At 39.8% G+C, this 124904-nt stretch overlaps 1 protein-coding gene across 4 annotated transcripts; it reads left to right on the top strand.

Moving 5' to 3' along the window:
* Positions 1-52872: 52872 nt before the first annotated feature.
* Positions 52873-115511, top strand: slc18a2 (solute carrier family 18 member A2). 4 transcript variants are annotated; one of them, XM_062975656.1, is made up of 16 exons: positions 52873-53369; positions 59840-59990; positions 83003-83366; positions 86568-86626; positions 88129-88212; positions 91045-91137; positions 93615-93704; positions 95613-95656; positions 95739-95799; positions 101273-101368; positions 104614-104692; positions 104925-104976; positions 107364-107427; positions 109671-109790; positions 111732-111865; positions 113605-115511. In XM_062975656.1, the coding sequence occupies exons 2-16, from the start codon at positions 59870-59872 to the stop codon at positions 113710-113712; spliced, it is 1569 nt and encodes a 522-aa protein (XP_062831726.1). In that variant the 5' UTR covers positions 52873-53369; positions 59840-59869; the 3' UTR covers positions 113713-115511. The 4 variants fall into 4 exon arrangements, with proteins under 4 accessions (XP_062831726.1, XP_062831727.1, XP_062831728.1 ...); XM_062975657.1 differs by lacking the exon at positions 52873-53369 and adding an exon at positions 53432-53531; XM_062975658.1 differs by lacking the exon at positions 52873-53369 and adding an exon at positions 58172-58408.
* The last annotated feature ends 9393 nt before the right edge of the window (positions 115512-124904 follow it).

Below are 124904 nucleotides of genomic sequence, written 5' to 3'. Positions count from 1 at the left end.
CAGCTGCTCTCCTCCCTCTCTGAGATAAAAGTGGCAGTTAAAATGGTTTGTCTCAGCACCAAGCTAGAGACAGCAGCCAATCGGAATTCTGGCTTCTGACTGACTGAGCCAATCAGCTGTCGACATATGCCCTTTCCAGTCAACTCACCATATCATTACAAATCCTCACACATTTCTCTTTCCAATATTAAACAGATTACAAACGTACTTATGAAAGACAGTGAATACATTCCTACTCTTATCAGCAATGCCATCTGAAGGTATATCATTTCATTGACTAGGGGCCCTTCCACACAGCCATATAATGCAGAATATCAAGGCAGAAAATCCCACAAAATGCTTTGAACTGGATTAACTGAGTCCACACTGCCATATATTCCAGTTCAAAGCAGACAATGTGGGATTTTATTCAGCTGTGTGGAATGGGCCTGGGAAGGATGGGTTGAGACACAATGAGGCTCTAAAACAGGAGGTGTGTTATTGCAGTTGGTCTGGGGAGCCTTTTTTCTGTTCCTGAAATTTTTGAAACTTTTTTTAGTGAATCATGAAGAGTAGTTTCATAGCGCAAAATAATTTAGAAATCGGGCTCCATCAATAAACTTCAGTGGATACTCAATGAACACTCATGGGGATTTGGTTAATCAGTTAAAATCAATACGTAAACCAGGTTTTTTAAACCTGAAAAATGTGTGTGTGTGTGTGTGGGGGGGGGGGGGGGGTTGAACCCCCTAACCCCCCCCCCCCGGCTACAGCCCCGGTGTTGCTACATTTATGTCACATTTCATATTGAACTGTTCCCAAAATGCCTGATGCCATAGCCAGGTCTTTAACTGGAGGGAGGGGCCAGTCTAATGTAATGGGAAGGGAATTCCATCGTCAAGGGGCCACCACTGAGAAGGCCCTGTCTCTTGTCCCAACCAATCATGCATGTGAAGGGGGGGAGGTGGGATCGAGAGCACGCCTCCTCAGCAAATCTTACTTCTCTAACCCAGTGGTTCTCAACCTGGGATCCCCAGATATTTTGGCCTCCAACTCCCAGAAATCCCAGCCAGTTTACCAGCTGTTAGGATTTCTGAGAGTTGAAAACCAAAAACATCTGGAGATCCCAGGTTGAGAAACACTGCTCTAACCAATTAATAGGGAAAGATATGTTGAGACAGGTAAGTTGGGTCAGAACATGGCCATACAGCCGGGAAAACATACAACAACCCTGGGTCAGAATCGTTTAGGGCTTTAGAGGCCAAAGCCAGCACTTAGTATTGTGTTCAGTACCAGACTGGCAGCCAGTGGAGCTGACGTAACAAGAGAGGTGTCTGCTCCCTGTACGCCACTCCGGTGAGTAGCCTGGCTGCTGCCAGTTAAACTACTTGGAGCTTCTGGACAGTCCTCAAAGGCAACCCCATATAGAGTGTGCTGCAGTATCTATTTGAGATGTAACAAGAGCATGGACTACTGTGGCCAAGTCTGGATTCTCAAGGTACAGGCACAGCTAGTGCACAAGTGAAAGCTCCCCTGGCCACTGCTGAAACCTGGGATTCTAGGCTCAGTGATGAATCCAGAAGGATTCCCAACTTGCGAACCTGTGTCTTCAGCGGGAGTGTAACCCTGTCCAGCACAGGATGTAACCTTACATACTGTTCAGCCTTTTGATGGACCAGGAGTACCTCCAGCTTGTCTGGATTCAATTTCAATTTGTTCGCTCTCATCCAAATCTTCACAGCTGCCAGGCACCGGTTCAGGACCTGGACAGCCTCCTTAACAATCAGTGGAAAGGAGTGATCGAATTGGACGTCATCTGCGTACAGATGGCATTGAACCCCAAAACTTCGGATGATCTCCCATGTTAAACAACATGGGGGACAATATTGAGCCCTGTGGGACTCCACAAGAGAAAGGCTGCGGGGCCGAGCAGGTGTCCCCCAACACCACCATCTGAGAGCAATCCTCCAGGAAGGACCAGAGCCACTGCAAAACAGTACCTCCAAGTCCCATTCCCATGACATGTCTCAGAAGGATATTGTGCTTTGCAGTATCAATGTTTCTTTGCTAACCATATTTTTTGTTTGCTTTTAAAATGGAAGAATGATATGCCTAATGCCATCTCCAAAAGTTTCACTAGAAGCCATACAAAAATATAAAGCTGGGCTGAAATTACTCCTCATATCTATATTTAAGGAGTCTCTCATCCATAATCATGATGGCCTAAATTCATGTGCTGATTGAGTAATCCAATTAAATAAATGGGATTTATTATGTATTGACATACAATTCAGCAGTTTATTTCTGCTTGGTGCAAGTTGAGTATCCCTTATCCAAAATGCTTGATACAATAGAGTCTCACTTATCCAACACTCGCTTATCCAATGTTCTGGATTATCCAACACATTTTTGTAGTCAGTGTTTTCAATACATTGTGATATTTTGGTGCTAAATTCGTAAATACAGTAATTACAACATAGTATTACTGCATATTGAACTACTTTTTCTGTCAATTTTGTTGTCTAACATGATGTATTGGTGCTTCATTTGTAAAATCATAATCTAACTTGATGTTTAATAGGCTTTTCCTTAATTCCTCCTTATTATCCAACATATTCGCTTATCCAACATTCTGCTGGCCCGTTTATGTTGGATAAGTGAGACTCTACTGTACCAGAAGTGTTTTGGATTTGGGATTGCTTTTTGTCTTTTCAAATATTTACATATACATCTTGGAGATAGGACCCAAGTTTAAACATTAAGTTCTTTATGTTTCATATAGGCCTTATACCCATAGCCTGAAGATAATTTTATGCACAATATCTTTAAAAATGTTGTGCATGAAATATTGACGTATCAGAAAAGAACGGTGTCACTATCTCAGCCACCCATGAATTTGAAATATTTTGCATTTCCAGATACTCAACCTGTGTAGTTATCCCATTTTTTCTAACTCTTTCTGTTTGGACATGTCATTCTCTTCCTCTTCCTCCTCTTTTTAAAAATTGTATGTCATGTTGATATTATCTGATAGCAGAATCGCAAAGTATTATGCAATATCTTTTTCTGAGGGTTGATCCTTAGGTGGTCAAGTGACTTTAGAGAGAAAACGTGTAAACACTGTACCCGGTTCCCACTGATTTCCCATCAAAGCAATTTTCCAAAGAGGCGAGTTGAAACCATGATCTTTCCATTCTGTTCATTCTGGCTTTTGAAAACGGTAACATTTCTTTGTCAGACTCTTTGCATTTTAATTAAAAGTTATGACTGCATTTTAGCTGACAGAAGATCTTTTTGTTAAAGTTCAATCCATGCAAAACCTAAGTGGCTCTTACTTCCAGGTAAAGATTCCAAATACATTACTGAATACATGTTGATATTCACAATTTGGTATTATGGTATGTACGGTTTCCTTTCAGGATATGTGTATATACACATTCATGCATTCATGCACCAATCTATAGTTTCACCTTGTATCTCTTTGTCTGTCATCTGCCCATCCACACATAAATGCACACACTCATTATAAGCGCCTGCACTTCAGAATTCAGCACTATACAATTCAGCACTATACAACTATATAAAATAGATTTTATATCAGTTCTTACCATTTGTAAAATAATTGCAAGCAATTGGGAAAATAGTACCCAAGGAAATATTAATAATACTCTGAAAGTAATGACTGCTTCAGCTTTTAGACAATGTATTAGTGGTATGTTAATACCAAGTCATACAATGTAGCCTAGTGCTTAAACATGAAGCAAATCATACCCAACAGCTGAATGGTCTGCAATGCTTATACAAAATAATACAATTTAAATGGTACAGAAAACATTTTAGTCATATATAGATGCATATGGTGAAACAAATAAGTCACAATACATACATATCTTTTCTGTCTGATTATCAGATAGTAACAGCAAAACTCTTTTTAATGGAAGAGAATACGGATCAGATTTTAAATAATATTTATTTATTATTTATTTCAATTATTTATACCCCGCCCTTCTCACCCGAAGGGACTCAGGGCGGCTTACAAGTGGCAATTGATATAATAATAATAATAATAATAATAATAATAATAATAATAATAATAATAATAATGTAGAGCCCCGGCGGCGAAGTGTGTTAATGAACTGAGCTGCTGAACTTGCAGACCGAAAGGTCCCAGGTTCAAATCCCGGGAGCAGAGTAAGCCCCCGCTGTTGCTCCAGCTTCTGCCAACCTAGCAGTTCGAAAACAAGCCAATGTGAGTAAATCAATAGGTACCGCTGCGGCGGGAAGATAACGGCGCTCCATGCAGTCATGCCGGCCACATGACCTTGGAGGTGTCTACGGACAACGCTGGCTCTTCAGCTTAGAAATGGAGATGAGCACCAACCCCCAGAGTCAGACATGACTGGACTTAACGTCAGGGGAAACCTTTACCTTTTATAATAATAATAATAATAATACTAATAATAATAATAATTTGGAAACAATAGACATTGACAAAATTATGATCTGCCAACTGCAAAAGGCCACCCTGCTGGGATCTGCGCGCATCATCCGAAAATACATCACACAGTCCTAGACACTTGGGAAGTGTTTGACTTGTGATTTTGTGATATGAAGTCCAGCATGTCTATCTTGTTTGCTGTGTCATAATAAAATAATAATAATAATAATAATAATAATAATAATAATAATAATAATAATAATAATAATTTATTTGTATACTGCTCTATCTCCCCGAAGGGACTTAGGGCAGTTTCCAATATAAAGACAACATACAATAATACAGCAATTAATGCATCAAACAAAATACAGCAATTTCAAAAAAAATAGCAGTTGCAGGTCAAAGGCAATCGATCTAAGGAGCGGGGATAATTTATCAGGGCAAGGCTGGCCTTAATCCATTTTTAAGGGTATATAGGAGCCTGTATGCATATCTTAGGGCAGGTGATGGACAGTATCCTAGAATCTGATTTGAGTGATAAAACTAATATTGGTCAAAAACCTGCCAAAACCACCAGGTTTTTAGTTCTTTGTGAAAAGTGGACACTTAATTAAAGTAGCACCCTACGCTAGTCAGATACAAATGGTGCCAATAAGTGTTCATGTTCTTATTAGTTAAACAGAATAAACATGCCCGATGTTATATGTTTCATAATAAAGGTGAAGGAAAGAGAAAGGAAGCATCGAATCTCGCAATGATTCTGAGGTTAGAGCTTTTGTGATTGATATCCAAAAAAGAAAGAAAGTGAGGAAAGAGAAGGAAAAGATCAAGTATATAAAACAGAATATATTTCATGCTCAAGCCTGAAAAATACAGCAAAGCACACCGATTATGTGTTGTTGAGTGGGGGAAAGAAAAAAAGATAACCTGAATCATTCTGTAATCCCATGGAAACAAGAAACACTCTAGGAAAGACTAACTTTGAAAAGCTGGTGTACTTGATTCTCTGATTCAACAGAATTGCTTGGCTGTTATACTGTGTTGACTGCTGGCTGCCTCCAGGCTGAGTACTTTGAAGGAGCAACCCATTGACCTCTAGATATAAGTGAGTGTAGACACTGCTGTTTCTTGCCATATGGGATGCGAAGTCTTAAAGAATAATCATGGATATTGAGGGCTGTGCTTCCAGATGGCACACGGTGCTCTTCTGTGAGCCTACGTTGCTATTCATTGTGAACAATGGGTCAAGTACTGGGGGAATACAATGGAACCAAAGCTCGCTGTGTTCATTCAGGTGGAGGCCTTCACACTTTATGTGGATTTGTTTCAGTTGTTCCAGCAGTATGAGAAAGAACACAAACATACTTCAGCATTGCAAACCGTCACTGGGGCATACTGATTTGTTCCACCTGCTCTATTAGAAGTTCAACTGAAGAAAGACATCAATTGAAGATGAAGATCACAAGATTGAATGAAGTTTGTGCGGTGTTAAGAAAGGACTCACCTTATTAAACTATGTTCTTAAGTGATAGTTAAACACATAATATATTTCAATGTAATATGAACTCTATAAATATTGTTGTTGTTTATTCATTCGGTCACTTCTGACTCTTTGTGACCTCATGGACCAGCCCACGCCGTAGCTTCCTGTCAGCCATCACCACCCCCAGCTCCTTCAAGGTCCAGCCAGTCACTTCAAGGATACCATCTATCCATCTCACCCTCGGTCGGCCCCTCTTCCTTTTCCCTTCCATTTTCTCCAGCCTCATTATCTTCTCCAAGCTTTCTTGTCTTCTCATTATGTGGCCAAAGTACTTCATCTTTGCCTCTAATATCCTTCCATCCAGTAATCAGTAGGGCATTATTTCCTGGAGTATGGACTGGTTTGATCTTCTTGTGGTCAGAATTTTCCTCCAACACCACAGTTCAAAGGCGTCTATCTTCCTTCGCTCAGCCTTCCTTATGGTCCCGCTCTTGCAACCATAGGTTACTATGGGGAATACCATTGTTTAACTATGCGGACCTTCATTGCCAGTGTAATGTCTCTGCTCTTCACTATTTTATTGAGATTGGTCATTGCTCTCCTCTCAAGAAGTAAACGTCTTCTGATTTCCTGGCTGCAGTCTACATTGCAGTAATCTTCGAGTCTAGAAATACAAAGTCTGTCACTGCCTCCATGTTTCCTCCCTCTATTTGCCAGTTATCAATCAGTCTGGTTGCCATAATCTTGTTTTTTTTTTAATGTTTAACTGCAACCCAGCTTTTTCACTTTTTTCTTCCACCTTGGTGATAAGGCTCCTCGGCTCCTCCTCACTTTCAGCCATCAAAGTGGTATCATCTATATATTTGAGATTGTTAATGTTTCTTCCAGCAATTTTAACTCCAGCCTTAGCTTCGTCAAGCCCTGCACGTCGCATGATGTGTTCTACATACAAATTGAATAGGCAGGATGAGAGTATACAGCCCTGCCATACTCTTTTCCCCATCTTGAACTAGCCTGTTGTTCTGTGGTCTGTTCTTACTGTGGCTAATGGTTCATTATATAGATTCCTCAGGAGACAGACAAAGGTTGCTTGATATCCCTATACCACCAAGAACTTTCCACAATTTATTATGCTCCACACAGTCAAAGGCTTTAGAATAGTCAATAAAACAGAAATAGATGTTTTTCTGAAACTCCCTACCTTCCTCCATTATCCAGCGGATATTGGCAACTTGGTTTCTCATTCCTCTGCCTATAAATATTACTAGCATTAAAATTGCTGTGGTGCAAAAAAATTGCAAGGGTGCATCTACACAGACAATATAATGTAGCTTGAAACCAGATCAAGGGTGGGATTTCCACAAAATGCACACCCCTAATGTGCACTTCAGGGTGCATTCAGCCAAAAACATCACACTAAAAAACTCACTAAAAAGTCCAGAACAAATAAAAAAATCTGCTACAGCAGACCAAAGTACAAGGGTTATCTAGAAAGTAGATTACATTTTGGAATTAAAAATTTTCCTCAACCAGTCGGTCACCCCTTCCCGCAGCTGCGCATCATTGCCAAAACTCTGTGTTGCCAGCTGAGCCCCCAAAGCTCATTCATCACTATGATAAGTGCCTAGATTTGAATGGCGACTATGTCGAGAAGTGGTACTTGGGTGTGGCTTTCAACTGCATATGGTAAATGTTTTCTCCTATACTTTGTTCATTTTTAATTCCAAAACGTAATCTACTTTCTGGATAACCCTCGTATATCCCATGCAGGGCTTGGATTTGAGACTGAAAAATGCAGAGTACTTCTCAAGACAGCTTTAACAGTGATGCACTTAAAAAAATCCAAAACACAGCTCACTGGAAGATAAACAAGAACACTAACCACTCTGAAGAAACAACTATCTGCCCTTTGCTCCTCATTTCTTGTGTCCTGCCATGATCTTGCATTGACCTTGAATGGTTATGGTGTTGTGCATCACTGCATCCCAGAGAACTGTGTAAGAAAAAAACATTATTGGTTTTGGTTTCCAGTCTCGAACTGGTTCCTAGGTTGTTTGCACTACATGGCAAAATCGGTTTGTTTAAATTCACCTCCCAATGGTGTCAGTGTAGAAGCAACATAAGACACAAATAGATGAGGTCTAGAACAAATCAAGCCAGAATCTTCCCTGGATGTGAAAGGTGATTTATCTGAGGCTGTTGTATTTTGGTGAGGTAATGGCCCCTTCCACACAGCTGAATAAAATCCCACATTATCTGCTTTGAACTGGGGTATATGGCAGTGTGGACTCAGATATTCCAGTTCAAAGCATATTTATTTATTTATTTATTTACAGTATTTAAATTCCGCCCTTCTCACCCTGAAGGGGACTCAGGGCGGATCACATTATATACATATAGGGCAAACATTCAATGCCCATAAACACATCGAACCGAGACAGAGACAACAGACAGACAGACGCAGAGGCAATTTAACCTTCTCCTGAGGGGATGTTCGATTCTGGCCACAGGGGGGAGCAGCTACTTCATCATCCACTCTGATGGCACTTCCTCACTTCCTCATTCCAAAATTGTAAATTAGTTAAACTTGCCTCCCCACTTTTATAAGTGGCACCTTATTTCCTACTTGATAGATGCAACCATCTTTCGGGTTGCTAGGTCAGCAACGAGCAGGGGCTATATTTTATTTTTTAATTGACGGGTGCTCACCCCGCCACGGGCTGGCCTCGAACTCATGACCTCATGGTCAGAGTGATTTATTGCAGCAGCTATTTACCAGCCTGCGCCACAGCCCGGCCCCTAATTTTGGGTTACTCTGCCTTGATATTCTGGGTGACATGGCTGTGCAGAAGGACACCATGAGAGAACATGTCTCAAAGAAAAATATTATCATGCTTGGATGTAACCAAGTTTACTTGATGGCAAATATCAGCAAAAACTATGCAACAATGAAGCATTTAAAAAGTTTTTTCCATGTTGGGCAAAGTTGCAAATATTTTGTGCATTTTTCACTCTCTGTTACATTTCGAGAATATTCCATTTATAGAAAAATATTTGTAAAAGACACAAGGGGTTTGTTCAGAAAACTGTATTTGAAACAACAGGGTTTTTGCACAAACTTTTTTTAGCTATTTCTTTCCCTCTAAAATATGAAAAATCACAATTGTCAATGAAGTATTTAATCGGTCAATGGGCCCATTATTGTCAAGGACTACAAATTGTGAGTCTTATTTAGAGTCCTCGTAATCATATTCCCACGCAGCTATTTTATACAGGTCAATTTCAATTTCATAGTACATTTGATATTGTAAATATTTCTTATGTGGAATTTTAAAAATGCTTTGAGTTTAGGGGGAAAATAAGACTAGTCTATGTATTGCATAAGATTGCCTTGGGAATCTTAGGGCCCTTCCACACAGCCATATAGCCCAAAATATCAAGGCAAATAATCCATGCTTTGAACTGGGTTATCTGAGTCCTCACTGTCATATAATCCAGTTCAGTGTGGATTTTGTACAGCTGTATATTTTTGAGAAATATACAAATGTTCCTGATGGGTTATGAGTGGCTTCCTTTTTGCACTACAATTTTGATTTTTGAGTTCAAATTCAGGATCAAAAGAAAAAAATTAAAAAATTCACAGTGAGTCATGGATGATATAAACAGACACACACATTCATTCTTTTTTAAAATCAGTATTATAGATGTCTTTGTCCTAGTTTGGACACATTTCTAGAATCAAAGAGTTCTGCTGTCATAAGTATTGATATCTGTCCATGTTTAAATGCCAACAATGGAAAAGCATAATAGGTAAAGTCTGCATGAATTGGGGTGCAGCTTTAGACTTGAAGCACTGTGTCAAGCTGTATTGCTTTTATTCTTCAAATTACATCTTGGAGCATAGCCATTTGACCAGCATTTATTCAAAGGCCAACATCTGATCAGAGCATTCTTTTTTGTGTGCGCTTCCATTAACAAATACACTTTATGATCGTTGTGCAAACACATTGGAGCTTTCCAGCAAACAGCAGGGATAAGAATGAAAAAGGTTTCATAATATAGCACTTCCTATTATGAATCAGCTATCTTTCTCCCTGTAGGAGAGCAGAAGTGGGCTGGTCGAAAGGAATAACAAAGCACAGTGAGAATTTCTTCCCTTTTTAGAAAGGAGAAAAATAAAGAAAGCTGTACATAGCAAGCTTTTTCAGACCATAAAATGGAACTTGTTTGTAAACTGTGGCTTGTAAAAATAGCTCATCCATGTTTTCCCGGGGTTGGATTCGAATCGGCAACCTTCAGGTCAGCAACCCAACCTTCAAGTCAGCAGTCCTGCCGGCACCAGGGTTTAACACATTGCTCCACCAGGGACTCCATAGATGTGGGTGAAACATCAGGAGAGAATGCTTCTGGGACATGGCAATACAGCCCGGAAAACTCACAGCAACCCAGTGATTAAATCCTTCGACAACACAATACCTAATACATTTGACAAAAACTATTTCTCTCCTTCCATTTCTCATTTTGGATAAATTACTTGGCAAGACCTGTAATGAGGAAAAAAATTTTTTTGCACAACCTCATATCCTGGTTCACAATAGCCTTTGATTACTGTTGTGGCCTCTGATGCCATCTCCCATTTATCCATGGATACAATCCAAATCTAGCTCATTATTGGGACTTAAGATTGATTTATCCCTGCAACCTCATTCCTGGACGTTTTCTGATTTCACTGGTGTACTGGAACCTTAAGTGGTTTTTTAATGGACTAAATCTTACTTCTTACATTCACCTTTCCATACGCATTATTAGGGACTATTCATTAATTTAGTCAATAAATATTGAAAGTTGCTGCACATCTATTAAACATATATGAACTTTTTTTAGCCATTAATATTAATTGGTATTTTATAACACTTTAACTTTCCTCAGGTGGACACATTTTTATTAGACTCTTTAGACACTTCTTCTATCTTTCTTTCTTTAAACAAGTTGAAAGAAGACATAAGGCTTCTCGAAATGGGGCAAATATAAAAGAAAGTTGTTGTATTTGTTCTTCAGGTTTTTTAAACTATCCCAGCAATACGGCTTTAGTCCCAGACTATGTTCTGACAATTCTCAGCACCACTTGCCATATTTTACTCCTACACTTGAGTGGGTTGCTTTTTAAACTGTAAAACACATTGGAACGTGATGTTTTCTTTTCACTCTTTCATTTAATTTCTTTTTAGAATTTTGATGCTGTAATGCTCCAGTGGTGCAGGGAGTTAAACAGCTGAGCTGCTGAACTTGCTGCCCAAAAGGCCAGCAGTTCAAATCCAGGGAGCAGGGTGAGCTCCTGCTGTTAGCCCCAGCTTCTGCCAAACTAGCAGTTCAAAAACATGCAAATATGAGTAGATCAATAGGTACCATTCCAGTGGGAAGGCAATGGCACTCTATGCAGTCCTGCCTGTTGAGGGTTGTAAAAATAAATAAATAGAAGCTTTACCACAGTTTCTGAATCAAGATAAACCCAGCAGTATAATAAAATGTCACTCAGGCTTATGTAACAAGTAACAGTATCTTTACTTGAGTTCAAAAGTTCAAACAGGGCAACAATATATATAACAGTCTTTCTGAATTCACACAGAGAACATAGGGAATAAACAGTCCCTTTAAACAGTTTTTAAACATACCTCATTTGCCTTATACATAAGCAGGCTTTGGAGAGTATGGCAGCCATTTCCTCCCTGACCATTTTCAGTCAGCTGCTCTCCTCCCTCTCCAAGATGAAAGTGGCAGTTAAAACTGTTTGCCTCAGCACCAAGCTAGAGACAGCAGCCAATCGGAATTCTGGCTCCTGACTGGCTCAGCCAATCAGCTGTTGACACATGTCCTTTCCAGTTAAATCACCACATCATGGTGCCTCTTTTACAAATCCTCACAATGCCAGCCACGCGACATTGGAAGTGTCTTTGGACAACGCCAGCTTTTCGGCTTAGAAATGGAGTTAAGCACCACACCCCAGAGTCAGACAAGACTAGACTTAATGTCACGGGAAAAACTTTACTTTTTTAAGTGCATGAAAAATTAGCATTTTTGCACTATAAAGCTATGACTCTAAAAATTTAAAATTTAAATATTCATAGGAAAAAGTGCCCTTCAAACTACAGAGCTGCACCAGAAAACCACAACCTGTTAAAAGTGCTTTTGGAAGAGTCCTTGAGAAGATCCAAGAAATTGAGTGGACATGCAGCATCAACAACCAGAAAACCCAGGGAGTTTTGGGCTCTTCTGATGCTCATTGATGGAGGGAAACTGTACAAGAAAGTTAGAGTTTGGGAGGTTCTGCTATAGGGCCGCATCAGAAAACCAAAACCTGTTAAAAATGCCTTTGGAAAAGTCCTTGAGAAGATCCAAGAAATTGAGTCGACATGCATCATTAACAACCAAAAAACCCAGGGAGTTTGGGGCTCTACAAATGCTCATTGATGGGGGGGGGGGAAATGTACAAGGAAGTTACAGTCTGGAAAGTTTTACAGATCCGATTAAAGCAGGCCAGAACCAGTGGTGGCATGACATCCCTACTGCTACTTTATGTTTTATTTTAACCCGAGCTGCATCCCATGTGCATTAATCTGGAGCATCCTATGTGCATTTTGTAGTCACCTTTGAGCTGATCCATCCTCACACCAATCTAAATGATTAGTGTCAATGAGGCCATCAACAACATTTGGAAATTCAGAAGTTGCCCACTTCTTTTTTTAGTGATCTGTTTTTCCAGTGGTCCATAGCCAAATACATAAAGTTTGGGAGACTACTCTGACAGTGATTGTGGGTTTTTTTAGTAATAAAAGTCCTAACCAGCACAGTTAAAGTGAAGTATGATGTATGGTGGTTATTGCCGTTAGTAGTATCTGTAGCTGGAGAGAAGATATGGACAGATTTGTGTGAAGAAGTGTTTTCTGTGTTGGGTTCTTGCCTTTTCTTTTTGGCCTTTAAGAATAGTTCATCTTATGTACAAATTCAGCCTAACAGGGCATCAATTCAGTATCTGTGAGCATTCATTGAAAATGCCACCGGGTTGGGGGGGGGGGCGTGTTCTGCATGTAATGGTGCAAAAATGCACACTGGATGGTATTGGGTGCATTGGCCATGCTAGTGTGGGATTCTGGAACAAAACGTGGGTATAAATAAATAAATGACCTCCTTAATCTGGAAATCCCAGGATTGCATAGGAAGGAACCATTGAATTATTGCATTATATTTGAGGAGTGTGAAAGAGCCCTGAAAATCCCATGCCTGTTGTAAATGGCCCTGTGACAACTGCAATCTTGAAATGCCACTGAGAAAATCAGTAAATACAAGGGCTATCCAGAAAGTAGATTATGTTTTGGAATTAAAATGAACAAAGTATAGGAGAAAACATTTACCATATGTAGTTGAAAGCCAGACCCAAATACCACTTCTCAACATAGTCCCCATTGAAATCTAGGCAGTTACCATAGTGATAAAAGAGTTTGCAAAGTCCTTCCCCACCAAACTTTGCCGCTTGGCTTGCGTCCTTAACCAGGCGGGTGTCCCTTCCCACAGCTGCGCATGTGCATGTGCTCAACTTTCCCCCACACTCATCCTGGATCGCTCTTCTAAGGTTTTGTAAGAAGCACACCTTTCCTGTCCCAAAAAACAGTCGCCATAACCTTCCTTGCAAGCATTTGCAAAACAGAAGAGCAATCCAGGACGAATGTGGGGAAAGTTGATTGCATGCACATGTGCAGCTGTGGGAAGGGACGCCTGACTGGTTGAGGATGCAAGTCAAGCGGCAATTTTTGGTGGGGAAGGATGTTCCAAACTCTTTTATCGTTATGATAACTGCCTAGATTTCAATGGGGACTATGTTGAGAAGTGATATTTGGGTCTGGCTTTCAACTGCATATGGTAAATGTTTTTTCCTATACTTTGTTCATTTTTAATTCCAAAAAGTAATCTACTTTCTGGATAGCACTCGTATATAAAATACCTCTTCAACTGTCATCTCTTGCATTAGTCCACTTAAGCAGTGGTTTCCAACTTTTTTTTTTTTTTACCAGAGACCACTTGACCAGGGACCACTTTGTCCAAAGACCACTTTGATCAGGAACCACTTGACTAGGGACCACTCTCCAACATTAGTACCAAAAGGGTTATGAATCAGTTTTTGGTCAACTTTAGATTCGGTTTGGTTATCTGGGGTGCTGATTCAAAAAATTTCATTGGATAGACCACATCCACTCTAGTTTCCAATACAGAACATATGGCATCCAGTAGTCACAATCTGATTGCCCACAGAAATCCATATCTAATAATCTAGAGCCAATGTGGTATATCCAATGCAATTTTCTGAATCAGCACCCCAAATAATCCCAGGAACAAGCCTAAAAGCAAAGATACCAAGGCACCCCCGCTTCCAGGCACCACATGGAATGGCTCCACTCAGGGGGTGAGAAGAGGAGGAGAAGCAGCAGTCAGGAGGCTTGTTGTCATGCCTTTCATGGGTAGTCAGTCTTTTCCCTCCTGACATTCCCCTTGCTTCAGCACAATTTATTTATTTATTTATTTATTTATTTATTTATTTATTTATTTACAACATTTATACCCCACCCTTCTCACCCGAGGGGACGCAGGGCGGCTTACAAATATTGGCAAAATTTAATGCCACGATAAGAGGGTTTTGCCATACCAGTCACTCTCATTGCAATTGTCTCGTAACGGTAAGGCCGTGAACATGTTTTAGTTCTTGAGGACAACTGGTGATCCATGGACCACAGGTTGGGAACCACTGACTTAGGTGTATCTGCACTGTAGAATTCATGCAGTTTGACACCATAGTTCATTGCTATGGAATCATAAGAGTTGAAATTTGGTATGGCACCAGCAATATTAGGCAGAGAAAACTACAATTCCAACTCCAATGACAGAGGATTAATTGGGCCTGCCAATCAGGGTAGTGGAAGAGTATGGAATTGTAGTCCAACAATATATGGAAAATTGCAGTTCCAACCCTTGAATGAAACTTCCACCTTAAATCATAACATTCAACAACTATGCTATCACATTTTTCTGGCAGGATATCTATACATTTAGTAGCTGCCAGAAAGAAAGAATTTGAATAGTTCTTGACATATCTCATGTATAGGTAACACATAATGCTGTTGTGGTAAGTCTCACACTTAACCTGGTGATCTTTTGCCTTTTTGTGCAGCTGTTGCGGACAAATGACCTATGAGGACAAAGTGTCCAACTAAAACATAGTCTTCTTTTGAGCAAGGATGAAACACAAAAGGGAACCTTCAGTATCATTCGGTTTTATTTCCTTTCGGATTTTTCACAAACTTGGCTGATTAAATATTGAAAATCCAACTTTTCCAACTGACTATTTTGTGATTGCCTTATACAATTGCCAAAATTCCCCATGGAGACCACAAGATGGCACAGCCAGACTTGTGGTCTCCATTTTTTTGCAACAATCGCTACTACCACCAGATGGCAACAATGAAATACATAAACCATTTGCAAAAACAAAAGCATCATTCAGGGTTTTGTTCTTTGAAAGGAGAGATGGATGGAATTCTTTCACAGAAATGGCAATGATGATAGTTTGGGGTGCAAATTGATGACATATACCTTGAAGTATGTCTCATTAAATTGGGACATTTTAGGCCCCTTCCACACAGCTGAATAAAATCCCACATTATCTGCTTTGAACTGGAATATATGGCAGTGTGGACTCAGATAACCCAGTTCAAAGCAAATATTGTGGGATTTATTTTATTTTTTTGCCTTGATATTCTGGGTTATATGGCTGTGTGGAAGGGCCCTCAGCTATTTATTTGGGAAGGAGCCCCAGTTAATTCAACTGGACTTACTTCTAAGTAGACTATATACAGTTGGAATGTATGTAAGTTTCGAGGTACAAATAATCTTGTGCATTTTTGCTGAGAAGTATTCAATAAGATTTCTTCCCAAGAAAATGATTTGGATGGGTAATTAGAATCATAAAACTGGAAGACACCATAAGGATCATCCTGTTGAACCCTCTGTCATGCATGAACACAGTCAAAGCATTCTCGAAAGATCGCCATCCAACCTCTGTTTAACACCCTCCAGAGAAGGAGACTCTGCCACCCTCCAAGGCAGCATATTCCACTGTCAAACAGCTCTCAATGTCAGGAAGTTCTTCCTAATGTTTAGCTGACATCTCTTTTCCTTTCAGAAGAAATAACACATGAAAGATAACCATAATTGCTCAGTGGTAGAATGATGCCCTATGGACTACTCTTCAAATGTGGGCTCCATTACATTCATCCTTTTTAAGATGGCCCAGAATTGCCTGATAGAATGCATCCTCAATTTCCAAATTATTATTATTTATTATCTCCTTCCATTTTTGACTCTACATTGAGAATTATTACACATGGCACTAAGAACAAAAATTCAAGCTTGCCTTTTAGTACCATGTACAAATGCTTTTGTACATGTGATGAACCCTTGCCGTAATTCCTTCCCCTGCTCTGCTGTCAGATGTTTGAATTCCTTTCAGATCTTTCCGTATATGACAATCACCATTGTACAAGCAATAACAAGGGGCACATCTACAGTAATCACTTAGGGCCCTTCCACGAAGCCCTATATCCCAGAATATCAAGACAGAAAATCCCACAGTATTTGAGTGTGGACTCAGATAACCCAGTTCAAAGCAGATATCATGGGATTTTCTGCCTTGATATTCTGGGAAATAGGACTGTGTGGAAGGCCCTAGGGTCAGTTTAAAATTGGTTTGGGATAAACTGGTTTTGTTGTGTGGATGATTAGATTGCCATGCCTGGAACCGGTTTGAGGCCGATTACATTAACCACAGAAGCTGGCCTCAAGCATGTTCCAGAATTCATAGTATTTTAAGGGATTTAACCCAGGGCCCTTACACACAGCCATATACAGTAGAGTCTCACTTATCCCACACTCACTTGTCCAAGCCTCTGGATTATCCAAGCCATTTTTGTAGTCAATGTTTTCAATACATCGTGATATTTTGGTGCTAAATTTGTAAATAGAGTAATTACTACGTAGCATTACTGCGTATTGAACTACTTTTTCTGTCAAATTCATTGTTAAACATGATGTTTTGGTGCTTAATTTGTAAACTCATAACCTAATTTGATATTTAATAGGCTTTTCCTTAATTCCTCTTTATTATCCAACATATTCGCTTATCCAAAATTCTGCCGGCCCATTTATGTTGGATAAGTGAGACTCTACTGTAACTCAGAATATCAAGGCAGGAAATCTCAAAATATCTGCTTAGACTGCAGTATGCTTTAGAAGGGAGCCCCTGGTAGTACAGTGGATTAAACCACTGAGCTGCTGAATTTGCTGACAGAAAGGTTGGTGGTTCGAATCCAGGGAGCGAGGTGAGCTCCCGCTGTTAGCCCCAGCTTCTGCCAACCTAGCAGTTCGAAAACACACAAATGTGAGTAGATCAGTAGGTACAGCTCTAACAGGAAGGTAACAGCTCTCCATGCAGTCCATGTGTCTACAGATAACGCCGGCTCTTTGGCTTAGAAATGGAGATGAAAACAGCCCCAGAGTTGGACATGACTAGAATTAATGTCAGGGAAAAATCTTTACCTTTACCTATGCTTTAGAAGTGTGTGGTTTTTAGTCACTACAGCTGGGAGTCAGCTTGAAGTTACATTATATGGTCAGTGTAGATGCGCGCAGCTTCTCTCCTTCTGCTTGTGCTTTCTTTCAATGAGTGATGACTATCCTGCTTTATTCATTACAAGTCTTTGGAAGCTTAAGCCTTTATGCAATTTTTTCATTTGTTCATGTTGTGTTTCATCTGGTAAGGCACAGTCCTCCTGATTTGAACAGTGCCAGGCATTTTGAAATCTAAATATATGAAATGTCAGCTGTTGCACATAAATCTAATTGTTGAAGGACAAGTGCCTCCCCTCCCCTTTAAGTGCTACTCTGACCACCAAACAATGACGGCCGTAAATGCTTGTCAAAGAAAATCTTGGAAGGGAAAACACTAGTCATTTGGCCTGTGTGGGGAGCATCGTCAACTGGATACTCCTTTTACATTCTGAGAAAAGAAACATTTCTAACTCTCTTTTAAGAGGTATTAAAAAGGACTGCATGCGGTAAAGAAATGAGTAAGGATCTCTGTGTACAGTTCTGATAAAACAGTTTCTGTTGCTCATCATTGCTAAACCAGAATGACACAGACACGGGAAGGAATGCCCTCCAAATCTCTGTCTTTGACCATGATTGAGCAGGGGAGAGAAACTCATGGTGTTATAGGTTGTAGAAATAAATAAATAGAAGCTTTATCACAGTTTCTGAACCAAGATATACCCTGCAGTCACTCAGGCTTGTGTAACAAGTAACAGTATCCTTACTTCAGTTGAAAAGATCAAACAGGGCGACAATATATACAACAATCTTTCTGAATTCACACAGAGAACATAGGAAATAAATAGTCCCTTTAAACAGCCTTTAAATTTGTCTTGTTTGCCTTATACATGAGCAGGCTTTGGAGAGTTGGCAGACATTTCCTCCCTGACCATTTTCAGTCAGCTGCTCTCCTCCCTCTCCAAGATGAAAGTGGCAGTTAAAACTGTTTGTCTCAGCAGCAAGCTAGAGACAGTAGCCAATCGGAATTCAGGCTCCTGGCTGGCTCAGCCAATCAGCTGTCGACACATGCCTTTCCAGTCAACCCATTATATCATGGTGCCTTTTTACAAATCCTCACACACGGCACTCCAGATACTGTTGGACTCCAACTCCCATCATCCCCAGCTTAAGGAGCTGGGTTTGTTTTTCCTGAAGAATATAACCTTTAAAGGTGACAGGATATCCATATTTAAATCTTTGAAATCTTAGGGCCCTTCCAGACAGGCCCTATATCCCAGGATTTGATTAAACTGGATTATATGAGTCCCCACTGTCAGATAATTTGGGATAAATAGAAAACCTGGGATCATATCCTGGGATATAGGCCCTGTCTGGAAGGGCCCTTTGTCTTATTGAAAATCGAGTAGGCTAGGCTTGTTTCTGCTGCTTTAGGATCATGGAGCAACGGATTCAAATTCTAGGACAAGATTTCTTGTGAGTTTTCCAGGCTGTATGGCCATGTTTCAGAAGCATTCTCTCCTGACATTTCACCCACATCTATGGGAGGCATCCTCAGAGGTTGTGAGGTATATTGGAAAGTAAGCAAGGGAAGTTAGGAGAGAATGCTCTTGGAACATGGCCATACAGCCAGGAAAACTCACAACAACCCAGTGATTCCGGCCATGAAAACCTTCGACAACACTCTAGGAGAAGAGATTCCACCCATTTTTTTTTAAAAAAGGTTCCTGGTAGGAGGAGCTGTTTGATAGTGGAATATGATGCCTTGGAGTCTTCTTCTCTGGATGCTTTTAACCAGAAGCCAGATGGCCATCTGTCTGGAGTCCTTTGATTGTGTGTTCCTACATCACAGGGGTTGGACCAGATGGTTCTTGTGATCTCTTCCAATTCTATGATTCTATCATTCCTCACCTTATTTACCTGACCAAGACCCATGGGAGTTGCAGTTCATCAACCACATGTCCTAAAGAAAGATGTGCCATATTACATAACACAAACCAACAAGTAATTTTCATCAGATATAATGAGTTCATTCTTATAGAGTTTTTTTGCACTGAATTCAGATCTGTGTTTATTTTTTCTCTATCACGTGTAGTTTTTGCGATTAGGCTAATTGAATAATTAATGCATTTACGCACTTATATCAATAGAATCTAATTGATATCAGTGTGTAAATGCATTAGTTATTCAATTAGCCTCATTGCAGAAACTACGTGATAGAGGAAAAAATAAACACAGAACTGGATTCAATACAAAAACTCTTTAAGAATTACTTAAAATTATATCTGATGACAAATACTTCTTGGTTTGTGATTAATTAGATTCTATTGATATCAGTGTTGAATTCATTAATTATTCAATTACTCTCAATGCAAAAATTACACGTGATAGAGAAAGAAATAAACACAGATTGAGTTCAGTGCAAAAAATTCTATCAGAATGACCTAAAATTATATCAGATGAAAAATACTTGTTGGCTTGTGTTACACGAATATGATGTGAAATGTGCAGACTTTGAAGTAGTCTGCTGTAATGTATTATTTGTCATATTTTTAAAAGTTGATGTTATGGGGAAAAAAATTAAGACATATTTAAAATCAGCATTAAAAACTGATTTAAACTGTGCTACTCTTATTTTCAATGATTACAAAAAGTTTGATTTTGTTGGCTTGTGAACCAGCAGTGCTCCTGCTATATCTACACTTTCTCTGCTGAAAAACAGTATGCCACTCCCAGCAGTGGAACAACATTATTGCTTTATGAGTTTGCCAGAGGCACTTGCTTGGCCGGTGCTGGAAACTAAATGAAATCTTTCTCTTATTGAGTAAGACTGTTCTAATTTTTTATATCATATCATATGGTTTATTCAAATATCATTTATTTGCTATCTTCATCCTTGCAGACCATGCAATAACCTAAGCTCTCTGAGCACCGAACAGGTAAAATACCTGCAAAAATTTAAATGAGACAGCTGTAAATGAAGTAGCACAAAATAAATTGCCCATTTTCTTTTAATGCCCATCAGAGCTGGTAGGTTTTCCAGGTCTGTGACTCAGATTTAAAATCACTCCATATCCATAGATTCAGTATCTACACATTCAACCAACACAGCTTGAAAATATCTACACATACCTCTCCAAAAATCCAAACACTAAACCTTGATCTTGCTACATGATTTAAAGGGTATACTCCAATGTATACAATGGGTTTCGGTATCAATTGGACATCCTGGAGCAAAACTCTAGTGGATATCAAGGGCCTATTGTATGAATAAATAAACATAAAAATATGCTATTTCCTGAATGAACTACAGGTCTCTTTAGTTCATTATAATCAAACCCTCAATGTTTGGTGTAATTCAACCCCTCGAGCCACTTTCACTTAAAAAAAAAATCATTTCTCTAAGCTTTGATTTCAACTCTGAAAAGTCATAGCACTTGAAGTTACAGTTAGGGGTGACTGGGCAGGGATAAGGTAAAAGTAAAGGTTTTACCCTGACGTTAAGTCTAGTTGTGTCCGACTCTGGGGGTTGGTGCTCATCTCCATTCTAAATCAAAGAGCCGGCATTGTCTGCAGACACCTCCAAGGTCATGTGGCCAGTATGACTGCATGGAGCACTGTTACCTTCCTGCCGGAGCAGAACCTATTGATCTACTCACATTTGCATGTTTTCAAACTGCTAGATTGTCAGAAGCTAGTGCTAAAAAAAGATATAAGGGTGAGATTCACCACCAAGAAATCCAAACTGGAAATAATATGGTAAAAGGGAAACAATTTTTTATTTTTTATTTTTTTATTTATTTACAGTATTTATATTCCGCCCTTCTCACCTCGAAGGGGACTCAGGGTAGATTACATTGTACATATACATGGCAAACATTCAATGTCATTAGACATACAACATACAGACAGAGAGACAGAGGCTATTTAACATTTTCCAGCTTCTGGTTTTATGAAGGTATGCTCGATTCCAGCTACAGGGGGAACTGCTGCTTCATCATCCACTGTGAAACTGAGTCCTTGATGGAGTACTTCCTCATTCTTCTGCATGCACGCTGCTGGACGTTTTTATGGTAACGTAAATTAGTTAAATTAGCCTCTCCACATAAGCAGTCCCAAAAATTTCCTACTTGATAGATGAAACTGTCTTTCAGGTTGCTTAGGTAAACAATGAGCTAGGCTATTTAATGGTCATGCACTCAATCCGACCCATGGTTAATTTCGAACTCATGACCTCTCGGTCAGTAGTGATTTACTACAGCTGGCTACTAACCAGCTGCACCACAGCCTGGCCTGTGGGTTAATCTTCAGATTATACAAACACATATTAAGCTACAACATGGAAGACAACAGAGTCAAGATAGTAATGATATCCTGGGCCAAAGACCTAGGTAGACCAATAGAATTGGATAACTGGGAATACCTATGGAATAAAGAATTCAAATCTACGTTATCTGGATTAATTAGGGAGAATCAATATAAAATGTTTTATAGATGCTATATCATCCCAGCAATATTGACAAAATCACAACAAGGTATTTGCTAGAGGCGTAGAAAACAGAAAGGGAAATTCTTCCATATGTAGTGGACCTGTGTGACCTTACAAGCATTTTGGGATAAGGTAAATAAGGAGATAAATAAAATGCTGCATAATAAGATTTTTTAAAGCCCAGGATTGCGTCTATTAGGTTTACATAAAGAGAATAATCATCAAAAGGACCAAGAAATATACTAATATAGCTTTGCCAAGGCAAGACTAACCATAGCCAAAGACTGGAAAGGGGAAAAGGTTTAGTTAAAAAGGATTGGAGGGAAAGAATGTGGGAATATATGCTAATGGCTAAACTAACCAATAATAGGAGGAATAAAAGTAATGAGGACTTTTTAGAAAAATGGAAGCTGGCCATGGCATATCTGAATGGAGAGTCAGTGACATAGAGGAGCTCTATTAGGAATTTAGGATTACTATGAACAAGGATAGATAATTTGGCTTAAAGGCTTCATAGTGCTTCAGCATCAGAAGTCATGGTGAAGGGTGCACGGGTGTGGGGAAGAGGTTTTATTTTGTGGGGAATAGGAGTTTTGGGTGCGTTTATGGTCTGTTGTGTGTAATACGTCGTGTGTTGTTATTTGAATGTTATGGTAAACTTATATTTTTTTAAAAAATTAATGAGTAGAAAGTTTAGACTGAAAATAGTGGATAACATGTAGAAAGAGCAAGACTATATGTTTAAGTTAAATTACTGATAATAATATGCACTCAATGTCAGAATTAATTAGTTGGTTGATTAATGTAGATATGCATATATACATCAAAATTATTGTTATCCGACTATATCTGCTATGATTTGTTGTTCTGTTATGTATCATAACTGTAATAAACTGTTTACCCTCCAAAAAAGAAGAAGCTCACTCCGCTCCCCAGATTCAAGCCACCGAAGCTTTCACTCAGCAAGTTCAGCAGCTCAGCGGTTTAACATGCTGCACCACTGGGTGCTCCGGGCAGGGATAGAGATTGCCATTTTTAATGAGTTCAGTGAGTCTGGTCTCATCTGGTTCTATATTTTGTGGTTATCCAAATAAATCTGCAATATTTTTCACAACAATGAAATTCTGCAGACCTGGTTGAACAACTAGATTTTATCAGATCATAACTATATTAGCTCCAGTCATTAATATCGACATGAGCCTGATCTCTGGTGACTTTGGTTTAATTTTGTTCTCCTGTACAACATATTTTGCATTTTGATGGCTCCAGGATGTTCAATTTAGTTGCTATGGATGTTGAAACAGCCCTCTGTTTAGATTCAAACTTTAAAGTTGACTTACACAGAAGAACAAAGAGACAGCATGATGTACTGAATATGCCAATGCTTACAAATTACTTCTTTTATCTCTAATTTGCCCTTTATTCCTTTGTCCTTTACAGAAGGGGGAGTCATATTAGTTTCATGCAATTAAAATGGAAGCAGCGAAGACGGCCTTTTGAGGTTTCCCTTTTCCTTTTGTTTATAACAGTCATAGAAAGCCTTTAGCCCACTTCAGTGAATCCAAAACTGAAATATTTGAAAGGGTAATTACTTTCTATCATGGTAGAAATCAAAATATGCATATGATGCATGGAGACCAGTGGTTCCCAATCTGTGGGTCCCCAGATGTTCTGGCCTTCAACTCCCAGAAATCCTAACAGCTGGTAAATGTCAGTGTTTTTGTTGTTATTGTTTTTGTTGTTATTAGTGTGAAATGTTAAAAATAATTGTTGCTGTTGGAGTGTGTCTATGTGTTCCTGCAAGCTTTGCAGCAACGCAGCAGTTAATTACATGCTAGCCCTGATTGATTGTCTGCAGGGCCAATGGATCAAGACTTCAATTTCAACTGTGTAGACCAGGGGTCCTCAAACTTTTAAAGCAAAGGGCTGGTTTACAATCCTTCAGACTATTGAGGGGCCGAATTATCATTTGAAAAAAAAATACGAACAAATTCCTATGCTCACTGCACATGTCTTATTTGTAGTGCAAAACAACAACAACGAGAACAATGAAAGAACAATACAATATTTAAAAATGAAAACAATCTTAACCAACATAAACCTATCAGGATTTCAATGGAAAGTGTGGGCCTGCTACTGGCCAATCAGATAGTCAAGTTAATTAGGATTGTTGTTGTTGTTGTTGTTGTTGTTGTTGTTGTAGTGTGCCTTCAAGTCATTTCAGACTTTGGGCAAGCCTAAATCTAAAACTATTTATTTATTTATTTACTACATTTATATCCCACGCTTCTCACCATGAAGGGGACTCAAAGCAGCTGTATGTACATACAATATATTATATTATTAGCATAGCACAATATTAGCATTATACATTACTATATTGAACTATAGCACTATACTGTAATACTATATGTAATATATAACATATAATTAATATTATTATATGGTATTATTATTAGTATTATATTGTATAACATTATAATATTTTTATCAATATTATATGTATATACAATATATTATATTATTAAAACTGATATAAAAACATATTATAAAACTGAGGGTGGGGGCCAGGTAAATGATCTTGAAGGGCCGCATCCGGCCCCCGGGCCTTAGTTTGGGGACCCCTGGTGTCCCCAGGACAGAACATTCCTCATGAACTGTGGAATTTTGGCATGTGCCTGCTAGTACTGATAGCAGACTCAGTGAACTGAGAGGACGTGCCATGCTTTGCCCTTGCCTGGAAACATGTGTCCTGATAGCAATGGTATCTAGAGTTGTATATAGCTTGTAAATAAAGCCTATAGTACCGCTGGGATCAGCAGATAATTTACGACTGAGCTGTCATTTGTCGGTGCCACTTTGCCGATGCTTAAGCGGTCTGACTGGTGAGAAGAAGGTGAAAGATCTGACTCATAAATAAGTCAGGGTGATGATTTAACCCCTGACAATAAACTGGCTGGGATTTCTGGGAGTTTTAGGCCAAAACACCTGGAGACCCACAGGTTGAGAACCACTGATGTAGACAGTGATTCCATTACATCATACTCCACTCAGAAGTAGTCTGCAACAAAACAAAACTATAGTCAGCCCTCCACATTTCTTGGGGTGAAGGATGCAGAATGTTTATGGAAGTGAAAAAAAACACCAATGAAAACCCACCACTCTACTTTTTCCAAGATGACCTTATGGTCACCTTCTGCTGAAAGCTGACAATAGAGTCACACTGACTGAAGAACCTACAGCCTTATCACATGGGGCAAAAGAAGCGTCCTAGGATTCTTCTGTTCCAGTTCACCCATGGAGCCCCTTGCCACCCACCAGATGACATAGGGTGACTTCCAGTGGGGCTCCATTGTTGAACTGGGGCAGCATCATAAAAGGATGCTGATGCCACCAATGCAGAAGCCTCTCTATGTTCTGTAAGAAACAACGGGGTTTCTGTGGGCATCAACAGCACAGCAAAGCTTCCCCAAGTGTGATGGGGGGGGGGGGCATCAGCTGTGACTCGGGGTGCCGGGATTGCCCCACTACCGATGATGCCCAGATTCACCACAGAGGCTGGCAAATCACTATTCAGGACCACATCCATGTGATGAGATAATTCGCAATTCCTAGAGATAGCTTTTTAAATCAAATCCTCAAATAATTAAATCTGAAAATGCCAAACCCGCAAATGTGGAGAACTGACTGTAGTTATTATTTGTTTTTACAACGTGGTGTCATGGAATAGAATAGCTTGGAAAGTCCTTTCCTAGCAATAAGTCTAGCTGTAGAGAAGCTTATAAGTGTTGCACTCTAGCCTTGAGACACCTTTTCACACAGCACCACAACAGAATCCAGTAGTAATAACTCCAGCGGTTCATTAAGAAAAGCATGTACAAAGGGCAAAAGAGCATTTCCCAAAAGAGCAGGAGAAAGGGAACTATAAAATAGCAGTATTATATATACAAAAGAACAGTAGTCCAAAATGGCAAAGTACATGAAGTCAATGGAGTCAAGATCACAGGCATAAATCCATGAGCATGGAAGCAGGAACTTTTCCCAAGGTGAAACTCTTTCAGGAACGCAAGCACAAGAAACTTGAATCATGAACTTGACAGTTGAGATAGGAACCTGAACCTTTTGGCAATGTTGTCTCCTCTGAGAGACACCAAGTAAACACCACTTAATTTAAACCCAAACCCAACCAAAAAGCCATGAGATCATGCCTCACACATCTGAGTTTCAAGGATTTCTCACTGAGTCTTTCCGAGCACCTAATTAATCCAGAGACCTAATCTGATATTGCAGGAAAACTCCCCATCAGCTAAAGGCAAATTTCCAAGAAAATGAACACTGGAATCCAGGAGCCCCCGGTGGAGTAGTGGGTTAAAGCCTTGTGACTAGAAGGTTGGGTTGCTGACCTGAAGGCTGCCAGGTTCAAATCCCACCCGGGGAGAGCGCAGATGAGCTTCCTCTATCAGCTCCAGCTCCATGCGGGGACATGAGAGAAGCTTCCCACAAGGATGGTAATCACGTTTTATTGATTAGCCCATCGGCCGTGTCAAAACATTAACACATAGACATACATACAACATACAACCCGCGGTAAAAAAAGAAGTTAAAATAAACAAGCTGTTAACAAGATCCCATTCAGGTCAAATATCTGCATCACCTCCACAGTTTACCCCAATTGATTCCAAATATGCAATTCTCAGCTGTGTTGCTTTGAATAGGAAAAGGGCTGTTTTGTGTGTTATTTTAGGATTCTGGCTGGTCAACAAAAATGAAATTTTAATATGTGGGTCCCAGTGTGTTTTGTGAATAATGTATGGCCCGAGGCATTGGTCTCTCTCTTTCTTATACAATTCACAGCCGAACAGAACATGTGCCATTTACAAGGATGGTAAAAATATCAAAACATCTGGGCGTCCCCTGGGCAACGTCCTTGCAGACGGCCAATTCTCTCACTCCAGGAGCGACTCAAATTGCTCCTGACACACACACACACAAAAACCTACTCTAGTCCTACTGCGATGATTGTGGAATTGATGCATTGCCTGCAACTTGCTGTTTCTGCTTTGGAAAGCAAATTATCTTGGATCAATTCAAAGGTAGTGCCATCTTTCTTTTTATACTACTTATACTACTTACAGTGCTAACACCAACCCAATTTATGAGACCTTTCTTTTCTGTTACCATATTTTTCCCATTGCTTGGCAAGTATCCAAAAGTAAGAATGGTCTTCACAGCCAGACTCTAAATAGGGTAGCAAATGTGTGATTAGCAATGTGTCTCCGTTGCCATGTTGTGGTCCTAAGATGTTAAAGATATTGTATCATCAATGCTAAGCACACTATCCACTTCCGTCAGTTCAGCACCACTTGTCTTTCAGTCTCAAGAAAAGATTGCAAAAGCAGATCAGAGATTTATCTGATGTTGTTTGGAAAAACTATATAACAGGGGTTTTTCAATTTTTAAAAATATTTGAAAGGGCTTCACCCTTTAGAACTTTATGGAACATACTAAATAGACATTCTAGGACTGTGCCTGTTTGGTAGCTGAGTCTTAATATTCTAAACTCTTACCTGGGAATAAGGTCTATTGAGTGAAGTGGAGGGTCATGTCATATATAGGATTACACTGTGCACTATTGTATACACATGTTGTTGTTGTTACATGGTGTTGAGTCAATTTTAATTTATAATGATCCTATGAATGAGACCTCCATGAGCTCTGGTCAGCAACAGTTTTGTTCCTTGCAAACTAAGGCCCCTTCTGAACTGCCATAAAAACCAGATTATCTACTTTGAACTGGATTATATGGCAGTGTAGACTCATATAACCCAGTTCAAAGCAAATAATGTGGATTATCTGCTTTGATAATCTGGAATATATGGCCGTGTGTAAAAGGAGCCTAAGGGCTGTAGCTCCCTTGATTGAGGGTCCTTCCACACAATCATATGACCCAGAATATTTGGGCAGAAAATCCCACAATATTTGCTTTGAAATGGTTATCTGAGTCCACACTGCCATATATCCCAGTTCAAAGCAGAAAATGTGGGATTTTATTTAGCTGTGTGGAAGGGGCCTGAGTCAACCCACATATAACACAGTCATGATCTTTTCCTATCAGCTCCTACTTCACTCAGTCTTTTTTGTCTTTTCTGTGTATTTGTTAATATACATATTTCATAGAAATAGAGAAAGGAAGAGCAGCAGAGGCAAGAACTGAAGCAATTCTTCTTTCCATCAGAAAGGGCTGCAACTTGAAACCATACTGAAGGGAGGCACAGAAATGGAGAATAATCCACTTTGCTGCTTGCTCCAAGAGAAAAACACCCTCTCACAAACCCTGAATGAGGTACTAAAAACCTATCATGATCTGAAGAGGTTTAGCCTATTTAATTTCGAGGCTTACTACTGCCAAGTTGTGCAGGTCAGACTTGTGACAATCCTATCCTAGGTGTTTCTTGGTAAAAATTTCTTCAAAGGAGATTTGTCGTTGTCATCCTCTAAGAGGTGCAATGGGTTAAACCCTTGGGCCGGCTGACTGCTGACCTGAAGGCTGGGTTGCTGACCTGAAGGTTGCCAGTTCAAATCTATGAGATGGGGTGAGCTCCCATCTGTCAGCTCTAGCTTGCAGGGAAATGAGAGAAGCCTCCCAACAGGATGGTAACACATCCAGGTGTCCTCTGAGCAATGTCTCAATGGCCAATTCCTTCACACCAGAAGTGACTTGCAGTATGCTCTCAAGTTGCTTCTGACATGATTTTAAAAAATCCTTTAAGGCTGAGACAGTATGATTTGCTCAAAATCACCCAGTAGGTTTTGATGGCTGTGCAGGGTCTTGAACCACTCAAAGAACTACACTACACTGCAAGGCTACCTGTCCAAAATTGCTACTACTTGCCTCTGGAAGAGTTCCCTATCCACTCCAAGAAAGCATGCTTTGGATTGCCTAATAACAATTTAAACCTAATCTGAAAATGTCTGGTAGGGGGAAATTGTTTCTACGTGCTGGGGACTGTGTTCCGTTAGCAGTAATTTATTGTCTTTAAGAGCATCACAGGAACACTGATTAACACAGCAAAACACAGACATCTGTAGTTTGTTGTAATATGACATTGCATTTGTCCATTCATGACTCTCCACTATACCGTTCCTTTTATTCTGAGACCATTGCTAAAAGTCTGTTCAAAATTCATAGAGCAACGTGAGAGAAACAAGGCAAGAATGCAGTCTATTGACACCACGATAAACAGTAAAGAAAAGTGCATAAAACTAGGCAGAAAGAATTATCATCAGTTTTAATACATAAAAGTATACATTTCCCTAAGAGGTAATAGTCATGCTTGAGTTATTTATTTGTTTACTTACTTATTTACAGTAGAGTCTCACTTATCCAAGCTAAATGGGCCGGCAGAAGCTTGGATAAGCAAATATCTTGGATAATAAGGAGGGATTAAGGAAAAGCCTATTAAACATCAAATTAGGTTATGATTTTACAAATTAAGCACCAAAACATCATGTTATACAACAAATTTGACAGAAAAAGTAGTTCAATACGCAGTAATATTATGTTGTAATTACAGTATTTACGAATTTAGCACCAAAATATCACGATATATTGAAAACATTGACTACAAAAATGGCTTGGATAATCCAGAGGCTTGGATAAGCGAGGCTTGGATAAGTGAGACTCTACTGTATTTTATTTATTTATTTATTTATTTATTTGCTACATTTATATGCTGCCCTCCTCACCCCGAAGGGGGCTCAGAGCGGCTTACAAATTAAATTTACATACAATATTATATTATTAGCATAGTACAATACTGGTAATAAATTACTATATTGTACTGTATCAATATATTGTGATATTATTAGTAATATTACATGTAAAATATAACATATAATTAATATTATTATATCGTATTATTAGTATTATATCATATTACAATATAATATTATGAATATTTTATTCATATACCGCTTTTCTCACCCCTAGGGGGACTCAAAGCGATTCACAACACAATCCGTGGCAAAGATTCAATGTGTCACATCCATATAAAAGAAACATTACAGGTCTAAAAGCAACCACATGTAACCATAAATTAAATTATTAAAAACATTAAACATTAAGGGATTTAAATATTGCATTGATTGCATGGTTTCCTTTAGCAGCTTGCGTATTGCTATCATTTGTTGAATGCCTGCTTGCACAGCCAAGTTTTGAGCTGTTTCCTGAATGCCACGAGAGAGAAGGCTGATCTGATCTCACTGGGGAGGAAGTTCAAAAGCTGAGGAGCCACCACCAAGAAGGCCCTGTCTCTTCCAATTGCACCTGCGAAGGAGGCGGGACTAAGAGCAGGACCTCCCCAGCCGACCTTAACGCTCTAACTGGTTCATAAAGGGAGATGCATTCAGACAGGTAAGATGGACCAGAACCATTTAGGGTTTTATAGGCTAAAGCCAGCACTTTGCATTGTGCTCGGTAGCAGACTGACAGCCAATGAAGCTGATGCAACAAGGGGGTTGTACGCTCCCCGTACACTGCTACAGTAAGGCTGCCGTCCATTGGACTACTTAAATCTTCCAAACAGTCTTCAAAGGCAACCCCACATAGAGCACATTGCAGTAGTCTATTTTAGATGTAACTAGAGCGTGGACCGCCGCTAGAATGATTTGCAATTCTCTGTAAACTGCTTTGAGAAGTAGTATAAAATATTCTGAATAAATACTTTCCCAAACCTGAGGACAAGAATGAATGTTGTATGCCAGATATTCACGTAATGTATATATATGTGAATACAGTCTATGTGCAAGGAACATAGAAATTGCAAAGTCAATGTAATGTATGGCCTCTCTTTTCCAATATAAGCTTGCCTAGAATTTCGGATAATCAAGAGAGGCCTTCTGAAATGGAGAGCTGGCCAAACATATTTGACTTCTTCTGAGGATTTCTATTCCCCCTCCCCCCAAAAAAGGAGGAGCTTTATTTGCATATCATACATAGGATCTGGAATTTTGAGTGCCTGCAGCCAGACTTTTTGAGATTCTCTGCTGAAAGACCTTTTATTCAGAACAGTGGTTCCCAACCTTTTTTTTTTATTTTTATTTTTAACCAGGGATCACTCTCTAATATTAGTACCAAAAGAATTACGAATCAGTTTTTGGTCAACTTTAGATTTGGTTTGGTTATTTGGGGTACTGATTCAGAAAATTGCATTGGATAGACCATATGAGCTCTAGTTTCTGATACAGAACATATGCCATCCAGTAGTCACCATCTGCTTGCCCACAAAAAAACCTTATTTAATAATCTAGAGCTAATGTGGTTTATCCATTGCAGTTTTCTGAATCAGCACCCCAAATAACCCCAGAAATAGGTCTAAAAGTAAAGACACCAAGGCGCCCCTGCTTCCAGGCACCACATGGAATGGCTCAGGGGGAGGGAGGAGGAGAAACAGCAGTCAGGAGGCTTTCGTGGAGAGTCAGCCTCTCCCCTCCTGACATCCCCGTTGCTTCAGTACTATAAGAAGTTTTCATGAGACCAATCACTCTTGTTGCAACAGTGTAGTAACAGTGAGATCGCAGAACACATTTTAGTTCTTGGGGATCACTGGTGGTCCATGGACCACAGGCTGGGAATCACTGCTTTAGCATCTAATAACAAGTACACACTGCCTTTTCAGCAAAGCTTGGAAACATTACTTTTTTGCACTGCCACTCCCAGAATCTTACTGACAGACTAGTCCACTTCACATTTCTCTTCTCAGCTTCTCTGCAAAACCATAGTAAATCAATTCCTCTTTATGTCCACCATGCATTTTCTGCTCTCTCTCTCTCTCTCTTTCAATCTTTTTCAGGCTCAGAAAAAGTGTGCATTTTAGCTTTCTTTCTACCTGTGTGCTCCTGCTGAAGTCTGGTTTTGGGCTGAAGGCAAAACGTGACATTTTCTTTCCAAAGTTCAGGCCTCAGAGGGTATAGATGACTGTTTCCCTTTCTTATCCTGTCTTGTACATAGTTCGGCTACATCTCTGACAAATGAACTCAAAAAAGAAAGGGTGCACACTGGTGCAGCCAACATTTAACTCTGATGCAGCACGTTGCTCTTTATTTTTGAAAACACGTACTCGGAAACACAGGTCATCGTGCAAACTGGGGCATAATCGCATTTGAAACACAGATTTCTACTTCCATCAATTTGAACTTCCGCCATGCCTGGAAGGTGGTATTTACTGCTTGGTGCTTAGTCAGTGAAATGCCAAAAGGTTTCAAGAGCAGTAAACAGTCAATATAAACCCAATTTACATGTAATGACTGGATTCCTCTAACCTCAAGGGATGAGGAAGATTATTTGTCAGATGCCTTTTAGTTAGAGAAAAAAATCAAGGGAAAAAATAATTAGGTTTGTAACACTGCAGTCAGTGTGATCTTTTATTGATTATAAAGTTAAGGCAAAGTTGGCCTCAAGGCTCTGTCAATTGCTAAGAGAATACTCCGTTTGAAAAAGACAGATAAAACAACATGCGATTTGGCCTGGTTGTTAGCCAGCTTTTATTTTGCTTGACAGAACCTCTTTTCTTGTTAGAGTAACAAGACATGGCAATAAGAGACCATCTTTGCTTTGTGCTCAGTGTAGATTATATTGGCAGCTCTTTCATCAGCCAATCATATCTTCTTATTTAATGGATAGCCTATATGTGTGTGTGCACGTATGTGTATTATGTGTTTGAATTCACATTTATTAGGATTTGATCTGATACCACCAAATAAACTTTTCTAAGGTTTCAAAAGACACGATGAAAAGGTTGCAATTGAAGTTAGAATTGGGGGAAAGGATAATTGAAGAGTGGAAAGTAACACCATAGGGATCTATCCAGTGAAAATAATTTTTAAAAGCTCTGCACAAGTCAAAGTGCTTGAGGTTCACTAGCATCAGCAGGATTAAATATAATAGTATAGTTCTTTAAGTGTTGATCATGGAGCTGAAATATCATATCCACAGACAGACAGAAAGTACTAGAAAGGAACTGAAAGCTGATAAAAGTACAAAAACAACCCAAGGAAGAATAGTGAGCCCTTCATTGCTGATTTGTTTCTAACTAGCTGTATTCAGCCATGCATTGCTGTAGCCCAGTCTGGTTCAATGGGAAAGAAAGGATAGAGAAATAGTAGGTATCAGATATATGTGATTTCACAATGCTTGTGGGTAGGCAATATTTGTGGTGGTTCCATTGTCTGTGCAGATATGGGGATTGTCTGGTTTGGTGACTCTGGAACATGGAACATATTACTGTCTATGTGATAAGCAATCCTGATGTAAACTGTAGAATTCTAAAGATAGCCTCTGAGTGTCAACATAGATAGATGGATGGATGGATATCTCTCTCTCTCTCTCTTTGCCTTCCCCTTGGGGAGAATGACAGGGGGCGTGACTTCCTCGTTGGCCACACCCCCTGTTATTTTCCTGCTGGGAGAGGCAATAGGCCCCTCCCAGGGAGTGTCCATAGTGTCTCCTTCTCCCTATTATTAAAAATCTGGTTACCAGTATTAAAAAAAAACCTCTAAACTCAGCACAGTAAATAAAGAACACCACTCAGAAAACAGGAATTCCAGACATGAAACAATCAGGACCAGTTAACACCTCCCAACAAAGGATTCCCCCAGGCAGGAAGAAGCCAGGCTTTAAAGCTGCAAGGCTATTCACTACTAATCAAGCTGGCCAACTGCAACATTCACACTTGGCTCAAGCAGAAAAGAGTTTTTTCTCCCACTCTGGATCTTGCCACATAACACCAGTGCTGCAGCATCTGCATTGGCTTCCAACTGATTACCGTGGTCTATATAAGATGCTAGTTCTGACCTTTAAAACTCTTTACAGCCAGGGCCCATCGTACCTTAGGGACCGTCTCTCCTTCTCCCATCATCGGAGGTCGCAACGACCATCCCAACGAGACTTACTTTATGTACCGGGTCCTAGAGAAGTGCACTTGGAAAGGACCAGACGCAGAGCTTTTTCTATTTCTGCCCCTGCCTTATGGAATGCCTTGCCGCCCTACATGAGAGCCATGCGTGAGTTAGGGCCTTTTACCCTAGCACTAAAGACCTGGATCTTTACTAGAGCTTTCAATCTATGTTAATTTTATTACTATTTGTATGTATGTATTTTATCCTTTACAATTTTATCTTGTAAATCGCCTAGAGCATCGTGGATGGAGGGCGATTAATAAGTAATTAAATGATGATGATGATGATGATGATGATGATAAATAAAGAGAAGCCTCCCAAAGGATAGTAAAAATCTGGCTACCAGTATTAAAAAACCCTCTAAAATAATATAATAAGTATATGAAAATATAGTAATAATGTAATATAATTATAATAATATAATTATAATAATATAATTAGTAGTGGTATATCTCGCTCAGCTCACTGGAGCCCACAAAAAAAATTCACTCTAAGTATCCCTCCTTTCCGTGGTTAGGCCACAGAGCCTCGGCTTTGCGTAACTCACCAAGCTGAACTGAGTGGCGAAGAGGCAGGCCTAGCCATCCCTTGTGGCCCCACCTACACCAGTTAACAGTTACCAGTTAGCTGTCTGCTGTGATGGTTACTAAGGGAGGAGGAGACTCATTGGCCATTGCTAAGGGGCATTGTTTTACCTGTCTCAGGTGTGACAGGTGTGTGATAGTAGGAATGTGAATACCTTAAAACACTCATCAGTTTGAATGCTGCTCTGTATCCAAATTTTGTAGCAATTGGTGAAGTAGTTTGGGAAATATGAGGTCCCCACAAACTGACAATATATTTTTATTTATATAGATAGTTATCATCTGCCTTTCTTCCAACAGGCTTAAAGAAAAGTAGAAGGCTCTCTTCCTTCTTGTTTTAGCCTCACAATAATGTTATGAAGTAGGCCAGGCTGAGAAAGAGTGATCCACCCAAAGTCATCTTGTGGGTGTTAAGGCTCAACAGGCACCAGAATCTGGATCTCCCATTTCTAGGACCAGAATCCTAGAACTCGTCTACATGAATTAAAAAGACTGTAATTATCTCAATAGACATTTTTATCCTGACACACCATATCTGTAATGATATTTTTTGCAATGCATTTCGCTAGGAATTAATCCATTAAAAAAAAACTCTGCTTCATAGAAAATACAATATTCATATGCATGACAGGAAATACTGAAATGGAGTGTCCATGGCTGTGGGTTTGAAAATAATGTGAAGGACTGGAAATGCGGACTGCCCCTTGATGGCGAGGTGAGTTTGTCAGGGAGAAATGTGTGGCCAATTAAGTCAATCTCTCTTGCATAACCTATTGGAAAATAACTGCCCCCAATCTCTGGGCACATATCCTTTTGACAAATATGAATTTCTATGAATATGTGAAGACCACCTTTTGAAAACCACTAGTCAAGAAAAGCATGAACTTGTTAGAAGTCAACGCTTTGAACAAGTGATATTCACAGGATGCATTTTGCAAGAAGACTTAAAGTTTAGTAGGCTCAAAATGTTTTTGTTCAGTTATGCAAGAACTTCCTAACCAAAAGGTGTTTAGCAGTGGAACTCTCTGCCTTGGAGTGTGGTAGAAGCTCCTTCTATGGAGGCTTTTAAACAGAGGCTAAATGGCCACCTGTCAGGGGGTACTTTGTGCTTTTTCTGCATGGCAGGGGGTTGGACTAGAAGGCCCATGTGGTCTCTTCCAACTCTATTATTCTGTGATTCTACAAGCATTCATGTAATGGCACACAGGTAACTCAGCTGTTAAACTGAAGAACCATGCCTTTGAACTGCCAAGGATAAAGACATGCCACCACAAAAATATATTTGGTTAGCAGAGCATGGTTGTTTCTTTGCAGTTGTAATTGCCCAAAAAGATATACACTCCCCTGAAACCTCTTCGTTTAACATATGCACTTCTTTGAAAAATACCGTATCTTGTTTACTCATAAACTTCTTGTATTATTTCACCATACAGACACATTTCTTACTGAAGTTCTGTTACAGATAAGATGTAGTTCTCTGTGTTGAGTACACAGGGTATCAGTCTTAATCAATAGTCCATAGTTTTTGGGTATAGTTGTACTCACTGAAGTCCATAAGCATACTTCTATATTGAGGTCTCTAAACAGTAACATGCATCCACCTCCACTGAGGTCTGGACACATACATCTGCTTGCATTGAAGGCCAAACACACATTGAACACAAAATGGTGTCTTGAGTCTGCACATGCTCAGTACAATCACATGTCTATAACTTCTCCCACACCAAAGAGGTACAAACTGGCAAATCAACATACATACAGAATATATGCAAATATATACATTAACAAATAAATAATGAAATGCTTGGGAGGTTGCTATTTCCAACAAACTCACTTTCAATATGATAATTCTGTACCAACTTCAATAAAACTGCAGTTAGCAAGTAAAATGATTACTTTTTGTCAAGGACCAAGTCCCATGTTCTTTTTAGGGCCGCAGAGGTTGCTGAGTTGTGAAAATGTACAATCATATTAAATTTTACATTGCAATTTGGTTCGTCTTGCTCTAAATGAGATATTTCTGTGGCCATATATAGAGATCATGATTAATAAGCTCTAGTTTATAATCAGTGATTTTGATATCAATACATATAACTTATGGGATGTCTTCTTGTTAGTATAAGTCTTATCGAGTCGTCGTCACATGATGCTTTCCTTTCAATTTGCCAGCTTAGAGGACTTTTCTAGATAGACTGTGTTTCTTTATCTAGTTTTAGCTTGACAGAAAATGGAATGGTTGGAAGTGTTGGAGGCTATATGCCATCCTCATGCTATACTTGAGAGACGTGCTGTTTCACACTTGTCTCAATACTCATTGATGAGATCCAGACTGTACTATAATAAAATTAACACAGTCAGTGTAATGCTTATTGTGCCTGACAGCATACAGCTGTTCCTATGGTTTAATTCCCTATTCAAAGGACATAGGAAGAAATCTGCAGGTTTAAAAAAATTATTTGGAGTAACCAAATTGCATTTAATCAACACAGCAAGAAACATACAGAATGCAACATATCCCAATATCATAATTACCATTCATTATAGTAGTTAATAATTTGCATGTAAACTTTGTCATAAATTTCTGTGTGAAACAGGTAGGCAATACTCTCCTGTATTATAGTTAGAATAATTGATAAATTGATGTATTATTACATATTATAAAGAATAACGTATATAGACAGTTATTTTATGCACTTACATGGGCCCCTTCTACACTGTCCTATATCCCAGGATCTGATCCCAGATTATATACTTTGAACTGGATTATATGAGTCTCCATTGCCAAATAAGATGGGATAATCAGATAATCTGGGATCAGATCCTGGGATATAGGGCAGTGTAGAAGGGGCCAATTTTCCATAAGGGTCCTTTTAACAACTAGAAAGAGACAAAATCATTGCATCTTTCCAGTGGCATGTTGTTTTTATTCTTGCCATTAGGCAGAAAGAAAGAAATTAATTGGATCACTGAAATAAAGGACCTGCTGTGGATCAACTTCAGCTTTCTGGTTATTATGAATATACATTTCTTTGAACTCAATTTGCCATTTTTTTCAGCCAAGAGAGAGCCTCACCTCATATAAATGTAAACTTCAGGATTTTGCATGTTAAAATTCATGTTAATCTCTTGTAGCAAAAACTAATGTGTCTTCAAGTACTTTAAAGATTCATTTATTTCACAGGCAAATGAAGGAGGACCATTGGAGGTGCAGAATGGCTTTAAATAGCCTGCCAATCTGCCCTTGAGACATGATGAGAAGCTGGCAGGCTTAAACCAAATCTGGTCTCCTTCACAGGGGCTTTGCCTGCCAGCTGCGAGTCAGGCTTTCGTCAGACATCTGAAATGTTGGCCTTGGATGCACTATACTACACTTACTGTATACATTTGTATACATAGTACAAATATTTGGTGACAGGACTGGAGCTAGCTACTAAGAAACTAAGAGGAAACCAAAATAAGATGGCACATGACACCAGTCAAATTATCAAAGCTGTATAAAAAACATAGAAAAGAACTGCTGGAAATGTCATGCCCATGATGGAAGTTTCTTCCATATGTGGTGGACTTGTAAGAAAGCTATTAGCTACTGGACGAAAATCCCTAAAAATAAGAATCTTCTGGGCCTAACGGATAAGGAGATAACTATGACTAAGAATGAGGATATTCTATTTACATACCTGACAACCGCCGCAACAATTGTCTATGCAAAAACTTGAAAGTTACAAGAAACACCAGAGCTGGACCAATGGAGAAATAAAGTAAGGGAAGTTAAAGATATGGACATACTGACTTTTCTATTAAAAAAGAAAGGAGCCCCAGTGCTGTGGCACAGGCGGGAGAGCAAGCCAGCTGCAATTAACTGCAATGAATCACTCTGACCAGGAGGTCATGAGTTCGAGCCCCGCTCGGAGCCTATGTTTGTTTGTCTTTGTTCTATGTTAAAAGGCATCGAATGTTTGCCTATATGTGTAATGTGATCCGCCCTGAGTCCCCTTCGAGGTGAGAAGGGCGGAATATAAATGCTGTAAATAAATAAATAAATAAATAAATAAATTAAAGCGCTGAGCTGCTGAATTTGCAGACCAAAAGGTGCCAGGTTCAAATCCCAGGAGCGGCTTGAGCGCCCACTGTTAGCTCCAGCTCCTGCAGTTCGAAAACACGCAAATGTGAGTAGATCAATAGGTACCGCTCCGGCGGGAAGGTAACGGGGCTCCATGAAGTCATGCCAGCCACATGACCTTGGAGGTGTCGATGGACAACGCCAGCTCTTCGGCTTAGAAATGGAGATGGGCACCAACCCCCAGAGTCAGACATGACTGGACTTAATGTCAGGGGAAACCTTTACCTTTATTAAAAAAGAACTCGGGAAACCCCATAAAACAAACTGATGGGGAACCGGTAGAGAACTATTTTATGATAATATTATGATAATTATTGATAATAATATTATAATGTAATACAATATTATACTAATAATAATATAATAAAATAATATTAATTATATATTATATATTAAATGTAATATTACTAATAATATTACCATATAATGATATAGTACAATATAGTAATTTAATGCTTATATTGTGCTATGCTAATAATATATTGTATATACATTTGATTTGTAAGCCGCTCTGAGTCCCCTCCGGGGTGAGAAGAGCAGGATATAAATGTAGTAAGTAAATAAATAAATAAATAATATTTTAGAAAAATGAAGAAATAAATGTTTACTGCAAATTATCCAAAGATGAGGGACAGAAGAACAAGGAGTTCCTCCAGAGGAAGAGGATAAGATACGAGCAACAGGAAAAGAACCAAACCGCTAAGGATTGGAAGGAAGTATTTTTAATTTTTCTATTTTTTCAAAAAAAATCTTCTTTTTAATTTTTTTCTCTTTTTTGTAGGTATATACATTTTTTTTCTTTTTGATTTTTTTTGGATTCTATTACCCCCTTCCCCTTTTCTTTATTTGCTATCTCTTTTCACCCATCTTTCCTATTAGAAATCTTGTTCTCACACTTTCACTGTATACAATTTGAAACTTTAATAAAAATTTAATTAAAAAAAAATAATTCTAATTGCATTATTAACACTGACGGAGTCCCCAATGGCACAATGGGTTAAATCCTTGTCCCGGTAGGACTGCTGACCGAAAAGTCAGTGGCTAGAATCTGGGGAGCCGGGTGAGCTCCCATCTGTCAGCTCCAGCTTCCCATGCGGGGACATGAGAGAAGCCTCCCACAGCATGGCAAAACATCCGAGCAGCCTCTGGGCTACATCCTTGCAGACGGCCAATTCTCTCACACCAGAAGCGACTTGCAGTCTATCAAGTCACTCTTGATACTAAAAAAAAATAACACTGACTAAGAACACAAACCACATAAGCCAATGAACTTGTTAATACATAAGCAGATTAAAGCCAATCATCACTGTATAAGCCAATTAATGCAGAAAGTGTGAATCTTAAACACCTCTGAGTTTACTGGAACTTCCTAATGAATTATAACTTAGCAGCCCCATACTGTTGTGATGCTGTGGCAGTTGCCCAACCTATCTCTGACTGACAAGTGAAGTGAAGCTGTGCATTATTGCAGTTGGTATAAACCTCATTGCAATTTTGGGCTCAGGTACTGTATGAGTACTGTATGTTGAATTACCTCTATCTGTCTGTATGTGTTGTAGTCTATAAATCGCATTGGATTTATATACCATGTATATGTGCATTGTGATCCGCCCTGAGTCCCCTTCAGGGTGAGAAGGGTGGAATATAAATACTGTTAATAAATACAGTAGAGTCTCACTTATCCAACACTCGCTTATCCAACGTTCTGGATTATCCAACGCATTTTTGTAGTCAATGTTTTCAATACATTGTGATATTTTGGTGCTAAATTCATGAATACAGTAATTACTACATAGCATTACTGTGTACTGAACTACTTTTTCTGTCAAATTTGTTGTATAATATGATGTTTTGGTGCTCAATTTGTAAAATCATAACCTAATTTGATGTTTAATAGGCTTTTCCTTAATCTCTCTTTATTATCCAACATATTCACTTATCCAACGTTCTGCCGGCCCGTTTACGTTGGATAAGTGAGACTCTACTGTAATATGTTTATTTAAGCACTTATTTTTGGTTAGTTATTATATGTTTATATTGAGGTTGTTTTACTTATTGTTTTGATTTGATCTGTCTGTCTGTCTGTTTGTTTGTTTTATTATGGCATTGAATGTTTGCCACTTTTAGTTTGGAAACTGCCCTGATTCCCCCTAGGGAGATAGGGCAGATTATAAATAAAGTTTTTATATTATTATTAGTAGTAGTAGTCAGGACCGGCCCGAGGAAATTCGAAGGGGTACGCAAAAAAATTTTTGCGCCCCCTCCCCTGCGCCGCAGGAGGCGTGGCCAGGACTGGCCCCGCCCCCCGCGCCCTATCCCCGCCTCCCACGCCGGGCGGCCACGCCTCCCACGGCGCGGGCGGCGTGGGAGGCGGGGCCAGGGTGCGCGGCACGGGAGGCGGGGCCAAACGTGGCCCCGCCTCCTGCGGGGCGCGCCCTGGTGCAGCCAAGCTGCGGCAGGAGTTCTTCCAGGCCGCAGCCTGAAAGGACTCCTGCTGCAGCGGGCACGCGCTGTGGGAGGCGTGGCTGGTCCTGCCTCCCGTGGGGTGCGCCCTGGCGCAGCCAAGCTGCAGCAGGATTTCTTCCAGGCCGCAGCCTGAAAGGACTCCCACTGCAGCGGGCGTGCGCCATGGGAGGCGTGGCCAGTCCCGCCTCCCGCGGGGTGCGCCCTGGCCTGGCTGTGCCATGGCGCGCCCCGCAGGAGGCGGGGCCAGAGCTGGCCACGCCTCCATGTCACATGGCCCCACCTCCGCCAGGTGTGGCCCCGCCTCCCAGGGGTTCAATAGCGCCCCTGGGAAGGTGGCGCCCAACGCGGGGGCGTGGCCAGCGTGCCATGTTGGGCCGGGCCTGGTAGTAGTAGTAGTATGATGTCTTGATAGTGTAGTGGAAAACAGCAGATCTTCACATTTATTTCAATCTAAAATTGAGCTTCTTTTAGCACATTGCACCATATATCCTTTAAACATTTGGTCAGCAACTCAGCTTGTGCATATTGTGGATCTCAACAGGACACATATAGTCTGCTTCTGAAGTAATGAATTACATACTGAAACCTAAATCCAATTGCTGGTCCCAGCTCAACTAGGCCCATTGAATCAATGCGATTTACATCAGCGATTACTTACTTTTCAGCAGTTGATTCAATGAGTTTATTTTAACTGGATTGAGGCCAAAGTCTCTAATATGCCAGATCATTTGATCTTCTCATAATGTTCAGGACAAGATGTAAGGAATTATTATAATGACTTGTTCTTTTTATCTTCTTGGAATCCTGGTTATTGCTCATGAATTTTGAAATGTTAATGTTGATTTTAGCACTATTTCTAATGTGATCATACAAAAATGACTGATTTTTCCAATTTTTTGTTTTGAAATATCTGTGTTTTGAAGATCGCAAACACGTGGCTTTTTAAAGATGCATAGCAAATTCTCAACTACAAGATATAATGGAAAATGGCCCCTGAATTTGTTAGAATAGGCTATGGTTATTTTGCACAGTACAGTAGAGTCTCACTTATCCAACATAAACGGGCCAGCAGAACATTGGATAAGCGAAAAATGTTGGATAATAAGGAGGAATTAAGGAAAAGCCTATTAAACATCAAATTATGCTATGATTTTAAAAATTAAGCACCAAAACATCATGCTTTACAACAAATGGATAGAAAAAGAAGTTCAGTACATGATAACATTATGTAATAATTACTGTATTTATGAATTTAGCACCAAAATTTCGCAATTTATTGAAAAATTGACTACAAAAACATTGACTACTAAAAGGCAAACTGCGTTACTAAAAGGCAAATAAGCGGATCTTGGATAAGCAAGATTCTACTGTACTTGTCTAATTCTATGCTTCCCAAGTGTGACTTCCTCAAAAAATCAAATCACTGACTACAGTATGTTAGTCTTAAGTGCCAAAATATGATCTAAAATGTGATAATAAATAAAAGTAAAATGGGAAACTATGTTCAATACCTGGTTATTCTGATTGTTCAAACACACTGCCAATTCCATATCCACCCCATGTCTTGCTTGCTTATCCGTTCTACTTTTGTCCAACCTGTAAGTCAAATTGTGACTCTCAAAGGGAGTCATGTCAATAAAAAAATGGGGCGTCCTTCAGGTTTATTTATTGAAAGAAGGGGGGAAACAGCTAAGAGACTCAAGGGAAGTAGAATGAATGTAGCAGTAGAAAATAGAGATCAGCTAGATAAGACCAGAACAGAGTGTGCATTAACAGGCAGAGCCTTGAGGTTGGTCCTTCCTTATTGCTTGAATTCCTGGTTCCCTGTTACTGGAATTCCTGCCAATTTGGCCAAAGGATGGCACTGCAGTGTGTGTTTTTCTTCCATCATGTAGTCCTGGAAGAGCTACCGATTCCCAATGTTTTCTTGGGGCAAGATAGTATAATGTCAAATGGAAGGGACTATTTCATACCATTTTTCAAGTGTCCATTTCTTTTTATCCTTCCACCCCCACGCTATTACTGCATGCGCGGCTCTAAACATTATCATCATTAAGTCTTGGTCTTCGTCCTTAATTCTTCTGTCCCCATATATCCCTATTAACAGAATTTGCATATTTATATCAAATTTGGTTTTAGTATGTAATTCAACCTGGGTTAGAATTTGTTTCCATTTTTTTTTATCTCTTCACATTTCCACCATAGATGAGAGTACCATGACTCCCTACTCCCACAATGCCAACATTTGGGATTTAATCCCTGAATCATTTGTGCCAGCTGAATTGGTGTTCTGTACCACTTCGTAATTATTTTCAGTTCTAATTCCTTATATTTGTCTACAGTAAAGTCTCACTTATCCAACATTCGCTTATCCAACGTTCTGGATTATCCAACACATTTTTGTAGTCAATGTTTTCAATATATCATGATATTTTGGTGCGAAATTCGTAAATACAGTCATTACTACATAGCATTACTGCATATTGAACTACATTTTCTGCCAAATTTGTTGTATAACATGATGTTTTGGTGCTGAATTTGCAAAATCATAACCTAATTTGATGTTTAATAGGCTTCTCCTTAATCTCTCATTATCCAACATATTCACTTATCCAACATTCTGCCGGTCCGTTTATGTTGGATAAGTGAGACTCTACTGTATTTTTATTTTATTTAAACCATTGACTATCTTTTCTATCTTTTCTTTTCCTAGGCCCCCTTCCTTTTCCCACTTGTTTTCCATTATTCTATATATAGACTCCTTATCTTCTATCATTCTTCCATATATTTTATTTAATCCTTTTTTACCACCAAGTCTCTCTTTTAATATCTTGTCTATTATATTTTCTCCCTCCTTACTTTCTTCCTTCTTGATTTGTTCCCAAATACCTCTTAGTGTTAACCAATTTATCCCACCCCCTAATCTTTCCAATTGTTTCCTTTCCATTAATTCCTTATTTTCAGTATACAAATCTTTAATTTTACTATATCCCATCTGTTTCAATTTTATTATAATACTCCTGTCCTCATTATTTCTTAAACTACCTATCGGGGCTTCTTTTGATAAGTATGGCATCCATTTCTCTTTCCATTTCCCCCATATTTTTAATGCTATTTTTCTTGGGCCTATTGATTTTTCTATTCCCTCTTTTAAATTTTTTGTAAATATTCCATAGTCTCCTTTATTTTTATTTATTTATTTCATTCTCTATTCTTATCCACTTCTCTTGCTTCTCCTCTACTAATTCCAACAACGCTTTCAGCTGGAATGCTTTGTAGTATTCTTGTAACTTCGGTTTTCCCCATCCTATTTCTTTATTGGATCTATACAGCTCCTTATTACTTATTCTTGATTTTTTCCCCTCCAAATATCCACTTCTTATTTCTCCATCCCATTTTTTAAATTTTTGTTGTGAAATCTCCAATGATAGAGTTCGAAACAAATACAATAACTTGGGGAGTATACAGGGGCCGGGCTGTGGCACAGCTGGCTAGTAACCAGCTGCTATAAATCACTACTGACCTCTCGGTCATGAGTTCGAAGCCCGGGTCGGGTTAAGCCTCCGACCATTAAAAAAAATATAGCCCCGGCTTGCTGTTGACCTAGCAGCCCCGAAAGACAGTTGCATCTGTCAAGTAGGGAAAATTTAGGTACGCTTTATGCGGGAGGCTAATTTAACTAATCTACAACACCATAAAACTGCTCACGAGGAAAAGAATGAGGAAGAACAGCCACCAATGGACAGTGAAGCAACAGCTCCCCCTGTGGCCGGAATCGTGAAGCTGGAAAGATGTTAAAATGCCTCTGTGTCTGTCTAAAACTGAATGTTGTTTGTCTGTTGGCATTGAATGTTTGCCATATATGTGTTGTATTGTAATCCGCCCTGAGTTCCCCTTCGGGGTGAGAAGGGCGGAATATAAATACTGTAAATAAATAAAAAATAAATAAATTTTAATTGATCTAATTCTTATTGAAATACTTAAGAATTCTAGGTTTTTGTTCACCATTCTGTCTGCCTATAAATCACCTGCAGAATTTCTTTAATGTATTATTTTGGCATTTCTTCCTAAGATAGTTAATTTTCAAGGAAGAAAGAGACTGCTCTACAATATTGAAAATAGTACTCTAATGAAAACAGCCACTCAGGATGTAACACACAGTTCCTCTCAGAATACTATTTCATTGTTGCTATGCTCCTCTTGGAGTGAATGATTTGTTGGTTCATATGGATCCTTGTGAAAAGACTATTTGTTTAAATACACCTGCATGCTCTGCTGTGCCGTGTGCCTGACCATCTTGACCTTTAGCATGTTGCTACCACAATATAAGTATTAATAATATATCTGGGCACAAATAAGCGCTCTCAGAAACAATTACAGCCATTTGTGCCAAAGGTGCTGACAAGATCCCTTTTAATATATTTTGGCTTTTTGTATCTGGTAGTGTGAATGTCAGCTCCTTGGAGGCAGAGAGAGCCTGAGATACTAGGAAAGCCAATGATTTAAACTTGAGAAATACTAAATAGCCATTGTCAACATGAACCTCAGCGAGGGGAAGACTGCAAAAGAGGCAGAGGAAAAAATAACCCAATGAACAGGAGGCTTTCATGTCAAGAGGTTCATATCGAGAGAACAAATTTGCTCCTCTCTGTTTTATGCATAAAACACATGAAAATATCTTCAGAAACAGACTGCATCACAACTGTAAACCACATTTTCTTTGATGTTTTGTGAAGATGTGGTTATTAGTTCTTTGCCCCTGAAGTCATTCCTCTATTGATGTTCCATTAATATGCATTATTTGCCAAAAATGCAGTCATCTGTCTCTTGAAGTATTATGTAAATAACTATATTTTGTATCTACTGAATGGGACTTGAAACACGACTTTAGTTACACATCTGTTTGCAAACTTATGTTATACATACTACGTGTTTTGTATTTAAGTCTGAGATTCCAGTTGTTTATATAAACAAGATTCAGAATTTGTGCATGTACAGTAGAGTCTCACTTATCCAACATTCGCTTATCCAACATTCTGGATTATCCAATGCAGTCTGCCTTCCGCCTGGGTCCACAGCTATTTCTCTAGGCAGCAAGGACTGAACTTTTTATGGATTTAATTTCTGACAATGTTCATTTTATGCAATACTATCTTTATTCTTAGTCAATTTGTTAATAGCCAAAGTTTTTGTAGTCAATGTTTTCAATACATTGTGATGTTTTGATGCTAAATTCATAAATACAGTAACTACTACTACATAACTTTACCATGTATTGAACTGCTTTTTCTGTTGATTTGTTGTGAAACATGATGCTTTGGTGCTTAATTTGTAAAATCAAAACGTAATTTGATGTTTAATAGGCTTTTCCTTAATCCTTCCTTATTATCCAACATTTTCACTTATCTAACATCCTGCCGGCCCGTTTATGTTGGAGAAGTGAGACTCTACTGTACTACAATGATGATGAAAATTATTGATGAACATTATTAAGTATAAGCAATTATGTAACATTATTTAATGGATAGAAGGATGAACTATAGAACACTAAGGAGTATTTGTTGTCATTTGTCTTCAAGTCATTTCTGAATTATGATGACCCTAAAGCAAAGCTATTATGGAGTTTTCTTGGCAAGATATCCTCAAAAGGAGTTTGCCACTGCCTTCTTCTGAGGTTGAGAGAACATGACTTGGCCAAAGTCATACAATTGGATTCTACAGCTAAATGGGGATTTGAACCCTAGTTTTCCAGAGTCCCCGGTGGCACAGTAGATCAAACTGCTGAGCTGCTGAACTTGCTGACCGAAAGGTTGGCGGTTTGAATCTGGGGAGCAGGGTGAGTTCCTGCTGTTAACCCTGGCTTCTGTCAGCCTAGCAATTCGAAAACATGCAAATGTGAATAGATCAATAAGTACCACTTTGACAGGAAGGTAACGGCACTCCATGCAGTCATGCTGGCCACATGACCTTAGAAGTGTCTATGGACAACGCCGGCTCTTCAGTTTAGAAATGGAAATGAGCACCAACCTCCAGTGTCAGACACAACTAGACTTAATGCCAGGGGAAAACCTTTACCTTTACCTTTCCAGAGTCCTAATCTATTGCTCAACCTACTTCACAGCCTAATCTTTTCCTACATATGCATCTTTTAAAAACTTTGAATGAATGCAGGACTTCAAAGCATTTTTTTAATTTCCCTAGACCCCTTGCTTTATGTATGTTCTGGAGAATATTAATTCTTGTCTGGTATTTTGTTTCATTTCAGTTGCTCTCAGTAGAAATACTGTCTGGTTGTGGACTGTGGATTCTCTTGTTTTCACTTTTTGACCAAAACGGCATCCTATTCCTGATTTATGCATAGTGCTTTACAGATGCAAACCTTGTGTCTCTAAACAAATACAATCACTGTAATGTTGAATATCATTTTGTCAGTGGCAACTTGTGGCTAATGTTACTTGGAGAAGGGGGTGTACTGCTGTCTGAGGTGCTGAATCCTCTCCTAGTAAGTTCAGCAGCTCACATTCTTCCTTTAAAGGTGAGCCTAATCTCCGGAATATCTTTATAACCCCCCAACCTGGAAAATGTCAGCTGCCACTAGCATATGTTCTTGTTTGCTTTCCCTTCCCTCTCTCAAGATATCTGATCTTCACTGTTGGGTTTATTAAATGGTTAGACCACAGATGGACAAAGTTGGATGCTTGGACTGCATTCACTCCAAAAAAAAGCCCTTTTTGAAGTTCTGCAAAAGCACCTGCAATTCATTTTTAAGGAATGTATTGTTTTTCTTCATTAGAACTTTAGGACTGCTGACCGAAAGGTGGGTGGTTCGAATCCGGGGAGTGGGATGAGCTTCCATCCATCAGCTTCAGCTTCCCGTGTGGGGACATGAGAGAAGCCTCCCACAGGATAGTAAAACATCTAGGCGTTCCCTGGGCTACATCCTTGCAGACAGCCAATTCTCTCACACCAGGTTCTCAAGGAGCTCCTGTCATGAAAAAAAAAATTAGAACATTGTTTTTCTTCACGATAACAATAGCACTCTTTGAAGCTTCTGGGAAGGACACATGGCTTTTTTGCCTATTCCCCATCACTATATTAACTTGTCTAAAGTCCATACAGATCATTTATCCAAATATGAAGCAACACTTTTCACACTTCCATTTCTCAAAACAGGATGTCGAAATAAGAAAAAAGGAGATTGAAATTACTGAATTACAGGATTCTTCAGGGACTCTATTGGCTACACTTTACACTTTTAAGAAATTAAAATTGGTCAGACAGCCCTTCTGAACTTCACAAAATACTGACATATATCTCTAAACCCTATAAATGGCCTCTCCCCAGAGCTAGATCAAAATCAAAATGTGTAGAAAATGACTATTTGTTGTATAGGTAGATAGTTAATTGAATCCCAACAATAGGTTGGATACAAATATATATTTTACATATTTTTTCACTTTACTCAAAGTGATATCATTATTAACTTCTGATCAGTACAGCAGCAATGTGCCATCTCTGGTACAGATTTCAAAATTTAAATAAGGTTGTTAGGACTTATCCCAATAATTATTACATAGATCCACATATAGATAAAGTAAAGGTTTCCGCTGACGTTAAGTCCAGTCATGTCTGGCTCTGTGGGTTGGTGTTCATCTCCATTTCTAAGCCAAAGAGCCGGCATTGTCCGTAGGCACTTCCAAGGTCATGTGGCCAACATGACTGCATGGAGCGCCGTTACCTTCCTGCCGGAGCGGTACCTATTGATCTACTCACATTGGCATATTTTCAAACTGCTAGGTTGGCAGAAGCTGGAGCTAACAGTGGCAACTCACGCCTCTCTCAGGGTTTGAACCTGGGACCTTTTTGGTCTGGAAGTTCAGCAGCTCAGTGCTTTAACACACTTCGCCACCGGGGCTCCTAGATCCACATATAGTCGTGTTTAAACCCACTAAAATGACCAAGACTTACATTAGTCTTGCTAATTTTAGGCCCGCGGTGGTGCAGCAGATTAAACCGCTGAGCAGCTGAAGTTGCTGACTGAAAGGTCAGCGGTTTGAATTCAGGGAGTGGAATGAGCGCCCGCTGTTAGCTCCAGCTTCTGCCAACCTAGCAATTCGAAAGCATGCCAATGTGAGTAGATCAATAGGTACCGCTCCGGCGGGAAGGTAATGGCACTCCATGCAGTCATGCCAGCCACATGACCTTGGAGGTGTCTACAGACAATGCCGGCTCTTTGGCTTAGAAATAGGAGATGAGTACCAACCCCCAAAGTTGGATACAACTAGACTTAATGTCAGGGGAAAACCTTTACCTTTACTTTACATGAGTCATGGCTAAATGATAACCCTTAGATTTAAATTAGTCAGATCTAAAATCAAAGGCCAAATATGGATCCAACCTGCCACTATGATAATAGATATTGCAATGTCAGTGATTATGTTCAAGAAAAGTCAACAGCATCACTGAAGATAAAAATAGAAATCACCCATCCATAAGAACAGACAGAGCAACCAACCCCGTCATACACTTTCCTAGCCTGACCATCATGTGAATGCCAATATTTTGCCCGATATACTTCTAAGCAGCTCATATACAACCAGTGAAACCTGAGCAGTGAATATATAAGAAGTATTATTTAGGACTCACTAATGGGAAGCTTTGCTTGTCGTCCTTTTTCCTGCAAGTAGTTCAGGAAAGAAGTTGATATAAAAGATTATAAGATTTGAAGATTTGAAGTTGCAGTCTTTAATATAAACATTATCATAGAAGATGTGACAAGTCAACTGAGGTAACATTTAGGGCAGTGGTTCCCAACCTATGGGCTGTGAGACCTAAATAAGGTGCCGTGAAAATAAGCTTTAGATTATTAAATATGGTTTTCTGTGGGCGAGCAGATGGCGACTACTGGATGGCATATGTTTTGTATCAGAAACTAGAGCTGATGTGGTCTATCCAATGCAATTTTCTGAATCAGCACCCTAATAACCAAACCGAATCTAAAGTTGACCAAAACCTGATTTGTAACCCTTTTGGTACTAATGTTGGAGAGTGGTCACTGGTCAAAAAAAGGTTGGGAACCACTGATTTAGGGTAATAGATTCAGATATCCTTGCAACTAATTTCATATAAATTATTGGTTATTCTTTCTCTCTCCTGCATAAATATTCAAAGTTCTACAAAGTTGCAGTTCTACAACTCCAGAAATGTCTGAGTAAATGTATTTATATGCATCATATTATACAGAATAATGTATAATGTAACGGTTTTTAACTGTGAATTTTTAAATACTGTTTATATATCATTCTGTATTGTTGAAGGTTTTCATGGCAGGAATCGCTGGGTTGCTGTGAGTTTTCCAGGCTGTATGGCCATGTTCCAGAAGCATTATCTCCTGATGTTTCACCCACATCTATGACAGGCATCCTCGGAGGTTGTGTGGTTTGTTGGAAACTAGTCAAATGGGGTTTATGTATCTGTGGAAAGTCCAGGGTGGGAGAAAGAACTCTTGTCTTTTCTCTAGAACCATCCCTTGTAGGTTCTATCATAAAATCTGGAAAAAGTGTGTTGCTGTTTATTTGTTCAGTCACTTCTTACGCATAGACCAGCCCACGCCAGCGCTCCCTGTTGAGCTGGGCTGTGGTGCAGCTGATAAGTAGCCAGCTCCCTACCATTAATAGCCTAGCTTGCTGCCCACCTAAGCAGCTCGAAAACAGCTATGTCTGTAAGTAGAAAATTCTAGGTACTGCTTAATGCGGGGAGGCTAATTTAACTTAATTTATGACACCATAAAAAAAAACTGTCGGCAGCTTGCGAAGAACATGAGGAAGTACTACCAAAAAGGACTCAGCATCACAGTGGATGATGAAGCAGCAGCTCCCCCTGTGGCCAGAATCAAGCATACCCTCATGAATATGGAAGCTGGAGAATGTTAAATAGCTTCTACTGTCTGACTGATAATGCATTGAATGCTGTTCTGTTCTGTCCTGTCTGTCCAAATGGCATTGAATATTTTCCGTGTATGTGTATTGTGATCCACCCTGAGTCCCCTTGGGGAGATAAGGAGGAATTTATTTATTTATTTATTTACAGTATTTATATTCCGCCTTTCTCACCCTGAAGGGGACTCATGGCGACATACAACATACAGACAGAGACAGAGACAAAGTCACAGAGGCAATTTAACATTTTCCAGCTTCCGGCTTTATGAGGGTATGCTTGATTCCGGTCACAGGGGGAGCTGCTGCTTCATCATCCACTGTGATACCAAGTCCTTGATGTATTACTTCCTCATTTTTTTCCGCACGCTGCTGGACGATTTTTATGGTATCATAATCCTAACAGGTTATGAATATATTCCTAATACAGTAGAGTCTCACTTATCCAACACTCACTTATCCAACGTTCTGGATTATCCAACGCATTTTTGTAGTCAATGTTTTCAATACATCGTGATATTTTGGTGCAAAATTCGTAAATACAGTAATTACTACATAGCATTACTGCATATTGAACTACCTTTTCTGTCAAATTTGTTGTATAACATGATGTTTTGGTGCTTAATTTGTAAAATCATAACCTAATTTGATGTTTAATAGGCTTTTCTTTAATCCCTCCTTATTATCCAACATATTCGCTTATCCAACATTCTGCCGGCCCGTTTATGTTGGATAAGTGAGCCTCTACTGTACTGCACAATTAAATAGGAAATAACACTTTCAAACCGGGAACAGATTTTTTTCCCCCAAATTTTGTTACATAAAGTAAGAGGCAACTAAGAGACTGGCTATTTTGGATTGATTCAAGAAGGACTTTGCAATCAACCAGGAATTCAAAATTCTCCCCGTGGTTCCCTTTTTTAAAAACTGAACATTTCAGAGCCAGATATCTGATTAAGCTCAAGCCACCAACCTTAAGAATTGCCTTTACTGAGCTGCGATTCCAAGTAATGCCTACCGCAGTGTTGGATGGTCGCTATCATAATGTGCCATGGGAAAATAGACTATGTATCTGTGGCCAAAGTCAGGTAGAAGACATTGTGCATTACATGTTAGTTTGTCCATTGTATAGTGCCCCAAGAGAAAGACATCTGGAACCCCTGCTGACTCATAGTAAAGGGAATTGCTTAGCAGAAACTGTGCATTTTCTACTGAGTGACACAAACAACTATGTAACTCACAAAGTAGCCCTGTTTGCTCTATCTGCAAAAAAGATCAGAAAGAGAGAATTAGATAAAATTGCCATCAACTGCCGAGGAGATTCAAAGGATTAAGTGGACTCACAATATGCATCTATATGTGAACTCTTTCGCAATATTTTTTTAAAAAAATTACTGTTAAATGGCATTGTTTTAACTCCTTGCGGGAGCACGATTATAGCTTCTGCTCAGTATCATTGGAGTCTATTGCTCCGAGGGTACTATTGTGTGCATGCATTGCTTTTTGTCATGGCCTTGGGCCCGTACAATAAAGTAATAATATGCCGAATTTGAGGACATTCTGCAATTTGGTGGCAGGGAGAGGTAAGCCTGCAGTGCCCTGTTTGTTCATTTACCTGTCTTAATGACAGAATGTACAAGCTGTCGATCTAATACAACAGCCAGCAGAGTGTCTTGTTGTGTTACAATAATAATAATAATACAAGCTGGATGCATTTCCTGGACTAGGAAAAAAGGGGAGGTGTTGCTGTTCAAGAAGGCAGAGTGAAGCCTGTGTGGAAGAGAGAGGGAAGGAGCCAAAGTGTCAGCATTCTTTGCTCGTCTGGCTAAATGAGCATATTGCCTTCCAAGCATTTATCCCTCCCAGAGCAGCTGGAAAGAGCAGGAGGGAGCCATCTGAACCACAACAGAAGTGGGTTTCAAAATAAACACATGCATCACTAAGTCCTTCCTGGACCTCTTCTCATCCCCTGGACCCGCTCAGGATACCTGTGTCAGAGCGCAGTGGAGTTTTTGCAGTGGGGCTTGAGCGGCTGGAAAAGGGAAACCGGGGTAGAAGGGAGAGGGGGAAAGGAGCAAGAAGGAGTCCGAAAGCGGAGCGATAAGGATCGGTGGCGTGACGTCAAGGAGGAGTCTGGCGAAGCGGAGCGGCTGCCCAGAGGCGCTGGGAGCTTCGCGGAGTTGGCGAAGAGCTCAGCAGCAGCGAGGACAGAACAGCAAGCAGCCTCGGAAGGAGGCAGAGAACCATTGGAGAGGCAGCCTCACCTGCCAGGTAAGCCGAGCTTTGCGCACGCGCGCTCAAAGAGGCAAGCACGGGCTTGAGGCAAGGCAAGGGTCCAGTTGGGGCAATGGAGCGGCCGGGGAGGGAAAGTTGTGGAAAGCCGGTGCGAAGAGGACTGAGGAAAGGTTTATCTGCAGGGTGGAGTGAATGCAGGTAGAGAGCATTTTCACCACCATGGCTCCATACCATGCGTCTTGGGAGTTGTAGTTTGACAAGGTCTACCCTGTAGAATGAACGCCATTTGATAGCATTTTCACCACCATGGCTTCATGCTACAGGTTCCTGGGAGTTGTAGTTAATAAATGAATACAGTTAGATAGCATTTTAACCACTTTGGCTCTATACTATGCAGTCCTGGGGGTTTTAGTTTGACAAGGTCTACACTGTAGAATGAACGCCATTTGATAACATTTTCACCACCATGGCTCCATGCTAAGCAGTCCTGGGAGTTGTATTTCATAAATGAATACAGTTAGATAGCATTTTAACCACTGTGGCTCCATACTATAGGGTCCTGGGAGTAGTAGTTCGACAAGGTCTTCACGGTAGAATGAATGCCATTTGATAGCATTTTCACCACCATGGCTCCATGCTACAGGGTCCTGGGAGTTGTAGTTCAACCAGGTCTGCATTGTGGAATGAATGCAGTTAGATAGCATTTTAACCATTGTGACTCCATACTATAGGGTCCTGGAAGTAGTAGTTCAACAAGGTCTACACCATGGTTCCATGCTATGGGGTCCTGGGAGTAGTAGTTCAACCAGGTCTGCACCATAGAAAGGATGCCCCTTGATAGCATTTTAATCATCGTGTCTCCATACTATAGGGTCCTGGGAGTTGTAGTTTGGCAAGGTCTTCACTGTAGAATGGATGCTCTTTAATAGCATTTTAATAACTCTGGCTCCATACTATGGGGTCTTGGGAGTTGTAGTTTGACCAGGTCTACACCATAGAATGGATACCCTTTGATAGCATTTTAATCATTGTGGCTCCATACTATAGGGTCCTGGGAGTAGTAGTTCGACCAGGTCTACACCATAGAATGGATGCCCTTTGATAGCATTTTAATCATTGTGACTCCATACTATAGGGCCCTGGGAGTTGTAGTTTGACCAGGTCTTCACCATAGAATGAATGTAGTTGAATCCAACTTGAACTGCAATGGCTCTGTGCTATGGGAACTTGAGAGTTGTAGTTCAACAAGGTCTACACCGTAGAATGGGTGCCCTTTGACAGCATGTTAACCATGGCTCCGTGCTACAGGTCCTGAGAGTTGTAGTTCGACCAGGTCTACACTGGAATTAATGCAGTCAGAATTTTAACCACTGTGGCTCTATACTATAGGGCCCTGGGAGTTGTAGTTTAACAAAGTCTACACCATAGAATGAACACAGTTTGATGCCACTTGAAATACTATGGCTCCATGCTATGGGACTCTAACATGGTCTACACCAGGGGTCCCCAAACTAAGGCCCGGGGGCAGGATGCGGCCCATCGAAGCCATTTATCCGGCCCCCATGGCACAAGGGCAGAAGAGGGTTGGGCTAAATGATCCAAGGGGTCTCTTCTTCTCTTACAACCCTATTATTATTATTATTATTATTATTATTATTATTATTATTATTATTAACATTGAGGCTAGGTGGCCATCTGTCAGGGATGCTTTGCTTGTGCTTTTGGTGCACAGAGGCAGAAGGGGGTTGGACTAAGGGTCTCTTTCAGCCCGCTTTTTTATTATAAGTATGACACAGCAAACAAGATAGATCTGCTGGATTTCGTTTCACAAAATCACAAGTCGAACACTTTCCAAGTGTCTAGGACTGTGTGATGTATTTTTGGATGATGCGTGCAGATCCCAGTAGGGTGGCCTTTTGCAGTTGGCAGATCGTAATTTTGTCAATGTCTATTGTTTCCAAATGCCGGCTGAGATCTTTTGGCACGGCACATATTTTATTATTGTTATTGTTATTGTTATTATTATTATTAACATTGAGTCTGGGTGGCCATCTGTCAGGGATGCTTTGCTTGTGCTTTCAGTGCACAAAGGCAGAAGGGGATTGGACTCAATGGCCCAAAGGGTCTCTTTCAACCCTCTTTATAATAATAATAATAATAATAATAATTATTATTATTATTATTATTATTATTATTATTATTATTATACAGCAAACAAGATAGATATGCTGGATTTCGTATCACAAAATCACAAGTCGAACACTTCCCAAGTGTCTAGGACTGTGTGATGTATTTTCGGATGATGCGCGCAGATCCCAGCAGGGTGGCCTTTTGCAGCTGGCAGATCGTAATTTTGTCAATATCTATTGTTTCCAAATGCCGGCTGAGATCTTTTGGCACGGCACCCAATGTGCCCATCACCACCGGGACCAGCTGCACTGGTTTCTGCCAGAGTCTTTGCAGTTCAATCTTGAGGTCCTGATAGCAGCTGAGTTTTTCCTGTTGTTTTTCGTCAATGCGACTGTCACCTGGGATGGCAACATCAATGATCCAAACCTTTTTCTTTTCCACAACTGTGATGTCTGGTGTGTTGTGTTCCAGAACTTTGTCAGTCTGGATTCGGAAGTCCCACAGTATTTTTGCGTGCTCATTTTCCAATACTTTTGCAGGTTTCTGATCCCACCAGTTCTTTGCTGCTGGCAGGTGGTACTTGAGGCATAAGTTCCAATGAATCATTTGGGCCACATAGTTGTGCCTCTGTTTGTAGTCTGTCTGTGCAATTTTCTTACAGCAGCTGAGGATATGATCAATGGTTTCGTCGGTTTCCTTGCACAGTCTGCATTTTGGGTCATCAGCTCATTATTATTATTATTATTATTATTATTATTATTATTATTATTATTATTATTATTGCTCAGTGGCCAACTATAGTCCGGCCCGCCACCAGTCTGAAGGATCGTGAACTGGCCCCCTGTTTAAAAAGTTTGGGGACCCCTGGTCTACACTGTAGAATGGATGCCTGTTGATAGCATATGAATGCAGTTAGATAGCATTTTAACCACTGCGATTCCATACTATAGGATCCTGGGAGTTGTAGTTCGAGCAGGTCTACACTGTGAAATGAATGCAGTTAGATAGCATTTTAACCACTGTGGCTCCATACTGTGGGATCCTGGGACTTGTAGTTTAACCAGGTCTGCACTGCAGAATGAATGCAGTTTTATCCCACTTGAACTGCCATGGCTTCATTCTATGGGATCCTGGAAGTTGTAGTTCGACAACGTATACACTGTAGCATGAATGCCGTTTGATAGCATTTTAATCTTGACCAGGTCTACACGGTAGAATGAATGCTGTCTGATAGCATTTTAACCATGCTATGGGGTCCTGGGAGTTGTAGTTTGACAAGGTATGAAATGAATGCCATTTTAAAGCATATTAACCACCATGAGTCCATGCTATGGGGTCCTGGGAGTTGTAGTTCGACCAGGTCTATGCTGTAGAATGAATGCAGTTTGGTCCCATTTGAACTTCCATGGCTCCATGCTATGGGGTCCTGGGAGTTGAGTTCGACAAGGTATGAAATGAATGCCATTTTAAAGCATTTTAACCACCACGACTCCATGCTATGGGGTCCTGGGAGTTGTAGTTCGACAAGGTATGAAATGAATGCCATTTTAAAGCATTTTAACCACCATGACTCCATGCTATGGGGTCCTGGGAGTTGTAGTTCAACCAGGTCTACGCTGTAGAATGAATGCAGTTTGGTCCCACTTGAACTTCCACGGCTCCATTCTATGGGGTTCTGGGAATTATAGTTTGACAAGATCTTCTCCTATGATCCCATATCATGCAACTCCTATGATTCCATAGCATGGAGCCATGGCAGGTCAAGTGGTGTCAAACTGCATTCATTCTACAGTGTAGATGCACTCAAAGAGAGAGTTAGCAAGGCAGTGGGCTGTGGACTTGTAGGGATTAGGCAATGGGGCAAGCAGGTATGAAGGATGTTGAAAGATGTTGAGGAGATGTTGCGGAAGGACTGGAAGCAGAAGTGGTCGAGTCGTGGGTCTAAACTTTACCATTAAAATGAAGGGTCTTAAAGAAAATATCAATGGGTGCACCCTATAGAATTAATTTGGGTTTGATGCCACTTGAACTGCCATGGCTCAATTCTAAGGAATGAAGGAAGTTGTTGATTGATAAAATCTTTTGCCTTCTCTGCCAATGAGGGTTGGTGCCTCACTAAACCACAACTCCTAGGATGCTGTAGCACAGAGCCAAGGCAGTTAGGCTAGGGTTGAATGGTATCCATTCTACATCGTAGATGTATCCCTTGTCATTGTTCTGCGAAAGCCCATCGAAAATACTACTAGCGACTAGACCTCTTAATTGTGAAATGTAAGAGTTCATTGTGCAGGGTGTTCCGGGTTTGTTTTCGGATAAGTTGGCTCATGTGGCAAAACAAACCTTTTGTATTGTGCTGGGACGTTTTCAGCCTCAGGAGATAAATTTAGAGGAAGTAAATGTTGCTAAAGGAGCCCCGGTGGCGAAGTGTGTTAAAGCACTGAGCTGCTGAACTTGCGGACCAAAAGGACCCAGGTTCAAATCCCTGGAGCGGAATGAGCGCCCGGTGTTAGCCCCAGCTCCTGCCAACCTAATAGTTCAAAAACATGCCAATGTGAGTAGATCAATAGGTACCGCTCTGGCGGGAAGGTAACAGTGCTCCATGCAGTCATGCCAGCCACATGACCTTGGAGGTGTCTACAGACAACGCTGGCTCATCGGCTTAGAAATGGAGATAAGCACCAACCCCCAGAGTCAGACATGACTGGACTTAACGTCAGGGGAAAACCTTTACCTTTTAAATGTTCCTAAAGCATGCACAGAATGTGCTTCCTTCACCTTTGTAGACACTCAACACATCTGAGATCAGGAGCTAGTGTTTTCAAGATGGAGAGGATACTTCTGGGCAGGCTGGATTTCTGGGTTTATTTATTCATTTGAACAGTTCAGACTTTTAGTGGCGAAGTGAAGAGCAATATCAGACGTGTGGAAATCACATCACTTGCCTTGTAAGTTTTCTATCAGGAAGTGTATTTTCGGTAGTGACAAGTATCTGTGCCGAAACTGTTTTTATGAATGGAAGCACTTACTTTTCTTCTTTCTGGTAAAGCTCAGAAATATGTTTTGCTGCATAAATACTATAATAATGCACCCCGGAAACCAATTTTATGGATCATTTCCTTGTAGTGATTGCACGAAAACTGTATTAGATTTGGCAGTCTAACATTGAATAGCAGTTTGTATCAGGGAGAATGCATGGTGTGTGTTTACCATTTTTGGCTTTTCAACAGCGACAGATGCCAATTTTTGCATGTTTGCTTTGATTTTTCAATGTAAATACAGTTTCCATCTGTTGATCTAGATAGTATTGGTAAGTTAGTCAGAGCTTTGCCTTTTTGCTGGCTGGAAAAAAGAGAGACTGCTGTGAGAAGTACATCATTATATTGATGCAGGCGATGTAGTAATCCTGTGTGTCTTTTGTTGTGTGCACACTCCTTCCAGTTGAAGCAGCACAAGTAGATCTGATATTTCTGATCTAGAGTTTTGAAACATAATTCTTAGCGTTCCGAGAGGTAATGTCTTTACATTTGTAATTGTAAAATTTATTAATTGTTAACATCAGCTGTTTATTGTTTATGTAAAATGGCAAAAGATGATTCAGCAATCAGAAATTATAATTAAGGATTTTTCTGAAATGTGGATTGGTTAGAGAAAACTATAATTAAGGGGAACATCTCTAAACAAAATTAATAAATCCGGAGTTATATTTATGGTTGAAAGCTGAACAGGAATGTGTCCTGAGAAAATAAAAGCAAACCATCCAGATTTATTGGATATATGTTGATCACTCATGGAGAAGATTTTAAAGAAAGTGGTAAGCGCTTGGTGTTCTTAGAAGATTCTGTATAGAAAAAAACATTAACATAGAAGTGGATGGTAAGTGCACCAGTCAGAGGTGACTTAGTATTTTATCAGGTTGGTCAACACACATATTTTTTTCTATATCGTATTATATTTGGATGTCTAGACTCTTTTTATTTCTAGCTTTACTGCATTTATTTTTCTTTAAATTCCCCTTTATTGCACTTTGTACATTTTAAATGTTTTTAACTGAAGTTTCATGAAAGGAGCAAATTGCTTCCATTATATAATAAATTGGAATTGCAACAATCATATAAGGTTGATTGGAAAAAAATGCATGATTTCATTGTAAAAAAAATATCCCCCACTGATTTTACTAGAGATTTTTAGTAAACAGAGAAGCAAGTGTTGACTCTTCTTTATTATAACCGGGGATGGAAGGGAAGCAAACATTTTTACTTTCATTGTGGCAACTTGGGAATCATGTTCTCTCTCGAGAAGACTGCTGTAAGAGCAAAAAAAAAAATGTTTCTTAATTCTGGATTTATAGTCGAATATCCTTTTTTTAATGTTTGCAGTATAAGCCATTACTCAAGGGAAGCTAAACCATGGCTTGGAGTGAATTTGGTGTCCTCAATTGGCTCAGAGAGAGCCGACAATCCCGGAAACTAATCTTACTGATTGTCTTCATCGCTCTGCTTTTGGACAACATGCTGCTCACCGTAGTTGGTATGTAGTTTTTCTTCTTCTCCATCCTAAATTGTATTTATTTATTTCACACTGAGGAACACAAGCAAAAATAGATGGTATTCTGAAAATACAATTGGCTCCTATATAAAGGAAACCAGTCATTTGAGATGCATTTCTAAAACTGTTTTAAATATTTCACTGCAATTATTACAGTCCTCTTTTCATGTATATTTACATAAGCTGTTGATTCCATAGATAAAAAGTTGTTCAATAGTAAAAAAAAAGTATTAGCAGTGTCTTTTTTATTTCTATAGTAATTTCCGTTGTTCATGGTTTTACAAACCAGACTGACGGAGAAGATAAAACTTGAGATGTATGCTTCCTTTTGATGATCTTGTTTTGCTCCCCTCTATTTTATAAGATTATTTAATGTTAGCAAGGCACAGTATTTAGTCATCATAATTCTTGAAAATGAGATCAAATTTGATTAATTTGCTTGTTCCCAACCATTTTGGTCAGAGAAAGAAATACTGTACTGACATCAAGGTGGAATGCTTTCTGACTTCATCAGTGTATGCAGTAGAGTCTCACTTATCCAATATAAATGGGCCGGCAGAACGTTGGATAAGCGAATATGTTGGATAATAAGGAGAGATTAAGGAGAAGCCTATTAAACATCAAATTAGGTTATGATTTTACAAATTAAGCACCAAAACATCATGCTATACAACAAATTTGACAGAAAAAGTAGTTCAACAGATAGTAATGCTATGTAGTAATTACTGTATTTACAAATTTAGCACCAAAATATCACGATGTATTGAAAACACTGACTACAGAAATGCGTTGGATAATCCAGAATGTTGGATAAGCGAGTCTTGGATAAGTGAGACTCTATTGTATCAAGCATTTTGGATAAAGGATACTCAACTTGCACCAAGCAGAAATAAACTGCTGAACCTCTTACATTCATGTGGTCCTATCTACTTATGGAAGCAGGTTTAAAGCAAGGTTTATCTTGAAATGTGTTGTCAAAGGTTTTCATGACCAGAATCACTGGGTGGTTGGGCATTTTCCGGGCTGTATAGCCATGTTCCAGAAGCATTCTCTCCTGACATTTCACCCACATCTATGGCAGGCATCCTCAGAGATTGTGAGGTATATTGGAAAACCGAGCAAGAGAGGTTTTTATATCTGTGGAAGACCCAGGGTGGGAGAAAGAACTCTTGTCTGTTGGAGGCCAGTGTGAATGTTGTAATTAATCACCTTGATTAGCATTAATGGCCTTGCAAGTTGCAAGTACTTTCCTGATGCTGTGAATTCTCTCTCGTAAGAGGTTTATCTTGGAACAACACAAAACTTCTGCTGTGACTCATTTCTAGAAAGGAAATTGCTGTCGATCATTCGCTTGTACAGCCATTTAACATTCCATATTGAGACTGCAAAAAAGGGGCCTTCTCTACCATAAAATTAAGACCATAAATCATTAAAAAATGAAATTGCTAACACATGCTGATGACTATAGATGACAAAATGTCATCATGAGGGACCAGACACACAGCTCACCAAACCTTTCATGGCTGTATTACCAATCCCTGATCCTCCCACTTTTGTAATTCTAGTTGTTGTAGAGCTTTTTTTCCCCCTCATTTCAGGAGCGGCTTGAGAAACAGCAAGTCGCTTCTGGTGTGAGAGAATTAACCATCAGCAAGGACGCTGCCCAGGGGATGCCTGGATGTTTTACCATCCTGTGGGAGGCTTCTCTCATATCCCTGCATGGGAAGCTGGAGCTGACAGACAGGAGCTCATCTTGCTCCCCGGATTTGAACCGCCGACCTTTTGGTCAACAGTCCTGCCGGCACAAGGGTTCCTTGTAGGGGGATAATTGCATCATATTTCCATCTCCCCTGCAGTGGTTCTCGCAAAGGGTCTGTCATATTCCAGCCCTTCAACACTAGACCTAATTTGCATGTTATGCAAATTATTAAAAGGTAAAGGTTTCCCCTGATGTTAAGTCCAGTCATGTCTGACTCTGGGGGTTGGTGCTCATCTCAATTTCTAAGCCGAAGAACTGGCATTGTCCGTAGACACCTTCAAGGTCATGTGGCCGGCATGACTGCATGGAGCGCCGTTACTTTCCCGCCTGAGCGGTACCTATTGATCTACTCACATTTGCATGTTTTCGAACTGCTAGGTTGGCAGAAGCTGGAGGAACAGCGGGCGCTCACTCAGCTCCCGGGATTTGAACCTGGGACCTTTCGGTCTGCAAATTATTATTACAATTATGCATATTATTATTTTTCAGTTATGCAAATTCAGCACATCCATAGGTGCATTTTTTCTATTATTTTGTTCCAGACTTTGTACCATTTTTATATTACTTACTCTTCTGAGAGAACTAGTGCTGGACTTGGAAAAGAGAAGCCTAATCTTTTTTTTTTTGTCGTGGGATTTACCATATGGCCGTGTAGTATCATTACCCCTCAGCAACTCTCAGCAATTGTTACAGGATTGTTGTAGATAGTCTTGTGGTGATGGTCATGATATTTTATCATGCAGAGAATTTCTATTGCTACTGTATTTTCATTAGATTATTACAGGATTGGGTTTTTTTTGGGGGGGGGGTGTAACTGCTATGAGATTATTATTTTTTGCCTACACTAGGTATAGTAAAGGTAAAGGTTTTCCCCTGACATTAAGTCCAGTCATGCCCAAATCTGGGGGTTGGTGCTCATCTTCATTTCTCCAAGGTCGTGGCCTGCATGACTGCATGAAGCGCTGTTACCTTTCCAACGGAGCGGTATCTATTGATCTACTCACATTTGCATGTTTTTGAACTGCTAGGTTGGCAGAAGCTGGAGTAGATAGATATGGATCTAAGTAAATATCACAGAGAACCTGAATGTGATTTTCATTTGATTAGCTGTTGAACATGGAGGGGAAATTAAGAAGCAGCATAAAAGCTGAGGCATCTTCACTTGTATTATACCTCACTTGGTATCTTTTTATCTTTTTCCTTGTGCTGTCTCTTTGAAGTCCTTACTCTTTCTACCCTCCTTTTAATTTTATTGCATTACATCACATAATAGCAATACTCAAATACAGACAGGAAACAATCAGGATCAGCTAACACCTCCCAACTAAGGAGTCCCCCAGGCAGGCCATTCAATGCTAATCAAGGTGGCCAATTGCAACATTCACACTTGCTTCAAGCAGACAAGAGTTCTTTATCTCATCCTGGACATTCCGCAGATATTTAAACCCCACCTGCATAGTTTCCAACAGACCTCACAACCTCTGAGAATGTGGGTGAAACTTCAGGAGAGAATGCGTATGGAACATGGCCATACATCCTGGAAAACTCACAGCAACACATCTCTTCTTTACTCCTCTCCCTTCATTGCTTTACCTTAGCAACTAGGGCATGCTTCTCTCCCTTACTAGTTGTACTCTACCACTTGCACTTCTATCATTTCCTCCTTGTTCCATAACTACGGTTCTCTTTCAGGTCCCTACTTTTCTTGCTCCTTGTTTTCTACCACTGCATGCCTTCCCCTCCTCCCCTCTTTCCTTGTGTAACCTCACACTTTTTCCAATGCATCTATTCCTTGCACTTTGCCACTTGAATGTCTTTCTTTTCCTACTCCCCTTCTATTTCACCTTACCGTGCATTGCTACATCTCCCTTATCTTGCGCTCTGCCATTACTTTATGCACCTCTTGCCTTCCCTCCCCAGTTTGTTTCATTTATTGCCCCATAACCTACTTCCTTCTCTTGCATTTGCACCTCCAAATATTTTTCCTCCCTACTGCTTGGTTTACTTCTTACTCTCTAAAGAAGAAAGAGTTGCATAAAACTGCCAGTGTTGTTTTAAGGACGCCAGATGAAAGCAGGCAGATGAAAGCAGCTCCAACCACATAAAGAACAGATGGAGAGAGAGAGGTTAAAATAAAGTGGAAAGTGGTAGCAGAGGCAGTGGCGAGGACGGGACAAAGTGGATAAGAAAGTGGCATTAATGGGGATGGTTCTTTCTCTCCCACATCAAGTGGGAGACCCACAAGTGTCCCTCATAAGATGGAACTTGCTTTTTTCTTGGACATCTGAAAAAATAAATAATATTGCTTCACCAATTCATGAAAAATAATAGATTCCATGGAACCTTAAATATTAGTCTTGCAGTTTTACTCTGCTTTATTGTTGCACCCCTTCTCATTCATTCCAATAGCTCCATCACTATTTTTGCAGCCATCACAAGGAGCTTTACAAAGCAGACTTTAGACAAACATTCCTCCAAAAGCTAGACTTTTCTTCACAGAGGTGGTGGTAATAATAATAATAATAATAATAATAATAATAATAATAATAATAATATTCTTTTGGCACGGCACCCAGAAAAAAAGATGATGATGATGATGATTATTATTATTATTATTATTACCACCACACTGGGTGCCATGCCAAAAGATCTCAGCCGGCATTTGGAAACAATAGACATTGACAAAATTACGATCTGTCAACTGCAAAAGGCCACCCTGCTGGGATCTGTGCGCATCATCCGAAAATACATCACACAGTCCTAGACACTTGGGAAGTGTTCGACTTGTGATTTTGTGTTATGAAATCCAGCATATCTATCTTGTTTGCTGTGTCATAATAAAATAATAATAATAATAATAATAATAATAATTATAATAATAATAATAGGCACACTGGGTGCTGTGCCAAAAGATCTCAGCCGGCATTTGGAAACAACAGACATTGACAAAATTACAATCTGCCAACTGCAAAAGGCCGCCCTACTGGGATCTGCGCGCATCATCCGAAAATACATCACACAGTCCTAAACGCTTGGGAAGTGTTCGAGTTGTGATTTTGTGATATGAAATCTAGCATATCTATCTTGTTTGCTGTATCATACTATGTTGTTGTGTCAATAATAATAATAATAATAATAATAATAATAATAATAAAGAACTGGTGGGATCACAAACCTGCAAAGGTAGTGGAAAATGAGCACGCAAAAATACTGTGGAACTTTCGAATCCAGACTGACAAAGTTTTGGAACACAACACACCAGACCTTATGGTTGTGGAGAAGAAGAAAATTTGGATTATTGTCACGACCCAGGCTGCAGAGCACCAATAACCATACACAGAGGCCAGAATCTATCTAATATCTTTATTAAGGAAATATGTAAAGTCAATAAAAATAAGTGTAGAATATAGTTCAGAAGAAGACCTTTCAGGAAAGGTCAATTATAGTCCAGGAAAACAATGTCCAATATAAAATATTAAGGTCCAAAGTTGTAATCCAATAACCGAAACACTCACTTAGCCAAGCAAAGTGAGGGGAGATGACAAGGTTCTTAGTCCAAGGAACTTGATGTAAGGCTAGAAAGTAAACTTGATTCTTGAAACACAAGGCTTGATACAAGGCAACAAGGAACGAGGAACAGGGACAAAATCCGTGGTAAATACTTGGCAAGGTCCTGGAAAGCAAGGCTGAGTCCTAGGAAGCAAGGCAAGGTCCGTGGAGCAAAACAAGGCTGGAAACGGGAACGAAGGCTTGGAAACGGGAACGAAGGCTTGGAAGCGGGAACGAAGGCTTGGAAGCGGGAGTAGCGCTGTCCACACACAACCTACTCCAGTTGCTGACGAATTGACTCCGCAAGATTCCTACGGGGCAAAGAACCTAAATAGGGTCTCGTTTTCCCACCAAAGAACACTTCTCTGGGGAAACAGAACCGAAAGTCAATCTCTGTGTCCAGATGCATAACTCCCTAAAGTTTCTCATGGAAGCAGGCTTAATCAGCTGAATGCCTGGCTGCGATTCTCAGGCTTCTGCGATTAGCCTGTTGAACTCCTTTTTGTTGTTGATAATAATTACGGCGAGAAAATGGGGGAGATTTTGACTCAGGGCTTGTTTGGCAGATTTCTGGAAGACAAACCTCCTGCAGGTGCAAGGGCTCCAATTCTGGCTGGGAAAGTTCCAATTCTGGCTGAAACGGTGGAAAACCCAAGTTTTCCTCTTCATCTGTCACAACAGCGCTAGGAACGGGACTACATGGCCCATGAGTCATCACACTATCCCCCTCCTCAAGCCCCCTCTCAAAATAGAGCTCTCTCCCCGAGGCGCGAGGCCGCGGCTTGGTGGGGTAGGTCTGATGGAAGCGGCGGATTAAATCGGGGGCATGGACTGTGGAAGCGTCTTCCCAAGAGCGTTCTTCGGGGCCAAAACCCACCCAGTCAATGAGATATTGAAGGCGGCGGCGGTGAAAGCGAGAATCCAAAATGTCCTGAACCTCGAATTCCTCCTCCCCATCCACCAAAACAGGAGTGGGGGCCGGCCAGTCTATATCAGGGCGCACACCATCCGCCGGAAGGAGCAGGGAGCGATGAAACACTGGATGAATGCGCATAGAGCGCGGAAGTTGGAGTTTGAAAGTCACGGGGTTTAGTTGTGCCACCACTGGATAGGGACCAATGAAACGGGCATCTAGCTTCCGGCAGGGACGGTGGGAGGGCAAGAAACGAGTGGACAGGAAAACCCGGTCTCCTACCTTGATTTCGGGGCCCGGCTGGCGATGACTGTCAGCGTGGCGTTTATAGTCCTCCTTGGCTTGATCTAGTTGCTGGAGCAAAAGTTGTTGCACCGCTGTGAGTTCTTGCAGCCAGTCCTCTGCTGCAGGGACTTCTGAGGTTTCAATGACAGAAGGAAAGAAACGTGGATGGAAGCCGTAGTTTGCAAAGAACGGGGTTTCTTTAGTTGAAGCCTGGACACCATTGTTGTAGGCAAACTCCGACAGCGGCAACAGGGAAGCCCAATTGTCCTGCTGATAGTTTACATAACAGCGAAGGTATTGTTCCAAAGTGGCATTGGTGCGCTCAGTTTGCCCATCGTTTGGGGATGGTGAGCCGAAGATAAACGAGAGTCTATGCCCAGTAGTTTTTGTAGTGCTTTCCAGAAACGAGAGGTGAATTGAGACCCACGGTCTGTGACCAAACTCTTGGGCAATCCATGTAGTCTGAAAACATGCTGAAGGAATAAATCTGCAGTCTCTTTGGCCGTGGGGAGGCCATTGCAGGGAATGAAATGGGCTAATTTGGTAATAAGGTCCACCACCACTAGGATCGTGGTGAATCCAAAGGAAGGTGGTAGGTCGGTGATAAAATCCGCAGAAATTATTTCCCATGGACGGGATGGTGTAGGAAGGGGATGCAATAGCCCTGAGGGCCTCTCCCTTCTTGTTTTGGAACGCTGGCATACCGGGCAGGTATTGACATATTTTTCCACATCCTTGCGGATCTTGGGCCACCAGAAATCTCTTAGGATCAAATGCATGGTTTTAAATAGTCCGAAATGCCCTGCTGGCTTGCAGTCATGACTCAGACGAAGTGTCTTTTCCCTGCCCGGTCCTGGAGGGATGTAGACACGATTTCTATAGCAAAGTAACCCATCCTTAAGCGAGAAGGGAAAATGTAGTCCTTGGCGAAGTTGGTCCTGAGCCCAGGCATCTGCTTGTTGACTGGCCCTGATTTCCTGAGCACAAAGGGGCCCTGGAGTATAGGGAGTTGATTCAATTAGAGTGGATTTGGTGTTTCCCACTGTGAGCGTGGCAAAGTTCTCGGGCTGCAGCAGTTGGGACTCAAAGGTCTCTTTGCGCCCTGCTGCATATTCCGGTTTCCGTGACAGAGCATCTGCTTGCTTGGTCTGGGCTGGGGTTACATAATGGATTTGGAAGTTAAAACGCTCAAAGAATAAAGCCCAGCGTTGTTGCCTCTGATTTAGCTTGCGGGCAGTTCTTAGATGCTCTAGATTCCGATGATCAGTATGGACCTCAATGGAAAATTTGGCCCCTTCTAACCAATGTCTCCAAGTTTCAAAGGCTGCCTTTATGGCCAAAAGTTCCTTTTCCCAAATAGTGTAATTTCTCTCTGGTGCGGTCAGTTGACGGGAGTAAAAGGCACAAGGGTGAAGATGATCTCCCACTGGTTGTAAGAGTACAGCCCCAATTGCCACATCGGAGGCATCCGCCTGCACGACAAAAGGGGTTTCAGGATCTGGGTGCTGGAGGATTGGCTGGGACGTGAATAATTTCTTTAGTTGCTGAAATCCTTTCTCTGCTTGCTCTGTCCAGCGGAAAGGCTGTTTCCCACGGATGCAGCTGGTGATTGGATCAGACCAGCGGGCAAAGTCTGGAATGAACTTGCGGTAGTAGTTCGCGAACCCCAAGAAGCGTTGCACCTCTTTCTTGTTGGTTGGCGCCCGCCATTCCAATACTGCTGAAACCTTTGCCGGGTCCATGGTGAGCCCTAGTGGCGAGACACGGTATCCCAGGAAATCTACCTCTTGTAGATCAAAAGCGCATTTTTCCAGCTTGGCATAAAGTCCATGATCCCGCAATCGTTGTAACACCATTCTGACGTGGTTCTCATGCTCTGATTGTGATCTAGAAAACACCAAAAAATCGTCCAAGTAGATAATCAAGAACCGGTCTAGATACTCCTGAAAGATATCATTGACAAAATGCTGGAACGTTGCGGGAGCTCCACTTAAACCGAAATTCATGACCAGGGACTCGAATAAACCGAATTTAGTCTGGAAAGCAGTTTTCCACTCGTCCCCTTCCCTGATGCGAACTAGATTATAAACTCCTCGAAGATCCAGTTTGGTGTAAACCTTGGCCCCTCGAAGCCGGTCTAAGAGGTCCGAGATCAAAGGCAGTGGATATCGGTTTCGCTTAGTGATATTGTTCAATGCCCTATAGTCCACCACCAAGCGTAGGTCCCCTGACTTCTTTTTCACAAACATCACTGGGGAAGCAGCTGGGGATTGAGAGGGTCTGATAAACCCCTTGCGGAGGTTTGTCTCTAAGAACTCCCTGAGAGCTTCTTGCTCCGGTTCAGTCAGGGAGTAGAGGTGCCCTCGCGGGATCGGGGCCCCCTCCACCAAGTCAATGGCACAGTCATAAGGTCTATGCGGGGGTAGTTTCTCGGCTTCTTTTTCATTGAATACATCCCAAAAGTCTGAGTATTTCTTGGGCAAGGTGATGATGGGTTCAGCATCTGTGGCATGACAGACCTTGGCTACAAGACAATGGTTTTGGCAGTATTTTGAAGCAAACTGCAGTTCTCTGTTGGACCAGGAGATGTTTGGGTCGTGGAGTGTCAGCCATGGAATTCCCAAAATCACAGGGAAGTGGGGAACCTCTGTAACAAAGAAGGAAATCTCTTCCATGTGTTCCCTTATCCACATTCTGGTGGGTTCTGACCATTGGCTTACTGGACCTGTCTTGAGGGGGCGGCCATCTATGGCCTGCACCACACGGGCGTTCTTGAAGTCGTGATATTGTAATCCCAGAGAGTCGGCATACTCTCTATCAATGAAATTGTTTGTGGCTCCTGAGTCTATCATGGCATGGATCATGACTGGTCCTTTTTTCGCTGACCACAAGGTGACCACTAGAAGAAATAGGACCCCGGTTGGCGGCTCTTGAGCGGGGTTTTTGACCGGGTTGGCGAGCCTCTCTACGCCCGGTCGCTGGCTTCCCCCGCCGGCTTCACGCCAGCCGCCTCAGACGCCTTCGTCTCCGTGGAGGACGCCGCCGCCAGACGGGCGGCGGGCTTCCCTTTGGCTGGACACTCTCTGGCAAAGTGGCCCCCGTTTCCGCAGTACCAACAGAGATTTAGGCGTTGGCGGCGGGCCTTCTCGGCAGTATCTAACCTGGGACGCACATTGCCCAGCTGCATCGGCACCTCCTCGCTTCCTCTGGGGTATGGGGCTGGTGGCGGGGGTCTCCACACTGGACGCGGCTGGATGCCGGTGGGAGCGGGAGGTTTCGCTCCAGCCCTACCGCTCTGGCCTCGAATCCATTGCTTTCTGTTGGCAAGCATGACTTCAGCTCGTAAACATTGATCATTGAGTCCTTCAAGAGAGTGTGGAGGATCCACCTTGGAGATTTCCTCCAGCATCTCGATGTTGAGACCCTCCCGAAATTGTCCTCTGAGGGCTATGTCGTTCCAGCCGGTGTTATGGGCCAGCACTCGGAACTCGGCTATGTACTGGGACAAGGGTCTGTCCTCTTGGGAGAGGCGCCGGAGTTTGTGGCCAGCCGCCTCCAAATTGTCCTCGATCCCCCAAGTCGCCTTAAGGTGATCCAAGAAATGTTGCGCTGATCTCAGATGTGGGGAGACTTGATCGAACAGTGCCGTCGCCCAGTTGGCCGCTGGCCCGTCTAGGAGACTGTAAATCCACGCCACCTTGATGTCTTCTTGGGGAAACTCGGCATTTCGGGCCTCTAGATAAGCCTGGCATTGGCGACGGAAAACATGAACCTTAGAAGCTTCTCCAGAAAACTTGGTTGGCAACGCCAGGGCCGGGAGACGGATTCCGCGTTCCTTCAATCCCCTTATTTCTCCCTCCTGCGCATTGAGCTTATCACGGATGCGGTCCACTTCATCCTTGTCGATGGTGTAGCTGAGTGGCTGGGCCCCCGGTCCGGCTCCGGTAGACATTCTGGCCTAGGTTAATTGGTGCTTAGGGGGCGGAGTCAAACTGTCACGACCCAGGCTGCAGAGCACCAATAACCATACACAGAGGCCAGAATCTATCTAATATCTTTATTAAGGAAATATGTAAAGTCAATAAAAATAAGTGTAGAATATAGTTCAGAAGAAGACCTTTCAGGAAAGGTCAATTATAGTCCAGGAAAACAATGTCCAATATAAAATATTAAGGTCCAAAGTTGTAATCCAATAACCGAAACACTCACTTAGCCAAGCAAAGTGAGGGGAGATGACAAGGTTCTTAGTCCAAGGAACTTGATGTAAGGCTAGAAAGTAAACTTGATTCTTGAAACACAAGGCTTGATACAAGGCAACAAGGAACGAGGAACAGGGACAAAATCCGTGGTAAATACTTGGCAAGGTCCTGGAAAGCAAGGCTGAGTCCTAGGAAGCAAGGCAAGGTCCGTGGAGCAAAACAAGGCTGGAAACGGGAACGAAGGCTTGGAAACGGGAACGAAGGCTTGGAAGCGGGAACGAAGGCTTGGAAGCGGGAGTAGCGCTGTCCACACACAACCTACTCCAGTTGCTGACGAATTGACTCCGCAAGATTCCTACGGGGCAAAGAACCTAAATAGGGTCTCGTTTTCCCACCAAAGAACACTTCTCTGGGGAAACAGAACCGAAAGTCAATCTCTGTGTCCAGATGCATAACTCCCTAAAGTTTCTCATGGAAGCAGGCTTAATCAGCTGAATGCCTGGCTGCGATTCTCAGGCTTCTGCGATTAGCCTGTTGAACTCCTTTTTGTTGTTGATAATAATTACGGTGAGAAAATGGGGGAGATTTTGACTCAGGGCTTGTTTGGCAGATTTCTGGAAGACAAACCTCCTGCAGGTGCAAGGGCTCCAATTCTGGCTGGGAAAGTTCCAATTCTGGCTGAAACGGTGGAAAACCCAAGTTTTCCTCTTCATCTGTCACAACAGCGCTAGGAACGGGACTACATGGCCCATGAGTCATCACAATTATAGATAAAGAATACACACAAAGAATACACACAAAGGGTCAGAAAAATTCTCAAAAGCAAGCTCAATGGAGGCAACACCATCAAGGCCATAAACACCTGGGCCATACCTGTCATAAGATATACTGCTGGCATCATAAACTGGACACAGGTGGAACTGGACAATTTGGACAGAAAAACAAGAAAATTCATGACCATTCATCATTCACTTCACCCTCGCAGTGATGTTGATCGGCTATATCTGCCTAGAAGATCAGGGGGCAGAGGACTCTTGCAAGTAAAACAAGCAGTCAAAGAAGAAGAACATGCCCTGGCAGAATATGTAAAGCAAAGTGAAGAACCTGCTTTGATTGAAGTCAAAAATCAGAAACTCCTCAAAACACAACAGACAAAAAACCAGTACAAGAAAACTGCACTACAAACTAGAGCTGACAGCCGGCACAACAAAACACTGCATGGAAAGTTCCTTGACAAAATTGAAGGAAAAGCTGATAAGGAGAAGACCTGGCTCTGGCTCACGAATGGGACCCTGAAGAAGGAGACAGAAGGCCTGATCCTTGCAGCCCAGGAGCAAAACATCAGAACAAATGCAATTAAGGCCAAGATCGAAAAATCAGCTGATGACCCAAAATGCAGACCGTGCAAGGAAGCTGACGAAACCATTGATCATATCCTCAGCTGCTGTAAGAAAATTGCACAGACAAACTACAAACAGAGGCACAACTGTGTGGCCCAAATGATCCATTGGAACTTATGCCTCAAGTACCACCTGCCAGCAGCAAAGAACTGGTGGGATCACAAACCAGCAAAGATCGTGGAAAATGAGCAAGCAAAAATACTGTGGGACTTTCAAATCCAGACTGACAAAGTTTTGGAACACAACACACCAGACCTCACGTTGTGGAGAAGAAAAAAGTTTGGATTATTGATGTCACCATACCAGGTGACAGCCGAATTAACGAAAAACAACAGGAACAACTCAGTCGTTATCAGGACCTCAAAATTGACCTGCAAAGACTCTGGCATAAACTAGTACAGGTAGACCCGGTGGTACTGGGTGCCGTGGCAAAAAATCTCAGCCAGCATTTGGAAACAATCAACATTGACAAAATTACGATCTGTCAACTGCAAAAAGGCCATCTTACTGGAATCTGTGCGCATCATCCGAAAATACATCACACAGTCCTAAACACTTGGGAAGTGTTCGACTTGTGATTTTGTGATACGAAATCCAACATACTGTATATATCTCATTTGTGGTGTCATACTGTGTCTTTGTGTCAATAATATTAATAATCATTATTATTTTATTTTTGTATCCGGCCTCCATCTCCCTGAAGGGTCTTGGGGTGGCTTACACATGGCACAAAATGCCTAAAACAACACAAAAAATAAACACACAGTACAATATAAAATAAAACCAATAACATATAAAACAACAATTTAAAACTCAGAACAGTGTCCAACAACCTATAGTGACAAGTGTCATAAAAACATAGCCAACTGTGGACAAGAAGAAGAGGAAGAGATAGTGCAAGTTGTAGCTAAGTGTAATGAAGTGGGTTTTTTTTAAGTTATAGAAGCCATGTTTAAGTGTGTTTTAAAAAGGTTTAATATGTCAGTTACTCAGCACTCAGAGTTGGTTGCCATAGAGAAGGGGGCAGAGCCAACTGGGTTAGCTGAAGAGAGCAGAATTTGGAGGGAAAGTCAGAGTCTGTGGTCAGAGAACCATAGGGAAGGTTAGTTTTTAGAGTCGGTGCCCTTATGAGGTACCGGGAGACTGATTCTGGTTGAGGGATCAAGGTGGCTCAAATGTTTGATTTTTGAGTCAATTTTAAAATAAGTTTTGTGACTTATTTTAAGGTAGTCTGTAATTGTAGGAATTGCAGTTAGGACTGATTCTCAGTTGGAGAATCAGGGTGGCTCAAAGGTTGGATTTTGAGTCAAGTCTAAAATAAGTTTGGTGACTTATTTTAAGGTAGTCTGTCTCCTGACTAGGAACAGATATTTTGTGATTGAAGTGGAATTTTAAAGTTTGAAACACTTCAATACAACTTTGCAACTGTTCAGTAACATGCCTCAAACAAGAAGAAAAGTTATTGTAACCATCAAGCTTGTGCCTAAATAAATGTGTTATTATTCCTTCAAACATCTCAGTCATACATACACACATCAAGAATAAACAAGAAGAAAGAAGAAAAATAAAAGTCTCCTCTCTAAGTAGCCAGTGGCTAAATCTTCCAATAGTGGTGGCAAGAATTGATGATCCCCTTTGTAATTTGGTGGCCGCATTATAAACATCTTTACCTCTGGTGGCAGCGTTTAAAATAAAAAACATCTTTAATAACTGGTGGCAGCGGATATATAATATAAATATAATTAATTATTAAAAACAACCTCCGTCTCCACATCTCCGCAATCGATGTCAGAGGTGGGATTTCAAAAGATTCCCCCCACCTGAGTTTATTACAAATTACAAGTTCTCCACAAACTGCCTGAAAGAACCTCAGTCGTTCATAGATTCTTTACACTAAGGAACAAGGGAATGGGATGAAAATGTGGGGATGCAGTCACGAAGATAGGCAGAGCCCGAACTGTTTAGGGCTTTGCAGGTGCACTTTGAATTGAGACCAGAAACTCATCGGCAGCCAGTGGAGCTATTTTAATACGGGTGTTGTCCGCTCCCTTTAATTAGCTCCAATTAGCAACCTTTTATAGAGTTCTAATATTGACCTAGGGAACTGGAAAATGGAACTAGTGAAAGAACAAATCACAACTATCAATCATATGTGTGAGACTTCATTCATTGTTAGGAACACATTCAAAAACAGAGTCAGACTTAGTATAGAAAAACGATTGCGTAACTGTACTCCTATGAGGCCTTGAAACAAACAAAGAGAAGAACGGAAGGAAGGAATCCGGGCTAGATGATGGACCACATGGGTATAGGTTAGCATGATTAAAATCAGAATAAAATCCAGCCAACTTGATAGTATGGGAAGTTTATTATGGGGATCTGTGCCCAACTCACATGCTGAACTATCCTTATAACTACCCTAGATAAAACAGTGCTTTAATATATGTATATTAATGTGTGTACTAGCTACCAAAATCAAGTTATGCTTGATGTTTACATCTTTTGAAATGTCACGATATGGATAATTGAAGTACATAAATTTAAGTAATTTCAAAAATAAAGGAGCACTGCAACAAGCTAAAACATATTTGCCTCATGAGTGTACCTTGAAATAAACTCTCCATAGAATATAAATATTATAAATATTATTTGTGATACGGCCTAAGAACTAATCAATACATTTATTGATATTGATATTGTAAAATCATATGTGTAATCTCAGTAAATTGAATCTAATCTACTGCATCAAACATGTTAGATTCTTGTAAAGTGTTTTTGGCTAAACATATTTAAGAATCTACAATGCAGTTCTGATATCCTAGATACCTATCAAATGAAAAATTGCTTTTATCTTAATGTTTACACTTGTTTCACTCCTCCTCAAGACTTGTGATGACTCATGGGCCATGTAGTCCCATTCCTAGTGCTGTTGTGACTGACGAAGAGGAGAACTTGGGTTTTCCTCCATTTCAGCCAGAAAGGGAACCATTTCAGCCAGAAATTGAGCCTTTGCACCTGCAGGAGGCTTGTCTTCCAGAAATCTCCCAAACAAGCCCGGAGTCGAGTTCTCCCCCTTTTTCGCGCCGTAATTACATTCTCCAGCAGAAAGGAGTGCAACAGGCTAATCGCAGGAGTTTGAGAATAGCAGCAAAGCATTCAGATGATTAAGCCTGTTCCCATGAGAAATTTTAGGGAGTCATACATCTGGACACAGAGATTGACTTTCGTTTCTGGTTCCCCAGAGAAGTGTTCTCTGGTGGGGAAAACAAGGCCTATTTAGGTTCCTTGCTCCCGGAGGGATCTTGCGGAGTCAATTCGTCAGCAACTGGAGTAGTGTGTGTGGACAGCTACTCCGCTTCCAAGCCTTTGTTCCTGATTCAAGCCTTCGTTTTCCAGCCTTGTTCTTCCACGGATTTTGCCTTGCTTTCCAAGACCCAGCCTTGCCTTGTTTCCCGGATTTTGCCAAGTAAATACCACGGATCTTGTTCTTGTTCCTCGTTCCTTGCTGCCTTGTATTCAAGCCTTGTTATTCCGAGAGTCAAGTTACTTCCTAGCCTCGTTCAAGTTCATGGACTAAAGGACCTTGTCATCTCCCCTCACGTTGCCTGGCAAAGTGAGTGTTTCGGTTATTGGATTACAACTTTGGACCTTAACATTTCATATTGGACATTGTTTCTTTGGACTAATTTTGACCTTTCCTGAAAGGTCTAACTCTGGACTATTTTCTACACTTGTTTTTATTAACTTTATATACTCCTTCAATAAAGATATTAGATAGATTCTGGCCTCTGTGTATGGTTATTGGTGCCCTGCAGCCTGGGTCCTGACAAGACTGGACTTCATTAAGGGCCCTTCCACACAGCCATATATCCCAGAATATCAAGGAAGAAAATCGCACAATATCTGATTTGAACTGGGTTATCTGAGTCCACACTGCCATATATTCCAGTTCAAAGCAGAAAATGTGGGATTTTATTCAGCTGTGTGGAAGGGGTCTAAATTCATGGTTTAGCAACATATAGATGTAGCATAGTACTTTTGCCAATTATTTGTAATTGGCAGTGCCCACATCCACACATCTCACTAAATGAGTTTCCATGAGTCTTCAGCTCATGCACTCTCTCCTTTTCCATGTGTCTTAGGCTGATTCTACACTGCCATGTAATCCAGATTATCAAAGCAGATAATCCACATGATCTGCTTTGAACTGGATTATACGAGACTACATTGTCATACAATCCAGTTCAATTGAGATAATCTGGATTTTATGTGGCAGTATGGATGGGGCCTTGGAGCAAGATTTTTGCTTTGATTTTATTTACATGTAGTTTGTTGTATTAATGCTAATTGTTGTCAATTTCCAATTAGAGATGTAAATTTTATGAGAATTTTGAAGCTATGGGGAAAATATCCTCATAGCTTCAAACATTCCATTTTTAAAATGGAATGTTTAGAAAATTTATAGGCATACCTGGTATTTTCAGGTTGAATGCTGTTGTTCCAAAATTAACCACAATTAATAGCAGTGCAGGTTCCAACTTGAATAGTATGGGAAGCCTTTTAACAAAGCAGAAGCAAATATTTCATCTTGGGGCCCTTTCACACAGCCATATAGCCCTGAATATCAAGACAGAAAAACCCACAGTATCTGCTTTGAACTGGGTTATCTGAGTTCACACTGCCGTATATTCCAGTTCCAAGCAGAAAATGTGGGATTTTATTTAGCTGCGTAAGGAACATAACAACAATGGTTCCTAAAACTTAACTGTGATTTGGCATGATATCAGAAATAGCAATCCAGAATACAAAATTGTTTTTAGGAATGCTTAATAACAATAACAACAATAATAACAATTTTAATTTTGTACCCTGTCTCCATCTCCCCGAAGGGACTCGGGCCGGCTAACATGGGGCCAAGCTCAAACAATTACAGTAAAACAAAATAAAATGCAAGACATATGACGCTTGTTTATTCTAAAGTTGTTTTACCTTGATATCACAATTGGCATGTATATTTTTCTTAGAGTTCTTACATGTATATAGAAAAAGCCAAACTTAAACCCTCAATATTGTAATTGTTTTCTTTTTAAAAATAAATACATGTTCTATAGGGTAAAAACAAACTGGCCTATGCAACTATGTTTAATATTTGTTCCTTTAATTCATGTCCAGTCTTTCTCTCAATATGGAAACCAAGACAGCTAGAAAGAGTTCCTATGTATTTAAATATAAACTTTTATGTGTTAGTGTTTACAGCAGCCAATTACTACGCAATGCTTACTCCAAATGTTTTCAAATTAGAAAACAAAACTACAGTAGAGTCTCACTTATCCAACACTCACTTATCCAACGTTCTGGATTATCCAACGCATTTTTGTAGTCAATGTTTTCAATATATCGTGATATTTTGGTGCTAAATTCGTAAATACAGTAATTACTACATAGCATTAATGTGTAATGAACTACTTTTTCTGTCAAATTTCTTGTATAACATGATGTTTTGGTGCTTAATTTGTAAAATCATAACCTATTTTGATGTATAATAGGCTTTTTCTTAATCTCTCCTTATTATCCAACATATTCGCTTATCCAACGTTCTGCTGGCCCGTTTATGTTGGATAAGTGAGACTCTACTGTACTTACAAACCAACTGTTTTATTAGTGTGGTGGCGCAATGGGTCAAACCCTTGTGCCAGCTGAACTTCTGACCTGAAAATCTGAAAGTCGGCGGTTTGATTCTGTGAGACAGGGTGAGCTCCCATCTGTCAGCCCCAGCTTCCATGCAGGGACATGAGAGAAGCCTCCCATAGGGTGCTAACATATCTGGCCGTCCCTGGGCAACGTCTCTATAGATAGCAATTCTCTCACCCCAGAAGCTACTTGCAGTATATTGTCAATTCTCTTCTGACACGATAAAAAAAGTGGATTAATTAGTTTTTCTTTGTCTTCAAAAGTGGCATTTATACCAACCTTTTCTAGTTAATGCAATATAATACAAAACAGCATTTATATGAATTATTTTTAGTTAATGCAGTATGGTGGCAGGATATAAATAAAGTTATTATTATTATTATTATTGACACAACAACATTGCATGACACAGCAAACAAGATAGATATGCTGGATTCCAATTATTATTTATTATTTATATTTATTATTTATTATTATTTAGACTTCTTGACAATTTCAGAATATTATTATTAATGTTCTCTTTACAAATTAATCCTTGATGGTACAAAGCTCAGTTTACAGTATTCAACGGAAATCTGGAAATGAACAATTAATATTTTGTGTCTCCCTCCCATCAACACAGCTGTGAATGACAATGCTGGTTTTGTTCTGCCAGTCGTACATTTGTTCTAAATGGAAGTTTTACATTGTCACTTCAAGATAGTAAAATAATTTGGCATATGTTTGTTTTAAAAATTAAACTTTCAAAAATTATTTTAAATTTTGGAAATTTAGCATTATGTTCCATCTCCTTTATCCAGATTTCCCGGTTATTCTGCTTATATGTTGTCTTCTCAGTGCTTTGTGCCTTTTTTTTTTACACAATTCTCTCTTCTTCTTTTTTTTTGGATGTTGTCCTGACATAAAAACACCAAGTAGCAATGCAAAATAGGCACCAGATGAACACTCATTTATGACCTTATTGTCACTGGGATTGTTTTTATAACCGCAGTGCCGTATCTTGACCAATGAGTGAGGGCCAGCTTGCTTTGATGCTATACTCATGTCAGAGTTACCTTTCCGCTCTTGAGTAGAAAAATATGCCTCTGCAAATATATTGCTGTATCATTGGTTACACAGTAATGTGCATGCTGTGAAAGCCTTTCACTTATCACATCACAAAGGCTTCTTGAATAAATATAATTGCTGTCACAGTAAATAAATACAGACGCTTGCAAGACACTATGCATGTAAATGACTGTTGATCTTGTCACTCATATCCTCTGATAAATGTGCAGCCTCACCGATTTCCGTTTTATATGATCACACGTTTTTCCTTAATTATTGACGTAATTAGAATGCAACATGCAATTAGGATTTTAGATCACATGAAGAAATTTACTGTTACCCTTTTAGTCTATTCTTTCAATTTCATTGACTACTATTGTAATAAGCAAAACCTTTGATCAACGTGTTTAGTCCTAAGCACATTACCGTGAAATGAAATTTCCAAATTGTGTTGTCAAAGGCTTTCATGGCTGGAATAACTGGGTTGCTGTGACTTTTCTGGACTGTATGGTCATGTTCTAGAAGCATTCTCTCCTGACATTTCACCCACATCTATGGCAGGCATCCTCAGAGGTTGTGGGGTCTGTTGGAAACTAGGCAAGTGGGGTTTATATACCTGTGGAATAACGTCCAGTGTGGGAGAAAGAACTCTTGTCTGCCTGAGGCAATTGTGAATGTTGCCCTTGGCCAGCTTGATTAGCATTGAATAGCCTTGCAGCTTCAAAGCCTGACTCCTCCCTGCCTGGAGGAATCCTTTGTTGGGAGGTGTTAGCTGGCCCTGATTGTTTCTTGTCTGGGATTCCCCTGTCTTCTTGGTGTTGTTCTTTATTTACTGTCCTGATTTCAAAGTTTTTTTTTAATACTGGCAGTATTAATATATTTTAATACATTATTCAAATATATAATCCCCACTTACCTAGTTTCCAACAGACCTCACAAACTCTGAGGATGCCTGCCATAGATGTAGGCGAAACATCAGGATAGAATGCTTCTGGAACATGGCCATTCAGTCCAGAAAACACACAGCAATCCAATTTCCAAATTTCCTCTCAATAATTAGATTGTATTACAGTGTTCCCTCACTTATCACGGGGGTTAGGTTCCAGGACCACCCACAATAAGTGAAAATTCGCGAAAGTAGGGACACTATATTTATTTTAATATTTATACCTTATTTTAGTAGTTATACACTATTTTAAGTCTTTATCAACCAATTGTGTGTTGGTAAATCGCCTCCTTCTTCTCCTGTTGCCGCTTGGGCTTCTTTTCTCTCCCTTTGGTTTCTCCTTCCTCCCTTCCTTAGGCTGTAAGTTGTAATTTTTTTATGATTTATAATAGTCTTTTAGAGTTTATTGAAAGACAGCAAAACAGCAAATCCACAAAAAGTGAACCACAAAGTAGTGAGGGAACACTGTACATGTAATATTATTTAGTGTTTCGTCTTTGCCAAGACACCTACACCTTTCTGCTACATACCTTTATTCCTGAAAGAAAAATATTATAGCAACGGTACTACATTCTGTGGTTGGATAAACAAGTTGTACTTGGATCCAATTGATATTAATATAAAGAGCTAGTCATTGTTTGTACCGTTATTTCAACGTGAATTAGTTGACTGCCTCAGAACAAACCCCAAAGGCATTTCTGTTAGTACAGGCAGTCCTCAAGTTATGAACAAGGTTCTGGAGGTTTGTTCTAAAGTTGAATTTGTATGTAAGTTAGAACATGTAAATTTTAAAGTTTAACTCCATCCATATATATATGTGTGTGAGAGAGAGAGTGTGTACATGCCTGTGCATATGCGTGTGCCTATGTCTATGCATGCAATCTTTGGAAAGCATAGGAAAGGGTGAACACTCCTGTGGTGTTTGTTTTGCTGTCTGTGCTCATTTTCTGTTCCTGTGATAATTGGGTTTTGAAATATTTGGCTTGTTGTGGAAGCAAGGATTGGTGATAAAGCTTCAGCTGAGGCACCTTTTCCCCATGATAGCTCTTTTAGGAATGAATTTCCCTTCCGAGGGGTAGATTTCTCTCATTTTCTGTTGTCTTACGCCCATTCTTAATTATGATTCATTTGTAAGTCAGACATTTGTAACTCCTGGACTGCCTGTATTTCCTTTATGATGTTGTGTAGATTGCAAATTTCTCCATTTTTAAAGTATTGTAAAAGTCAAAGAGTTTGTTAATAAATGTTAACAACCACCTCTTATGTACTCAGGCAGTTCTCAGGCAGGCATATCTCTGGGCCCTTCCACACAACCATATAACCCAGAATATCAAGGCAGATAATCCACAATATCTGCTTTGAACTGGAATATCTGAGGTCCCTTTCACAGAGCTGAATAAAATCCCCCATTTTCTGCTTTGAACTGGGATATATGGCAATGTGGGCTCAGCTAACCCAGTTCAAAGCAGGTATTGTGGGGTTTCCTGCCTTGATATTCTGGGTTATGTGGCTACGTGGGCATTGAGTCCACACTGCCATATATCCCAGTTCAAAACAGATAATGTGGGATTTTATCAGCTGTGTGGAAGGGGCCTCTATTCACAAAGACTCTAACAAAAAGCTTCATCCTTTTACACCAAACCGGTCCTGTTTTTCCTCCAAGCACTCTGTCTAGTTGGAAGTTTTTTTGCATCATCACCATTTGGAGAATGGTGAAGGAGGGCTGGAATACCACAAAGTTTTGGTATTGCATTTTAGCAGTATATCTCCAGTAAACGTTGCAATAAAGCTGGACATGATGGGAGTTTCCTCTCTCTAATATCACTGTATTTATTTATTTACAGTATTTATATTCCGCCCTTCTCACCCCGAAGGGGACTCAGGGCGGAACACATTATGTACATATAGGGCAAACATTCAATGCCCATAAACACATCGAACCGAGACAGAGACAACAGACAGACAGACAGACGCAGAGGCAATTTAACCTTCTCCTGAGGGGATGTTCGATTCTGGCCACAGGGAGGAGCAGCTGCTTCATCATCCACTCTGATGGCACTTCCTCACTTCCTCATTCCAACGTTGTAAATTAATTAAACTTGCCTCCCCACTTTTATAAGTGGTACCTTATTTCCTACTTGATAGATGCAACTATCTTTCGGGTTGCTAGGTCAGCAACGAGCAGGGGTTATATTTTTTATTTTTATTTGACGGGTGCTCACCCCACCACGGGCTGGCCTCGAACTCATGACCTCATGGTCAGAGTGATTTATTGCAGCAGCTGTTTATCAGCCTGCGCCACAACCTGGCCCCTGCGCCACTGTAGTTATGGGTGCCTTCTTACAGCAGTCAAGGTGAACAGCATGTACCCCCAGAATCCCTTACTGGGCCTGCATGAACAAGAAAACAGAGAGAAAAAGAGAAAACATGTGGGGAAGCTTCACTAGCTTACCCACATTTGACCACATAAATGGAAACCATAACAAAAGTAGAGGCTGGTAAAGGAATGTATTTTGGAAGAAGCTCTCAAGTTATCCATGCATGGCTTACCTGACCTATATATTTTTTTCATTTTCCATGAGTGTTTTGTTACTTTTGAATATTTCTTTTGTTGAAACCTGTTGAACTGCTCTCTTTTTGAGGTGCAGAAGCTATCTCTATTCTTTTCATGTTACTTCTATATCCATAACAAATTTCCCATTAAAGAAGCAATATTCACCTAACATCTACTTCATTAACTGTACTATATTTCAAGAAACATGAATTAAGACGGGGGGGGGGGGGGGGGGAATCATACTCATGTCTTGGGTTACTTCTGAACTTTCTTCCGATGATTCAACTTATTATATACCTTTAAATTATCTATCCTTACATGTTTTCTGACAAAAAAAGCATACAAAAGCTAGCACAGTCATTATTGTGTTGTCAAAGGCTTTCATGGTCAGAATCACTGGGTTGCTGTGAGTTTTCCAGCCTTTATGGAGACCTTGCAACCTCTGAGGATGCCTGCCATAGATGTGGGTGAAACGTCAGGAGAGAATGCTTCTGGAACATGGCCATACAGCCCGGAAAACTCACAGCAACACAGTCTTTATTTATCTATTGGTTCAGTGAAAGTATAGCCTTCAGTTTATTTTTTTTATATCCTGATTGTGAAATCTTTGTATTTTCTGGCATGATATTTGTTATATCTATTTTTTTTCAGTGCCAATTATTCCCAGTTACCTATACAGCATGAGACACCAGAAAAATGCAACAGAAATCCAAACCATTAGGCCAAACACACCGTCGCTAAGCCCAAACAGATTTCAAAGTATATTCTCCTACTACGACAATTCTACAATGATTACTGGAAATCATTCTGAAGGGACAAGGCCCGGAGATTTTTATCATGCACAGACAGAGCAAATGGTGGTAAATATGACTAAGACACCACCACCACCAGCACCTGACTGCCCCAAGGAAGATAAAGACCTACTAAATGAAAATGTACAAGTCGGTTTACTGTTTGCTTCCAAAGCAACCGTGCAACTCCTCACTAACCCTTTTATAGGACCAATGACAAATAGGTATGCTTTTCCTTTTATGTACTAAAGTGGTATTTAATCCTGATCTGTCATTTTGTGTATCTGAATTTCGCAGAGAGATATCCCTTCTTCCTTCAATTATTCTTATTGCACACAAGTTATTATTGTATGTGTAGACTGCTTTCTCTAGGAGAGATATACAAATACTAAAGCTCCAATATACCTGCAATATTTTCTAAATAACAGGGCCTTCGGTGAAGTAGATGTCGATTGCTTTTACCAATTCTAAGTTACATTCCTTTTGTACTCCTTGAGTGGCACCGTTTTATGACATTTTAATACCAGAATATGGAATCAGGAATTGAAATATAGAACTGTGGTTAAACTTGCAAAATTGTTGTAAATTGATTTAGACTTTGATGTAGACTTCAGAATGCCCTAAAGACAACAGATATCATTTGCTTGTAGAAGCTATTCAGAGTCAGTCCTGCATTTGGATGGTAAACTACAAATAAATACCAAGTTGTAAGGTATATTTCTGAGGACTGAATTGCCCAAACAGTCTCCAAATATTATTTGCCTAAGAAAATCCTATGAAATTTATGGGGTCACCATAAATCAACAGATGGCTTGAAAGTGCACATGCACACACTCTCACATTTTCATTATTTCATATGAATGCAAAAAAATTCCACAATAAGTTGTCCCCAGGGCTAACATAAGTTGGAAATGACTTGAAGGCACTCTGCAACAGCAACAGTGAAGAAAAGTATAAGATTGAGGAGCCTGTGAATGTCACCATGATGGCTTTGGACATTTACCTTTGTGACAGGTGCTAGGAGGCCACTATTTTACTATAAATCAGAACTGGAAAGTTGGTTATTTCAAAGCTGCTTGGAAGTGCAGAAGTGTGATTGAAAAGCATGGGAGTCTTTATAGCTAATGTTTATTATTTCAAAGCCTTCAGTGCCACTTTTGAGAACAAAATCCTCTTTTAGGCTGAAATCATAGCTTGTGGCCTGGAGGCAGAAATGGCTGTAGACTATTTTAAGCATAAAGTGGTGGCTTTGATGTTTACTGTTTGTTGTTTTCCCTTCTACTCTTTTGTTTATAATGACAGCAAACCACGACATAGATATTATAAGTTGTAGAAATAAATGAATACTGTAGAAGCTTTACCACAGTTTCAGAATCAAGATAACTCAGGCTTGTGTAACAAGTAACAGTATCTTTACTTCAGTTCAAAAGATCAAATAGGGCAAAATATATACAGCAGTTTCTCTGAATTCAAACAGAGAACATGGGGAATAAACAGTCCCTTTAAACAGTCTTTAAATATACCTCATTTGCCTTATAAATAATCAGGCTTTGAAAAGTTGGCAGCCATTTTCTTCCTGTTCATTTCTAGTCAGCGCTCTCTTCCCTCTCCAAGGTGAAAGTGGCAGTTTATTATTTATTTATTTCCATCATTTCTATCCTGCCCTTCTCACCTGAAGGGACTCAGGGCAACTCACGATCTGGCAAAATTCAATGCCAATATACAATACAAACTATTAAAACTGTTTGTCTCAACATCAAGCTAGAGACAGCAGCCAATCGGAATTCTGGCTCCTGGCTGGCTCAGCCAATCAGCTGTCAACACATGCCTTTCCCGTCAACCCATTACATCATGGTGTCTCTTTACAAATCTTCACAATAGGAAATGGATTATACCTGGAGATGTGGATTACAACTTTGCAGGAGACTAAGGCCACATCTACACTTGCCATATAATGCAGTTTCATAATGCAGTTTAGCTGAATTGAACTGCATTATGTGACAATGTAGATTAATAGAATGCAGTTCAATGCAGTAAAACTGCATTATGAAACTTCATTATATGATCAGTGTAGATGGGGCCTGTGTTGCAGAATACTCATACTGCAGATCTTGGTTTGTGTGGATTCTGCAACAAAATGTCATTCTGGAAGTCTAAAACATCACATTCAGTTGCATGAGTGTTAAAACTTAACAGGTTTTACCTGACAGTTTTTGTACACTCCATCCGATTCATTTGATGAAGTGAACTGAAATCCTCTGGCAATTAGCTCACCTGGTTGGAGCAGAGGATGTGAGGACCACCAGTTGGCTTTGTGACCATGTGTCCCTCATTCCTCGTTTGCTCTGTGCTCCTGCACACCAGATGGGGTTTGAGGAGGTAGCCAATGAGATTGAACTGTTTGGGTTCAAGTCTCACTGGGTGACAGGACCCACCTGAGTGAAAGCTTTAGGTTTCACTCAGGTTGGGTGGGATGGGATAGTTAGTTTATATTGAGTTGCCAGGAACTCCTACAGGGAGTTGACTCTAGAGCTCTGGTTCTGGAACTGTTTTTGAGGTGATGAAATTTGGCATTGGCAGTCAGGTTGTTAGTAGATTGAATATGAAGGTTTTTCTAGAATATATGATAAGAAATATATTGCTCCAAAGGAGCCAATGTATGAGAGAATTAATTTTTTTCAAAGAGAAATTACCAAAATCTCCCAACTATCATGATCATCTGTTCCTACTATATTGCAAAAGAGTGTTGACTCACAACATCAACAACAACAGCAACAACTTTTTCTTATATCCTGCCTCCATCCCTGAAGGGACTCAGGGCGGCTTACATGGGGACCAAGCCCAATATAAACAAGGTTACAAATAACACATTTAAAAACCTATAACAGTAAGATATATTTAAACAGTAAAACCAATGAAATATAAAACATCGAAAACATCAAACATCAAACAACCAGTAGCCGAGAATAGGCATGTGCAGATTTGAAACTAACAGGGCAGGACATGGGCTTGTGCAAATGCTGGGGCTGGGAATAAAATACTGGAGATCTAACCAAAATATTATGGCTAGGTAGATTAATAGCTAGAGAATCCTATAGTTGTTGCTGAGAATGTTTTAAGCATTTGTTTCTGCTCTTTTCTGCTTCCATAAAATACAATAGATGGAAATTCGTGCTCTCCATTTCTACTGGCAGTCAGTGATATGTAACACCCATTGAAGGCTCTGAGAACAGCTGATGCTTTAGCGTTGTTGTAACTAAATTGTCGTGGCTTGGAGGAGACAACTAGGAAGCAAATTAAATTGTACAGAATGTTCTAAAAGGCCATTTTGAGTTTTCCAAAGGAAATAATTCTTTAACAAAAACATTTGAAGATAAACTTTGGAAGATAGCAAGCCAACATTTTGTGTCTGTTTTCTTTTCCAGAATAGGATATCAGATCCCCTTGTTTGCTGGCTTCTGCATCATGTTCGTTTCAACAATTAGTAAGTGCTTTTTTTCTCCTGAGTGCTGCAGGAAGGAGGGACAGACAGAAAGGAAGGAAGCGTATTTTTATATTGCAGGACCTGCCAGTGTCAGATTAGATAGCCTTTGGCTCTGGGGTTTCTTGAATTATTGTCAGAAAAATAGGACAACTGGTCAGAAGCAACCATTAATAAGCTTTAACACCGTTATAGAACCTCAATAATAATAATAATAATAATAATAATAATAATAATAATAATAATAATATACAGTACAGTCTCACTTATCCAACATAAACGGGCCAACAGAATGTTGGCTAAGTGAGTATGTTGGATAATAAAGAGGGATTAAGGAAAAGCTTATTAAACATCAAATTACATTATGATTTTACAAATTAAGCACCATCATGTTTTACAACAAATTGGACAGAAAAACCAGTTCAATACGCAGTAACCCTATGTAGTAATTACTGTATTTATGAATTTAGCACCAAAACATCGCAATGTATTGAAAACATTGTCTACAAAAACATTGACTACTAAAAGGCAGACTGCATTGGATAATCCAAACGTTGGATAAGCGAATGTTGGATAAGTGAGACTCTACTGTACTTTATTTATATTCTACTCTATTTCCCCGGGGGGACTCAGGGCAGACTACAAAACATATGGCAAGCATTCAATGCCGTTATACAATTAATAAGGACAGACAATACAGATGGAAGTAAAGGCACTTTCCATCTTATTTTCGACATCTTGGAGGCTGTGCTCAACTCTGGGCACGGGGGTAGGGCTGATGTCGCTCTATCTTCCATGCCGAGGAACATTGTTGTCCTTAGATGTCCTCCCGATTGATGTCCTTAAGGGCGCTTTTATTACCCCACTAAAAGTGGTACCTATTTATCTATTTGCATTTCTGCTTTCAATCTGCTAGGTGGGCAGGGAGCTGGGGCTAATGGTGGGTGCTCACCCCCACCCGGGCTCGATAATAATAATGTGTTCAGAATATTTTTCCTCGCTCAGTCCAAAGTAGGTGATGAAAGAAGTATTTCTTTCTGTAAACCATAGAAAAATATGAAAAATTCCTGCGGATCCCTCTCTGACAAATGTCACAGAGGCTTTTTGAACTCTGTCATTTTATCTATTTCATGGTGATGTATGTTTATACATTGGGACTTGAAAGAAGTCTATTTTCAGCAATAACTTTCTAGAAGGTTTTAACCATATCTTGACTAGAGCATTTCCTGTGGTATTTTCCATTATGCATTGTGAAATATCCGCACAGATACGGCATTAACAAGATGACTCCTAATGCTTGCTTTTCCTTGCTTTTTTGTTAGCAGAGGATTTAGATACAGATACATTCACTGATACATTTAAATGCAAGAAGGGGAAATAATGTAGTTAGTATCGAAAGTGTTGCAACTGTCACGGAAAATGCTCAGTTAAATTCAATGAATTTATCCTTAACTTTTATATCTAGTTAGATTTAATCTAATTGTTGTCTTAATGCCTTTTCACAGTGTTTGCCTTTTCAGAAAGCTATAAGTTACTGTTTATAGCAAGATCTCTCCAAGGAGTAGGTTCTTCTTGTTCTTCAGTAGCAGGTAGGTTCAAACATAAGCACAATCATATAGATTTTGACTACTTGATCTGCTCTTCTGAATCTCACCTATAATTTTCACTACTAATGATTTATTTCATTAACAGTCAATATTAATTCTGATCAACATCTTATAGATAATTGTGCAGGTATTTTCTGTCTTTGGGCAATTTTAGGATGAAAATTTGACTTGACTATGGTCTAAAGGAATGGATATTCAATAGGATTTTAATCTATCGAATGTGTAAACTGTTTCTTAGTACTTTATTTATTATGTATAGCATGGGTTTATAATTTTTATAATTTTCATTAGATATGTTGCGGTTTGATTATTATGCTTATTATTATGGTATGTAGTGTTTTTGTCTATATGTTGTTCGTTGCTTTGAGTCCTGATTCGGGAGAAAAGCGGGACAGAAATAAATACAATAATAGTAGTAGTAGTAGTAGTAATAATAAAAAAAATCTGGATCCTAAATTTTAGGATCCTAAATCCAGCACTGTCTGCTGGTAAATAACAACAACAACAACAACAACAACAATAATCACACCAGACATCACAGTTGTGGAAAAGAAAAAGGTTTGGATCATTGATGTCGCCATCCCAGGTGACAGTCGCATTGACGAAAAACAACAGGAAAAACTCAGCCGCTATCAGGACCTCAAGATCGAATTTCAAAGCCTGGCAGAAACCAGTGCAGGTGGTCCCGGTGTTGATCGGCACACTGTGTGCCATGCCAAAAGATCTCAACCGGCATTTGGAAACAATAGACATTTACAAAATCACGATCTGCCAACTGCAAAAGGCCACCCTACTGGGATCTGCACGCATCATCCAAAAATACATCACACAGTCCTAGACACTTGGGAAGTGTTCGAATTGTGATTTTGTGATATGAAATCCAGCATATCTATCTTGTTTGCTGTGTCATAATAAAATAATAATAATAATCTGGATCCAAAATTTTAGGATCCTAAATCCAGCACTGTCTGCTGGTAAATAATAATAATAATAATAATAATAATAATAATAATAATAATAATAATCCTTTATTTTTGTACCCCGCCTCCATCTCCCCGAAGGGACTCGGGGCGGCTTATATAAGAAAAACAATCCATACATTAAAAACACAATATAATAACATAGTTATAAAACAACATAACATGACAATTATTAAAACCATGACACCAATTGCTATGTGCAAAACTCTGAGTAAAGTCCATGAGTAAAATAGAGATGGGCAGGAGAGGACAAGGAACTGATCGTGTTAAAACATGAAAACCTATAAAATAGGGGGCAATATTAAAGTACATCACCGTTTGAAAACTAGATACATGGCTGATGGCCTCTTCACTCAAAAGTGCACTGGAACATCCATGTTTTTAGACTCTGGTAGAAGGTGGACAATGAAGTAGCCAGTCTAATCTCCCTGGGAACGAGTTCCAGAGTCAAGGAGCCATTACCGAGAAGGCCCTCTCTCTCGTCCCCACCAACCGTGCTTGAAACGGAGGTGTGAGTGAGAGAAGGGCCTTCCCGGAAGAACTTAGGGCCCGTGCGGGTTCATAGGGGAGGAGGCTATTGCGGAGATAAGCAGGTCCTGAACCATTTAGGGTTTGTAGGTGATAACCTGCACCTTGAATTGGGCCCGGAAACTTATCGGTAGCCAGTGGAGCTACTTAAACAGGAGGGTTGACCGCTCTCTGTAAATGTCATGATGCCATTATTATTTACCATTTATTTATTTACCCTATTTATATTCCACCTTTCTCAACCCCAGAAGGGATTACAACAAGCAGCAATTTGATGCCATACACATATATCAAATAAACAATTACAATTAAAACCAATAATTAAAACATCAATTAAAATCACTCCATCCAAAACATAATCCATAGCCGTTCCATTTGTCAACCACATTGTTTAATAGTCACGTATTGCACTGCTCCCAATTACTTGTCAAAAAGCTTGATCCCAAAGATCTTGAGTTTTTTCCTGAAGGTCAGGAGAGAGAAGGCTGATCTGATCTCACTGGGGAGGGATTTCCATAACTGAGGGGCCACCACTGAGAAGGCCCTGTCTCTTCTCCCCACCAATTGCCCCTGCGAAGGAGGTGGGACCGAGAGCAGGGATTTCCCAGATGATGTGGTTCATAGAGGGAGATACGTTATATTATACATCATATGAGATATAGTTTTGCAAATATTCTAGACCTCTAGAATTCTTTCATTATTCACTTGAACGCTTCAGGGCCCTTCCACACAGCCCTATATGTCAGAATATCAAGACAGAAAATCCCACATTATCTGAGTGTGGACTCGGATAACCCAGTTCAAAGCAGATATTGTTTGATTTTCTGCCTTGATATTCTGAGATATAGGGCTGTGTGGAAGGGCCCTCAGGTTGCATGCAGTGGGTTCTCTTTTCTGATGGAAGGCACTTTAATTCAGTGGAAGCTTCTTTGTGTGTGGAAGAGGTGGGAGGTTTTCTCACTTTTCACCTTTCCTCTGTAGCTAGCCATACCGTGCCAATGGATTATCCAGCATTTTTGGCACAGATTTAAGGAAGTGCAAGAAATGGCAGAGTAAAAAAGAAAATAAGAGAAAACCCTTTGAAATCATAGAAGACTCTTCTGTGCCAAAGACCCCAAATGCAGAGGGGACATAATAGCTACAACTTTCCATGCTGAAGAGCTATGCTCAATTTATGTCATATGTAGAATATTATTTTTAATGTGTTTCTTACCTTTGATGTCATATTATATTCTCCTTTTTCCTTCATACAGTGAAAAATGACAATATTACTGATTTACGTGTTATTTATTTTCTTTTTATGCAGGCATGGGCATGCTGGCCAGTGTATATCCTGATGATGAAGAAAGAGGCAATGCAATGGGAATAGCTTTGGGAGGCCTGGCTATGGGGGTATTGGGTTAGTATGTGACACTGATTGGAACAAAATGTATAGCTTCAGATAATATGTGTCTGTATGAGAGATTTGTTATGTTAGTAGAGTAGAATAAATGAGTGATTTGTGACTATCTTTGCACTCACACATTTAGGAACAGGTATACATGGGCCTGTGACTGTGTGCCATCTTACTTGAGAGTAAGCAACGTGGAAAGTGGGATTTTATTCTCTGTAAACATGCATAGGATTGTTTAATTCAGTGTTATTTTTCACTATTGACTCCCAAAGAATTACTAATTACTCATTAATACCGTATACACTCAAGTATAAGCGAACCCAAATATAAGCAGAGGCACCTCATTTTATCACAAAAAACTGGGGAAACTTATTGACTTGATTATAAGCTTAGGATGGGAAATGCAGCAGCTACTGGTAAAATTCAAAAATAAAAATAAAAAGATACAGTAGAGTCTCACTTATCCAACATAAACGGGCTTGCAGAATGTTGGATAAGCGAATATGTTGGATAATAAGGAGAGATTAAGGAAAAGCCTATTAAACATCAAATTAGGTTATGACTTTACAAATTAAGCACCAAAACATCATGTTTAACAACAAATTTGACAGAAAAAGTAGTTCAATACGCAGTAATGCTATGTAGTAATTACCGTATTTACGAATTTAGCACCAAAATATCATGATGTATTGAAAACATTGACTACAAAAATGCGTTGGATAATCCAGAACGTTGGATAAGCGAGTGTTGGATAAGTGAGACTCTACTGTACCAATAAAATTACATTAATTGAGGCATCAGTAGGTTAAATATTTTTGAATATTTACATAAAACTGTAATTTAAAATAAAACTGTAGAACTGTGATTCAATCATTATTCTAACCTTCTTCAATGTAAATGTACGTATCCTTCCAATAATAATAAATAGGCTAAAATAATAAATATAATAATAACAACAATAATAGAGTAAAATAATAAATGTAATAATAATAACAACAAAGAGAATAAATAATAAATGTTATAGTAATAATAAGAGTATAATAATAATAATAATATAGTAAAATATTAAATGTAATAATAACTACAATAATAGAGAAAAATAATAAATGTATCGTATATAATCTAGTATAAGCCGGCCCATATACTAAGCCGATTAGGACCCTCACTCGACTATAAGCCAAGGTGTGCTTTTTCAGCCCTAAAAATGGGCTGAAAAACTCAGCTTATGTTCAAATATATACGATATACAGATGTATCATTGCATTTTCTCCATTCCATATCTCACTCTAGAGTCATGGTTAAAATCTATACCAGTATTTAAATAAAATACTTCCAGAAGATTAAAGGATTTATACAAAATTACAGAGTTTTGAAAATGCTAACAACAGTACTTACTCATGCATCTGAATATCAAATACGGCTCTCTCTTTGTAAAATCAAAGGTATGCATCCCAAGGCCTCCCAAGGATATGCTTGATCATATTGGCATTTGACATTATTAACAACCTTGTATAGATAACACATCTGTGCCTCAACATTTATGCAGCAGACTTTTGTGGAAAAAAAATTCCCTAGAAAATTTTGCCAACCAATTCTTGACTTTATTTGGGAAAGCAATAACCCTTACCGTCACTGTACCATCACAATAACTCTTATCATCACTTAGTGCAGTGTTTCTCAACCTGTGGGTCCCCAGATGTTTTGACTTTCAACTCCTAGAAATCCTAACAGCTGGTAAACTGGCTGGGATTTCTGGCCAAACATCTGGGGACCCACAGGTTGAAACCACTGACTTAGTGGATCAATAAGATTTATTGATGTAAACAGTATAATTATATACCGAATATACTCGAGTATAAGCCGACCCGAATATAAGCTGAGGCACCTAATTTTACCACAAAAAACTGGAAAAACATTGCCTCCAGTATAAGCCAAGGGTGGTAAATTTCAGAAATAAAAATAGATACCAATAAAATTACATTAATTGAGGAATCAGTAGATTAAATGTTTTTGAATATTTACATAAATCTCAAATTTAAAATAAGACTGTCCAACTCTGATCAAATCATTATTTTCATCTTCTTCAATGTAAATGTGCTTATGTATCCTTTTAATAATAATAGAGTAAAATAAATGTAATAGTAGCAACAATAATAGAAAAAATAATAAATGTAATAATACCAATAATAATAGAGAAAAATAATAAATGTACCATATATTCTCAAGTGTAAGCTAACCCAAATATAAGCCAACCAGGGCCCTCACCCAAGTATAAGCCGAGGGGGGCTTTTTCAGTCTTAAAAAAGGGCTGAAAAACTAGGCTTATACTCTAGTATATACAGTAAGTACACTACCTTTTTTTACTAAGTGACTATGATCATAACTGAACTTTGTAAATCTGGAAAATAATTTCCATAATATGCTATTGATGCTTTTGCCACAGATTTTGTTATGACTCTATACAATGTGATTTTCTTTCGTAGTTGGTCCACCGTTTGGAAGTGTGATGTATGAATTTGTTGGGAAGGCTGCACCTTTTCTCGTGTTAGCAGCATTGGCTCTTTTAGATGGAGGTATGTCAACAAAGTCTTGAATCCCATTGATAGCCAGAACTAGAGTAGCTCTAGTTGGTCAGTGCTCAATTTTCCTTTTTGTTTCAAATTTCTTGCACTGTAGTGGTTTACTAAACTTCATTACTAAGTGAAGCTTTGGAATTCAAAGAAAAGATTTCTTCTCTCCTCTCTGTTTCTGCTCTCATTCTGATTGGTTGTATGGAATGGATAAATTGCAAGTGCATGCCTTTTGTCTTTGACTTCTACATTTACGCCTTGTGTGTGCTGTGTGTTTTGAGATCTTTCTCTGCTTTTGTGTCAGGAGAGATGTTTGCTTAGAGATTTTCCCCTCTTTTTAGAACCCTAGAGAGATGGAGTTAGACAGAAGCTCAGACCCAGTTATTTACTACTTAGAAACGTAGTTATTGTTTTTATAAATAAACCTTTTGTAATTATAAAGATTGAACTCTGGATCTTTGCATTCTAAGCTCTAAATTCTTTACAGCCACATGACACTTCATGCTCTGCTTTCTGTGAGCTGAATGCTCAACTATAAGTATCCTGTTTTATATGTTTGGATGCTCTGCTATTTTGGGGAGTTTTCTATAACAGAAAATCCCTAACAATGTGAACATTGTCTACTTTGACACATGGACTGTCACATAGTGATTTATCAAATTAAGTATTTATTTATTTATTTGCATCACTTTTACCCCGTGTTTCTCTCCGAGGAGACTCAAAGCGGCTTACAGTAAATAGGCAAAAATTCAATGCCTAAAAACAATGTAAAAACAACAATTCATATAAAACAATCTACAAAACAACAGTTCATATAAATCAGATACCATTACAAAATAAAGTCACATTATATAACATTTTAAGAATGTCCATGATTAAAATCCATTCATCCAGAATCCTCAAGTGTAACACTAGAGTGTAACATATCTGAAGGATTTTTAAGTCGTTTCTCCACAAGTCTTCAAATCAATCATAGCTTACTAGATTTTATTAGTAGTTCAGACATGAGAAAAGCCTCCCACAAGGATGATAAACACATCTGGGCATCCCCTGGGCAACGTTCTTGCAGACGGCCAATTTTCTCACACCAGAAGCGACTTGCAGTTTTTCAAGTCACTCCTGACATGAAAAAAGCAGTTCAAATCATTACAACAGAATGACTTGCACAATAGGCATCGATTCACGAGTATTTATTTTACACAAATGTGAAGTTTGTTTCGAAAGGGAACTAAATCCCCCCCAAAATGAAAAATGTGTTATAAGTGGCAGCACATTGTTGACTAGGAGTAGAACTATCAAAATGGATCAAATCACTTTGGTACAGGGTTTGGAAAGTTGCATTTTATCTCAAAGAATGTGCATTTTTCCCTGTAAAACTTATTCAGATGGATTTGGTACTTTTTGGAAACAAAATCTGCAAATATTTTGACTTTGGAAAAACTTTTGATGGGGGGGGGGGTTTACAGCATATTTGCCTCACTAAAATGCATATATTGTGGGTTATTTTCATCATTATCTGTGAAAACCTTTTTTCACAGAGGTGGAAACCTTTTTCTTTTATGATGACTACTGCTCAAACCCTTCTTCCCTACAATGAAAATATCTAACTACTACTCTGTTGACATTTAAATACTGATTCGAAGGAGGTACTCTAAATGGGACTACCAATAGAATTCAGGCCTAAATACTTGTGATCCAGCAAGTAGCCTATGTTTGTTTGTCTTTGTTCTATGTTAATCGGCATTGAATGTTTGCCTATATGTGTAATGTGATCCACCCTGAGTCCCCTTCAGGGTGAGAAGGGCGGAATATAAATGCTGTAAAAAATAATTAATAAATAAATAAGTAGTTTTGTGTTACAGAATTATAATCTGGATAAATTATCTGTACACTATGTTTTTTTTCCTGCAGCAATACAGTTGCTAATTCTACAACCATCTAGAATACAACCAGAAGTAAGTACCTGAACAAAAGATTTTAAAAACAGAAGCTCCTATTGCACTATTCTTAACACTGAGCCACTTTATCTGTTGTCAGAGTCAAAAAGGAGCATCATTACTTACACTAATGAGGGATCCCTACATCCTCATTGCTGCAGGTAATTGTAGTTATTATGCAGTTATGTGTTTTTGTGTGTATTGTGTATGTAATAGTTAGTGAGAGAATATAAACTGTGATTTCTGCTAACATATTTTGTATTCATATTCTTTCTCCCTACTCAAGTATATTAAGTCCAAATTAGAACATTCAATCTATATCTCATATCTTTCCTTGATTTAGAACAACATTCTTCTACTGTAGTGAAGTATGCCACTTTTTTGCAGTCAAAGTTTGCTTTTCAAGTTTCAGAGATCACATTTCTTTGGCTAGGGCAATATTGCTTCATCGTGCTTGTAGACATATGTGTTCTTCAGGTACCAATGATAGTGGAAAGATCAAATTAGATGTAACATTTCATTCTTTGTTGTATGAGCAGCACTGAACTCTTGCTTCTTGCCCGCAGGACCACAGCCCTAGTGAAACCACAGGGCTGTTTTGGGGATTGTGCATACATAAACTAATGCACCTTGGCATATTTGAGCAAAGAATGACAGCAGTGGTCATTTTGGTGCTGAACTGTGTGATGAGAGAGTCTTTCCCCAGAAGAAAGAATTTTACTATGGCTTAAGACATATTACACTTAGGTTTTAAAGATAAACTATTCTTGAGCTTCTAACGGCTGCGGCTTTGGTTTGTGGAGATTTTGATTGCCATCAAAATGATGTAAACACATGTTGGAAGTGCATTCCGCAGTGAGTTGTGCAATAGGACGTGACAGAGAAGTTGTTCATAGATTCAGAGCTTCTTAATATAGAAAAAATACCTTGCTATCCAGGAATTAAACACATCTCTATATACAGAGCGTACACATTGTTTTGCCACATGTACACATAGTAATTTCGATCGAAAACATATGGCACGTATACATAGCAAGATAAACACAACTGCCCAATGTACATGGAAGATATACCAAGACGTCCAGAGGTGAACTGAAATGAGTATTGCCCAATATTATTGAATCCATATATCTTACAAGGTATCACAGATAAAGCTTGGAAAACTCACAACAACCCAGTTTATCACAGATTCTTTTGAAAAGAGGAGACACATCAACAACATATTAAGTGATGAACTGACCTGTTAAAACAGTTGTATAATTATTTTTACCACAGGCTAAACTGTTAAATGGGCCCATGGTGGTGTAGCGAATAAAACTGCTAAGTTGCAGAAGTTGCTGACCGGAAGGTCGGCAGTTTGAATCCATAGGATGGAGTGAGCTCCCATTATTAGCCCCAGCTTCTGCCAACCTAGCAGTTTGAAAACATGCAAATGTGAGTAGATTAATAAGTACTGCTTTGGTGGGAAGGTAATGACGCTCCATGCAGTCATGCTAACCGCATCACCTAGGAGGTGTCTATGGACAATGCTGGCTCTTCCGCTTAGAAATGAAGATAAGCACCACCATCCAGAGTCGGACTCGACTAGGCTTAATGTCAAGGGGAAACCTTTACCTTTCCTTAAACTGTTCGTGACAATTGAGGCAGTACAGGTGAAAACATTTTTTCCATTCACTCGCTTAGAGCCAATGTGTACTGGACAAGAAAAGGGAGAATGTCCTTTCTATCAGTTTTAATGATGTAAACTAGGGTAATTTGGGTGTGTCATCTCATATTTAGTGTGTTTACTTGGAAGTAATCCTAAGCTTTAATGAGACTTGACTTTAAATGAGTTTAGTATATTTAAGATATCCCTAATTTCTTAGAAAATCTTACTTCTTAGCCAGCCATAGTGAGCATATTCCACAAGCATAGATACTAGTCATGTGCCCAGTATCTGTATCATCCGTTTGATTTGTTTTTCCGCTTCGTTCCTTCCATTTGGATGGCAAGGAACAGAAAGGCCCCTCTTGGAATAAAGATAAATCCAAAAATTGATTTCGAAAATATACAAGAAATTGCTAGAGTGGGCTACAGAAAAAGATCATATAAAGGAATGTATGGTAAAATGGGCTCAGAATGTGGGCCATCAGATCCAACTAACAAGTTGGGAAAAAATTTGGAACCAGGGCCTCAGATATACATATTCATATGACCTGCGAGAGAATTGGCTAAAAATGCAATACAGGTGGTTTATTACCCCTTATAAAATCTCCAAATGTTATAAGAATGCATCCAATAAGTGTTGGAAGTGCGAACAACAGATAGGCACTTTTATCATTTGTGGTGGACTTGTTCCAAAGCCCAACTTTTCTGGAAAGATATAAATGAAGCTATACAATCAATTCTTAAGATAAAGATTCACAGGGAACCCAAATACTTTTTATTGGGAATGCTGGACATTGAAAATGACAAGAACAAAGAGATCCTGTTTAATTATTTGGTCACTGCCACGGGGATAACAAATGCTAGGACTTGAAGACAAAATGAGACCCCAAAAAAGGAGGATTGGTTAAACAAAGTCATGGAGAATATGAACATGGACAGACTTACTTACTGGTTATCCCCAAATCAAGGTTTACCAAAGAAAGAAACGAATTGGGACCTGGTTAAGGACTATTTTGAACAGATGAAACTTGATCTTATCTGCTGAATAGACACAATCTTAGAGACTAATAAGGACGAAGGAGATGCGGTGTTTAACCGGTATCAGAGCCGGCCCTAGGTATTTTTCAAGTGTAGGTGAACAGAATTTTGCCCCCCCCCCCCAAACCAATCACTGAAAAATAAAAGCGTTGGATAAGTGAAAATGTTGGATTTATTTATTTCGTGTCAAAAGCATTGCATAACAAATACATTTTAAAATGATGGGAAAAAAAGGAAATCACAAGCAATTAAATAGTTTTGGACCAAAAGCGGGCAACAGCAACCGCATTGTCCGTAGCTTTAAACAACTCCTCCTCCGTACATGAGGCAGGGCATTGTGGGCAAGCATACATATGCGGAGTTGTTTGTTCTGCTCCACAGTCACACAAGGTGGAGGATTCCTCCAGGTAGTGCCACCTTGCCAGATTGTCTTTTGATCTGCCCACTCCACTTCTCAGTCTGTTTAGGGACTTCCAAGTTGCCCATTCTCGGTTTGCCCCTGGAGGAAGACCCTCATGGGGGGTCATCCAGTTAGAATTGCCAGGTTCAGCTGCCCAGAGGGACACCCTTGCTGTTGCTGGAGGAACATCAAGAGGAGTGGTGGTTCTCATGAAGCCCTTCCTTGATTTGAGTCTGGTGGGAGGAGGGTGATAGTCATGCAGTGGATGGCTTTCACAATGTTCGACCTTTTTTCTCTCGCAGTTAGCAGCAACTTCCCATCGCATGTCAGGAGGGGCAATGCCAGCTAACTTGTAGAGTTTATCAACAGGTGTAGGTTTAAGGCATCCTGTGATTATTCTGCATGTTTCATTCAGTGCTATGTCCACCTGCTTTGCATGGGCAGACTTTTGCCAGACAGGACAGGCGTACTCAGCAGTTGAGAAAGACAAGGCCAGGGCTGATGTTCTTATTACTTGTGGGTCTGCACCCCATGCGCTGCCAGTCAGTTTCCGCAGGATGTTGTTGCGTGCAGCTACTTTGTGCTTGGTGTTCATGCAGTGTTTCCTATATGTTAGTGTTCGGTCTAAGATGACACCAAGGTATTTAGGATGGAAACAGTGTAAATGAAAATGTTGGATAATAAGGAGGGATGAAAGAAAAGCCTATTAAACATCAAATTACATTAAGATTTTACAAATTAAGCACCAAAACATCATGTTTTACAACAAATCAACAGAAAAAGCAGTCTCGACTGCGCCTCCGTATGTTTTGCGCCCCAAGTGACCGCTTAATTTGCCTCAATGTTGGACCGACTCTGCCGGTATATACGAATATCTTTAGAAAGGTTGTGAAGAGCCAGTTAAAGGCAGATGGAAGTCAACAAAATTATAATTGTTTTATTTTCCCCCTTTATTATATATATATATATATACATATATATATATATATATATATAGAGAGAGAGAGAGAGAGAGAGAGAGAGAGAGAGAGAGCACTGAGCTGGAGACCGAAAGGTCCCAGGTTCAAACCCCGCTGTTAGCTCCAGCTCCTGCCAACCTAGCAGTTTGAAAACATGCCAATGTGAGTAGATAAATAGGTACCACTCCAGCGGGAAGGTAACGGCGCTCCATGCAGTCATGCTGGCCACATGACCTTGGAGGTGTCCACGGACAACGCTGGCTCTTCGGCTTAGAAATGGAGATGAGCACCAACCCCCCGAGTCAGACAAGACTGGACTTAACGTCAGGGGAAACCTTATATATTCATATTATTACTCTTTTTATTTTTATTTTTATTTTTTTTACTTTTTTCTTCTATTTTATTTTTTTCTCTTCTTATTTTTTCTCTTTTCTTATTTCTTACTTTCTATCTACAAATAAATGTTCTCCCACTTTTTCTGTGAAATTATTATTTCTTGCCAATACATTTTTTTCTCTGTTATGTAAAACCCCCAATAAAGATATTATAAATCGAAGAGAAAAAAAAGGAATAAAGATAAACCAAATACGAAAGGCAGGCGGGAGTGGGTACGGGCTCCAAACCTGCTTTTTGGATCAATTGCTGAATGAGTAGGCTCAAAACGCCCGGGCCTGCAGCTGAGTGCTGAGTAATGAGCACTGTTTACTCGGAGCTTGGCTGCAGGCCCTTGCAGGCCCAGGCACTTTGGGCCTATGCTTTGGGTTGCAGAGCAAGGCCACCAGCAGTAAACGCGATGGGTCTTCAGCCCCAGCCAAGGAGCCCTCTCCAATAATGGGCCGAAAGAAAGCAGATCTTTTGGCACTGAAAACTGAAAACAAATATCTGCCCTCCTGATTTTGCGAGGCTCAGTAGAAACGGATCGGGGGGCCCACCAAAAGCCAGGACACGAAACGGATCAAGGTTTATCCTAAATCCACACAACTAATAGATACACATATCGAAATATGGACATGAATCTGCTCTTAGTTCTATTTAGCTGTCTTTCTGTGTAGCAAAATGACAGGGCTTTGTCAACCAGACTTGGATTCAGACACAGACAAATCTTCACTTTTCTAACTGCTTTCATCCAAATGACAGAGACATTAGGTAATGAAAAGCAATTTTTAACCAAAAGAACACAATTCGAAACAAAATATAAGTGAAGCTGATTATTCTTTTACCATGATTGATATGGAAGCCAGGTGTTATAGATCCAGTCATAAATTGATCATGGAAATCTAAAATTGTGCATTGTCCCTTCCTCAATTTAGTAGACTTCCTGAATGTCACCAAACACAATGACCATCTGTGTTTCCTCCTTTAAAATAGTATAACCTTTCATTGTTTATATTTTGTACAGCAACATGTACATGAAATTATGGGTTTATGTGACTTTCATCCCACCCAAGCAATTTAGATGTAATCAGTATTGTGTATTTGACAGGCAAGTCTTCAGAACTCATTATATTTCTGTCAATATTGCCCTTTCCAACTGTTGATTAGAATTTAAGTGAAATAATTTCAGCAATCTGTTTTCCACCTCTTTTCAAGGATCAATATGCTTTTCAAATATGGCAATTGCTATGCTGGAACCAGCATTACCCATTTGGATGATGGAGACAATGTGTTCAAAGAAATGGCAACTTGGTAAAGTGTGATAAACTATTTTCTTTGATTTCTTTAAAAAACGTGGTAATGCTTGTGATAATTATCTAAGAATGTTTCATAATAGGTAGTAACATGTCATCTCTAAAATTTCTCTCTGGCTAATTGAATGTATATCAACAAACAGAGGCTGAGTCTTAGCCAATGAGATGTAGGGTCCTTTCATGCTACAGAATTGTAGCACTGGGATTCCACTTTAACTCCAATGGTTTCGTCCTATAGAAAAGCAGTTCTCAATCTGTGGGTCGCAACCACTTTGGGGGTCGAATGACCATTCCACAGGGGTCATGCCTGTAAGTCAGTGTTTCCCAAACTTTGGTCTCTCCCCAGAATCACAGGGAGGCAGGGAAGGTAGGGTGAGTGAGGAAGTATTTATTTATTTATCTATTTACAGCATTTATATTCCGCCCTTCCCACCCCAAAGGGGACTCAGCGGATCAGAAAGTACATATACATTCAATGCCATTAGACATACAGAGATGCACAGAGGTTACTTAACATTTCCAGCTTCCGGTTTCATGAGGGTATGCTCGATTCTGGCCACAGGGGGAGCTGCTGCTTTGTCATCCACTGTGACACCCGAGTCCTTGATGGAGTACTTCCTCAATCGTCTGCACACATGCTGCTGGACATTTTTTATGGTGACGTAAATTAGTTAAATTAGCCTCCCCACATAAAGCGGTCCCTAAATTTTCCTACTTGACAGATGCAATTGGGTGACTATCCCTTTAAGAGTAGAGAATCGCCCCTCTTATATCCTCAGCAGTCTCCCCATGACACTCACAAGTGAAAACTTAAAAGCTGGCAATACATTCATCACAAGGTCAGTATTCCTTTTTTGTTTTTAATCAGGAGAAACAACAATATTCGAAAACCAAGAGATCCCTTGCCCTGCCCAAAGCCCCTTACATTAAACAAGATTGACACCAGTTTTAAACCACTTTCCATGTGATCCTATTGTTCTGTCCCAAGAACCATAGAATCCAAGGGCTCGGTCTGTGACACAGGCTGGAGAGCAAGCCAGCTGCAACCAGCTGCAATGAATCACTCTGACCAGGAGGTCATGAGTTCGAGGCCCGCTCGGAGCCTATGTTTGTCTTGTCTTTGTTCTATGTTAAAAGGGATTGAATGTTTGCCTATATGTGTAATGTGATTCGGCCTGAGTCCCCTTCGGGGTGAGAAGGGCAGAATATAAATGCTGTAAATAAATAAATAAATAAATAAAGAGAGAACAATCCAGGTTAAAACTATTGTTTTCCATAGGATCCATACTATGCCATGCTTCAAGACGAAACTTCATTTATTTGAAATTAGAAATAAATATTTCACAATATATAATTGCATATTGTTTTTGTGATTAATCACTATGCTTTAATTATGTTCAATTTGTAACAATGAAAAGACATCCTGCATATCAGACATTTACATTGTGCTTCATATCAGTAGCAAAATTAGTTATGAAGTAGCAACAAAAATAATTTTATGGTTGGAGGTCACCTCAACATGAGGAACTGTATTAAAGGGTTGCGGCATTAGGAAGGTTGAGAACGACTGCTATAGAATTTAGGGGCTTACAATTTCAAGTTTGGAGGATTCTCAATCTTACCGCAGTGTTTCACCAAACTATAGATGCCACAATAACAAAAGAAGTAACCATGTCAGTTAAAGTGGAATCATACTTCTACCATTGTGCATTGTAAAAGAGACCGTATTTGAAATGAATGTGAAACAGTTTTCATCAACTTTTTTTGCTCTCAGATTCTGGTTAATGGATATGTTTAATTCAATTATGCTGTCAGGGGCAGTGTATAAAAACAAACACAACTTGATCTAAAGTAATATTACATATTACATTTGTCATTGATGGGAATAGAGTAGAGTCTCACTTATCCAAGCTAAACAGACTGGCAGAACCTTGGATAAGCGAATATCTTGGATAATAAGGAGGGATTAAGGAAAAGCCTATTAAACATCAAATTAGGTTATGATTTTACAAATTAAGCACCAAAACATCATGTTATACAACAAATTTGACAGAAAAAGTAGTTCAATGCGCAGTAATGTTATGTTGTAATTACTGTATTTACAAATTTAGCATCAAAATATCACGATATATTGAAAACATTGACTACAAAAATGCATTGGATAATCCAGAACCTTGGATAAGCGAGTCTTGGATAAGTGAGACTCTACTGTAGCTGTTTTTAGGCGTAACTGTGTAGCTTGAACATGGCATGTGGGATCTTCACTGCCTACTGTTATGAAAATGCTGTGCCCGGTTTCTTCAAAATGTGTTAGGGGGCCATTGTTGATTAAATATGCCATGTGATGATGATGATGATGATGATGATGATGATGATAATTTTAAAAACTATTTATATAGCGCCCTATCTCCTCATGGGTCTCAGGGCGGTTATCAACATAGCAAGGAAAACATAGAACTTAAAACCATAGATCAACAATACTGGCAAAGTTTCACCTGTTGTAGGTATTGCCAACCAACACCATCCACTTCTATCGCATAGCAGCGCTTACACAACCAAGGTGTGTAGCTGAATGCCACCCAAACATGCAACCAACATGCAAATGCATCCATATGCATTGCAAATACATCTGTGTTCACACTTATATGTACAATGGTACCACATACACAAGTCTGTGCCCACAGTGATAAACTGAATGCATATATTGCTCAGTGGTCAATTGTGTCAAGCATGATTTCCCCTACAGAAGTAGTTGCACATTCAACTACACAACTTTGACAATCAACATAAATGTGCATTATAACTCCCTTTGCAACATTAAAGTAGGATTTTTTCCCTGTAAACCTTAACTTCCCAAATTAATCTGCATGAGTGCCACTTATGATGGATATTCTTGAATTTCTGTATTCTTCATTTCAGTTCTTCCCCTTTTATCAAGGTTCACAAATATATGTAATTTAGAATATTTTTATTTGTTTTATGGACACATATACTCCCTCCCACCAAGGGAGTGCATCTGATAGTGAGTATTCTGTTTCAAGAATAATAATGCTCTAAATTTGATGGGTAATCTTGATAGATCTGACAAAAGACTTGAAATAACCCGGATATTAGATTTTTTGGTTCAGGCTGTAAACCTTTATTAGACATGTTCTAATCAAAACTGTGATGCCTGCATTTATTACTTTTTCCAATGCTTCACTGAAACCATTCTTGATAAGATATCCCATTTATATTTTTCAGGCGTTGCTTTCATTCCAGCTAGCATCTCTTATCTGCTTGGAACTAATCTTTTTGGGGTCCTTGCACACAAAATAGGACGGTAAAATACTGTATTTAAGTATATCTAATTCCTTGACAGAGTTATACAGTATATCGTAATTTCCTGGTGTTCTTTAAAATAGTTAGTTGATGAAAAACATACCATGGAGTTAATCATAAGAGAAAGTATTATTTTGAAGTCATGTTACTACATTCATCTTGTTAATAATTAAGGGAAATTTATGCATAGTGTCTACTTATTTTGATGACTAACAATATTTCTTCTTTGATAGGTGGCTTTGTGCTCTAATTGGGATGATTGTAGTAGGAATAAGCATTTTGTGCGTAAGTAAAAAAAATTGCTGCTCTTCTACTTTGAAATCAATATATATGTTCCATATATAGTTTCGTGCTGTGCTGTTGTGGTTCCTTTTTGTGTGCAAGTCATTAAATTTGGACACAGTGTTTAGAATCATTCTAAATCTTGTCAATAAAACTGTATGATTGGAGTTGGATTAAGGGTCCATAGCAGCAACAATAGGACACAAATATTATCTATCTTGCAAGACAAATTTCTAAGTCTGAATTAAACTTCCTGAAGGCATATAGAAGCCATGTCCCTCTTTTGATTTTCTGCAAAATTGACCTCTGAAATTTGGTATAGAATAGGTGTGATTGCTGCATATCAAATGCGAAGAGATCAGACTGTTGGAAGCAAAGCTGGAATCTATTCTCATCACAACAAAAGATACCAGATTTACGGTGTGTTCTATATGCCCTCAATACAGTGCCGCTTTTCAATATATCCTGTAGTAAACAGAACACTTTGGGAACTCACATAGACATATATAGGATTGCACTTTAAGGCCTTTAGGAAGTAAATTCCACATAATGAAATGAACTTTCTATGCACAAGATCATAGAAGAAGATATGAAACAGTGAAAATGAAACTTCTCAGTATAGCTCTAAGGAATATAGCTTGGGATGGTACATATTTCATGGGATGTATATAATGTAGTTCCTATTATTGGTTTCCTAGCAAGAAAGCAAAACAATGAATTTAGTGGCAAATTCTATTGCATAACCTATCGAAAAAGTACTGTACTCAGTCTCTGGGCACATATCTTTTTGGCAAATGTGAATCTAAATGAATATGTGGAGATCACCATTTGAAAACTACTAGTTAAGAAGAGCATGACCTTGTTAGAAGTCAAGTCTTGGAACAAGTGATATTCATAAGCATTCATGTAATGCCACACAGGTAACTCAGCTGTTATAAGGAAGAACTATGTCTTTAAACTGCCAAGGATAAAGACATGCCACTACAAAAATATATTTGATTAGCAGAGGATGGTTGTTTCTTTGCTATTGTAATTGCCCAAAAGATATATACTCCCTTTAACCCTCTTAGTTAAAATATGCACTCAAGAGATAAACAAACAGTCTCCTTTGAAAAATAACCTATCTTGTTTACTCATAAACATCTTATATTAATTCACCATACAGGCACATTTCTTATTAAAGTTCAGTTACAGATAGGATGTAGTTCTCTCTGTGCTGAGTACACAGGGTATCATTCTTTATCAATAGTTCATAGTCTTTAAGTATAGTTGTATTCATTGAAGTCAATAAGTCATAGTTTTCTATTGAAGTCCAAAACAGCAAACATGCACCCACCTTCACTGAGGTGTGATGCAAGCACACCCACCTCCAATGAGGTGTTAAGCAGACTGACTACAAAATGGAGTCCTGAGTCTGAACATGCTCAGTACAATCGCATGTCTATAACCTCTCCCAAAGAGGTACAGTCAAACTGGCAAATCAGCATACACATAGAATATATGCAACTATATACTTCAGCAATTAAATAGTCAAAGACTTGGGAGGTTACTATTTCTAACACAGAGATGTGTATTTACTAAATTCAGAGAGAGATTTTAGGATGTAGTTCTGTGTTGAGTATACAGGATACCATTCTTTATCAATAGTCCATAGTCTTTAAGTATAGTTGTACTCATAAGCATACTTCTATATTGAAGTCTCTAAACTTCATGCATGCATCCACCTCCACTGAGGTCTGACGCAAATACATCTGCTTTCATTGAAGACCAAACACATACTTCTCCACTCAAGTCCAAACACCAACCTTCTCTACTGAAGTCCAAACACACACTGAATACAAAAATGGAGTCTTGAGTCTGCACATGCTCAGTACAATCACATGTCTATAACTCCTTCCACACCAAAGAGGCAAATCAACATACACATAGAATACAAGTTAGAAAATATATACATAGAGAGAGGCGTGGGAGGTTGCTATTTCCAACAAATGATTATATAGTTGTGGGAGCTGTAGTCAGACCCTACTGATTTTAGTGCAATCTCATGTTATAGCTCCAGTTCTCTAATTTAAGGCTCAGAGTGTGTGAATATAATATTTTATTAAATACAATATAATGTGTGTGTGTGCTTTCAAGTCATCTATCAACATAGGAAGACTCCATGAATTTATGGGGCTCTCTTAAGCAAAGAATCCCAGGGCTGATCATGATCAGAACCTGGTGCCTAGAGTATTTACACTATCAAATATAACACCTTAAAGCTAAAATCATATTTCTGTAAGACCTGACCCCTTTTCTCAGAATGTTAAATATTGAGATGCACTGAATAGTTGCCAGGAATCAAATGAAAAACATACGGTACAATGCAACATTCTCTTTCTCCCCTCCAGGTACCACTTGCTAAAAATATATATGGACTTATAGCACCAAATTTTGGAGTTGGCTTTGCCATTGGTAAGGAAAACACCTTCTATTTGGAAATTTGACATCTGACCGAATTGTGTGTTGTACAGACAAGACTATACAGTCTACACTTTAATGAGAATTTGGAATGCACCCCACCCCCCGAAGATATTATAGATACTGCTCATGTCATTGACCATAAACTTGACTGGTTTGCATTTGTAGCACTGCCCCTAGTGGCTGAGTGGGTTAAACCGGCAGGACTGATGACCTGAAGGTTGGGTTGCTGACTTGAAGGTTGCCGGTTCGAATCCAACCCGGGGAGAGCACAGATGAGCTCCCTCTGACAGCTCCAGCTCTCCATGATGGGACATGAGAGAAGCCTCCCACAAGGATGGTAAAACATCAAAACATCCGGGTGTCCCCTGGGCAACCTCCTTGCAGACGGCCAGTTCTCTCACACCAGAAACAACTTGCAGTTTTTCAAGTTGCTCCTGACACGAAAGGAAATTGTAGCTTATTCTGTGTCACACTGCTAACATATATTTGCTTTTCTTAAATAATTGGACAAGCCTTTCTCCTGTACCTCTGTTTTTAGTTCAAAATCCATTGCTTCCTTTAGATAGAATGGAAAAAGGAGCAGAGCTATATATTGAACTAGCAAAACATACAGATGTCTATTATATACAGCAAAAAAGGAAAAGTATGATGTATAATATAATATAAGGTAAGTTATGTTATTAACACACACTTCTTACATAACGTGGTCTCTTATATGTTACGATTATAACATCAACTTGTATCTAACAGACTGTATTGGTGAATAACTGATTATTTAAACCACCTCGGGTCTGAACTGGGTTTAAGCTAACACGGTTATGGACCGTCAAACCCGTTCCTGTCGTTGTCTAAATAATAGTGTCAAGCTTTGTTATGGTATCTACTCAAACAAAATACAATCCAGTATAAGTACCCTATATATATAATATCCAGATGGATTTACTCAACCATTAATTTGTGTATATTACAAGATAATTGTAAAGAGGAATTATTACATCAGGTTTAAATCCGGTTTAAGCTAATTCAGTCTCTAGTCTTAAAACCGGTTAGGTAATATAGTTTTTGGTCTTCAATATAACCCTATCGTCGTCTTGATAATAATCTCAAGATCTGTTGTAGTATTGTCCAAGGTGAAATCATTCAAAGCAATATAAACAAAGTGGATTTACTCAATGGTGGAAATAGTTCACTGGTAGGTCCAAGGGCTTGTATGGTCGATTACTTTTCTTAATGGTGAAACAAGTTCACTGGTGGGTACCGGAAATTGTGTGGACGATACCATAACAAAGTTTGAGACTATTATTTAGACAACGACAGGAACAGGTTTGACAGTCCATAACTGTGTTAGTTTAAACCCAGTTCAGACCCAAGGTGGTTTAAAGAATCAGTTACTCACCAATACAGTGTGTTAGATACAACTTGATGTTATAATCGTAACTTATAAGGGACCACGTTATATAAGTGTGTGTTAATAACATAACTTATATTATACACCATACTTTTCCTTTTTTGCTATATATTGAACTAAGCAGCAACAACACTTGTTTACATTTTTCAAAAACACTATCTCCTCATCCCTGATTTTCACTTATGTAATTAGAGGATAGAAGGGAATAAACACACACGATCCTACGATAATTAATGGACAAAAGGGTTTCCTTGTGACTCCTCTCTGTGGGCCCTTCCACACTGCCACATAACCCATATCAAGGCAGAAAATCCCACAATATCTGCTTGGAACTGGGTTATCTTAGTCCATATTGCCATATATCCCAGTTCAAAGCAGATAATGTGGGATTTTATTCAGATATGTGGAAGGGGCCTGTGAAAGAAGTCGGCACTCCATTTCCAGAGAGGAATATCAAATTCTAATTTAATATTCATCAATTTAATACTCATGGAATTACATAGCAATAACCTAGATAAAATATAGCAAGTTTTTGTTGTTATTTGTTGGTGAGTAATGGCAAAAATCCCTTACGTTATATCTTCCCAGTAGACGAAGAAATATGTCTAATCCAAACATATATAAACAAACAGATATTTCTTCATTCTACTGCGATAATATGGCATATGGGATTTTAAAAATTAAACTGAACACAATGTTTTAACCATAACAATAAATTTGTTCAATAGTATTTGTCCATTGTGTTTGCATGTACTTTTCAATTTAATTTTGAAATGTGAGAAGAAAAATGTTGCTAAAGCAGGCTTTGCTTACATCTTATAACCAGGGATGGTGGATTCCTCGATGATGCCTATTATGGGTTATCTTGTTGATTTACGTCATGTTTCAGTCTATGGGAGTGTATATGCTATTGCGGATGTTGCATTCTGCATGGGATTTGCTTTGGGTAAGAGCTTCATTTTCTTCTTATATATGAAATGTTAATTGTTTTGGATCCCAGCTCTGTCTTCTACTATAATGTGATTATATTTTATCTTGGGTTGCTGTGAGTTTTCGGGGCTATATGGCTATATTCCATAAGCATTCTTTCCTGATGTTTCGCTTAAATCTATGTCAGGCATCCTCAGAGGTATGCCTGCCATAGATGCAGGTGAAACATCAGGAAAGAATGCTTCTGGAACATGGCCATACAGCCTGGAAAACTCAAAGCAACCCAGTGATTCTGGCCATGAAAGCCTTCAACAACATATTTTTGTTGTTTTTTAATTATTTAAAAAATGTTTTACCTAGCAGTCTTTATTTATTGGTGTCTTAAATCTATAATTATGTAATACACACACACATAAATGTAATGTTTGTTTTACTATGGAGTAAACAACAAAACCACTGAACCAAATCACACCAAATTTGGCCACAAAAGACATAGTCATCCAAAATATGTCTTTCAATTAAAAAAACCTAGAAAAATAGTCCAAATTACAGAAGATGAGGAAGAGCCTTTCTCCCCCTAACTGCAAGTTAGAAAGGTAGGCTCTGCTGCCTTTAGCCCCCCCACCCCCGCCTGCTGCCTTTAGGCCCCACCCCCTTTGTGTCCTAGCAACTCGCTCAGCCAAAATGGTGCCCAGGACACAGACAGAGTGCACTTAGGCCTGATCACTGCCTATAAAATACAGATTATCTGATTTGAACTGGATTATATGGCAGTGTAGTCTCAAGGTCCTTCCACACAGCTATATTACCCATTTATAATCTTACATTATCTGCTTTGAACTGGATTATTTTGAGTCCACACTGCCATATAATCCACTTCAGTGTGGATTTTAGGCAGCTGTGTAGAAGGGGCCTCATATAATCCACTTCTAAGCAGATAAGATTATAAATATAATATGCAACAATTACTGTGGTATAATAATACAGAACAATATAATCTCTAAAACCGGAACAGTAAATAAAGAGCAACACTCTGAAAGCAGGGAAATTGGGAATTCCAGAAAGGAAACAATCAGGACCAACTAACACCTCCCAACAAAGGATTCCCCCAGGCAGGAAGCAAACAGGCTTTGAAGCTGCAAGGCCATTAAATGCTAATCAAGGTGCCTAATTGCAGCATTCATACCTGCCACACTTAGACTATTAATTGCTATTCAAACTGGCCAACCAAGGATTGTGCAAAGTAGAAAGCGGCCAGGCTTGCAAGCAGCAAGGCTATTCAGTGCTATTCAACCTGGCCAACCAAGATTTTCCCTAGATAGAAAACCCCCAGGCTTTGAAGCCACGAGACTACTTCATCCCATTCAACCTGGCCTAGCAAGGATGCCCTATATAGAAAGCTTTTAAGCTGTAAGACTCTTCAGTGCAATTCAATCTGGCCAAACAAGGATTCCCCTACAAAGGAAGTAGCCAGGCTTCAAAGCAGCTCTTTGATTGAGGTGCTACTCCAGCTACTCCAGAAAACGGCCAGGCTTTGAGGCTGCAAGGCTATTCACTGCTATTCCACCTGGCCAACAAATGATTCCCATAAACCACAGCAACGCGTGGACAGACAAATCTAGTAACACCATATAAAGACACATGTAAGGCTTGGAACAAATATAAGCAATGCCATTTTCTGGCTACAAAGTTTGTAAAGGTTCACCTGCTGAGAAAATGCTGGCGATTAAGGTTAGAGAGGAATAATGCCTCTTCTGCAACAGTATTAACATTCAAGTTTTAATCATGCTACCTGTGCTTTCTGAAGATTCATGGAAATGCTCATTTGATTTCAAAAGGTATGTTTTATCAGGAGTCATTTATTCATACACCTTTCCAAGCATGCATTTCTGTTCACGCTATTATTTTTCATGTGTGCATATCTCAGACATTTAAGAAACCATTTGTATTTCTGAAGGTCCTTCTGCTGGTGGTGCCATTGCCAAAGCAATTGGTTTTCCGTGGCTTATGACCATTATAGGAATTATTGACATCCTCTTTGCTCCTCTATGTTTGTTTCTGCGCAGTCCGCCTGCCAGGGAAGAAAAGATGGTAAGCAGAGCACTAACCTGTTTTCCTTTCTGAATTTCCTGTGGCAAAAGAAGTAATAATCATGGATGTTATGAAGCCTTTTAACAGATTTAGTGCTATGTACCTAAAATGAGAGACATATTTTCCCCCAAACCTCTAAAACAAGAATAACAAAAGGAAATAATGCTTTATTCATGTCACTTAAGGCTTTTCCAGGGGATTGCATTGGTTCAGTGTTAGTCCAAACTAGCATACACATCTATCCAATTAAATTCACTTTTACTTATAAAGCTTCCCTTGACTCAGTGGCTCTCCTGTAGTTGAGAGTAAGTATTGGATTTAGATCAGGCATGGGCAAACTTTGGCCTTCCAGGTGTTTTGGACTTCGACTCTCACAATTCCTAATAGTCTACTGGCTGTTAGGAATTGTGGGGGTTGAAGTCCAAAACATCTGAAGGACTGAAGTTTTCCCATTCCCAATTTAGACCATTCAGTATTTTGCAACTAGACCTTGATAGTAATCTGGGGTTGGTCTGGGGTTAACACTTGAAACTGGCAGTTATCAGTTGTGGTCCCAGTTACCAGTCCCAGTCTCATTGGCTTAATTAGTGTTTTCGTGCAATTTTGCTCATTTCAAATGCATGAAACGGTACACCCCCCCCCCCCCGATACAGAAAGATCACTGAAACTAAAGTGGCAACGGTGACCATATGGTCGGGTGATTTTTGGGGCTCGGTTGCAGGCCCTGGCAGGCACAGGCGCTTTGGGACTACTCGCCCCGCTCACTCTTTCCAAAGCCGGGCCTACAGCCAAATGCTGAGCACCTCTTACTCGGTGCTCGGTGTGCTAGGATGAAGGCCCTGGCAGGCCCTACAGCCCAGCGCCAAGTAAGAGACACGCTCAGATGTAGGTCCTGGCAGGCACTGGACCTTTGCCGCCAATGGGCTGAAAACATTCATTTTTTTCTGACTTGGACAAAAAAAGTTGATTTGGAAAGGTGACCGTTTTCGGGAGAGGTACTCGAAAACGGGGCCTTACAAATGAAACAAACAGGAACTGATAGTGATTCTATACCAACACACAAGACTAACAGTTATGACTGCATACCGTGTTTCCCTGAAAATAAGACAGTGTCTTATATTAATTTTTGCTCCTAAAGATGCACTAGGTCTTATTTTCAGGGAATGTCTTATTTTTCCATGAAGAAGAATTCACATTTATTATTGAACAAAAAATGAGCATTTTATATATACTGTACAGAAGTTGTCATCACAATCCAGCATAACCAGACAAACTGGGAATCCTATCAAGAATTTCTTGTTACTACCAATATTTCCATGTACAACACTCTATGGTATGTACATTTACTGATCCTACATGCTCTGGTGTTCTGCTCGATGGGCATGCTTCCAAACAAAAACTTTGCTAGATCTTACTTTCGGGGGAGGCCTTATATTTAGCAATTTAGCAAAACCTCTACTAGGTCTTATTTTCTGGGGATGTCTTATTTTCGGGAAAACAGGGTATGTGGGATATATTTAGGATTACACTGCAAGATGGAAATTTAATTTCAGTCATTGTTCAGGCTAAACCAAACAGACTGATAGAACAGTATGAGAACCCTAAAAAAAAGCCCCACTACTTTGTGTTGAAAGTAAGGCGTTCTTTGATCCTGGCTTGAACCTGGGAAAGCCTTTCTGCTTCGGAGTTCAATAAAATGACTGATATATCTACTAACACAGAGTTCTGTTCTTTTGTAGGCAATACTTATGGACCATAACTGTCATTATAAACCCAAAATGTATACACAGGACAGCATCCAGTCACATCCATTAGAGGACGATGAAGAATCAGAAAGCGATGAGTAATGTACAAAAGCCGTATCAAGTAGTTTGATGTATACATGTTTTTCCTGTGAAACATCTCATCAATTTTTTAGTTGTACTGTACTTTTTTGGAAGGTGAAGTAGTAACAATAATAATAACAATAATTAAAAAGACCAAAGGTATATTTTACTTGTCACCCATGATTATGAAGCAGATTACCCACTGCCTTACAAAAGGAATAAAGTAATTTTTATAGTTCTTACAGTATTAAATATTATTTATGTATTTAACATTATGCACTATATTTTTGAAAAATAATGAGAAGTGTAAATGTGTAAATCTAAATTGAAGTCTATGCTTTTAAAAAGTTCGTTCACAAATACTTCCCTTATTATTTTTCTATTTAATTCATCAGCAGAAATTAGTGCCTGAAATGATCACTTGTTTATTTAGACATGACTATACCATTTGCCCTTCTCAAACTGTTTGGTTCAAATGGTAAATGAAATGACACCCTATTTTTCAAATCTTATACTCAAGTAAAATTTTCTATTGTTAATAGAAAAACCTCAGTGTAAGCAGAATGTAGTATTTGTGATGACATTTGATAGAACTCCTTATTGGCTCACCCATTGTTCAGAATGGTATTGATGTTTATAAACAGATAGTAAAATCTTCTGTATTACAGGCATTTCATCACTCATTTGTGCAACCCTTATACAAATATTGATACACAAACATAATCTAATGGTGCAAGCTTGACGTGGGGTATTACTGCAGCTCTATGCCAGTATGATATTAACTAAAACCACTCAAGACAAATATGTATTCATGCAAGAGCAAGACCGGCCAACTTCTGGACTTTTGCGTAGTATCCTTTGGTTTTTGTTTTTTTAATCGTGTCAGAAGCGAAATGAGGCAAGTCACTTCTGGTGTGAGAAAACTGGCCATCTTCAAAGACGTTGCCCAGGGGACACCCAGATGTGTTACCATCCTGCGTGGAGCTCTCTCTTGTCCCTATATGAAGCTGGGGCTGACAGACAGGAGCTCACCCCCTCTTGCAGATTTGAACCGCCAACCTTTGAGTCAGCAGTTCAGCTGGCACAAGAGTTTAACCCATTGTGTCATCGCGTCTCACAATAAAGGAAGTATCCCTTGTGAAGAAATGTAAGGTTATCTGCTAAGCAAAAAAGAAAACCATGTCTATTAAAGTGCAGAGGTTCGAAATTCAAAGCAAAAGAGCAAGATATTTATTGGTATCCTATTAGAATTTATTCTTCATTTAGCCAAGACTAAATCGAAGGACACACCTGATCTTTAATGTTAGCAAAGACTTAGAAATAGAAGTTTATCCATTTTCACTAGCTACAGAGCAACAAAAAGCAGGTTTCCTGCCTCCTGGTTGACTCTTGAAGACTGGGTAATTTGCTTTATGGGAGTTATCCCGCATTTTGTTTGCCTGATAAAATAATGATCAACATTACAATAGTTGAACCCTATGGTTAGTGCTGAGTTTATGGGGAGGAAGGATTATTCTCTGAATTGTGCCAATAGCAATCCTAAGAGTTCTTGACCATGCATAAATATCAAATGTTTCCTTCATGTTGTGTACATGTCATCTTGTTTGTAAAACATGATCTGTGCCTTCTTTCATTTATCAGCAGATAAGTTGTGTTTTAAAGCAGACAGCCTATTTACATAGTTTTGTAAAGTGTATATATCTATTTTGGTCAAGGTATTAAAATGTTGTCGTTGCACTATTATGTTGATAATTAGGCAGAGAAATAAGAACTTGAATGTTATCATTGACTGAAAATAATAATAAAAGGTAACAGTTTGATATTTTGCTTTAGTTCATGCACCCATTAGTAGACTCTACTTTTATGCTAACCAAAGACTGCATTTGAAAATCTATTTGCTTTGTTACCGTGACACTATTCAAGATACTAGTACAGTAGAGTCTCACTTATCCAAGATGAACGGGCTGGCAGAACGTTGGATAAGCGAATATGTTGGATAATGAGGGATTAAGGAAAAGCCTATTACACATCAAATTAGGTTATGATTTTACAAATTAAGCACCAAAACATCATGTTATACCACAAATTTGACAGAAAAAGTAGTTCAATGTCATGGAACCCAGTTACAGGGCTGAATTACCAAGCCCTGAACTGGGAGTCATAACATAAACAATCCTAGAAGCACCTGGCAGAAGAAGATAGAATATGCCTGGGAACTTGGGGTTGAAAATATAAACAATTATAATTGGTCTAGTGTGTGAAAACGGTAGTAATGTGATATTGGGGGTGGGGATTGATGATGATATTTACGTGTGGTGTTACGTAGCATCAGAGGTGATAAAAATGATTGTATGTAAACATTAGGTCATTCTTGACTTTTCCAAAGTCATGTGTTCTTCAATAAAGATTGGATTTGAGAGCAGCTATCTCTGATCTGCGTTCAGACTGATCCTTTGAAGTGAGCAGGACAATTAAGTCAAGAATCCCGTTCTCACCCTCCTGCGAATTCGCAGTGAAGTGATAATGAGTGGAGAAGGAGATCAAAGCCCTGACGGAGCAGAGAGGCCTTTGCTAGGGGCTCGGCCGTTGGCGGAAGAAACGTTGCAAGCCATAGCTTCCTCTACGGGGTACCCCAAGCCGGACGGCGTGACCCAGAGGATTCCCAGAGGAGGAAGAGGCGTTCCGGCGGCGGCAGAAACCAGTTGGGGATCTGGAGGAAGCATGCCGGAGACCGTGGCCCTGCGGTTATCCATCCTGGAAACGAATTTATCCAGGCTGTCGGAAACCGTGGGGAGGTTGGTGCCACTGTTGGAAGAAAATCTCCAGAAGGAACCCACCCGATATGGCACCGAGACAGAGCCACGTAAGGAAGGAGTTTGGAGCCAAAGAGGCCAGCGAGCCTCAACGCAGAGCCCCATGGTGGCGAGGAGCGAGGGGGATGAAGAATATTGGCAGGAACTGGAGTTCCGGGACAGAATGGCGCGCGAGGTGGAGCACCAGCACGCTCGGGGAACTCTGAGACCACCGACTCCAATAGAACTTCCTATCCAGCTTCCAACCCCCCGAATGGGCGTCGGGGTGGAAAGACCACTGGGGCGAGGAATTGGGTCCAGTGGATTAGCAGATGAAGGCGGAGAGGAGCCGGAGATCCAGGAAGGGGAGGAGAATGTGCCGTACGGCGAGGAAAGGCGAGATGCGGGGGCTACAGCGAGGCCCGAATTCGGGTGGGTGGAAGGACCGACAGCAGCGGCAGAATTTCGGGAGCCGCGCAGGACGACCGCCGGAGTGGGGCGCGGCGTGTTAAAAGGAGCCGTCCAAGGAAACCCGATGCAACCCTTCCCCATGCCCCCCAGACAGCAGCAGCGGGCCGTAGAATGGATGCAAAGGAGGGAAGATCTCAAACTGGAATACGGAGGGGAATCATCTGAATTGAACTTTTTCCTCATTAGCGTCAGAGGATATATAGAAGACAATGAACACACATTCCCCTCCGAAGCAAGCATGGTTCGGGCCATCGGCAACACACTAAAGGGAGGAGCGGCCAGCTGGTATGTACAACTACATGCCAGAAGCGACCCGTGCCTGAGGTCAGTGCCCCGCTTCCTCGCCGCGCTGGAAAACCGGTTCCGAGACCGGCTAGAGCAATTGAGGGCTCGAGACCAGCTTAAAGGAATAAACCAGAGGGACAAAACGGTGCCCGAGTACGCAGAGGAATTCCTCCATCTCGCAGAAAAGGTACCAGAGTGGTCTGAAGTGACCAAAGTGGAAATATTCAAGGAGGGACTACGCCCCGAGGTTTTTAGTTGGGCGGCACATAGAGACGACCCAGAAACACTAAGGGGCTGGATACAACTAGCAGGGCGCGTTGAATCCACCCTAGCCCAAGTGAAGCGTTTCAGGGGCGGCGGCGGCCAGCAAAGACCGACGGCGAGAGGTCGAGGAGAAACGAGGAAGCAGGAAAGGCCCGGAGCAAGGCCGGGGATTCCCTTCAAAGGAGATGACAACAAACCCAAACCGGGATGCTTTGTATGTGGGAAGACGGGCCATCGAGCAGCGGAATGTTGGGCCCGGAAGGGGGAGCCGCCAAAACCCTCAAAGCCCAAGCCAGCAGTCGGGAGGCGAGCGGAGGAGGAGATGCGAGACCCAGAATCTCCGGAGAGGCTGGTGAGTCGAGACAAACGCATGCTAGTAGTGCCAATCTGCCTATCGGGGCTAGAGAATCGGGCCACCTGCAGGGCATTCGTGGATTGCGGTTGTTCTAGGAACATTATAACTCCGGAACTAGCAGAAGCACTGAAATGCCAGCAGACATTTCTTGACTCCCCAATTGCATTTTCGCAGCTAGATGGATCAGTTGCTGCTGGGGAAGTATCTACAAAGGAAATGCAAGGGGTCCCATGTAAAATAGGCAAATGGGAAGGAAGAATATCCTTTGTGATAGCCCCTATTGCCTCATACCACGTAATACTAGGGATACCGTGGCTTGAACAGGCAAACCCTGAAGTAGATTGGAGAGGGAAGAGCCTGGCATTTAAAGAACAACAGACGCGATGGGAGATAAGCAGATTAGCAGGAGAGGAGGACGAGGGAGATGAAGCAGGCGAAATAGACCCACAGCTATTGCCGCCGGAATACAGAGACTTTGTGGATGTTTTCAATCAGAAAGAGGCGAGTAAATTACCCCCCAAGAGGAATGTAGAAGTAGAAATTGAAATAACCCCAGGAGCAACCTTACCGAAACCAAAAGTATATCCCATGTCTGTTCAGGAGAAGGAGGAATTGAGGAAATATATTGATAAGAACCTGGCCCGAGGCTTTATTAAGCCATCCAATTCTCCTCTAGGAGCCCCAGTGTTATTTAGAAGGAAGAAAGACAACTCCCTAAGACTGTGTATCGACTATAGAAATTTAAATGCAATTACTAAGGACAATAAATACCCTATGCCATTAGTAAAGGATTTAATTACCGTATTGAAGAAGGGGAGTATATTTACTAAACTGGATTTAATTGAAGCGTATCATAAATTAAGAATTAAACCTGAGGATACTTGGAAAACTGCATTTTCCTGCGCATTCGGCCATTTTGAATATAAAATTTTGCCATTTGGATTAAAAAACGGCGGCAGTTGCTTTATGCAGCTCATAAATGAAATACTGCACCCATTATTATATCGAGGGGTATTCATATTTCTTGATGATATCTTGATCGTAACTGAAGATAAAGAAAAGCACGTGGAATTGGTCCGGGAAGTTTTACAGAGACTAAGGGAAGCAAAGCTGTATGCAAAATTATCCAAGTGTGAATTTAATAAAACTCAAATTGACTTTCTGGGATATCGGATATCTCCAGAAGGATTAGCTATGGACCCGTCTAAAGTATCAGACCTAAAAGAATGGGGAGTACCTCAAACAAGGAGGCAATTGCAATCATTTCTGGGGTTTGCAAATTTTTATAGATCCTTTATAAAAGGCTTCGCACAAATAACCGCACCCCTCACTGAACTTTTAAAAACAAAAGGAAAAGGGGAGACAGCCAAAGTGAAAGCTCCTGGCGCCAAACTGAGTTGGACGCCGGAATGCCAAAAGGCATTTGAAACCCTAAAAGGATGCTTCACAGAAGAACCCATCCTAAAACACCCCGATATCAAAAGCCCTTTCATAATCCATTGCGATGCTTCAGACTGTGCATACGGGGCAGTACTATTGCAAAAGGATCAAAATGGGAACTTAAAACCTTGTGGATATCTGTCCCGGAAGTTCAGTGAAACTGAAAAATGTTGGCCCATATGGGAAAAAGAGGCATTAGCCATATTAAAAGCCTTAGAATGCTGGCGACACTTCCTCGAAGGGAGCGGAATCCCATTTGAAATTTGGTCTGACCATAAGAATCTCCAGTATTTAAAATCTCCTCGAAAATTGTCCCCCAAACAAATTAGATGGGCGCAGTACCTCAGCAGGTTCGATTTCCAATTAAAGTTTTTCCAGGGGAAGCAAAATGTCTTGGCAGATGCTCTTTCACGCATGCCTCAACACGAAGGCCTGGCCGCAGCAAAAGAGGGGTCAATATTCTCTGATAAACAATGGGGTTTAGCGGTCAGGACAAGAGCGCAAACACAAAAAGAGAACACTGCTATTATTGAACTCGACGGGGAAAATAATTGGGGAAAAGAACTGAAACAGTCTTATGAGGGAGATCAGTGGATCGCATCCAATTCGGAAAAGGGGGAGCAGAAGAGGGGATTTTGGTTCGTGAACAAGAAACTGTATATCCCAGCAATATTAAGGATTAAGATTTTGGAGCGTTTTCACAATAACCAGAGCGCTGGTCATACGGGAATCACAAAAACAACAAAGGCAATAGCAAAACATTGTTGGTGGCCAGGAATGAGGAAGGACATAAAGAATCATGTTGTTCAATGTGATGATTGTGCCAGAAATAAATCGAGAGGAGGGAAGCCAATGGGATTGTTACAAACAGTAGTGGAACCTACCAGACCTTGGGAATGTGTAGCTATGGACTTTGTAGGGGAACTGCCGGTCAGCAAAGGACATCGTTATATTTGGACAGTATTAGATTTATTTTCTAAACAGGCCCACTTTATACCACTGACGAAGTTACCATCGGCAGAGAAACTAGCTGAATTATACATAAATCATATTTACAAACTTCATGGATGTCCCAGTAGAGTGGTCAGTGACAGAGGAGTTCAATTCACAGCAAGATTTTGGGAAAATTTTTTGGAAATGCTGGGAGCAGAAAGGAGTCTAAGTTCTGCTTTTCACCCCATGACAAACGGAGCAGTGGAACGTACTCAGCAGACACTTGGGCAGTTCCTTCGAATGTATTCTAACATGAGACAAAATGACTGGTCTAAGTGGTTGGCTTTTGCAGAACTAGCTTTTAATTCGACTATACATTCAGCAACAAATAAAACTCCCTTTGAAATAGTTTACGGGTATGAAATACAACCTCTGCCCCAGTTGCCAAAATGGACAGAGAATGAGGAAACAGGGGCAGGGAAATGGAAAAATCAAATGCTAGAATGCTGGGGTCAAGTGACTGCATCCTTAAAGGAAGCACACAAAAAGTATAAAACATTCGCAGACAGAAAAAGGGTGGAAGGCGATAAATTGGAGAAAGGAGATCTAGTATGGTTAAGTACCCAAAACATCAAATTGGGGCTACCTTCGAAAAAATTGGGCCCTAAATATATTGGACCATTGAGAATACAGGGTGTTATCAACGAGGTGACTTTCCAGTTGGCATTGCCAAAAAGTTTAGGGAAAATACACCCTGTATTCCATCGTAGCTTACTGAAAAAGTATAGGGGTACTTTGGACAAAATGGACACATAGAATTATTGTTTGGTTTGTTTCAGATTTGTGATGAAAGAAGAACCGAAGAGGAGGATGAAGAAAAGGAGGGCACCATGTCATGGAACCCAGTTACAGGGCTGAATTACCAAGCCCTGAACTGGGAGTCATAACATAAACAATCCTAGAAGCACCTGGCAGAAGAAGATAGAATATGCCTGGGAACTTGGGGTTGAAAATATAAACAATTATAATTGGTCTAGTGTGTGAAAACGGTAGTAATGTGATATTGGGGGTGGGGATTGATGATGATATTTACGTGTGGTGTTACGTAGCATCAGAGGTGATAAAAATGATTGTATGTAAACATTAGGTCATTCTTGACTTTTCCAAAGTCATGTGTTCTTCAATAAAGATTGGATTTGAGAGCAGCTATCTCTGATCTGCGTTCAGACTGATCCTTTGAAGTGAGCAGGACAGTTCAATACACAGTAATGCTATGTAGAAATTACTGTATTTACGAACTTGGCACCAAAATATCACGATGTATTGAAAACATTTGACTACAAAAAAGCAATGGATAATCCAGAACGTTGGATAAGCGAGTGTTGGATAAGTGAGACTCTACTGTACTAAAAGTTCAGTTTGTTTCCACATTATTTTTTTGAAGACGGGATTAAAAAGAAGTCCATCGCTGTTCTGTCCATGCCCCTCTCCCCACACTTTATATTGATTTATTTACAGTATTTATATTCTGTCTTCTCACCCCGAAGGACTCGGCACGGATCACAGAACATACAAAAGCGGCAAACATTCGATGCCGTTTATATATTGACAAGACAGACAATTGTACATAAAGAGGTATACATAGACTTATCCCATCTTTGGCATCTTGGAGGCTTGTGCTTAGTTCACACTTGGTGGTGGTGGTGGGGGGGATGCTGTTGCTCCATCTCCCTGACAATGAGCTTTGTTCTAAAATTTCCTCCTTGATGAAACCGCGGGCAATTTTTTCTGCCATATCCTTATGGGTGCCTTAAAACACCTCCCCACTTTTAAGTGGTATTTATCTACTCACATTTTGCTTTTGAACCGCTAGGCAGGCAAAAGCTGGGCTAAAGGCCAGGAGCTCACCCTGATCCGGCCTTCAAACTTTCAAACTTTCAACTGACATGATTTACTGCAGCTGGTGGTTTTACCTGCTGTTCTAATGCCCAGTCCCCATTACCTATGGTAATGGAAGGTATTTAAGAACCTTACATTGTCATAGTTCTTGGAAGGGGCAGTTGAAGGAATTACTGCTTTGTTCCAGATCTTACACAAGAAATGGATTTGGTTCTTAGCAGCTCCTTCCTAATTTAGAGGTGCTATAGTTGCAGTATATGATTTATCTGCCTGCATACGGAAATTACTGTACTTCTAAATAAATGTTTAACATATCATTTACTACAAATCGGAGGTAGGGAAACTCATCAGCTGTTGTTGAACTATAACCCATACCAGCTCAGCTTGTTGGTCATGCTGAGAGTTGGAATCTAACAACATCCAGAGCAGTGGTTCTCAACCTGGGGTCCCCAGATGTTTCTGGCCTTCAACACCCAGAAATCCTAACAGCTGGTACACTGACTAGGGTTTCTGGGAGTTGTAGGCCAAAAACATCTGGGGGCCCCAGGTTGAGAACCCCTGCTCTAGAGGGTCCCAGGTTCTTCACATCTCCTATAAATAATGGCATCTATACAAAGATCTGCAGGTAATTCTTTGCTAATCAAGAAGTCAATATATTTCAGTCCATTCCATGTGAATCATTATTTAAATGGTACTGGCATAATAAGCCACACACTTTGGTACAAATCTTAACTGATTTTGTATTTGATATTTGGGTAGCATTTTTAAACACGATTGTCCAATTCACATTGTCATTGATTTTGTGGTTTCCCACGTAACTTTTCAAACCAGGTACTGGGTCAGAAAGAATTTATGTAATATGAAAGCGCTTTAAGCGTCTAACTCTTAGGGACAAGGAATGACAACTAAGTAGAATATGAGCATCATATTTGCAGAGGGTACTTTCTGAACTTATTGTGAAAGCTAGAAACGGTGGATAACAAGAACCCTACTGAGATGAATGACTTCCACCACAAATTACTAGAGTTGCTTTAGAGGACCTAGAAATTTCCTAGAGAAGTAGCCTCTCTTGGAATTTGCTAGGTCCCCAGAATGCCTCTATTGTAATTTCTGGAAGAGTATACCACGGAATTATTTGGAAGATCTAGAACACACATATTTTGTTGGATGTGGATAGGTGAAATCGGGATAAGTCAAATGGCATGGGGTTATACTCTATTCCTTGCAGCTGCACGGAATAGAGCAAACTATGAAATCAACAGTAAGTGCTTCTATTCATCTTCTTTCCCAACAGGCATGTGCGATCAATAAAAAGAAATATTTCAAGTCATTACAAAATTAAGGGGCGCTGTTTCTAAAGTGCTTCTAAAGTGTAGTTACTGAAAATGTCATTACTATAAAGACAGTAAAGAAATTTCATTATTTTTTCATTATAGTAATTGTGCATAATTACTATAATTGGGGAAACTTCAGGGGCTCCTTTCTCATTTTTACAGCTATTGGGGTGCAATGGTAGAACACATTTATCACTGTTATCCCATCACATTTCAGAATGTTTAACTTATTCACAGAATTCTGTGGAATTTTCAAAGTTTTTGTAAACAGCATTTTTTTAAAAAAAAAGTACTAGTTATCTCCTTTAATTTTCTATACAGTGACACCAGGGGATCATTGTGTCATTATACAATAACGGGGATCATTCACCCCAACTTGCAGAAATATTCATACACCTACTGATTTGTGGGAATTTTTAAAAGTTTTGACAAAAACTTTAAAAAAGCCACAGCAGCAATCTCATGGAATGTCTCTCATATATTAACCAACAGAAACCAGTATTAACCAATTCTAGATTTTCATAGAATCCTAGTGTTGGAGGGGACCCCCAAAGGCCATCTAGTCCAATTCCCTTCTTCCAGACAGAAGGGCACTATCAAAACTCTTCTGACAGATGGCCATCCAACTTCTAATTAATATGCTGCTCCTATTGAGTTGGAAGGGACCCCCAAGGGCCATCCATTTAGGGATTTCTTCCTAGCCCAGCACTGATTAAAATCAATAAAATTATTATTATTACTATGACTACTACTTCTTTACTTACTAGAAGTATCAGTCCACCTCTTTGCAGATTCAACCACGCATTGGAGCTCTGTCTGGCTGCTGCTACAGATGGACAAATCTCTCCCCTCTCCTGATTGGGGCTTTCTGATGTGACAGAATCCTGGGAAATGTAGTTGAGGGCAGGGCCTTTTGCATTCTGTCATAGGGCTCCTCGTCTTCCCAAACTATATTTTCCAGAATTCTGTGTTCTTTTCCAGTGAACACTGCTTTCTCCCTGCTTTTCCTCTTCTAATGGCAAAGCACCATTAAGAGGAATGCGAGCCATTTTTGCCTGCTTGCCATGAAAATGAAACTGATTTTGGGAGGCTTCTAAGCATTACAAAATTTAAACAAAAAATGATTAGTTAAGTTTTAGCACAGGTCATACCCACGTGTTGGATATCACTTCGGAAATACAGATTTAACTAATTTTAATACAACTTACAAAACTTCCCAACACTTTTGCACAAGCCTACTATCCAAGTATGGGCAGCCATGGGGCATTGTGTTGTTGGGCTCAATTGACACTGGATGATATTAAGACCTCACAAATGCAAGCAAAATCAGCACATTTCCCTTGAACATACTCTTGAATATTCTGAAGTATGATGAAGCTCTTTGCTAATGTTGCAGTTCCATAAAAGATTTACCTCTACAAAGGCACATACACAAATGTC

The sequence above is a fragment of the Anolis carolinensis genome, chromosome 3 (assembly GCF_035594765.1).
Source record: "Anolis carolinensis isolate JA03-04 chromosome 3, rAnoCar3.1.pri, whole genome shotgun sequence".
Taxonomy (NCBI): domain Eukaryota; kingdom Metazoa; phylum Chordata; class Lepidosauria; order Squamata; family Dactyloidae; genus Anolis; species Anolis carolinensis.
This window is presented reverse-complemented; position numbering and strand designations above follow the sequence as displayed.

Excerpts from the sequence above, each read along its gene's own strand:
- slc18a2 (XM_062975656.1), top strand. The coding sequence starts at position 59,870 with ATGGCTTGGAGTGAATTTGGTGTCCTCAATTGGCTCAGAGAGAGCCGA. Across the intron at positions 88,213-91,044 it reads TTCTTGTTCTTCAGTAGCAG|GCATGGGCATGCTGGCCAGT; the intron begins GTAGGTTCAAAC and ends CTTTTTATGCAG. Across the intron at positions 111,866-113,604 it reads CTGCCAGGGAAGAAAAGATG|GCAATACTTATGGACCATAA; the intron begins GTAAGCAGAGCA and ends GTTCTTTTGTAG.